Source organism: Coturnix japonica, chromosome 11 (assembly GCF_001577835.2).
Source record: "Coturnix japonica isolate 7356 chromosome 11, Coturnix japonica 2.1, whole genome shotgun sequence".
Classification (NCBI taxonomy): domain Eukaryota; kingdom Metazoa; phylum Chordata; class Aves; order Galliformes; family Phasianidae; genus Coturnix; species Coturnix japonica.
In genome coordinates this window covers 5,424,498-5,549,699 of record NC_029526.1, presented here as the reverse complement: position 1 = coordinate 5,549,699, position 125,202 = coordinate 5,424,498, and the positions used below count along the sequence as shown (strand labels likewise).

The 125,202-nt window shown below is 40.5% G+C and overlaps 3 protein-coding genes across 11 annotated transcripts; 2 read left to right on the top strand and 1 right to left on the bottom strand.

Annotated features, from left to right (window-relative positions):
• The first annotated feature begins 5,422 nt into the window (after positions 1–5,422).
• On the top strand, positions 5,423–42,417 carry TENT4B (terminal nucleotidyltransferase 4B). The gene is made up of 12 exons (XM_015873509.2): positions 5,423–6,137; positions 22,582–22,705; positions 27,588–27,634; positions 30,274–30,394; positions 31,391–31,498; positions 32,509–32,637; positions 33,911–34,124; positions 35,059–35,185; positions 35,285–35,388; positions 37,117–37,304; positions 37,866–38,030; positions 39,369–42,417. Exons 1-12 carry the CDS (start codon positions 5,578–5,580, stop codon positions 39,546–39,548), a joined length of 2,067 nt encoding a protein of 688 aa, XP_015728995.1. The 5' UTR covers positions 5,423–5,577; the 3' UTR covers positions 39,549–42,417.
• Positions 42,418–46,298: 3,881 nt separating this feature from the next.
• Positions 46,299–101,800, top strand: ADCY7 (adenylate cyclase 7). Of its 8 annotated transcripts, none has more exons than XM_015873494.2 (27): positions 46,299–46,472; positions 74,027–74,563; positions 75,247–75,447; positions 77,447–77,608; positions 78,365–78,514; positions 80,597–80,745; positions 81,051–81,162; positions 82,738–82,865; positions 83,113–83,271; positions 86,301–86,433; positions 87,500–87,685; positions 88,059–88,102; positions 88,492–88,572; positions 89,012–89,084; positions 89,909–90,006; positions 90,708–90,792; positions 91,847–91,984; positions 92,984–93,070; positions 93,511–93,549; positions 94,214–94,377; positions 95,202–95,283; positions 95,809–95,964; positions 96,638–96,784; positions 97,151–97,258; positions 97,995–98,109; positions 98,750–98,874; positions 98,995–101,800. In XM_015873494.2, exons 2-27 carry the CDS (start codon positions 74,393–74,395, stop codon positions 99,139–99,141), a joined length of 3,240 nt encoding a protein of 1,079 aa, XP_015728980.1. In that variant the 5' UTR covers positions 46,299–46,472; positions 74,027–74,392; the 3' UTR covers positions 99,142–101,800. The 8 variants fall into 8 exon arrangements, with proteins under 8 accessions (XP_015728980.1, XP_015728981.1, XP_015728985.1 ...); XM_015873495.2 differs by lacking the exon at positions 46,299–46,472 and adding an exon at positions 46,539–46,691; XM_015873499.2 differs by lacking the exon at positions 46,299–46,472 and adding an exon at positions 57,392–57,565 and having other exon boundaries at positions 91,850–91,984.
• Positions 101,801–103,112: 1,312 nt separating this feature from the next.
• Positions 103,113–116,584, bottom strand: BRD7 (bromodomain containing 7). Of its 2 annotated transcripts, XM_015873511.2 has the most exons (17): positions 116,440–116,568; positions 115,965–116,173; positions 114,791–114,920; positions 114,368–114,425; positions 113,003–113,147; positions 111,828–111,938; positions 111,333–111,517; positions 110,762–110,885; positions 110,263–110,338; positions 109,330–109,437; positions 108,670–108,802; positions 107,245–107,356; positions 106,080–106,130; positions 105,379–105,487; positions 105,073–105,216; positions 104,269–104,412; positions 103,113–103,323 (listed from the first exon to the last, which is right to left on the bottom strand). In XM_015873511.2, exons 1-17 carry the CDS (start codon positions 116,486–116,488, stop codon positions 103,259–103,261), a joined length of 1,953 nt encoding a protein of 650 aa, XP_015728997.1. In that variant the 5' UTR covers positions 116,489–116,568; the 3' UTR covers positions 103,113–103,258. The 2 variants fall into 2 exon arrangements, with proteins under 2 accessions (XP_015728997.1, XP_015728998.1); XM_015873512.2 differs by lacking the exon at positions 109,330–109,437 and having other exon boundaries at positions 116,440–116,584.
• Positions 116,585–125,202: the final 8,618 nt, after the last annotated feature.

Sequence of the window (125,202 nt, the reverse complement as noted above, 5' to 3'; positions counted from 1 at the left end):
CAAAGACAAGATTTGCTCAGCTTGTTAGATTTCAGTCTGTGAGACCGGAAAGCTCTGGAGCTGGATGGATAACTTGAAAATTGGTTTTACAGAATTCTGACACACAGTATTTGGCCAAGTGCAAGCAAGAGAGAGTGAGAAAGTGCCTGAAAGTCCCGTTGTTGCTGTTCCTTTTCAGAAGTTCAATTGAATGTGTGATGTGTTGCCTGCTAATGAAATGAGTGAGGGTATGTGGACAACTGGGGAGTATCTAGGGCAGTTGGCCTGGCCCTCAGAAGTCCAGGAGAAGTCCTGAGGAATTGGAGCTGTTGGACACCTTGTCCTGGGGGTTGGCAGGGTTAGAAGCTGGGTGGATTAGGGGATAAGGCTGCACAGTGCGGATTTTAATCCCAATGTTAGTAACATGTGCTGTGTGCTGAGGATAACTATAACTTAAACCTAAGAAAAGGCATTAATGTTAGTTTGAAGCATTTTAGAAGAACTTCCATGTTTTCATTTAGAAAATGAAATGCTGGGTGATCACGATTGAAAGGCTCTCTGGGGGTCCCCAAGTCCATCCCCCTGCTCAAGGCAAGGCTTCATTTGGGGTCTGATAGGTCATGCTGGGCTTTGAGCATCTCCAGGAGTGGGAGTCTCACAGCTCTGGGGGAAACCTTTCATTTGCTTGACTGCCTTTATTGAGAACACTCCCCCACCTCTGCCTCTTACCTAATAGGAACTCCTCATACTGCAAACTGGGCTTCCTTTGGATGCCACCAAGAAGTGTCTGGCTCCAACTTTCCTTACACTCCCCATTTTGTAGCTGAAAACAGCAATTGTATTGCCCTTTTCTCCAGGCTGAACAGACCTGGCTCCTTCAGTCTCCAGCTGCTTTGGTGGCCTTCAGCGTCACCTGCCTCAGTGCATCCTGTGCTGGGCACCAAAGCTGGGCACAGTACTCCCAATGTGATTTCATGAGTACTGAAGAGAGGGAAGTGTCATTTGCTGCACTTGCTGGCCTTGTTTCTGTCAATGCTGTGCAGTATTCATTCGCCTTCATTCACTGCGAGGCTGCACTGCTGACTTCTCAACTTGCCCGCTGTGACCCTGAGGTTCTTTGCAGAGTTGCTCTCATTCAGTGAGGAGCCTGCTTGATTTTTGGTACTGCTCTGTTCCAAGTATAGGACTTCACATCTTGCATCAAGTAGGGCAGTCGGACCTGCTTCCTGGAGACTGTTAGAACAATTGTGTGTGTGTGGAGCAGGGGTTGTTACTAACAAGAAAACAAAAGGTTTTCTCTTAAAATACAAATCTGAAAGTTGCAGATAAAAGTCTCTGCTAGAAAGCCTATTTCTTATTATAATTTGACATACTCCATTTTTTTACTGCTAATGAAAGCAAAGACTGTCATTTACATCTGAAGCTATTCCAGAAGTAGCAATTATTTTCTTTTGGTTGGTTGCTGTGCACTAACAAGTTAGATACCTTGGAAAATCTTCCTTTATTTTATTGTAAGGTAGGTTCACAGTATAGACTGTATCATTTGCAGACGTGTTTTAATGCTTGCAGTATTTGCTTCTGTCTTTTGGTATACTTTGTTATGCAGGTAATGAGGACATACAAAGACAATTTCATGCGAGTTTGTACTAAAACTCATGTATGAAAGCTGAAATAGTCCCTTGTTCAGCTTTGTTTCACCTGAGCAGATTGAAGCACTTCAGTGGGGCTGTTGGGCTGAGGGTATGAAAAAAGGGGCAGGCTGGCTTTTCTGTCTGCTGCTTCTCAGGTAGGTTCCCATTGGTTTAGGGGGAAGTTGTAGCTCTTAGGAGGATTTTGTTGTTGTTTTCTTGGCTCACTGCAGATTTTAAGGAAACTTCTGTAAGTGATTTCTTGGCAGCTGGTGTTGTATGGTTGTGAGCAGCCTATTGCCCTCATCTGTGGTCCGTAGCAAAATGGAGCCAATATCTTCCTGCATATTTTGATGTGCACACTTTCATTTCTCTGTTGAATGAGGAAAATCTCACTGTATTACCCACTTAACTCCTAACATAGTGTAACTTGCTCTTGGTGTCTAATGAATTGCTTGTGAGTGAATATGAAAGAGTAATTTTTTTTTATGTTAACATAGAGAGCGTGTTCTTGTAAGGGGTGAGATAGAAGATAATATGACAACTATGGAAGACAATGAAAAGGCAAATTGTCTGTGATTTAAAGAAGTGTCAGATCATGGCCTAAAAACAGAAGAGATTTATAGGCTCAGCTGTAAGGTTTGGGCTATAAAAGTTGTTCTAACACAATTGAGGAAAATTAAGGCAGTGGAAGAGAAGATGATGTGGCTCAAGCTAAATGTTTAATGGGCTCTTCTGGCACTGATTTATTTGAGTAGTTTTAGAGTAGGCGAGACAAAGAGATCCTTGACAGCTTATAAAGACAAAGGCAGATCTTGGAGATGCTTTGAGGGTGGGAAGTACTGCCCTGATTAGCCAGTGGGCAGCCTAATTAAGCAGGTGCTAAAGACATATGTGATCTTCATCAGTTCATGTAGTCACACAGATAAGACTGTTATCAAAGCAGGTATCTTAGAATGAATTTGTTTGCTTATCCTTGTCCCTAAAGCATCTGTCTATGCTGCAGTGTAAAAACTGCTAGTCTGAGGTGTGAAGTACAGTAAAGGAAGAGGGGCTGCTGGCCTCTTCCTGCTCAGAAGCAGTGGGACGGGTGGTGGTGGCTGCTGCTTTGGCCTCTGCAGCCTGCAAAACATTGACTCCACAGCTGCATAGATAAGGAATTATCATTGCTACCTGGCTTGTTTTTACTCTTTATGAAGAGAAACAAGTGGCAAGATTTCATTAAGTATTTGTTGTGACAGAGCATTCAGAAGATGTCTGTAACTTTGTGGTTAACTATTAACTACTCAAGGTTTGCGCTGTATGTTGAGGGTATTTTTTGTGCAGTGTTGTAAGGATGTTCTCTGTAGATGAAGAATACTCGTAACCGGTACTACTTGGCTTGGTTCTATGTGTGTATTTTGAATGTGGAAGGAAAAAAAAATCAGAGCACAGTAAAGTTACAAAATGAGACCTGTAATCTGAGAACAAATTAAAATCAGTCTGTAGTTTAAGTATTATAAATGAAATGCGTATCTTGTGGCATGGTAACATTGACCAACCAACCAAAAGTGCTTATAAACTTCAGTTCTGTTTCCTTAATCAGTAATTTTCAGTAAAAGGATTCCCAGAGGACTGGAAAGAGCTGCCTAGTCTTGGAGTCTTACATTTACTGTTGCAAATTCAAATTCAGGCGATAGTAATTGTAATTGAAAGAAATCTAATGGTTCTTTGCTGGCACAGATGAATTGAGCAGGCAGTCTAAATATAGTCTCTTTGGATGTGCTCTTACGATACGTAACACTCAGATAATTGGCAAAAACTGAGAACTCGGACAGTGGCAGCAGAGGAAAGAATCTGAAGTTTCCCACAAGGGCTGAAGTGCTCTGTGTGGTGGAGCTCTCACTGAGTGCTGCGGAGTTCCTGTCTGTTCTCCAAGTCAGTTCAGACTGTTTAACTTCTGTACCTTCCCGGAAGAACAGCACGTATTTAAATCACTCTTACTTCATTTGTTTCAGTATTTTTTTCCTAAGTTCCTTGTTTCTGTGAGAGGCACAGACATAACGTTCCGTCAGACGTAATTCAGTGACCACATAAACACAGCTTGAGACTTGTACACAAAGAACATGATAAACGTTTGTCTTTTTTCTTTCAAATCCCAGCGTCCTCGCTGTTGTATTAAGGACTTAAATCAAAACGCAGGGGGGCTGAAATAAGGTATTGCTGCAACGATCTGTGCTGTTGGAAGCGTTGTGGCTGCTGCATGGCTGTTGGCACACAGGAGGGTCCTGGTGCAGCCCCAGCGTTGGGAGAGACCCTGAGTGGTCATGTCAATGCCTGTCCCACTTCTGAAGCTGTGTTGGGACTCGATAAATGTCCTCTGGGCTTTGTGCTCCTTTTCTTGTAACAAAAATCTCATCTGGAATTGTTTCCTTCCCCTTCTGGTGTGATTGCTGTTTTTGGTTTGTATTTTTTTTTACCTTCAAGGGAAATGGTGTTGGCCTTTTCGCACCCCCTGCTGCTGATGGAGAGTAAAGGGCACTTCAAGAATCTAACTGTGGAATGGCTGACAGCTAAAAACTCTGTGGTGTTTCTAAACAGCCTTTTTCTGAGGAATTGCCTCTTTAGTAAGGAGAAGTTAAAGTTCAAAGTCGTGACTAAAAAAGTCATGTCAGCTGTATTCAAGCATGGCAACTTTTTGCCTCTCTTTCCAGGCTCGTACCCTGATCTCATGTGCTTGTGGTATCAGACTGCTTTCCATGGCCACATATTTTGTGACTGTTATCTCCTTAATGGTAACGTGAGCTTTTATTACTGTTGCTCCCCCTTTCCTGTGCTGTTTCAGTACGAAGTTTATGAACTGAAGCCTTCTGATTTATATCTTTGTTCCTGAGCTGTGCTCAAGTCCCACCACTGTCCACTTGGTGTTGGTGGTAACTGCAGGTGATTTTCAAAGCAATTAATCAAATCTGTCACCTCAACAGCTGTGTCCGGCCCCTGAGATTCTCACTGGGGTTGGAGTCTCTCGGGCTGTGCAGATCAGTCGGACAAAGGCAGAACCTCAGAAGCAGAGGGCTCAGTGTCCCCCCAGCCCTGCTCCTGGCCATGTGGGACACAGGGTGAAGCTGCACTGTCGGTCTGTGGCTGTCAGCACCAAACGCTGCTGGGACACGTTGTAAACTTTCCACCTCATGGAATACTTGGAACCGAAGCACACCTTTCTAGTTCCAAACACTGTATTAGCTCCTGCTGCCTGAAGAGGAATCCTGTCCCACCCAGCGCTGGAACCTTTGTAGCTGTTATCATACGGAATACGTTTTAAGGCTGTAGTATGAAAGCACTACAGAAATAAAACAGCCTGACTAGAAGCCGTACCACTCCATTTTGCCGTTTGCTGCACGGTGTGCACTGTGTTTTGCCATCTGTCCGTACAAGCAATGGCAGCCGGGCGCTCCGTTTCCGTCCCTCGGTGCCGCAGGCGGGTCCCCCCAGCAGCTCACCCAGCTGCAGGGCAGCGCACGGCTGAGCAGGGGACGGGGCGGCAGTTACCGACCCCGCACCTCGCGGGAGGGAACCGAAGCGGCCGCTGCCCCGGGGCGGCCCCGCGCACCTGCTGCCCGCCGGGAGCCGGCGCCCCTCAGCGCGGGGACCGAGCCCCGGAGCAGCAGCGGCCGCCTCGCTTCGGAGAGACCCGGGAGCGGCGGAGAGACGGGAGCGGAGCGGAGCTCCAGCGCTGACAGCTCCGACAGCTCCGGCCCGGCCGCCGCCGCCCCCCTTTATTGCGCGCGGCCCGTGTGCCGCCGGCCCGGCCGGGCCCCGCCTCGCCGCGCTCGCCAGGAGGGGCGGGGGCTGTGGAGCGACGGCGGCGAGCAGGCAGGCGCGGAGCTGCCCTTCCATAGGAGCCGCCATTAACGCTGGGACCCGCTGACAGGGTCTCGGCGGCGGCGGCCGGCGCGGGGAGCGGAGGCGGCCGGGGTGGGTCCCCCGTTTGATGGATCCCCGGATCGCCTGGTTCCAGCCAGAGCAGCTCGGCCCCTCGAACCGCCTGTGGATGCAGATCTGGGAGACCACGCAGGGGGTCCGCAACCTCTACTTCCAGCAGCAGCAGCAGGAGCAGCAGCAGCAGCAGGAGCAGCAGCAGCAGAGCGCCCCCGCCGGGGCCGGCCCGGCCTCCCCGCCCGGCATGTACCGCGCCCCCCGCGCCGACCCCCAGCCCGACTTCCTGCCGCTCGAGAGCGCCAACAACCAGCACAACCGCGGACACCGACAGGCCTCGCCACCCCCGGGGGCCGCCGCCTGGGCCCGGCCCGCTCGGGGGGTGCCGCCCGCAGCCGCCGCCGCCGCCGCCGCGGCCGCCAGCAACAAGAGGAAGCGCGACAACAAGGCCAGCACCTTCGGGCTCAACTACAGCCTCCTGCTGGGGCCGCCCGGGCAGGGCCGGGCCCCCGCCCTGGGCGACGGGCCGGCCGCCAGGGCCCAGTCTGGCCTGGCCGAGTCGCACTACACCGGCACCCCATGGAAGAAGAGGAACTACAGCCAGGGAGTCGTGGGGTGAGCGCCGGGGAAGCGGGGCCTGCACCCGGCCCGGGGCCTCGGGGGGAGGAGGCCGGGGGGGCGCCGGGCCGCGGCACCTGGGGCGGGCGGCGGGGCGCGGCACAGGCCCGGGGGGCGGTGCGGGGCGGTGCGGGGCGGCCGAGCAGGGCCGGGCCGGGCCGCCGTGCGGGGACGAGGCCCGTGCTGCACAGCAGGCCCGGAGGGGCGGCTCCAGTGCAGGTGCTGGTACTGGGGAGGAAGGAGGCGTTCGCTCGAGGCCGAAGCGGCGCGTTCCGCGAGTGGCCGGGAGGTGTCTGTGTGCATGTTAATGGAGCGGGCACGCCTAGGTGCGGGGACGGGATCCGCTCGTCTCGCTGTCAGTGCGTGTGTGCACGTGGTGCGTGCTACACACGGATCGCTCGTGGAGTGCTCGGATCTCCCACCGCCGCACAGCTCTCGGTGTGGCCGTGCCCGCCCGCAGCCTTTGCGTTCCGGCTGTGTGTGTCCTCCGTTTCGCTCTTCGCTCGGCTGCCGGTGCAGCTCGGCACGCTGCGAGGATGTAGCACGGAGCTGCGGGCGGGAGGGCAGCGGGCTGTGCCCCGGGCACGCTCTGTACGACGTGCGGAACGGGCACAGAGCAGGAGCTGGGACCTAAAGATCTGCTGGTGGCAAAAGAGAGCGTTTATATGGGGCAGTGTGTTTTCCAGAGAGGTGACAGATAAGACACGTTCATATGCTGGTGCCCGTCCTCAGCAACAAACCTGTGTGTGTATAGAGCATTATGGATTTTGGTGTGGGTTTATTAATGGTTTTTGTGGATCTCTGGCTGTGGAATGCAAGTGCTGATCTGAGGATTTTGTCCATATTGTTTTTTCTGTTAGCTAGGTCTCATCCCTTGGTGTTGTTGAGGCCGCAGAGATCGACAGCAGGCAAACACGGATCTTCTGTCCGAAAGCTGTCCAAAGCCCCTCCTCACCCCTTTATTTAACATGTGGATGACTTTTGGTATGGGTGAATCCCTGGTTAAAATCCATTGATGCTTTCTGTGATTCAGTTTTTATTTTTAAAGTTCACGCTCTCAGAGTCCATCCTTTGGCTGTGACCCGTTTCTCCGTCCTCCCCAGCAGCAGCACACTGACATGTGTTTGTTAAGCGTGGATTTGCAGTGCAGTGTGAGCAGCTGTAGTGCCCTTTCCAATCCTTCATGCTTAGAAAGCATCAGGCCTCGCCCCAGGGTTCAGCTGGCCAAGGTGTGTGGTGACAGGAGGAGTGGGAAGGGCTTGGTTTAGAAATCAATATTGATGTGAGTGGGTCACTGCTGGTGTGCCCAGCTTGTGCCTGAGGGTCCTTCTGCTGCCTCCCACTGGGAGGTGCTGACCTCCCGCCTCCCAAAAACCATTCTTCTGTAAGAAGCTTCAGAACAAATATTCAAAGTTGTTGGTTGCTTTGGAAAACAAACTCTTACAGCCCCAGGCTCCCTATTTTCTTGCCAGCCACTCTGTTACCTTTACTGCTGGGGTTACTGTAGTTTGTAAAGTGACGTTGCAGAATTGTGCTGTTCTGAGTTCTATGGTCACTCTTTGTGCTGGAGCCTCCACAATGTCCTTCACAAGACTTACAAGTAGCACGTTCCAAGCATACTAAATCCAACTTTTTAAAGTTAGTTTTTGGACTCTGTTTACCTTCCAGCTTGTCATTTATTTACTTGGTAGTTGAGGATCACTTTTAGAAGCTCTTCTTTCTTGTAAATCTATAAACCTTTTCTCTGCGTTGAAGAGATGGAGTAGAAAAAGGGGCTGAGCTTCATCAGGAGCCACAAGGTAATAAGTGGACCCAAGTGTTGGAGGTGGTGACAGTTGCAGTAGGAGAATCTCAGTTGAATCGCTTTCATGCTTGAAGTTGGTTGCACAGTGTAGACTTATTTTTTCTTTTAGTGTCAAAAAGTGCTGAGATACGTTGGTGTGTGCTGGGCTGTCAGGTTTGTGGCGTGCATTTATGAGATGCTGAAGTGGGGCATGGTGGAGCTCCGTGTTACTGCCCAGCTGTGTGCTGAGCTGCTGCTGTGTGTTCCTTGCCAACAGGTGCTGGTGGGCTTCTGCCCCATGTCCTAGAGCACTGCATGGCACTGGTGGGCAGAGAGCTCTGTAACCCAGAAAACGAGGCTGTTGCTAATCTATCTCAGATTACACATTTCCAGTACTGGTTCTGGAATGTGTGTTGGTTCTTCCTAGCAGTTACTGGGTAAAGGAATACATGGTAGTTGTATTGCAAGCCTTATGCTGGTGTTCAAAGTATCCTTTCTCCCCTCTGTACTTGTTTCCGTGTAAATGTTACAAGTAATTAAGGCTTAGCCACTCTCCCTTGAATACCTTCCCTTATTTATTTCTTTTTTAGGTCGATCACTTTAAATGTTGAGTCTGTTGGCTGCCCCCATGTTGTTGAGCAGTCCCGTTTTCAAAAGGACAGGGCCTGACTTGCTCACATACACCACTGGGAGCAGACAGAATTCCTGTTTCCAGTGCAAGGATGTCACTTGAGGGTCCATTGCCTCTGAGCGCACAGTTCTACTGATGAGCTGCCTGGAAAAACTGCCTGGTAGTTCCTAGCTTGTTGGGCAGTTTATGTAAACATGTGACATCATGTAAGTCTCGCTACTGAGCTGCCTAAAGCTTTAGAGCTGCCTAAAGCTTTAGATCAATGTTTGAGGTGTTTCTTTTCAGTTGTTTTCATTTTTATTGAGAAACAACATTTCCTCAGTTCACGCAGTGTGTGTGAGGTGGTAACCGAGTAACAGCCATAACCCACCACTGCATGGATTTCACATCAGGACATTTATCTTACAGACCGTGCACAGTATTTGTGAGCATTCATTGATGCAGAAATACTGGCTGCGTTCAACGCGTGGACATCTTATTCTGGCATATCTTTAATGCTGTTCCTTACAGAAGTGTTCAGACCTCCAGTTCTGTTGATAATGTAGATGCTGTGTTACTCATACTCCTCTTTGCTTTGTGCTGGCACTCTCAGCTTTGTGGCATGGGAAGCAGCACTGGAAAGCACGTGTTTGGTGCTGCCTGAGTTGCTTTGTGCTGTCAGACTTGGGTGCCTGTCTTGTGTCCTCTGCTGCCGTTGTCAGCGGGCAGTGGTGCTCCAAAGAGCCGATAGCACAGAAAATGAACCTAAAGTTGTGCAGGACCTGGATGATGTTGCTGGATGTAATATGTCCCTTTAAAACCATGATTGAATTTACCTGGATGTGGTACTCCTAGCACTAAAGGTAGAAGGTGTAGATGGGTACGTGGTTTGGGGCCTAGGGGGATTCTGAGTTGTTCCCTCCCCTCCAAGGACAGCAGTGAATGCTGACAGCACTGTGTCATAGCTGTAAGGACACAAAAAGATCCGGGGAACTAAAATGTGTCCTACAGCTCTGTCTGAGCTAAGGCTGAGCCAGGGTAAAAGAACTGCATAAGCCAGAAGCTTTATATGAAACAACAAAACCAAAAAAAGCCAGTGAAAGCCACACAGCTCATTGTGGCCTGTCCCCTCCTGTTTCTCTGATGCTTGCACTGAAGGGAAGAGCTCACGAGCAGCTCCGGGGATGTGGGTTTGGGGACTTTGTAGGGAACTGGATAAGTTTTACCAGAACATACAGTCAAATAGGAAGAACTTGGCTAATGTGTGAGTTTAGGAAGGAAAATGTTATGTGTAGTAGTGAGGGAGAGGCTGGGTTAAGTTGAAGACTGAGTGTTTTGGAGTACTGAAAGCACAGTGAGAACAGTCTCCCAGGCCCAATGGAGGTGCAGCAGGCTGGCACAGTGCAGGGTTTCCCTGTGTGTCAGGCTGGAGGAGGGGATGCTGTGAAATAGAACCATAATACTTCAGGAAGAAGTGGCTTAAAGCTGCATGTGCTTGCTGGAGAAGTTCTCATCTGTTATTTTCATGTGGCATTGTCAGCTCTTTGGGCCTCTTATTGACTTCTATGGCAGAAGTTCAGCATGCAGGTGTGTGCGCTGTGCTGAGCCTGAGCTGAGCAGTGAGTGTGTGGCTGCAGCAGGGCAGTGGGCAGCCTGAGCCCCACGTCTCACAGCTCTCACTTGTGTGTGCTGTCAGCCACAGCAGCAGCATTGCCATGTGGGCTGGAGCATGGGCACAGCAGCTGAGTGTATCATGAGCACAGCAAATTGGTGTACCTGTACTGCTGACTTGTGTGGCTCAGTGCCCAACCTGGGCAGGTGTAATGATATCCTCATTTGCTGTGCTGCTTTTCATCGTGTACTCTTCAGTGTTTGAAACGAACGCATGGGTGATACTTGGTCTGCTTGCACTAGCTTGGCGCCTACACAACTTCACATAAATAAACCAATGCTTGTTGTTCTGAAGTGCTGGTGAAACAGCAGTGAGGTGTGTGCACGCTTCTTAATGTATCCTTGGAGTAGTTGCACGTGTTATGGACCTCATGAAGATGTGTATCAAAACATGGGTTGCACTTGAATTCACCGTGTACATATGCACAGAAGTTCTATCTGCTCCCTGAAACAGTCGCTTAGAACTGTGCTGTCTCCTCACTTTGTACCCACGTGTGTAAGCCTTAAGGTAGGAGTCCAGGGATGTGAGTATAGTACTCATCATTCCCCTGTGTCTGCCAGCTGAGATTGCTGTCAGTGTCAGCATTGTGTTGAGGAGGTGCTGGCAGTGCCCCCGTGACAGCTTGTGCAGTTCTGGAAGGTGGGCAGCTGGGCTGCGTGGGAGTGGGGCTGGCTATTGCCTGCAGCCTCAGGTAGTGACAGGCTGTTATTCTCCTTGAGGGAGAGCAAAATGAGTTTACTAGGAGGTGCAAGCATTAGAATAAAGGCATTTTGAGGAAACATGTAGGAAACACACTTTAAATATTATATAACAATATTGTTTAGCTTGTAGAATCTTGTGCCAGTGCCAAAATTTCAGCATGTCTTGTTTAAACAGTTTAAAGAGAACTTTGGAGACCTATCGGTTTCTACACATGGAGGGAAAGAACATTTGAATGTATTTTTGTGAGCTGTTCTCTTTGCTCTGATTCTGTTTGTGACTTGGGTACCTTCTTACCTTGGAGCGGCTATATAAGGAACAGATGTTTGGTGGACTTCTTTGGTGGACGGGGATGTCTATATTAAGTAATAGGAAGAGAGTGTCATTCCCCCTTGGGTGTTTGCTGCCTCCCAAAAGCTGCTGTGTGCTCTCCCCAGCCGTGTGCAGTTGAGAAGAGAGTATTTGCTCTCCCTGGATCTTCACTGGAGTCACATTAAGCAGTGTTAGAGTTCTAGCTCTTCTTTTTTAATTGGCAAGCTGTTTGTATGAGGTCAGTTTTAGGAAGCCTGAGAGTGTTTTGTTGGTCTTAGAGCCGTGTCATCAAAGCATATTATTGCATTTTTCTCTGCTTCGTTGTTTTTTAACCATCTTACTGTTACACTTTGTTCCAGGGTGTTCACTTCTGTAAAGCTGGAGAATGAGGTCTGGTTTTTGCTTTGGAAATCCTTAACGCTTTCAAATGCCATTTTGACAAGTTGTATATGTAACACCACCATCAAAACTGTACTGTGAAACTTTGTACTACTTCTTACTGACTTCATGATTTGATAATTCAGAACACATCTCTCAATACAGAGCATGTACTCCAAAGTAACAAATACACCGGAGTTGCTGGGGTGGCTTTTGCTCCCAGGTCTTTTGTTTCTATTGCATGTGATGCATAACAGTGTTGCACTCTCTTTGCTGGGTGCTGGCAGTGGCAGCAGTAGCACGTTACATGTTGTGCTGAGATCCCCGCATACACGTGGCCTGAGAACCTTCCTCAGAGAGACGGCTGTCTGCAGCAGACAAAGTGGAAATCTTGCATAGTGCATATTATAAGCAAATGAATGCTGCTGCTGTTCTTGGTGAGCTGTTTGCATTCTAATTCAGTATGTGAACATGCTGTGATTTCTGAAATTATGAGAATTCATTCCTTTCAATTATCCACGCAGATGAACTGCCAAGGAGTGGTTCTGGTTATATTTGGATATTGCTTTCTGAACCTGAACCTAGAAATTGGGGTAAAGAAAATATTCCTATCAGAAGAAAAAGAGAGTAAAGCTGGATGTTGGCTTCAGACATTTTCCCTAAGCTGCAGGTAGCATTACAGAAGAAGTGATTTGAACTTTAATCATTTTGTAACTTTAACCCAGAACAGATAAGGCAGCAGGACTTTTTTTTCCAGGAATTCTATGGACTTCGATGTCAAAGTAAGATACATTGGATCTAGGTAACAGAGTCCTTGTTTGTAAGGCTGTCCTAAAACCTTTCCTATGGAGTCTTTGGAGCCTGTTTACCTTTTGAATAACTGTGTACCATAACCGTGCAATTAATGTATTAGTATTGCTGCATTCAGTCCAAGTCTTTTGCAGTCAGCTGTCCCTGGCAGTTACTGTTCTGAGCCTCAAAGCAGTGTCACAAAACCTATGTGGTACTGTGTGCTTGCTGTGTGCCTTAGGGCTGGTGGTGGCTGGGAGGCAGCAGCAGGTCAGAGCGAGGGCGAAGTGCCCCACGGCAGCACCTGGGGATGTCTTGTGCTGGTACATCAGCACCGTCTGTTAATTTCCTTCCTCCCATGGTGACAATTAAGATTATTTGGCAGACCTCGTTCCAGATCAGCCTCTCTGACAGTCTCGTAATGTCCTCCTTGGCATGGGAACTACATCTGAATTATTCAGTAGCAATGTGCAGCTAAAGAGGCACAGTCGTGCTACAATTGCTTGAAGAAGGCTTTACAGTATGGCATGCTCCATCACTACACTGCTCTGTCCAATCTTGCATTTTATTTCTTCTGCTTTGGTTTGTAGAGGATTTTTACTGAAAAATGGTGGTAGTAGGTGGCTTAGGAACACAGTGTGCCTATGCACACCCACTCTTCTGTTTTATTGGCGTGATTTGAGGTCAGGGTTGAAGGGAGGAATGAGGCAGCTGGAGTTACTTTGTGAGTGTTGAGCAGTACAGAGGAACTGGTGCAGTGATCCTGCAAGTAATGGGATGTAATAATGGGTGGATGCAAATGTTAAAGTCCTTCACAAACTTCCATATTGGGAAAACGAGGGTACTGGAGGAAGGATTACGCTTCCAGGTCAGCAGGAGCTTGGCCTGCTGCCCTTGCTCAGTGTAGGTTTTCTGCTGGTTTGATTTGAGAGCACGTGTGTAAAATGATGCTTATTTTCTTACAGGTTGTTGTGCTGACTCAGTTAATGCTGAGAGAACTTGCCTTGTCACAAGTACAGTGTAGAGATAAGCCTTCACAAAGTGTCTTGCAGTGATTAGAGTGGGAGCTTTGCTCCAGTGTTGCAATGAGGAGCAGCGTGCAGTCAAAGCGGACCTGGCCTGGTTTCTTGGTCTGTTAGTGGCCCTAGGCTGAAGATGTGGTAATGCAGCCAGCCCCTTTCTGGAAGTTTTTCTCTCACTATGTTAATTCCGAAGCTGTTCAGTTCCACTGTTACTTCAGAAACAGCTGGTATTTTCCTATGTAGTCCAAAAAGCCTGTGCTCAGGGCTCTGCCAGCTCTGTGTCAGGACTCCCGGCCTGCAGGTGCCCAGCGGCTGTTAGTACAGGAGCTGGGCTGAACAGCACAGTGTTGGAGCTGTCTGGGCCCGAATAGTGGCGGTGGCTGCAGGTCGTGCAGGCTTGGGTTAGGGCTGAGCTGTGCTAAGAGAATGAGATCCTTATGGGTTTTGTTATTATTTGCTTGGTTATGTCACGCTGTAGCTGGGTGATTCAGTCAGTGTTTGAGGATCTTCTGTTTACTTGGCCTTCTGGTTGTGTTTTGGTCTCACTGTCTCATTCCCATTCATCCACGAGGATTCCTCCTTGTTGGAGTCATACTTGGCAGGTACTCATAGGAGAACATCGTCATGTTGGTTTTTGCCTTGAAGAGCCGGTTGTCTGAGGTTAACAGCTTTATACCTATTTCTGCTTCTAGCATTGTAGAGATGAGAGGTTTGTCTCACTGAGCTGTTGGGTTTTACCTCTTAGTAGATACTTTTTGAGATCAGATTAAGAATGTTGTCTTGCTTTTGTTTCTGTCTTGTAATTGTATTATACATCAGCTGTAAACATTTTCTTAGCGAAAACCTATATAAATTTGAATTAGCTACTGATCTTCTGAAGCTGCTCTTGTTACAGTTTGGCCAAATGCCACAGTGCACCCATAGGTTGTAAAAGATGTTCTTTCAGTGACAGTAAGTAGCAGTGTCAGTTCCTGAGATAACAGTATCTTGAAGCAAATGAAAAGTAGAATGGTATAATAACAAACTTAATCTCTCATTTCTTGAGTAATGCAGTATGTGCCTGTAGGTTCTAAGTTAGTCATTGGATGCTGGAATAGTTCACTTCAGCATCTGCTCCTCTGGTATGTACCAGCTGCAGGGGCACAGCAACACATCATCCACAACCTTAATTGACTGGGCAGTGTGTGGAGATCTCAGTGACTCCCTGAGAGCTGGCAGCTGGGCTCCTCTGCTGCATCTTGTGCTCACTCCTTGGTGTGCTGGACAAATTCACTTAATGTTCGATTTATTAACGGAATTACTCTGAGATGGTGGTTTCAGTAAATTAGTTGGATGAATCTCGAGTGCATGTTGTGAGAGCTCCAAGCAGCCTCATGTCCATTTCTGCTTCTGTCAGGGCCTGCACACAAATTAATGCTGTGCTGGGGATGTCCCATCCTACAGAGGGGCCCAGAGTTCAGCTGCCTGCTGTTATGTCTGGGCCCATTGGGTGGCTTTGACCCTCCAACCACTAAGAGCCCTGTTTTATCACCATGTATGGATTCTCTTGTCCTTGTGTCTAACCAGAATTCAGCGGCTGTTGTAGTCCAGTCACATTACATCCTTAGCAAGTCATCCTTCAGCATATAATGATCTATATGAATTCTAAGATTTTATGGTTTTGGAAAGTATCCTCAGTGAAGGGTGTTTTCCAGGCTCATAGTGATAGCTTTCTATCACTTAAGAAGATTGATCAAGAGCTCAATCTTAGGGGAAGAAGGCAAAAACCATGATTTGATCTGCAGCTTTAGTCAGAGATTTACTCTTCTAGGTGCTGTGAGGAACATGTCTGGTAGCCTGTGTGGGACGAGGAAGGCCCACAGCATGTGTGGGCCTTCCACCGCCTCCTCCCTCAGGGTGCTCCCCCTGCACAGACATCTGAGCACTGTCACAACTGACTTTGCATTGCTGTTGTATCACAGAGTCACCGAAATGCAGTAACAGGTCTTAAATGGGATGATCTGGTTCTGAGCATGTGCTAGGCAGGTGAGTTGTGATCATTGTCCATTTTAATTGAAGAATATAAATTTAACATACAAATTCAAAGCCTTGTGCAAAGTAGTAAGTACTAACATCAAATCTTTATATTTAAAAAAATAAACAAAGGACTTGTAGCATGAAGATCCAACCTGTGTGACTTGTGGTTCTTTTCTGTGTTCTTTGAATGTGTCCAAATGCAGTCCCCACAGCCCTCCCTGATCCCCCAGTAGCTACCCAGCACTGAGTGTTAGACAGCTATGGGGTTCTGGACTGTCTTTCTAGGTGGTACGCTCGGATTTCAGATTTTATTTGAAAATATTCTTGTGCTGGACCTGAGAGGTCCTGTACTGTAGATGCAAGTTGTTATTGGATGCAGTGTCCTTACGTTAAATTATTGGCAGGTTCGCTCAAATGCTGTGTTACTGAAATGGAGCTGCCTAGAGTTGAGCTCCGTTCTGGGTGGTTCCTGTTGAGCAGCAGAGCAGTGTGCTTGTATGTAAGTGGCCCTGAGGGAGCTGTGTGCTTATCGTGGCTGCTGCTCTGCAGCCAGGTGTGTCAGCAGCTGGGGGGGGGAGGTCAGAGTGGGCCCAGCTTTCTGGCTGACTTGGTGTGTGCAGGGGGATGCAGGATTGCCTCTGCTCATCCTGAGGCTGCTGTGGGTGTAGTTGGGCTGGAGCTCTGATGGAAGGAGGCTGAAGTGAATAATTGTGTTACTCTCCTCTTGGTTTAATTGATCTTCCCAGTAAAATCTGTTATGGAGTGATAAGCGAGGAGAGCGTTTCCAGGCAGAACCCGCTGTGTGTGGGAGAGCAGACGGTTCTCCTCAGCTTCCTTCTGTTCCAGAGCTCCATTCTGGGTCTGCATCAGGCTTTCTTGGCCACACGATGGACTTGGCTCTCGGCTCAGAGGCAGCCTGGCATGTGTGCAGCCATCTATGTGCTGAGGGGGGCCTGTGGCGTGAGTTGTAGCTTGGATCGTAGTGTCCAGGTGGAGAGCTGTTATCTGTCAGAAGTACTCAACAGCCTTCAGGGAGTACAGCCATCCCACCTGTGTCCTGGCAGCTTGTGGTGTCACTTACAGGCACACCTCACATTGAGTGCTTACACCATAATATTTCCTGTGCTGACAAAATAGTAGCAGTGTGTTAGAGATGTGTAAAGAACCTGATATAGTGTATGTTTCTGAAGATGAACAGCAATGACTATAAGCTGACCTAGCAGATCCCTCTGTTCTATTTTAATAGTAAACACCGTGGCTGACATTTGCAGAACTGATCTGGTGTGGTTGTGGGTTTTTTTGTTGTTTTGTTTCTTTTAAGCTTGCTTATCTTACCTGTTGTGTTGATTCAGGAGGTGTCAGGCCTAATTGCAGGCCCTGGGGGGGATGTCCCAAGGGTGACTTCTGTCACAGCACTAACACTGATACAGACTCACTGTGTTGTTGCAGCATTACTTGGGAAAGTGCAGCTAATATACAGTGAACTGCTAATGAATGATTACTTTTACTGCAGCTAAAGGCTCTTTTTAATATAAATCTGTTTTATAAATTATGAGTTTGCAAAATGCAGAGCTGCTGCATATATTTCATCATATTCCAATAGTCTGATGCTTTTCTACAAGTGAGCTGAAGAGAAAAGCCTTGCAGTATTTTACATGTGCTCACTAGAGGAATGGGAGGTGATTCTCAAGACATTAACTGTTACAATGAGTTGAAGCCATTTTGACACAGGGAAAAAAAATGGTCGCTCGTATATCATCAGAAAAGGCAATCTCTTGTGTTATTTTTTGACTGGAATAATGGTGATCATTTAATTTCAGTAATAGAAAAAAGCTGCCTACGTTGCTGTCTTTTCCCTGCTGTGTTTTAGTACGTCTTGGCCATTGCCAATGTGCAGTGTTATTTTAATGCTTTTTATGATGCTGTTGAACCAATAAGTTAACGTTTAATGTGGGACATTGCTGAAAAGCTGCATTTTTTTGGAAGGACCCGGGGGAGTGGTGTTTATTGGGAGGAAGGAGGAGGGGCTTCATAGCATGATTTCAAATGCTTGCACAGGGCAGATGTTATAGGCCTTGTAATATAGGTTTTTGTGACATCTCTCTTTGTTCCACTGCATGTGAAGAAATGTGATAATCAGTCAACCATGAACTTTTAAAGTGAACAAATTCCATTCAGGGAAACATTTTCAAATTTAACATCAGAGTATTTAGATGGATCCTGAAACACGTTGGTCCTGAAAGCAGGGTCTGGGCTCCTGCCTCACTTACTAGTTTGGGAAAACCTTGCCTGCCCTCAGTGTGAAAAGGCAGTTCTGTGGCTCACTTGGTGAGCTGGGGGTGCTGGTCACAGGTGTCTGGTATTCATCTGGTAGATGAATGCTGAGCGCTGCCCTTCCCAGCAGTACAGCTCAGCAGCCCAGTCGTGCCTCCTTGCACTTTCCCATCTGTTACCTTACTAACAGAGTAGTCTTCAGGGATTTTTCATTTTGAAGTTCCCATAGGGCATGTGTGGCCACAAAATCCAGTTACTGTGTGACCTGTAGTGCATTGATGTAGTTCAGTGATTGAGGGTAGAAAGCAATGGCCAAAGTCTCTGTGGGTTTTGAAAGTTGTTTGCTTTGTTCAGTGCAATTTTAGTTTCTTGTGAGGACCGATTGTATCCGTTGTCATGAAGCTTAATTGCCTGTTAAATCACCTGCAGATGCACTTAGTTGTTATTTCAGTAGCTTAAAAACTAGCACACACTAAAAGAATTAGTCTGCTGCAGAGACACAGGTGGTAGGGGCAGGAGCTCAGCAGATGCTGTGTATTTACTGCTCCCTTTGCTGCTCTAATGCTTGGTTTTGCTCAAGATTGAAGGTAGGCAAAATGGTTTGTGGTCTTGATGCTGTCTGCTCTGTCCTGTTTTGTTACTGAAAGCACGGAGATGGTGATAATCATCTAGAAATAGATATTTTTTAATTATGAGCCTTAAAGCTGAAAAGCAAATTTGGGGTGCTGCTAGAATGTACAGTGTTAGTTCTGTACTTAAAAATACTGGAGGAGGGAGGGGTTTGGGCTTCCAGTGCTTTTCCTTTGCCTCAGTTTTATTCAAAGTCCCTTCAGGACCAAACAGCTCACAAATGGGAGATGGCCAAGCTTTGTTTGCTTCCCAGAATGTCTAAAGGGTCAGAAATCTCTGCCATAATTCTGTTCGTTTGTTTGTTTTATAGTTGCAGAAACAGCACCATTTTTTTCATAGTAAAATATTCTGGGAAGCTTCAAACCAAAGTAGTTGTTCTCCTGTGCAGTCCTGGTTTTCTAACTGGAGTGGAGGGATGGATGCTGCTGAGTTGTTTTTTTTTTCTCTCCAGAGTAGATGTAAATGAACGGTGAGGGCAACAGAATGCTGTTGTACAGGAGTGATTCAGCCAAAGAAAATTCAGATATAAAGACTTGTTCAGTGATACAGAAGTACATTGTAAATATCCCATCCAGGTGTGGATATAAAATCAATAAGCTCTGAAATCAGAAGTGATTCATCTTAAAGCACAGAGTTTGGGGAGACAGAAGTTGTCTGTGTGTGCATTGCTTGCTTCTGCCCACAGTCCACAGAGGTTCTTAATAATTTAAATTTTCATCACTTTGAAAATGGAGCTTCCTTCAGAACATCCTGTAGAATAAATCGTAGCACATGAGCACCATGGGATTCTGGATCAGAAGCTGTGGGTAGCACCCTTACCAGGGAAATAAAAATGTGTGTGCCTGCTGAAAGGTGAAGAAGAGCCAGAGCAAGTGGGTTTATAGCACTATTCTAAGATGACAAAAGCAGAAAATTTTCAATTACAACTGATTTCTCTGGTTAGCATAGAACTTCACTTTAGCACACAATGGCAACGCAGCTGCTATTCTGTTATTACCCTCGTCTCGTTGCTCTGCTTAGCAATATGGCAGCTTGCTTCTCAGCATTTGGTCTGCACCAGGATGTCTGCAGTTCCATGGAGCAGCATGACTATAGGTAATGCACTAAAACACTTGTTGGAGTGAGTTGTGCTGCTTCATACATCAGGCAGCTGAGTTTGTGTCTGTGTGCAGGGCATTTCAAGCAGAAACCACGTTTTGATGGCCATGACTGCTTTTAATTGATTGGCAAAGGTGTGATTAGGTTCATCCTCCGCAATAACAGCATCTTGGCCATGTAGTTGGAGAACCTTGAGTAGTGATCTTAGAGCCCACAAGTTGTACTGCAAAAGGAAATAAGGTGTTATTACTTGCAGCTTTCTGCCTTATTGGTGTGAGTCTCAGGCTTTGTGTCCCTCACTGTTCGGGGCTGTTGCTGTGTGATGTCCTTTTTGTCATTACAACTTCTGTGACTGCCATTTACTTTTTTATTGATGCCTCATTTTTGCCGTCAGGTAAACATAACAAACACTACAATCCATTGGATTCAGTGGCATCTTTTTTTCTGTAGCTTCAGTTCTGTTTGGTCCGTAAAATTGTAGTGAACTCAATGTGGTTTGAAAGCAGGACACGATACTGGTGGTACTTGGTTTTAAGGCAAACTCAGAGCAACTGAAAGGTGTATTTTTCTCCACATATTAAGACTTCCTTGAATACAGGACAAAGGCATGCTTATTTACTGCTATTTACTGTAATAAGTAAAGTAAACTAATGTGCTTATGCATTGCAGAGTACTCTCTTAATGCAGCTCTAGGGTGTCAGTAGCTTCAGTGTGATTCTAAAGCCAAGTGGAATAGCCCTATGTGCTGTCATCAGGTTTATTATGGTGTAATTTCCTTTTAAAAACAAACCTCCTTTTAAGGACTTTTATCTTAAATAACTAATGAACGTAGTGGCATTCAATAACAAAATACTGTTATGATGCCAAAAATAACTTCTTGGTCTCTTTGATCTTCATTTCAACTGAAGATACAAAATTCCACTAGAGACTTTAGACAACAGGCTCCATTAATCTCAACAAATTGTTTTGAAAAAGTGCAGCTATAGATGTTGATTAAGACAGTGAATAACCTTGGGTTTTAATTTTCAATACAACTCAAGTTAACTCTGCGTTAATTGGAGTCATGCTACCGAGTCGTGTTGTCTTGCTCTGAAATCTGCATGTTGCTGCTTCTGTTTATCTTGTCTTTGATTAATCATTCTCTCACTTGTTGGCAGCAGTTGTAGTGGGCAGGGAAGTGCAGTTCCAGGTGGAGCTGAGGGCTGTGCTCTGCAGCACAGTGCTCCTGGGGCTCAGCAGGTTTCCACCTGGCACACTGAGGGCTGCAAAGTGCTCTTAAAGCCGGTCTTGTATCGCTGAGAAAGTTCCCATTTCATTCTTGCTGTGTCTATGCTGTGTAGCAGCGTTCAGTGTCTGTGTTTGCATCCTGCTTAATTTCTTCTCTTCACCATAAGAACTTGCATGGCTACCTAAGGATAAGAGTGATCCAGGCGTAGGTATGTATGATACTTATGTGTAGCACCTCAGTAGTTACATGCTTCCAAAGGATGTACTAGCTTATGTATTTATCTCTATAGGAGCATTGTGTGGCTGCATTAATAGAGGAGGCACTGAGACCTGCAGTGTCTGAATAGCACAGACTTCATTTGGCTTCAGGGATTTAAACCTCCTGGTGGCAGTATTCTGAAGTTGAGCTGAGAGTGCAGCTCGGCCCTGGAAGCCCAGTAGCAGCCGGGGCCACAAGCAGCTGGCAGAAGGGTTGTGCTGTGCAATATGTTCATGTACCCCCAGGTCCCTCAGTTTTATCTTGTGCTGGGCCTGTGCCGTCATGTACCCTCTGACAGCCTGTGCACACTCAGTTCTGCCTTGTTAAAAACATTGCTGTAGGCAAAATGGTGCTGTGGGTGTAGCCAGGCTGCCCCAAGTCTGGACTTGAGGCTTTGGTGAGGTTCCCTCTGAGGGTATCCTGGCTGCATCCCTATGAGGAGCTTTTCCAGAGGGGTTTTTCTTTTTGCATCAGCCATAGAGAGCCTGTGGTGTTTGCCATCCCAGGCTAATGGGCTATTAGTACAGTTGTCTGGCAGGTGTTGGATCTAATTCCAATAAAAGCTGGATAAAAAGTAACATAGGTATTTCATTCCTCAGTCTCTTACATAAATAAGCTTATGTTGTTTGTAACATGCGGTACTGAAGAATGCAAGACAAGTGATGGACTGAGTACTGTCCGTACTCCAGCTCTGTTAAATGCACCTTTCAGATATTTCTGTCTGTTCTTTTGACCTTTATACAATTTTCAGTTATCAACATGTGATTGATTTATACGTGTGTGCAGTGGGGAAGTGTTGGATACTGTGTCTGATCTAAGGATTTGCTTTTGTGAATGGTGGTCCCTTGGAGCTTGAAGGAGGGATGTGTGTGTGTGCTTGGAAACTAGAAACAATACATTTAAATAGAAAAACTGTTACTGTAATGATCATTACAAGGAACAATGAAATTAATTTTACTACTGTGTGCCAGATGTATTTTGATGGAACTAAGGGTTTTTTTGTGTCTGCTTTTTTGAATACAAGTCAAGCTGATGATGACACTACAGAAGACTCCACATTGGTGGCACTGTGTGAAGACTTTGTTATTGCAGCTGTAGTGAAAGCGATGTAAATGTAGCTCGCTGACTGTGAGCAGCACATGTAACAGGGTAGCTCACATCTGCCGAGTTGGTTGTGTGCTTGTCAGGCAGTTTCTGAAGCACAGCTGCTGTGTGTGTGTACTACTTACTTGCTTGTTACAGGGAGAGAATGCTTATTCAGTTTGTGTCTTGTCTAAACAGTAAAAGAAGCAGTTTTTCAAGCTCTAGTACTGGCACAATTACTATAAACTTTTCTGAAAGCTTGGGGCTGGTCGTAGACTGATGCCTGGAACTCCCCCACTGGTGCCAGGGGTGGGCTGGGAGGTGCTGGCTGAAAACCTCTTCTTGGAGCTTTTGAGCTGGGTGTGCTTTGAGCTTACAGCTGCATACTTAGTTGAAGACTGAAATGTTCTGTATAATGCTGTCTTTACGCAGTGCAACTTCAATGCAAAGGTACTTTGGCATAGATTTGCTTCTGTACCTGTGATGCAAGTTCATGTATGGAAACTAATGAGAAACTAAATCTTGTGAAGTATTGCATTATGCTCATAGACTGGTCCTTAACTAGGAGTTTGTTTGTTTTTTCTTCCAGTCTTCATGAAGAAATCATTGACTTTTACAAGTATATGTCTCCCAGACATGAAGAAGAGAGAATGCGGATGGAAGTGGTGAACAGGATAGAAAACGTTATAAAGGAACTCTGGCCTAATGCAGATGTGAGTAGGACACTGTTCTGTTTGTTAAAATATGAAAGATAACATTTTGTGCCTGTTCAGTCTTTGAAGTATTGAATAGTGAAAAAAACTGTTTATTCTCTCATTAAAAAAAAAAAAAAAGGCTTTCTAGTCAAATAAGAGAGGTGATGTTTATTTCTATGGTAATATAGGTCAACGTTTTATATCACACCTGAGAACAAAAAAGAACAAAGACAAGCTAGACCTGTAGTCAAAGAAAAGATGTAAGGTATGGCAAGGTTATGTTTACTCTCATTAATATTAAGATGAAGGTAAACTTATCAGGCAGGCAGACATGCTTATACAGTACTGTGTTAAAAAAAGTAAAAATCTGAAACTCATAGCTTGACTGAAAGAGTCTGTAGCAGGGCTTCTAGTGCAAAGACCTGCAGTCTTGAATAAGTCTCTGAAGGTGTAATGCTGACGATGCCGTGCTATGCAGACCATAACGGGTAGTTAAACTGAATTGAAATATCTTACAAATGTAAAGGATCCAGGTTTCTTACAGGAGAAACAAACAAAAAAAACCCACCAAACAAACCCAAGTCTGCAGATTTTTTCACTATGTATTGAGCTTTAAATCTCTAATGCCACTTTCCATTGAAGGTAAGTTTTTGCCAGTGCTTTGTTCAACTGAAACAAGTTTCTCCTCTGTATTTATGAGCTATGTATTTATGGTTTGTATTGTTTATGATAAATGATGGATTGAAAAGAAACTAGAAAAGCTTCTTTTACATCTCAAGAAATTTTTATGGAGACACTGTTGGGTTTTTAGCGTAATTGTCTCTACTAACATGGTGTTTGTTTCCAGAATGCAGATTTGTAGCCTCAGTCATTTATCTACAGATAAATATAGATAACAGTAGCTCAAAATAAAGACTTGCTAAGCAGAACAACAAACCAAATTCAGACAACAGGCTCTTTAGTTTAAGGAATGCACTTTGATCCTGCCACAGTAGATGGTAATGTTATGACATGAGTGACTTTAACCTGCTATTCATTTCAGATCTTCCTACATTTTTGGTTTTTTTGGGGTAGTGTTTTTAGACATTGGCAGAATGACTACTGGAATTCAATATGAGCTCTGTGTATGTGTTTGTTTTAATGTGCAAAATGTACTGCTGTCTTCAAGGTAGTTCATGTGTTACAGTGTGTTAGTGATTATAACATGCATAGAGCACACTCCCATCAGTCAAAGGCTTCGTCGCAGAATTTTGGGGGATCGGTGCAGTCAGTACTATACATTGAGTGATTTTCTCTTTGAGGATAAAGCAGTAGTTTTTCTAATGGAACTCAGTATATCTCAGTGGTGTTGTGTAGCTCTCATGTAACGGTGAGGAAACAAGGTTGTAGGCCCTGTTCAGGAGCAGGAGTGGTGGGGTGCCACTGTGACAGGAAGCAGTGCTGGCCTTGAGCAGCTCTTACTATGGTGCATCTTGCCAAAGTCTTGTAGTCAGGGTTTTCACTGAGGAAACACATCATTTTCAGCCTAGAAAAGATGCCACTGTTACCCAGAGACAAGTTTACGTGCTGTAGGCTTACTAGCGTCATGGGGTGAGTGGATTTATTACTTGGGGATCTTTCTTTGCTACTGCTAGAATTTTGAGTGGTACACCAGAATTTACTGCTTTCCAAGGTGTTCCAACCATTTGTAGGACAGATTTGGCCTATGGGAGCCAGATGTTTTATATGTAAAATATATATATATATATATATTCATTTTTTATTATTATTATTTTTTAAGTATATGACTTTGGGCCATTGAGAAAACATTTTTTATCTAACATAATGATACTGTTTTTTTTGAAGCCATAGTCTTTTTAAGAACTGGAATTTTGCCAGCTTATAACCTGCCTATTATGGTCATGTCATTTTTCTAATACTTTACAGACCTGCTTGGGAACTAACTGCTGAACTCAACCATTTTAACTTTGGTGGCCATCTGTAATTTTCCAGTCTTTTCAGTTAATCACTAACCTTTTGAAAATCTTACTAGTTTAGTACTTTCAAAGTTTGAGAACTGAGTACATGCTCTGAGAAGGTGAGCGGTATCTGGTCCAATGTCCTCTGCAGTAGCTGTAGTGTAAAGTGATAAGTTAATGTTTAAGCTGTTCACTTTGACTAATAGGTGCAGCAAATCCAAATCCAGCTAGAATCAACTCTCAAACATACACATTCACCTTTGTGTATGTTGTAAAAATCTGATACCACGGGAAGTAAAATCAGGCTGCATGAATCCAGTCGTATAGGGATAGTGTGGAATGTGTGTACACTGTTTTCTTGTTCCACTTCAGAAAAGGCTGAAAAAACAGATGGAGAGGGGTAAAACTAGGTATCCTAAACTGTTACTTTATTTATAGAAGTTAGCAATTGTGTCATTTGCTCTCTTACTCAAGGGAATGTGCTTAGAAGGAAACATTCCTAGTAAGTGAGAACTGTTCTTGGCATCAGCAACGCTCTGACCATAAGAAAGGCTTTAATTACACTGGAACTGAACAGCCCAAAACATTAAATGAAGGCATTTAACAAAGGCACAACGGTTTTTGAGTAGTTGAATCTGAAAAATGGAGAGTTCAACAAGTACTTCAATGGAGTTTGGGATGCATTTGTCATAATGCCCACAACTTTATGTCTGAGTGTCTGGCCTCATTGAGGTAGTGCTGCATACCTCGTGCACTTCGGTTATAAAAGTACTGCGATTGGAAATAGTAGGACTGTATTTATTTTTATAGACTTAAGAAAATTCAGTATTTTAACTTAATGATGTAACAGGAAGAGGAATTTAAATTGGCTGTGGATAGACCTGTTCTTTGTCCTGATGTGGGGATTTGGATAGCACAGACTTCCCAATGTTTTGCGGGTTTCCGAGTTCTGTTCTGCGTAGTGAGGATGTATTTGGACACATACCATTATTAGAGCTCCTTCAGGAACCTGGGAATTTAACTTGAACAAGTTTATGGAGATAAATACTGACGGCATTAGGAGTCCATTACAGTACTGTGAAATGCTGTCTTATGAATGTGTATTCTTACCTCTGTCTACACAGAATAAAAAGAAAGTGAACAATATTGGCAGAGTGTAAAAACCAACACATCTCATAACAGTATCCCGCATTTGGGGTGCTTTTAATGTGAAAATGGCTATACAACTACAATGGATTAAATTCTACTTTGATAGTAAACCAAAATTTTTTACAATATCTGTTCTGCTGTCCCCATTCTTCCTTTTCCATCTCTGTAGTTCTGATGGATAAGAGAGGGATTGGAGTGTGGGTGTGGGTTTCTTTTATAATAATTCAGTTTCTCATACTCCAAATAATTGTACAATAGCAGATGTTCTCTCATTCCTTTCAGCAAAGGTCATATATGTTGTATCAGTAAGTTTATGAATATTTTCAGGGTTGTTTATTCAATAAGAGCTTTCTTTGCTGTTGAGTGGAACACGCTCCTTTGTTTAGTAATGTGAAAGCATGTTTGGACTTTCTTAACCCATCCACAGTGTTTGCTTTATTATGCAAAAGTACTTCTCAGACATTTTTAGTGGTGGAATAAATCCTGATCTGGCTGGATTCAAACAGTTTGAGAGAGAGTGCTTTTTCTATTATCATAAGTTTAAAATCATTGTTATTTTTGTTACCTTTCTATCTTTATCATGTCTTCTCTTCCTGCTTTTCTCAAGGTCTAGTAAAACACTGATACTGGTGCAGTAACATCTCTTGCAATCCTTTGTGGTGTGAGCAGCTGTGGACTTTGAACATTAAGTTTACTGTAGTCGTGTGCTTGTTGTTGGCTTTAGGAGTGAGAAAGGTTAAAGAATGAGTGATGCAAAATAATCAAGAGGAAGCATTTGTGTACTGCTTCTTAGTCTTTTAAAGTGTAAAAGCACTTATTTACAGAACATCATCTTTTTCCTATCTCCCTCTTTTCTTATCCCAAAGGGAAAAAAATATGAAAAGTGGGTCATTTGACATGCACATAGGTGGAAATCAAGCTAGTTCGTGAGACTCATTAAAGCAGAATATGCAACTGTAAGGTGGCTCCAGGAAACACATCAGAAGACAGTCTAATTGAAAATTAGTCCAAGCATGTAGATAACTTACCTTTGAAGTCTCTACAGTCCCCTCTGAGACTTGGATTATGAGTCTGACTTCCCAGTGAGGCTTGGGTACATTAAGAAGATTGAGGTTTTGGACAGCTTGCAATACATGTTTTAAGCAAATACAATGTTTTAAACTTCCAGTGCTAGTAAAAATCCAGCACAATGAATGTGCATGATGTGAGAATTCCTGAAGTGATTTTGTTGATATTTTAGGAGAGAGTTGTGCTATCTATAATTCAGGAAAAAAAAAAAACCAAACACAATGACAACAAAAACTATTGAGTTTAATTTTTATTATTTTTAGGAATACAAAGCAACAAAAGTATATAGAGCTAAATTCTGACAATGTGTTTTAAGAACAGAAGGGTTTAATTTGAGCAAAAACTGAATTGATGTAATAATATTTTTTCTGTGTTGTCTTTTGTGTGTGCTCTGTCAGTCATTAGTGTTTAAAAATCATCTGGTTTATGGCTTTTGCCAAACTTGGCTATGGTAACATCAGAAGTTTTACAGAGAACGTTTAGTAGGAGAAAAGTCGAAGTACTGTTATTATCTGTGCTTATGTAATAATTAACTATGTATGCTACATTAGATATGTAAATGCTTTGACAGAAAAGTGTGTTTTCTTTTACAACATACCAGCTAGCAGTACCAAATTCTACCAATGGAGGGTAGCAGTAATCAACCCTTACAGACAACTGCATAAATTTCTTTGTCTTCTGAAACCTGCAAATCTGATTTCTTACGCTTTGCTCTTGTGTTTCAGGTGCAGATATTTGGAAGTTTTAAAACTGGTTTATATTTACCTACAAGGTTAGTAGTTTTGTCGTATAAATTTCATACAGTAAGAAGGATATCCTGTGGAATCTGTACTGCTGTAGTGATTTATCCAGTATCCCAGTATCTGTTACTGGTGCACATATGTCCATACACTTCTTTTATTTAGAAAGCATTGTGCTATTAATACTCTGCAGAATGTGCAGAAATACAGTAATTAATGCTATTAACTCTAATGCATCTATGTAGACTTCACATTATCAGTAAAAGATCTGAATTACTACATTGTTAAAAGAAAAGATAAATGTGATTTGACTTTATTAAGAGACTGAACCAAAATAAGAAGTCAGCTTTAACAGAAAAGCTGAATTTCATCATCTAGAGATGAAAACATGCAGGGCTACCGTGTTAATGTTAGTATTGAAGATTTAAAAAAATCAGAATGAAGGGCTTAAATGGCTGCAGTAAATAAAGACATTTCTGTAGCAAAGGTTTGAGATTTTAATTCGGTTCTGTAGGTATTCCAAAATACTCTTTGGGAACGTGGGTAAATATTATCCAGTACTGGCTGTGATTGATACCTGAGTCATCTCACCTCCTGATGTCAGACTGAGACTTATACTTGGACTGTTTTAGTCTAAGATGTTGCAGAAAACCTGAATTTGCCCTTTTTTGTTTAAAAAGTTAGAAGGTCCACCAATATATTTTGTTTTCATGCTTGGCCTCATTCTCAGCCTTTTCACATAGATTTTAAATGGGCTTAATTAAACTTGATTGTACACTGATAGTGCAGGAGATTCCTATCCACATGACTGGTAGCTATAGTTCTGTACTGCGTTTGCTTGATTGTTTTGAAGTTGATGCAATAACAAAAAAAGGTTTGTTGTTTTCTACTTGATTCCATATACTTTGTTTTCTCCTTATTGGTTTCAAATGAATTTTTGGCAGAGATAAATGCAGGTACTTTGAAAACAGTGTAGACTTATGGAACATCTTCCTGTGGCAGTTCTTTCCTAAATTTCAAAATAGCCAACATTCACATGTTGGTAATTAATTCACTGTTGCATTCTAACAAAGCTTCTCTTTGCGCTGTTTTTTCCCTCTCACTGGTAACTCAATAGTCAGCCTAGATTTCAGGTCCTTGAACTCAAAGAGGCCTGTGGTGTGTTTTTAATTGTGTTACTCTGTGCTAGAATTTCTCTAATCTCCTTCTACTTACACGAAATCTTCAGTATCAGCGTATGTGATTGTTCAGCTTCTGGATCTTTGTACTATCTCGCAGGTAATTTGTATATTCAAGGTGATGAGAGCTGCCTTTTCTTTCTTAGTGTACATCAGAAAGATGTCTCCTACTGCCACCATCAGCATCACCAGTGTGTTAAACACTAGTTTAGTTAAAGTAAATTAGAAGTGTTCAGCACCTTTTCCTGCTCTCCAGTCAGGTTTTAATGTGGTTTTTAGAAACTTGCTGAATGCTGCCTGTCCTTGTCAGCTAAATGGTATGCAGTTGAACTGGTGCTGAACTTGCCTGTTGCTACCAGTAGTTGTTGTCAAGAGATGTTTCGGATGTCGTTTCTTTGAATGCTTTGAGAATGTTAAAGCATTGTTATTTGTGAATGAGCAAACCTATAAAACCTATGTGAGGGGGGGAAGAATGGGGGGAGTAGCGTTCTTATGTTCTTTTTTTGTTAAACTATATTCTGTTATGCAGTTCTCCATATTTCTAAAGTGACCTTGGCTACGCTTAACTATAGGGTTATATGCTTGCCTTCTTTGCATAGGAAATAAAGAAAAAAGTTGAGAAGCAAAGAGGAAAAAGGAGTAATTAGGGTTTCAGCTCCCTGCGTAGCCAAATGAATGTCAGCGTGCGTTGGCGGGAAGTGTAGAGGGATGGAGGTACTTCTTCAAGGAACTGAGTTAATGAGTGAAGTTAATTAGAAGGTTTGATCTTATTTAACAGCTTGTTGCTTCCTGAAAAGTTGCCACGTTTCTCTCTCTTCTTTCCTGCTCCCTGTTGTTAGCGCTACATGCCAGCTGCTTACCACGCACCCACTCTGGTGTGCGGATCACCCAGAAAGCACCCTTTGAGTTGTGAGGAGGCAGGAAATTACCCCCAGAGTGTGGTGTTTTGTTTTGGGTTTGACTTTTTTTGTGTGTGGAGGGAGAAGGGCTGAGCAAGTATCAGTTTCTGCCAGGTTCATTAGTATATGAATTGATTTGCTGTAGATTAGAGAAATACCAGACTTGGAGTAAAGAAGACAGGACTATGCATCTGGGAGAGGAAGATGGGGAGCAGGGCTTTCCCTTTCAGTGACTAGCTGTTAAGTTGACCTTAATGATGAATACAGCCCAAAGATGATTCACAATTATTTACTTTCTTGCTTTGAATTATTCTGGAGAAACTGATCCCTCTCTGCTGACTGTGTGATGTGAGGAGACTCATGTCTGACTTTGGCAAGTTGGTTGATTTGTACATGTATCAGTCCTCTGCTCTTGATAATCTGAAATGATCTTTATCTTCCCAAGCATAAGAGTTCGCCCCGACCCTTTTCCAAAGAACATAAAGAATAAAGTATTTGGCTAAGCTGCATTCCATCAGCTTACTTCTAGTTACATGTGGATATCAATTGTTTCTTTGGTGTATTAATTTGAATGTATTTATGTTTTCATTTCAGCGATATTGACTTAGTTGTGTTTGGAAAATGGGAGACGTTACCTCTTTGGACCTTGGAAGAAGCTCTTAGAAAGCACAATGTAGCAGATGAAAACTCAGTAAAAGTTTTAGATAAAGCAACTGTAAGTTTGGGAAAGGAGGGTGTTTCCTTGTTCTAAGCTAAATATCTAGCCAAAGGAATATCACTGTTAAAAGGATAAATACTCATAAGCAGCAGTTACTTCACATACACATTCAAAATAGAACCTTTTTGTTTAATGATGGTTTTATTTCTGACAAAATAATTGGTGTTCCAAAAGAAACATTTCTTCTATTGGGAAAAAGTCTTTGAAGTTTCCACACAGTGCAGCATATGCTTGCTTTCAAGTGTGGTTATGCTAGTTATTGAGGTGAGTTATAATGATCAAACTTGTGAATTTCTGGGCAGTTTCTACATGTGTAAGTGAAATATATGTACTTTTTATTGCAAGTAAGCAAACATAATATGCTTTCATATAGAAGTAATAAGTACGGTGTAAGTATGGCATAAATATTTAATGGTATTTCTTGTGCAGGATGGGATTAATTCTATTCTGACTTCTCCATTTTGCTTGTTTCAAGACTGTGTTAAGGGTGTTGAAGTTTAAACAGGTGTCTGATTGCTATCATTAGTAAAGGACATAATTTGGAAATCACGCAGGCGGAGATGCAATAGAGTGCTCTCAATACCTTCTGCTTCTTGTTTAAAGATAATTTTGCTGAGGAATCTGTGTCTTTTCTTAGGAATGTATCTGTTACCATTTATTTCTTAGGCATTTGTCTCCCTCTGGTGTTTGTTTCTCCGACTAGAACTGAACCAGAAACTAACTTAAACCGGTGTAAAATAAAGAACTTTGAAGCTAATGTGTTACGTTCTGTTAAAACAGTATAGTAAACTGAAAGCAACATATATGAGTTAACCAAAGCAAAATTTGAACAAGTAGGCAGAGTGTGTTCATAACTAGTTAGGAGTCCTCTTTTCTCTATTTACCTTCTCTCTCTGAATTCATAGATATATCAGTTTTATTGATGCATATCATTAAGGATGAAAACAAATGTGTGTTGGAAGTGTGTTGACTTAATCTGTCTTTCTTTTGCAGGTACCTATTATTAAACTGACAGATTCCTTCACGGAAGTAAAAGTTGATATCAGTTTTAATGTACAGAATGGGGTTAAAGCAGCACAGCTCATCAAAGATTTTATCAAGGTTAGGCAATACTATGTTAGAGCTATAGAGCTGGATATGTAATGACTTAATTTGATTCTGTTTTACTTTGACCTGCATCTTCACTGCAGATAAGCTTTCACAGTTACTTTTTGTTGTCTGGTAGTACTTTACATAATTCTTAGGTTTATTGCCATCAAAGACATGGAGAGAGTAAAATGTACAAAGAGAGTACATATGGAAATGTCGCAATAATACAATGACTGATGAAAATGCACTAATACTGACTTTGAACGTTCTGCTCTTTAACTATGGTTCCGTGAACATAAAATCAGTAATACCCTGCAGTCTTGTAGCAGGTAGGAATAATCTTAATCTAGATTGAATATTGTTCCAGCATACGAATGCTGATTAAGTAGGATGGTAAATGTTTTATGAAAATGGTAGAAAATGTTACTTGGATTTTCATGTTCTATGTAAGGGTATGAAGTGCAGTCTCATTTTGGCGATACAGGGTTGGTTTTCTACTGCTAAGTGCTTTGTTTTGTTTTTCACCAAACTAACAAGAAAAAGAAAGTCTTTCAATAGTTAGATAAGCAGAACTCCTTCAGGAAACTCTGTGAGTCTGAGTAGAGCAAGCACTGAATCAAAATGATGAGAAATCATGTACATCTGTCTTGATAATGTCATTGAGTTGCAAGGTAACTTCCAAGTGTTGGGGGATTTTCTCAGTTGCTGATGAGCTAGATGTATGGATTTCAACTTGTCAATCTTCGGTTCTTTTATGTATATATATTAGTTTAGTAAGCATGAAAGTAACTCAGTTTGCTTTTACACTGTCTTGTACTTCAACTTATAGAAGTTTAATAGGACGAAAAATAAGTCTTCATTCTTTGCTCAGTTTTGGCATAATAGTCTTGAGTACTTGTCTGTCTAGTCCTGTCTGTGTGTGCTCATACAAATTTTAGGCAGAAGGTTTATATGTCAGGCTTTTTAGCATCAATTTTTCATATGCATCAGGCTACCCTAACACTTTTGTTCTTCTTTTTCAGAAATATCCTGTATTACCATATCTAGTTTTAGTATTGAAACAGTTCCTGTTGCAGAGGGACCTTAATGAAGTATTCACAGGTGGAATCGGTTCTTATAGTCTTTTTTTAATGGCTGTCAGTTTCCTTCAGGTAAGCTTAATGAAATCTATTACTGTTGATGCTAATGGGCATATATTAAGGGATTTAATTGTTAAACTTAATAATTTAATCCCTTCTGATTGTGGTTTTGCACCCCCTTTTCATATACAAATAGTCACATCTCACCTGTCTTCTGTCTTCCTTACTGCTGCTTCTGGAATTAGAAGAGGCGTTTGGAACATCCATTAGTGTATCAGTACCAGGTCTTGAGCATGGTAGTTAGTGTTAGATACAGCTGTTCTTTATAACACTTGGTTTCCAGCTCATACATTCTGTATGTGGTTAAATGAATACAACAGAATTTTATTTGCTTGTTCAGGTTTTTAACCTGGTATAGAACAAAGATTTTACTTCCTGTTAAATGTTAGAGAACGGAGTTCATAAGCTAAATCGATTTTGTTGTTTTGGGCTGTGAAAATACTGCAGTAGTACAAAGTAGCAAGTTCTGTTTTCTAGCCTTATTGTTTTTTTTTTCTTCTGTTTAATCTTATACTGTGTGTACATTCTGCGTGTGTGTATATTTGTACTTTTTCACATTGTTGTTACTTATAAACCTGAGCCTTGAACTGGAGATCAGTGTTGGCTCATTGCAGTTTTCAGTTGGCAACTGAGCAGAAAAGAAGTGAAGGTAACAGGCATATCTTTTGGAAACAAACCAGAACCTCTCCCATTCCCTTTTTTTTTTCATTTTTTTTTTCCCCCTTGTTGTAACTGGTGGCATTTCCATTTGGAAAAATAGATCCAGTCAAGTTTTGTATCAACTACAAAATCAACTTGTAATCTCTTAGGCTGTGTGCTTAACAGTAAGGGGGATAATTTGTATAGTTTTGTAAATTGAAATCCTGTATTTGTATTTCAAGCCCAGCTTTTTGAAGATCAAATTGATTTTGGAATACTCTGTGTGTGTGTGCAAACTCTGTTGTTGGCACTGAAGTTGACGTACTGAACTGAAAGTTCAAATACAAAGTATATTAACATTAGAAACATTTAAAATTCAAATATAAAGGCAGAAATACCTGCCAGCTTTGTTGTAAAGAGGTAATGAGTTTATAGAAGCTTTGATTACGTCTTGTTTCAAAGAGGCAGGACACCTTTATCAAGAATAGTTATTACATTGAGATATGTTTGCTTTCTTATTATGTATTTCTTATTATATTTCAACTTGCTTGCTTTGAATTAGAGAAGAATACAAAGGTAAACAGAAGAGGACTTACAGGCACCTGGAGAATTAAGAATGTATTTATTTTTTTTTTCTTTTCAATAGCTGCATCCCAGGGAAGATGCCTGCACACCCAATGCCAACTATGGTGTTCTTTTAATAGAGTTTTTTGAATTATATGGACGCCACTTCAATTATCTGAAGACTGGAATCCGAATAAAGGATGGTGGCTCTTACGTTGCCAAAGACGAAGTGCAAAAAAGCATGCTAGATGGCTATAGACCATCAATGCTATATATTGAAGATCCATTACAGCCAGGTATCCTCACAGACCATGCTTTTCTGTGTTGACAAAGAATATGCTAAATTTAGAGCTAAACCAAGGGATAGATTAGTGACCACCAAAAATCAAAGAAATGCCTTGTTCGTGTCTGAGAACACAAGATGCACTCTGAATGTTGTGGGTTTTGCTTTTTGTTTTTCTTTTAAAATGTTCCTAGAAAATGCTACCTTGTAATCAAAAAATGTGCCTATGCTATTGTCAGGAAATCTGGTTATAAGAAGGTACACCAAACAACTTCAGTCTTCAAGAGCTGTGACAGCAATATAGCTACAGCAGTGCAGTCATGAGAATGAGCTGGATGTGTCCCTTCAAAGCCTGTGCCTGCCTGTATTGGAGCTGCACCTTTGTGCCTTATAATATATGCTTTTGCCAATTCTTCTCATTCACAGCATCACAGAATTGTAGGGCTTGGAAGGGGATTTGTGGTGATGAACTATTCGAGCCCCTGCTCTGATCCTTTAGAATCATGTAAACACAGTGATTGTATTCTGTCTTGTTACGTTTATGTTAAATTCAATTGTTAATGTGAATGAGTGCATTTTTAAGTGGTAAACAAAGTGCTATTTTAGGAAAGAGTGAACATTCTTCCAATCTAACTGTTGCCCAGGGTAGTACAGTTACATTTGTAATACATGCAGTGCATGATTTGTATTTCTATTTGTATTTTTCTTCATGTATTGAAGTTTTATCCTTTTGGGGTTCCATACATGTAAATATCTACAGGTTTCCTAAAGTCTATCATGTGTTTAGTCTTCACTAGTAGTCTTGTATTGTAAAAGTTGAACTGTATTGAGATGGAACTTAAGGACAGTTTGAAAAAACCAAAACAGAAAAAACATAACTGTCCCCTGTCAGAAAGGAGATAATCTTGGTTTCAGTTTCATATACTTATTTATATTCTTATTTTAAGGTAATGATGTTGGCAGAAGTTCTTACGGTGCCATGCAAGTGAAACAGGCTTTTGATTATGCCTATGTTGTTTTGAGCCATGCAGTTTCCCCAATAGCTAAATATTATCCCAACAACGAAACGGAAAGGTAAATTTTATGAGTCTAAATCTCAGACATTAATTGCTTATGTTCTTGTGTACCTAAAATTAATTGTTTGGATTTTTCTTCTTTTCTCCTGGTTTGCAGTATATTAGGTAGAATAATTAGAGTAACACAAGAAGTAGCCACCTACAGAGACTGGATATCAAAGCAGTGGGGAATGCAAAGTAGGACTGAGTCTTCATGTAATGGTAAGACTTGACAAAGCACAATTGACAGACTTCCTGTGTATTTTGATTACGTGCATTTTTTTGTTGCTTCTGCTCCCCATAAGGGGACATACATCGTAACATAAGTTTATTTGCAAAGTGGAGGAGGATTTTCTTGTGTTTTCACCCAGAAAATTTAAACATCTACAAGAGAGGTTATATCATAGCATCACTATTCCACAGTGATAGATTTGGTCAGTATGGATGTCTGTGAAGAGTGCTGGCTTGCAAAACTAAGCTCCTGACAAACATGAGATTTAAATCACATGAGTTGTTATTGTTGCGCTTCCTTTGTGGATAGTGTTTGAAAAAGAATTATTAGAGATGCTAGTTAAAATCCAAATCTTTACCTTTTGTTCATCTTGTATTTTTAATGTTTAACATAACAATGTCTATCTACAGAAGCAGTATTTAAACAAGGGTTGTCCATATAAGTGAAATAAGCCTTTCAAACAGAGACATAAAAATTGTGATTGATCCATTGTTGTTACTAAGGAATGGAAACACAAGATCTATACAGACAACTTGTTGAAAAATGTATTTTAAATTCATCTTTGTTTGCATTGCCCAGTAACAAGTTGTTACTTTCTGTGGGTGTAGGTGTATCTGCTAGCTGGAAGTTTTCCAATTAAAATTATAGTACTCTACAATTTATTTTAGACTGTTAGCTACTTGAAGTCTTCTCCTGTTAGCCATTAAACAGAGAAGATGCACAAGTACCAGTCTTCAGGCTAGGCTGGGGTTTTATTTGTTTTTAAAGATATTTTTAGTGATTTCCCCCAATGGGTCATTTCTGTTTTACCTCTCTGTAGATCTTTGTGGCACTTCTGTACCACTGACAATGGCAGTCAACCGTAGCTTGGTCCTGCAAGCTCTGTAGTGTGACTTATCTACCTCTTGAGACATATGAAGCTGTATATAAATAAAGCTAGTGGTGCAATAAATGTGTGTTACATAAATCTATTAGAAAGCCAATTCAATACAAGTTGTCCAAAAAAGCCTGACAGCCTTTAATGTGGATACTAGTTACTGGGAAAGAAGCAGAGGTAACTCCAAGGTACAATATGACAGACAAAGCAGTTATTTAATAATGATAACCATATATTAGGGAGGTAATCGTGGCAGTTGCAATGTTCAGCTGGTGGGTTTAGTTTGAAGTTCTGATTCCTTTTATTTATTAAGGTAGAAGTTAAGAAATAAAATGAATTCTGTGTCTTGTATTTTCAGTTGAGGGAGTCACACAAAGCCAGTGAGAATTATTTGAAGTTCTTGTGACCCTGGCAGCTCCAGTAGAAAACATCTGGGAGTTGCTGAACGCTGAGTGCGTAGAAACAGTATTTAAACCAAAAATAAAGCTAAATAATAGTGTGCTGTTTAAACATGCTGTAAAGCAGTTCTATTAATCCATACCTCTGGGCTCTGTTAACTGCCCTCTTCCATGCCTTATCTCTCTTTCATCCTGAACTATGGGTAATGCTTAGTTGTTCTCATGGTGTACAAGAATGGATCTCGTCAGTAATCCTCCACAGCCTCTGCAGAGAACTTGTTTGCTGCATGCAGTACATGCACCCAAATATACAGATGTGTACAGACAAATGTCTGTCTGTGTCCTGCTGAATATAATAGATACATACGTGAGTGCATATATTGAAAAAAGTAATCATTACTGTCACTTAATGTATGTTGATGCTTCTGTCTCATTTTTAATAGGTAATGGAGTAACCTTGATAGTAGATAATCAGCAACTAGACAAATGCAACAATAATCTCGCTGAAGAGAATGAAGCACTGGGAAAACCTAGAAATAAAACTTCAGAAACACTTAGTAAACATTCTTCAAATTCTTCATCAGGTCCCTTATCATCATCATCATCTACACTGTCCAGCTCTAGTGATGTAGTAAGTTGGAGGTTTCCTGCATTTTGATTTTGAACTGTGTTTTCCTTACTGGCATTGCCACAGAACACATTTGGAAGGTATAGGATCAGAGTTAAGTATTTTGACCAGAATCCTAACTTGCATAAGATATCCCCTTTTATGCAATTCTTGCACATGTAAATTGCAGTGTTTTTTTGACACTGTGCATATAAGAATGTGAATGTAGTAGATACAAAGCTACATAGCTCTTTTAATTTATGTATTAACAAAAAATAAATAAAAAATGGTAGTCATAATCTGTGTGCTTAAAAAGAAAAATAGGAAATGTCTTAGAAATAAGCCTGTTTGAATGAGAATTCTATTTAAAATTAATAAATGAAAAATGCAGCCCAACTTTGGGTTCATGAACTAAGACTTTTTAAAATCAACCTGTTTACTCTGTAAGAATTCTGAGTTGAAAGTTTAAGAAACAGCATTTGAAGTTGTGTGCATTGCTAGCTTTATTTCTAAGGGAAAACTCACTTATAGGAAAACACTCTTATTCTTAAGAAAACCTGACTAATACTTCGCATTTTCCTGAAGGATTCTGATGGAACACCTTGCAAAACCTCTAAACAGTTGAGTTGTCGCCAGCCTACGACAAACAGAGTGGGGTCACAAGAAGTATCACTGGAATCCTCCCAGTCAAGTGGGAAAACACAAAACAGCCAAGCAGGCAATACATCCAGCAACACGAACAAATCTCAGGTTTGTGAAATGTTTAACCATTACAGCTGCCTACTGGGAGCATTACACACACCTCTATGGAAGGATACTTTGTTCTGGAAAGAAAACATTGTGTTTTCCTTCTTTCTTTTGTTCCACAAGGAGAAGCTACCTACCCTTAGCATTTTAAGTTCACCCAGTTCTCTGTCTAGCTTAGTTTTGTGCTTTCCCTGGTCTTAAATATATCCAGTTGGATTGGCTTTATTTTGGTAAGTGTAGACTTGTTAGAAGTACGTGTTTGTGTTGTAAACATTTTATTTTTTGCAGAGATTTTGTCAGTCCATTTTTAACTCCACAGCACCGGAAATAACAGGACTTGCATATGCTTTAGTAAATAATAGTTAGCAAAATAGTGTATGTGAAACAGTGAATGCTACGTGTTTCGCTGTTATCCTTGTTGAAATGCCTTTTAGTAAAGGAGATGGAGATGCTTGCTGGCACATGAAATTCCTTCTCATTTCCCCTTAAACTCAGATATCTCTATGATGAGCCCTAGCAGCTTATACACCACACCATGGGATTTCTCTTTTTGAAGAACCCTTTGGTGACAGCTCAGTGATCTATAAATACAATGTGCCTCTATATTCAGTATATATATGTATATGTGAATATATGCACTTCAAATTTTTTCTGCTTAGAATTTACGACTGTTTTAAGGAATGTAAAATAGTCCAGAATCTAATGTCATGTTCCTGGAAAGTAAATTTGAAGAATCCTGTTTGCTGATGTTCTCTAGCTAAGAACTAGAGAGTTTAAAAAAAAACAAAAAAAACAAAAAAAAACAATAACCAGGGCTTTGATATACTATTAATGTATGTTTTGTTATCACACAGAGCCAGTTCTGATGTTGGCAGGTGAACATATACAACCTGAGGGACTGTATGTCTGCAGAAAGATGTGATGTAAAATTAGTCTTGGTCTTAAAGGGATGTTGTCTTAATTTGCACAGATTATGAGATTTGAGCAATCTTCATCTCTCTTCTTGGATTATGGAATTCTGTTTCTGTAGATGTTGTTTTTTTGTGGTTGCAAGCTGGGTGAGATAGAACAGTTCTATGGTTTTCAAAATTCAGAGCGCTGTATTTTTCACGCTCTTGACATGCGTGGTTTGGATTGAGAGGTGAGGTTTGTTTGCAGCTGACAAAATGAAAGATTTGTGATTCCAGGCTGCTAGCCAAACAATGGTCCAGCTTCTGCCTTGTCAGGTCCTTTGTGGACTCATTTTCTTGGGTTGATGTCCTTGTTATCCCAAAATAGGTTTGTGCAATTGCCTCACTTTCTTCTTACCGTGGACTTACTGGGCTCTCTTTCTTTTCACAGCATGGATCTGCACGGTTATTTCGCTCTTCTAACAAAGGCTTCCAAGGTCCAGCAAACTCAAGCCACGGTACCTCAGTCACAAACAAACAACATCAAGGCAGCAAATCACACCATCAGTATTACCATGGCAAAAAGAGGAAACACAAGAGGGATGCAGGCCTTTCAGACCTTTGTAGATAGTTGCCTATTTTATGACTGTTCTTCTGTGTGCAATGATCTCATGCTACAGGATAGTTTGATAGTGACTCCTTGGATCTCTTCCGGAGCTTCAGACTGTTCGGACATTGATTAGCAACTGCATTTTTTTTTTCCCAGCTCGCCACGGAACGGATCATGAAGATTGATCACTGCAAAATAAAAAAGAAAAATAAAAAAAATAAAAAAAAGAAAAACAGAAAAAAAAAGGAAAAAAAAATTTAAAATCCAAAAAATATAAAAAGGAAAAAAAAAAAAAAAAAAGGAAAAAGGCTGCTCATTTGATAAGTCATACGCTACAACAGGGTCATTTAGGATATAAAAGCTTGAATGTAAGATAAATGTATTTCCCATGAGCTCATGCTGACCTGTAGGGGTAGTACTCAGTGTGTCTAGGGGGTGGTTAACAAAACACAAAAAATAGGAAAAAAATAAAAAAGGCAAAAAATTGTATTTTGAGGGAAACCCAGCCTTTAAACGTGAAAGTAATTTGTGCATGATTTTTTTTTTTATTATTATTTTTGCATATACTTACCATTTTATTGTGTATATATAGATGACCATATAGGAAAACTGACATTTGTAATAGTGGATTTGTTAATACTTTTTACATAACATTACTGTTTAAATTGTAAACATAAATTTTTCTCAGGATTAGTTTGGAAAATGATCTGAATTGTCATCTTAACACCCATATAAAGAGACATTACTAGTTACATTGCTCAGAATTTCTTTTCTTGGCATTAAGATTTAATAGAACATTTGATCTGCAAAAGCTGTTCCTCTGGAAGAAAGTTCTATGGTGACAAATGAAACGTTTCATTTGTATAAAGTGTAGCTGTACTTTGTGTAGACACTGAGCTTGTCATCTTGGAGAAGTAACCTCTTCACCTTGTTTTCTAGAGTGCCATCATTTCAGGGCAGTGGGGTTTTATAGTTGCACCCTTCTCCTCCTCCCCTTAGTGGTCCTCCCTCCCTCTTTTATTTTTTCTTTTTCCTTTTTTTTTGATGTAGGCCACTTTGGGGAGGGCTGGTTGGTTGCTGTTGGTGATTCTTTTTGTTTGTTTTTTTTTTCTTTTTCTTTTTTTTTTTAATCTTTTTTTTTTTCTTTTTTTTTTTCCCCACCCCTTTATTTTAAAAAAACAAAACCAAACAAACCCAAAACAAGTCAGTTTGCTACAGGCCATGTGCATTCCTGGGCTGCTTTGATCCCACGCCTCTTTGTTTGTGCCTTCCCTCCCCATTCTAGGTCTGGTTTTTTGTCTTTTATATTTTTGCTAACTCCTGTAGGAGATGATAACTGTTGAAGCTTTAAGTAAATTTTACAATTAAAGTATTTTTTCTCACTCCCCTCTAAGGCATTTTTGTATTTACACTTAATTATTATTAAAAAGAAAAAAAAAGAAAAAAGAAAAAAAAATCGAATGATGAAATATATTTTGTATTGCCTTAAAAACCCAAACCTTTCATATCTCATAGTATTTCTTCATTGATCTAATTACCACTAAATTTAAACTCCGCATTTGTCTGGTTGGGTCACGCTGTAAACCTGGCAGCTCGACGCCGTGAGTGCAACTCAGATGTGTAACTGCAGGTATCGTTTGGAAAGGGGGCTGGGACACTTCAGTGGTAAAAGGTTGAGTGGCATTTACTTTCACGTGTTTCTTTTAAGGGGAAGGTCTGTACCCAGCATACCTGGCTGTATTTAATGCAGCTGTTCTGGAGATGTTGCTTTTATAAAAAGTACAGTTAGCTTTTCTTTTTTATTAATTCATATACATTTGTGGAATTCTACAGACCAACCTGACCTTCGATGGGCACTAATGAGTGCAATGATTCTTAAAGTAAAGAAAAAAAAAATGCACAAATAAGACCAGAACTGATGTCATCACTTAATAAACATTTTTGATGCGTTAAAGTGTTTTACTTCAAAAAGGAAAGAATATATATATATGTATTCTGAACGTATGGAAAGCCGTAACAGTTACTCAAACACTAAGCTTAAGTGATGTTAATTTGACAATATTTAACAAGGAGATTAGATTCATATTTTAATTTGATCAGATAATTTTATCCACAGGATGTTGAGCTTTTATTCATAGAAACTAGTAAAAGTTATACCACATTATGCATAATCACAGTATTTATTTTGTTTCAGATTATTGTGAATGTGTAGACTTATGTTCACCGCTTAGGGAACAATTATTTATAAATTATATTAATCCAGTATTGTTAGCTGCTATTAGCAAAACTGTTCCAAAACTTAAGTAACTGCAAAGATCTGTATCGCATTTACCACACTGAAGTGTTTTTCAAATGAATCACCCTCATTGTTGAAAGCAAATGTACTCTTAGGGTGCAGATGTTAGTGTTCCAATAAGCATGTGATAATTTTAAGGTGGTGGTAGCGGGAAGATAATCTTGATTCCATTGGGAATCTTAGGTTTGCCTCAATTTATGGTTTTCATAAATTTAATGGAAAATAGCTTTTCCTGGACTGCTCAAGTTTCTTTTTGGTAAACAGTATCTTTCTAAAAGAAAAAAAAGAAAAAAGAAAAAAAAAGAAAAAAAAAAAAAAAAAGCATGAAGGAAGAATTGAGGTATTTTACATTGCCTCAAATGACCAGCATTGTATTCATAAAATACTGTATATCTTGCAAATCTTTATTTAAACAGAACAGTTGAACTGTTCATTTTTCAATCTGAAGTAAAATACTTTCAAGACCTTTTAGTTTGCCTGCTCATTTGTCTTGTACATTTCATCTCTGTATTTGACTCAAGTCTAATTCCTTTTTGAGTTTCAATACTTTTGTGAAGATTTTGTGAATATATGAAAAATAAATGTTTAATCTAACCACTGCAGTTTATCACCATTCTTGGCACTCACCCTGTTTTTCCCTTCACAGTACTGAAGAGAACAGAATAGTCGAAGCCCTTTAATGTTTTGTAGTATCTGGGTGCTTTACCTGCTGGTTGCTGGGCACCTCTACCTTTTGCATTGGTAGGCCTGCCCTGCAGCTTTTCACTTTAAGAGAGCTGAAGCAGAATGTTCTGACAACAAGTTGTAAGGATACATGTGTATAAAGGCCTTTGTAACTATGACTGTAATTTCCCTCCATAGTATATGTAGGAAACTTATCCAATCTTGTGTTCCATTTGGAGTTGCTCAAACCTTGCTTTCGGAGCAGGGCACTGTGGATATATGCAGAAGTTAATGTGAGTGGCCTTCAGTGGAAGCTTTATTTAGCATAAATCCTGGTTCATGGTTGATTTTAGAAGTGTACGTTCTTATTTCTATTAAGTAATTATAACTCACTTGTGCAAATCCTTGCATAAACCAGTAAGAAGACACATACATAATGAATTCTTCCTTGCTGCTACTAGTTTAATAACACAGACCATCTAAAATACCTAGAGATGGTGAAATGTTTACATATATTCGTGTTGGAACATCAGATTGGTGGGTCTTTTGTTGTTGTTTTTAAAAGGTAGCTCAGATTGTTTTTATAGCTAAAATGTTGTTTATTATACACGTTTTTTACACAGTCGTTCTTCTACTGTATGGCAAAAAAGAAGCTGAAACGTAAGTAAAGCTGCGTTTGTGACTCGTGACATGATTCTCTCTACTCACCTCCACGTTCCTTGCAGCATCCTCAGAATTTACAATTCAGATTTCCAGTCTTTTAAGTTCTAGGAAAACAGACAGCGGTCTTATCCTGAAAACATATATTTAGTTAAAGAGGTTGGCTACTTGATGTCTCGATGGATGCTAGAACTCATGTTAGATGTTAATGTGTGACTCCAAAGTAAAAAAACAAACAAACCAACCAAAACCCCAGAAAAGCACAGGGGATTGCAAACTACGTAATTCCTTTAGAAAGGGGCATGCCCCATTCAGGGCTGTTGTAAAAAATGTGTTTAGTTATTCCAGCCAGTATTAAAGTGAAAAAAGCCCGGTGATAACTTACGCTGCTGGTTCCTACAACTTGATTCTTTTGCTTAGAAATGCAATTTTCTAGAATCCAATCTGCCGTGTCTTGTGTTTCTCTCTCCTGACAGTGCAAACAGATGACAGCTTTATTTTCTAATTTGTTGTGCTTCCATAAGCTCGTTAAATAGCTTCTCAGAAATGTTTTCCAGTTTCAGTGACCTAAATGTTAGTGTGTCTTGGCTCTGTATCCACAAACCGTTCACACATCTGACAGATGTGTTTGTGGCTTCACCTGTAAGTTGAAAGCAGCTTCGTTAATTCTCATGGTTCCAAGTCAGTAGTAGTTTGTTCTGAGCCTAATAACTAATCTTCAAAGGCTGGTGGTGAGGATGTTTGAGATAATCCCAGGGATTCTTCTATTCGACCACAGACCTGGGGGGGTACAACGCAATCCGATCCTTTCATTACAGAGGCTACCTTCAAAAAATCACTTCTTCCCCTTTGTTCATTCTCTTATGTGAGCCACCAGTGCTGAGCATGAGTGTGAAGCTGAGAGAAAACCCATACATTTTGTTTTCTGCAAATGAGCTGATAAAAATGGATGGAATCCTGGAAGTCTTTTATGTATGCAGATAAGCAAGGGAACACCAAGGGAAGATGAACAGAAGAAATCTTGGGGATACTCAATATGAAAGCCTTGCCGAGGAATGCCATCTCTTTGCCTTCCAGGATGAATGATTGCTGAGACACCACAAGTCTGATGGGTCAGTTTGCTCAAACTTCTCATCAGGTACGGAATGACATGAACGGTACATCTGCTCACCACTGAACTTTGTTAAGGGTTCCTATGTGCCCCAGCAGCTATAAAGAGCTGCAAAGGCGTTTATTAGCAATTAACCTGATATTAATATGTCTTGCTTTTGCTTTCTTCTGCTGGGAGACTTAAAAGATGTCATTTTAATCCTTGGTTGCTTTTGTTTTTAAAATCTTTCTAACTTGAGTCTCATAAGCCTTTTCTATTTCACTGGTCTGTGCACAACAGATTGTTGCACCCAGGAGTATTAATATGTATATATATAATTTCTGTTTATTTTACAATGATATTGTGGTTTATGTGAATTTAGTGGTTACAATTCACATTTCCCTTGTTTTATGGCCTTTCCAAACTGGACTGTTATTCTCACACAAAGTAGGGCACTGCTTCATTTTGGGGTGCTTGTCTTATTTTTCTTTACTGCAGTAGATGATGAATCAGACTCATTTGTGGTTGTCTGGTAATCAGTAACTATGGAAAGACCATCCCCAGTTAGAAAAATCAATGGCCAATCCAATAGCAGGTAGAAATGTTTCATGTTTTCCTCCTTCATTGCTAGCTTGTTTGCCTTTTCAACATTTTTAACAGTGCAAAGGAACAATTAATTAAGTCATATTTTCTATACGATTTTTACCTACACCGAAATGTGTCTTACCAAATGTATGTTATGATGTTAACTTGTATCCCTCAAGGTGACAAAATAAAGCAGTCTAATTCCTGAAAACCCCAAGTACGTCAGAGCTGCAGCGTGTGCCGCCTGCTGAATGACTTCTGTGCAGTGTCTAAGCAACGTACTCCATCAAGAAAGGTAGTTCAAAGGTTTCTGTTTTATAATGTTTGTATATATAGATGCTGGGAACTTAAGGTAGAAGGAATGAGGTGAGCTGAGCTACACCTCTGTTCCTCATACATCCCAAAGCCCAGAGCTAAGAGCACGGCTGAAAAAATCCATTTCTGATGCTTGAGGAAAAGAAAAAAAAGCTTAATATCAACAGGGTTCAGAAGCCAATGGGTAAGAGCAGCCTGCCTATGGAGAGAGGAGCTGCCACAGAGATGGTGCTGCTTGGCCTGGAGCCTCCCTGTGTATGCAGGGACTGCCATGGGCGGCTCCCACTGACCGGACCTGCCTTCCTAGACAAAGCGCTTTGTTGAAGTGAGTGTAGCAATTAAGGATTTCTCAATTCTTCAGAGCAAAGTCACGTGATGCTTTATCAAAAACAGAACAAGCTTCTCACAGTAGGTTGGCAAACACCAAAGTTGGGAACCTGGAAGCTGGAGAATTAATACAAAAGGGAAGGAATTCAGACTTCCACAGGTACAGAGTGTGCTGGTCTGGAAATGTTACTAAACAATAGAAAGCAACAACAATTCATTAAATAAAGCCAGTTCTCTTTCTCCAGGTTATCAACAAGCAAAAATCTGCCCATGAGAAGCAAAGTAGTGTGATGAGCTCCTGTGTTTGTACCTTTGGGAGAGTCAGAATATCCTGATGTGGCTTAGTAAAGGGAAAACTGCAGTTAACAATTTTGATGAGCTGTTGCAACAGTAAAAGGACATAAACTAGAATTGATGTTTACTTTCCTGATGTCATTACAGAAGTTATTTCCATTTCTTCTTTCATGTCCTCTTGGATATTTCAGTTTTTACACGCTTTTTCTACCTCGGTGACACATCTGGCCTGTAGAGGAAACCACAGCCATTCATTCCAGATGCCAGTTGGCATCAGTCTTTTTCAACACACTCATAGTTTTTGATAGAGCAGAACTCTGTGATTTCAAAACACTAAGAAACAAAACAGTAGGAAACTAAAGCCCCTACCATCTTAGTCCCTCTCAGCTTTGAGATACTCATGAAGTGTTTGAAGATGCCACATCCTTGCAGGTGGAATGTTTAAGCCCTTGGCCGAGCTCTGTCACACGGCGATGCACTGACCCCTTCCCGTCCCTCAGCTGAGCTCTGAGCGCTGCTCGGATCCCTCGTACCGCCGCCAGGAGGCGGGCAGGGCACGGAGCGCGCCGCCCCGCGCGCACGGAGCCTCCATCGCCCCGCGGATACCTCAGAGACGGCGGGGGAGGAGGAGGAGGAAGGACCAGAAGCCGAGCCGCCGCTCCACCGCTGTCCTACCGCTGTCCCACTGCTGCCGCTTCTCTTCCGTCCGCCGCAGGTGAGCGCTGGGCCGGGCGGAGGGTGCGCCCCTTCTCGGCTGCGTGGGGCCGGGAGGCGGCGACACCGAGAGGCGGCTGTAGCGGCCGCGCCCCGGAGGTGAGGGGCCCCGAGGTGAAGGCCAAGGCGGGGGGCTCGGAGGGGAGCGGTGCGGGCACATTGCGGCACATTGCCACCGCCATCGCCGTCCGACCGGCCGTGGGGAGCGTCCGCCTGCAGGGTACGGGGAGCCGGGGGGGCCGGAACGATGCTGAAGCGTCGCGTCGTGCCCGGGATCGCACTTAGTGACTCGCGGAGGTTTCGATCGGGGCTGAGCGGTTCGAGTAACAAAGGGAAAGAGAGGCTGAAAGTGCAGAACTTGTGTAAAGTCACAGCGTGCCGCGCTGCGCCGAGTGCCGCGTGGGAGTAGCGGGCGCGGTGTCAGGCCCGTCCTGCTTTGGCTGGGTCGGCGGGGCGTGCTGAGCTCCGCATATACTGAGCTCCGCATCTACTGAGCTCCGCGCCCCGTGTGTCCCGGAGCGAGACTGAGAGCAGCCGCGTCCTGCCCGAGGAGCTCCGGACCCCGGCTGAGAACTTCTAAAGTCTTTTCGAGTTTTATTGCAGGGAAAGAAGTACGTAGGATGCTCCAAAAGTATCCCTCGCTGTGCTCACATCCACTGTTTGGCCTCCATCAGCATTCAGCAAACGTTGATGTTAATGGGTGTTATTTTTTCTGCATGTAGGAACCCAGTGACACACCTTTGCTTCATCCTCACTTCTATATCAGACATCCTTTTATCAGACTGGCCCTCTGCTGCCATCTGTTGCATGGCAACAAACTAATTGTAATTGGTGGGAAGGTTCAACCTCTGCTGCCATACCACCACCACCATTTGCTTCTGCCATTGTGGGCCAACGTAATAAAATAGGAGGTATTTCTTTTGGAGCAGCCTTTGTACTTAAATCTCCAAAGACTGAACTGCACGAGGCAGGTCAGTTCATGTCTTTCTGTGCTGCTAAACCAGTGCGTATCATTCAGCTCTGCTCTTGGTAGGAAGCATTACAGCATTACTGCAGTAAGTGAGCGTGGTTAACTGAGGGATTCAGACATTTCCATATGTGTGATGTGATCACATTGGTCACATTGTGTTTGCTGGAGGCAGGTAAAGCTTGTCAGTGAGTTGGGACATCTCTCTCATCCTGCGGCTGTTACTGAGGACCTGGGGCCCTTTTAGAGGCTGCTGAGGTGAGGCTGCCTTTGTGGTGTGCAAGAGTGTTGAAGTCTGATGAAGCCACTTGAAGCCGTTTTTGGGCAGTAAAAGTAAACACAGTGCAGTGTTTGCATTTGGCTCAGCAGAGAAGCCCGCTTCTCTCCTGTCAGTGTGCAGCTCTTTGTTTGTATTGCTCTCTGCCTTACATGCTTGGTCATGGACCAAGACCACGTTGTGCTAAGTGCTGTGCAAATACTGGGGAGTCCATGCATCTAAAACCGGTTTGGATTCTGAGGCTGTTGTGATTTGCCATAGGAAATCAAATGTCCTCTACTGGACACGGGAGTATGAATGTTCCTACGGGGTGGGACATGCACTGGTGATTTTACTGCTTTGTGCTATAACTGCGGATGCTGCAAGCTTTCCTATTTATTTAAATGAAGAAACAGGCTGTGAAATGGTTTATTAGCATTAAGCAAGCAGAATTCCAGGGGAGAAAGTTTCAGGGAAGTTTTAATGGTATTGATAGGTCCGAACTAAACAAATAAGCGTTGCATTGCTTGTGGGTTTTTGTTTGTTACAGAGATATCCCAGTCTTTCAGATGCTGAAATCCTGATCCGGAAGCTTTTCAAAGGTCCCCTCTGGGCAGGAGGACGATGTTCCGCAGGTCTGTGGGAAGACCTGTGCTGCTGTGTGCTCAGGGTGTGCTTGTGTGAAATCAGTGCTTTGGGAATAAGTATTGTGCATCATAGTGCTTGACAGAGTCATCGTGCATTGACAGTTTTCCCTTTATCCAGAGATGCAGAATAGAAAATAAGAACAATAAGAGCCAGCCTGGAAGCAAGAGGGCAATACTGGTTTCTAATGGCCATTAAAGGATGTTATTTGTGCTTGCAGAAGCCATTACTGACAGCAGTTGGGGACACTGGGGGTTCTTGTAGAGCAGCCATTAAGCTTCTTAATTTTTTTCTTAATGAAGCTAATGTCAACACCATTAAGAGTAAGTGGGGAAGGCACTTCATTCCCTAATGTATGTGGGTACTTACCTCATGGTTTGTGCTAAGTGAAAGAGCAGGTGCTGGTGGAGAGCTAATTAGCTTAGGTGTTAGCCTAGAGACAGATGAACTCTGTTAACGTGGGCGTTTGTGTAATTGCCAGCAGCTCTTGGATCAAAAAGAGAAAAAGGGACCACTTTTAATCTGCTGTAAAGGCTTTAATGTGTAGGGTGAAGCACTGCACCCAGAGATTCCTCCCTGGGTCTGATCGTTTGCGTTAGAGACATGTTTTATCTGCTGCACCCAGCCTGCCTGATGGCTTGGGAGGGTTTGGTCGTTACGTTAGATGATAAAGCAGCGCTGAGCAGGGCTTTTGTTCAGCTCATCTTTTGGGACTTCTATTGGAAATATACGTATGTTTATAAATCCAAGACCATTTGTTTACAGTAAGTGACCTGGAGCTGAGGGCTGTGTGGGAAGTGGGACTGGAGATGTCTGGGCTGCAGAGCTGTCTGCTGGTAGGCACCATCTGCAGAGCCTGCTTGTTCTTTTATAGGCTGAATGCTGCTCAGCACATCATCTATTAAGCGAATATCTGCGAAGTTTCAAGATGACGATTTGCTAATCTGACAGGATGTTACAGTGTGAAGTAGTTTGTAACCGCTCTGCAGGCAGATCATCCTGCATCAACATGAGGAAGTGCAGCTTCTGCCTTAGGCCATGAGGTCCGTACCTCGTGTGCAGCGCTGCCGGCTGCTGACAAACCTTCTGCTTATAAATGTAAAGTAGGAATTTGGGATTTCCTCCTACTCTTTTCAAGAGCCATCCTCACCTGGAAAAAAAAAATAAGACCTTTAATAAAACGCGTTGTTCTGTAAAACTCAAGACAGTGTTCTGTGCCAGCCAGGCTGCCGTTCTGCTCTTTATGGCGCAGTGTGAGTTCAGCAGCTCCCGTCTGCCTGTGGTTTAGAGACGAAGCCACGTCAAAGTTGGCTCAGGGCTGCACATGCTGCTGCTTCTGTGAAGAGCTTCCTTGCAGCTCAGAGCTGAGGGTTCATCTCCTAGTGCTGCACGTTAGCACAGTTCTGCAATCCTCGTTTCAGCATTAGCAGCAGATTCTGGTCTGTAATTAGAAGGAACAAGCAGGGTGTGTTCAGCTTCTGTTTTTTGACTTACAGCTAAGTGATTAAGTAACGCACTGTAGTTAATACAGAAATAACAAAGACTACCGAGGCTATAACTAAGGTGTACATAAGAGGAAGGTGACAGGTGTCTCTGGATGTGGCTGTTTGTGGCTGTGTTGCTCTGTAGTGCCTGCATGCTGCCTGTATGTCTGCCCGGGTGTGAGCTCAGTGCATGCAGCATGCAGGGCTTCTGCTAAGGACGGCTGTATGGGGTGTTCCCAGCTGCCTTCCTCGCATCCTGCCTTCAGTCTGCTCCCATCATGGGGCTCTGTGTTGTCCTCTGTATGATGCATGAGCCAGTGCTGCTCAGCCTGGGAGCTGTGGTTCATCCCACAGCGAAGGGAACATGTCTTTCTGAGGTTCCCAACGAGTATACTGATAAATTCTCTTTTGATAACGTTGCTTTGTAGTTGACCACGAGCGTCCTCTTGTACTGTAATCAATATTAAATGTGTTAAAAGGACTTTGATTAAGTCCTAAGGTCTTAACAGTGCATACTTTATACTGGGGAAGGAGGGAGCGTAAGTCTTTTATAGGCAGATAAATGTCGAAACAGCCCACACGTGACTCCTTGCAACTTGTTACTTTTCTCTCTGGGAGAAGTTTTGTTATGACCAATAATGTCAGCGCTCCGGTGAGTTGAAGAAAATATTAAGAAAGTCTTAATTTGTAATTTATCCTGGACTTTAGTCGTTAGTCGCATAATGTCTGGTTTGTGATATCCTCTTTATTTCTATGGAATAGAATTTTTTGGTGTTAGGAGCTTCTTTTTAAAATGTCTTTCTCAGAACCGGTTGCTGACCAAAGCAGTGACTGACTTCCATGCAGGCGCTGACTTCTGCCCGTGTAACCCAAATGGAGCGGCTGTGCAGGTGCTGCTGGGCTGGATAGCGAGCGTGGTGGAAGCAGCCATCAGAGCTGGGTTTGAAGCAGTCTGAGGTCACTGAGGTTTACTCTTGGGCAGCTGAAGTTAACGGCAGTGGGCAGGAAAAGGGATCATTTTAAATGTCAGTTGTTCTTAGCACCTGGCTCGTGTCAGCCCTGGTCCATCTGTTACGTTGCTTTCAGTCGGGACCTGCTGCTGGAGCCGAGCTGAGGGGGAAACGGTGGGGCACTGAGAGAGAACAAACTTCCTCCTTGGGCTTCTTGTCTGTAGCTGATTCTCTGTTGTTGCCACTGAACTTCTGGGGCTGAGTCAAAAAGCCCTGAGTTCCAGTAGCAGAATAGGTTTTCAGTTTCAATTTCCTCATTCGAAAGGAAGCTGGGGCACAGCTCTCCACACTTTCTCACTTCCCTGTGCTGACTGATCTGCTGGGCTGCACCGAGTGGGATGGGGGAAGTGGTGTCTGAGGAATGAAGCTGTGTTTGTGAGATACACTTCTACTGCAGAAAGCTAAAATAAAGCACAGAGATGTTGTGTGTTGTTGTTTATGAGCATGCTTTAATCAGAATTAATCCAGATTTTGAGGTGAAAACTCTCTGAAAGTCAGTATTACGGATAAAAGCAATGAATCAGTTGTGGTCTTTAATTATCTACCCTGTATGTGATACATACACTCGTGTGCATGCCCTGTGCACTTCATTAGAAGAGATACAGCAGAAGAAGAGAAATGCAGGTAATGAATTCTCCTGTCAGTTTACAACTCATAGATGGCTGGGCTGATTTATTTCAGTAAGAAGCCTGAAGGGAGTGAGAGCAATGCAGTGTTTCCTCACGTGTGGGGTAGGAAGAACACCTGGTGCCCTGCCCACAGGAGGAGATGTGTGGCACCTCTCTGCAGCTCTCAGCCCCTCAAGCTGCTGTTCTAAGCTTAGGAGCTGATTGAGGTTTGGCTTTTGGGGGCCTAGTTTTGCTCTTCTATGGACTTCATTTGCAGCTCATGAATTTAAGAATTCTTTTTCAGCGAAGGCTTTGCATATGTCCAGCAACACGCAGCTTCTTTTGGGATTGCCCTGGAAACGTCAGGTTGCTTTCTGCACGCTGGTTATGTGCAAATGACTGTTGATGGCTTTGTAAAGTGTATTTTTTGGAAGATATTCCTGTGTGACTGAAGAGGAACGAAGGTGTAAATTGAACTCTGGGAGGGATTTGCATGGTGAGGCCACATGTCTGACTGTGGGTTGGAGCAACTCTGCCCACTTCCTGAGCTGGTTCTGGAACTCGTGGGCAAAGCATCAGCATCTGTAGGATAAGCATGTTTTTTATTTTTAAGTAAGAGCTTTATCCTCAGTTACAGTTTGGTTTGGTTTGGTTTTTTGCAGGTTCCTGAGGAGTATCCTGCTTTTGATTTTGTATTTTCTGCTTCTGTGTTACAATTAGCAAACTAATGCCACGCAGCAGTTATAAACCACCACCACCCCTTTTCTCTCAGGATGCTGCACTGTAGAAGAAGGCAGGAGATTCATCCCAGCACTGTAGAAGCAACAATATTGGCACATGCTGTGATTTGGTTTGGGTAAGGGCAGTGCTGTTGAGTGTAACAGAACAATATGAAATAAACAGATCTTGGAAGTCAGGCCAAACTAGGAGCTGATCTGAGAACGTGAGAATTTAGTTTTGTAACTATGAACAACATGCACAGCTTTCAAAGAACGTAGGAAAAAAAGCAGCTTAGTTACTTCGTAAATCTAATTGGATGTGGTTCTTACTGTGCCACAAATATGCGAGGTCTCTCACAGGCAGGGCTGTTCTACCTGGGGAGCTGAGGTGTAGATTCCCTGCGTGCTGGGTGCTCTCTGAGCCATAGAGCACACTTTGGTGATGTCACTTGTCAGTGGGAGCAGAACTGGGGTCTGCTAACTTGCTTCTGGTCAGGTGCAGGCCAGTTGGCTACCAGCCTTACTGGACAGTGGTGATTAAATTGGGATTCGTGAATAATGTACTGGAAGAATAAAAGGAGGATTGTTTTGTTGTGTTTTCTTTTTTCCCCCAGATTTTGGACAGATTTAGAATGGAGCTGTTCATTTTGTTACATTGACTGCGTGTGTTCCGTAACTGTTTATAAAACATGTCTAGACGGGGAATTTGGGTGTAGTTGTAGCTCAACTGGTTTACCAGAGTGGCTTAAACACTTGGTTTAAATGTTGAATCAATTTTTGCCCTACATTCATCCAGGCTGTCAGTTAGAAACGCGCTCTGCTGTACTTCACTGAGATGTGGTTCCCTTGCTAGTGATGGTGAAGCTTTTCATAGTTATCTCTGCTGCTGAAAAAAAGCACGTATCCATATATGAAGAATGATGACTAAAATGTCATTCCTGGAGATTACAGAATCAAAAAGCTGCTGTTTGTCTTTCTGGATGGCTTCTCATCTCTGTGTACAGGTATCCCAGGCATCCTTCTTTGATCTTATGCGTTTACAGATGGATAACCAACGTTTTAAGAAGCACTTGCCAAAAAAAATATCACACCACTTGGTGGTAAGTCTATGAGGAGTGCTGGCTGCAGAAAGTGTGGATGCATAAGCTGGTTAATTTATTTTCTCATTGAAACCAAGCCAGGGAGTGAGGCAGCACTTCTCCAGCACATAGTGTATTCTGCGCGCTGAAAGCTGTGCTAGGTAACACAGTGTGCAGTTGGAATAGTTAGAAAGAGGATTTCTGTTTCTGTTCTTACATGCTGTGAAAACATTCTCACTAGAAACAGGGGTTTCAAGAGTGGGAAAAGGTGGCTGAGGGGGTAGAAGAGGAATGACTGCTTTGACTGTGGCTCTTGCTCATGGAAACAGACTGACTGCAGGTTGTAGGCAGAGGGGCCTTCTCTGCGAGGCAGCAGTCAGTAGTGCTGTGCCCCCTGTACACAAGTGCTCTGAGCACTTTGGGGCTCGAGGGATGCTCAGTGTGGTGCCTCTACAGACTTTCTCAATGGGCCTGGACCTTGGAACAGCTGTCCTAGGCCTTAAAACCAGCACTGACTCTGCATCCATTTCAAGTAAATAGCTTGGAAGGCCCTTGAACCAGTTCCACTGGGCTCCTGGTGCCTGGGGTAGCTGCCAGTCACAGAGACACTGGCTCATTCTGGGGCATGTTCTAAAGAAGGCTTTTAGGTGACACTGAATATTGCCAGTCATAGAATCATAGAATCATAGACAGTGCAAAATGAACAATTCCGCATGCTGTTCCCTGAGCCTACATTCTTTGACATGTTCCAACCCCTACAGTTCTGTGATTCTGTGATTGCCTGGGGTCTGACTGATGCTTTCCTGGGCTCCCATCTCTGTGCTTCGCAGCTGGTACAGGCCTGTCTCCACCTGGCAGAAGGATCCTCTCACCATTCCCTCAGCTGCTGCCTGGCCCTCTGTTGGGCACAAACCCCTGGGTGGTCTGTTGCGTGGTTACCATGCAATTTGAGTTCAGACCTGAAAAACTGGTTTTTATGGGCACTAACCATCTGTTCTGTTAGGGAACGGCCCAGGTAATTGTGGATGGTCTTTAATGATGTTCAACTGTGAAGGCTGAGCTCCACTCCTTCCTCAGTGCTGCAGTACAGTCCATCCTCCTAGCTGGGCTCTGGGTCTTGAACAGAAATGCTATCTATAAAGATCTAGAAATGTCCAACTGACATTCAGAACATAGATGTCAAATCATGTGTAATCCAAGGAATTTGTGGAGTGGAGCTGTATTTTGCATCTGTGTTTTTTCTGCCTCTCCAGAATGGTGCACAGTCAGGCAATCTATACACCTGCTGATGTGTCAGGGAATAGCAAAGTAGTTCTGGCCCTGGTAGCTCACAGTCCCTACGTGGGCAGGGAACTGGTCTGCATGCAAACCTGAGAAGATGACTGCAGAGAAAGCTGTGAGGAATGAGCCATAACACCTCCTGTGTACATTGCCATCCTATGTAAGGGACATGTGAGCCAGTTCTGGCTTCACTTGCAGGAGGAAATAGTTTGTATATTTGCAGTTGTTATGGGAGATTTTACATGTTATGCATCCCCTTAACTTCTGTTATTGAGTGGGTTTGTTTTCCCTTTCATTTATGTCAAAAGTGTGTTAATGCCATACAGCTTCTCTTTCTTGTGCTTTCTGAATTTTCACCTGTTTTTGACATAAGTTTAATTTCCCTCTGCGGACAAGTGCTGAAAGCTCTGATTAAAACACACAGTTTTGTGATTTAGTGTTATACTAAAAATGTCAGCCAGCATAAATATTCTGATAAAGCAGTGAGCTTGTCAGCCGGGAGGCTAAATCATTCTTATAACTTCCTTCCTGCCTTAATGGAGAAGGCTGCAAACTTCTGTGCACTTTAATTGGGCCTGTGACTTACACTTTTGTGTATGCTTCTCTACCATGCAATACTCATTGTAGATTTCAGGCACACTAAATGAAGGAATGTATGAGCAAGGTTATATGCTGGGTTTCAGTAATGTGTGAGACACTGTTGTGTTGAGGTGTTATCTTGTTTTTACTCTTCTGTGCAAGTGAATCATATCTGTACAAGAATCAGTGGTAAGGACCTTAAAAGTAGGAGTACTGAAGCAAACCTCTGCTTTTTACTGATGAGATCCTGGTGTTTCATTTGTTTCCCTTTAGTCAGAGTGAGCGTGCACGTTTCTTTTTGGGGATTCATTCACATAGATTTACCATGCAGTCGGTGAGTTCCTTGATGCTCCTGAGGATTCCCCAAATGTTTGCTTTTCCTTAGGCTGATCCGTTAATAGCTTCTATAGGAGCATAAAAGGGTGAACTGGGAGAGACACTGGTTTGCTTGGAGCAGGAGTGGCTGATCACTGGGAGGAGTGAGGAGCCCAGACCTCTGGCCCCATCTGCCTGTGCTCTGGGACAGAGCTCTGAGGCCTCCCCACTGCAGACTGCAGGAAGGAAGGTGGGGACTGCGTGCAGACTGATACTTAATTCAGTGTCGTTACCTTTTATATAAATGACACATTTCTCCATGCGTTTTTGTACTAGCTTCCAATCATCACCTCAGCCAAGAGGAAACCTTTGGGGAAGCTTGAAGTCAAACAAAACTTGAAATAACTGTTGTATTAGTTAATGCATTGCCTGTTGTGAATACCATTTTCTGCAGCTCTTAATATTTGTTTATTTTGGGTTATGTACGTTCTGGCTTCATGCTCAGGGTACAGGTTTATTTTCACCCACGATGCTGATAATGCAGACACCCAGTGTTCACAGCGCATGCAAAACATCTCCTTGTCTTGGCATGGTTGATTGCAGCTGTTATATTGTTATTTTATTTTTTTTACTTTTGTGCGTCATCCTGTCTAAGAATTCAGGATTTCATAAATCAATGCTTTGGGTGGGGAGTTTAGTGAATGTTCATTTCTTTGTTCATTGTCCATAGCATTATCTCAATATAAGAACTTATTCTTCTACTGTTCTTAATTTGTGCTCAGCGCCTCTTACTGACCCCGCACAATTCATTTCCCAAGGGGACATCGCTTGTACTGTTAATACTTTTGTTACAGACCTGCTGTGGTTTAACTAAATGTTTCAGCATTTCTATGGCTGTGTGTAACACAGAGTAGCTAAAAATGTAGATGCGCCTGTTCTGTGTGTAGTTTAGGTCACTGAAGGGTTGCATATGGTTTGTGTTTTTTCTTACCCTGAGATGTTTGGCTGCTGGCTCCTGAATGAAGCAGGCTGTGTTAGGTATGAATGCAGGGTTTGTCACGTCTCACAGGCTATTGCATTTCTGCTTCATTTGTTAAATTTTTGCCTTTGAGACACTCTCCTTTTTTCCCAAACATCGTTGTATTCCCTATTGAAACTGTCAGAGACCATTAAATGGCTTAATTAATTGTCAACAGAAATACCTGAAGGAAGCTGTTAAAGTAAAAGTAACTTCTGGACATGAAAACATTTGGGAGTGTCACTTTAGAGGTACAAAAGGTGTACATGTCTTTGCCTCTTTCTTTTCTTTCTCTTTGGAAATAGTACATCTGTAAATGAAACTGGAAATGAAATGCGAGATGACTTGGTTCTGTGATTTGCATAGGTGTATAAAAATGTGTAAAGCATATGAAATACATATACTTCAAAACAGTCACAACAGGATTGATGTTTCTCTGTGTTTGTTGTGTTATTAAAAGCATGTGCTAAAGCTTTTAAAGGTTTCTTTTCATTGTGAAACTTCTTCATTTAATCCTCCCCCCTGACCTGCACATGTATTCAGATATTTGCGGTGTATGTTTTACTATGTGACAGTCTAAGATGGAAGAATGGATTTTTTCCCATGTGAAGTTCCTGCTTTTTAGGTGGCACTCAGTGTGATTTAATGGTGGAAGCATAAACCTGGCAGTCAGCAGATGCAGTTGGTGTTGGTAGGGTGATCCTAGCAAGTCTGCTTTTTTTTCTGGCTTTTTCTGCCTGGTACTAACAAGAGTACAGGAGGTGTTATGTGCTCCTCTGGGAGGCCCCTGGCAAAAGCAGAATGTGCTCTGGGCATTAACAGTAATTTGGCTGCTGGAAGTTGCCCAAAGTATTAGCAATATATTCTTGCTCTTTGTGAGAAATAAAAGCACGGGTCTTTTTCTAATAAGTGAAAGCTTGGATCCTGCTCTGCAGCCCGTGCACGAGTCCTGGCTTCTGCCGGCACAGAGCTGCAGGGATGGCTGCAGGGCAGCGTCTGGCTCAGCACTGACTCACAGGAAGGAGAGCTGCTGCCCGGACCGGTGCCGCTGATCAGCTCCATCCAAGTGCTGCAACCGCAGCCCTCCGCCCTGCTCGGGGAACACGTCTCTCATCGCCTTGATTTTCAGTGGGGTAAGCCAGCCTGGCTGGGGGGAGGCTACTCTTGTGCGTACTTATTGGTCCCCCTTTCTTAAATTCTTGAGTATTTCCTCGGGGGTGTGGACTGGCTGTAACTGAACTGGCAGTCACTGCTGGCAAGCATTAAAATAGAGAATTACTGACTGCTCTGACTGCTTGCTTAGCTGAGCAGCTTGTTTTCCCCAAGCAGCTGATCTTTCCTGTCACTGACCCTTCTCTAGCATCTCTCTGGGCTCAGGGCACGCAGGGGGCACAGCTCCTTCCTGCCCTCACCCTGCTCCTGCTGCTGGTCGCAGCACCTGCCCTGGCTGTGCTGCCTTGCTGTGCTGCTGTGCTACTTAGGGGAAAAGGAACAAGAACCGAGAAGCTCCAGTAGGTTATTTTTGAGCTGAATTTGCTGAGTGTGGGCCTAGAAATAGTTGCATGCTCATATCGAAACAGCGGTATCGCGTGTTGGTAAGGTAGGAGCAAGCAGTGTGGAGGGAGAGAAGGGGAAGCTCCCTTGAACCACTGTTACCAGCAAAGCCCCTGTCCCAGAGCTGGAGCCAGGACAAGGGATGCAGTGGTTAAAACTGAGCAGAAGTTCTTCTCTAGATTTCTGTTCACTGAACTAATTTAAACGAGAGAGGAAAGGAGGTGTGTTGGGCAGGGGTTGATTCATTAATATGTGCACGTGCCAACTTGTCATAGCAGCTGTTTGGATTTGAGGACATCCCTGGCAGCAATACCTGTCATTTCACCAGTAGGCCATTGGCCTGTTATATTGGGGTTCATTTTCTTGAGCAGAAACTTATACTTTACAAGTAATGAAATAATGGCAATGGTTCACCTGTCAGGTTGTGCCCTGCAGTGGCTGGTTTACAAATACGAGAAAGAGATACAAGAAACCCCATGATTTTATCTGCTTTCTGCTTGCTGTTGTTTAGGTGTGCTGAAAAAGCCACCATTAATTCTCAGATGGTCAAACCGTAAGTGAAGGATTTTTTCCCACTTTCCTAACTGAGTCTGCAGCACTGATTGACTCTGTTTGTGTAACTGCCCTGACTATTGCTGGGAGTGGAATGACTGGCATTCTGTTATCCTTAGCATGCATTCTTATTTAATTTTATATTCAAAAAATAAATATAATAATATTATGCAATAACTTAATTATTTTTATGTGATATTTAAAGCCTGGCTTTGTGCTTCCTGCCACAGGCAAACAGACTTTCTCCTTCAGGACTGTTGGTTTCTGGAAGCATAAGATTAAAGTTAAGCAAAAAAAAAATAAAGTGCAAAAGCTGATGTCTACTATATTGTGTTGTTACAGTCCAAAATGATTTGTGTCTTACAAGCTTTGGACTGTCGTACTCTTAAAATGTTTTAAGTGTTCATTTATTTTGTCAGCACCTTTGGGTGCTGGTATTAGTTCAGCCCCTTTGGGAGTGAAGAGGGAGTACCCTTCCCTCAGAGGCAGCCAGCAGGAGATCTTGGGAGAGCTGAAAGTTAGAAAATGAGTTTTGAGCTCTTGGCTTCAGCTGCAGTGGCCACCCTTCTCATTCATAGGCTGAGAGCTTCAAATGGTTTTGAGAATTTGTGTGTGCACAGGATGGAAAGAAGGGATTGCAGGCAAGAGAAATGCCTCTGGAATTTATTATGCTTTAACCACAGGATGTGGTTGTTAAAATAATGTTCTGGGTTTTCTGGCAATGTTTGGATTTCAGGCCTGCTCTTAAACTGTAGTGGGCACTTTAAGTGAAAGTTAGAAGCAATCAGGATTTTGAGAAGTAGGGAAATGTCTGTGGCACTAATTAAATGGGTGTTTTATGCTTCCATGGGACCTCCCTGATTTACCAGATAAGATCTTGCCAGCAAGCTATCAAGCCTAGGTTTTCTTCACAAGTTTGCTTCTGAGGAACTTCATGCTGTTTAATTAAATGCTTTTCCTGTGTATGGCTGCTTGCTTTCCCTTCATGTTTCTATTTGGGATGTGAGATCTTTGAATCGTGGATTATCTTTTAAGATGCTACCATTCAGTCAGGTCATAGGGCTACTGCTGAAGTCCATTTTTAGTCAGTTTTCTTGATGTATAAAACTTTGTGGAGAAAAAGAGAAAGGCCAAAACCACATATTCCTTCCACCAACAATAAGAGATAAACTAGGGACTTTATGGAATTCAGTTACATAGTTTAGTTACATTTTCATTAAAAGGTTTTGCCTTTTCTTAGTTTTGAATTGGTTACTTCCTAAATTGTCTTTTCTGTCCCTTTTTTGTGTCATTATGTTCTCTGATCTGGTTACAGATGAGTAGTTGAAGTGCATCGCTGTATTATCAATGTGGTGTATTTTCTGTCTCCTCTAGTAGATCCCAAAGCTCTCAGCTTTGTTAGTGCCTTTCTCCGAGGTTAGTTTTGGTGTACATCCACATCTCGTCTGCGCTGGTGTATCGCTGTTGCTATGAGCTCTGCCAAGGTACAACCAGCGCCAGTACAAACGTGCTGACAGAAGGACTGTGTGTGTTGGAGCTGTGCTGGGTTCTGGCAAAGAGCTGCCATTGATGCTGGAGAGCTGCAGGAGCCTGCAGGTGTTGTGTGTACTTTGCAGCTTCCTGTAGTAATGGTGTTTTTGTCCTTGCCTTTGCTTATAAAAAACTGCAATTCTAGATGAGAAATAGTTTAAATGTGAACTATTGGTTGCTGAATTCTTAATTACTGAAATTCTTGTGCCAGATAGAGGAACTCTAGTCACTGAAACTTAAAAGCACTCCAGCAGCGCTATGTAACCTTTAAAACTGTTGGAGTAATAAGGATCGTAGCAGAAAATCTTGGAGACCTTCCTAGCAGTACTTCTGGGACGGGCTCTGCGTGTGTCTTATTACTTCAGACTTCCTGCTTTCAGGAAATAGTTCCCATTTAATGAAATATTACTCCCCAGAGAGCAGGAACCAGTCCTTGCATAGAAGTCCTGTTTTCTAGGCATATCCAGAGGGACATCTGTAAGATGTTGGTAGCCACAGAGCTGCAGGGTAACAACAGGTGAAATGAAGGAGGGAGCCGCAGGCTGACCAGGAGCTACAACCAGTGCAGTTGGGCTGCTCTGCTCTGCTGTTGCTTAGAAAGTTTAAAATTCATTTTATGGGAGAAATCGATATGCTCTTGGCTTTTCTTGTGGTTTTCAACGTCATTTTGAAGATAGTACTGGAGAGGAAGTAGTCCCAGTTTTAACTAGTGCTATTTTGTTCTGACTTTTGTTCCTAAGCATTTATTTCATTTCTCCAGTAAGCCATCTGATACATTGCTGATTAAAGTTAACTGAAAGCTAAGCATCAGCTCAATTTATCTTTCATTAGACTGTTATATAAGATAGCATGGAAGAGATTTTCTTCCTGCTCAGCCCTACAGTCCAGTCTATGTATTAATTTTAGTTTGCTTCATTTGTGCTTGCTAGAGAATATGAAAAATATTTTAAGTATTTCTGAAAGGCACTGAAGAGTTCTTAATGATGGCCTCTAGTTTTTTGTGGTAGAAAACATCAGCAGTGTTATGAAATGCTGTTTGAAGATTTGCCTGTTAAGATACTACAGTATAGCGTGACATCTTATAACTCAAGTTACATATTTGCTGAAAAAATCTTGTGTGTCCATATTCCAATATCGTACGTTTTGTTGTAGATTTGATAAAAAAAGAATCCAAACCTGGACCTGCTAAATGCTATTCTGCTATATTTTGCCTAAAAAGACTACAAGTGAATGGATGTCAGTATTTCAGTTCAAAGGTGGTATGAGAGGTTTGCCGTAAAATGTTCTCATTCTCAGTATAAATGTAATTAATTTGATATGAATTGAGGTATTTCCACAATTGTACAGATGCAGATGAGCATTCAAAGTAGGGCTGGAGCACCACTTCTGTTACACACACTGCCAGGGTGAATTCTTGAGACTCATTTAAGTTAATAAACAAACCAAATAGATAACCAAAAACCTTGCAGTGATTCTTTACAGAAGTGGAGGCGTCAAATGAACCAGTAAGAATGTCTGAGTAAGGATACTGTGAACACTTTAAAAAACAGTATCCAAACCCAGTAATGGGTTGTATTATATTAAAATAAAGAAGCCAAAAGTGTATCCTATAACTGGACAGAGAGGAAAATATGAAGGAGAGTGCCTTGTAGAAGAAGAATTAATCTGAACTGCTACTTTCAGAACTTCTGTATGATTTCTGTAACCACAATGAAATGTGAATTTCCTCAGGTTGGTTGTGCTGGTGAGTGATGAGTGAGCTGATGTCTCGAGTAAAACCGGGAGAAAGAAAGTAATGTGGGAGGTCTGTACTCTGAGGAGGTGTTAGATTTGGATAAACTATGATAAGTCTGGGATCCTGTAATACAAAACTAATCTGTCCCTCTCCTTGGAGCTTCTGTTAAGTCACATTTGTTATTTCTTGAAGTTAATGAACTCTCTCTAAAACTGACTGAGAACTGTTTGCATCTCTGTCTTCTTCATAGAACAAACTTATTTGTACTGCAAACCTAAAGCAAGGGAAAAATCATGAAAAAATGAAATAGTAGACAAAATGTTTTGCTAAAGAGTAAAGAGAAGAGGTGCTATTATTGGTATTACAGCTTGGCTGCAGGTTTTTCACCCTGTAACAGTTTTAGCTTGAAAAAGTTGCTTTTCAAAAATGACAACAAAAGCAATAGGAAAAAAACGAAAAACAAAAAACAGCCAAACCAAAATCAAAACCTATTTGTCCTGCAGGTGCACCATTGATCCATCAGCTCAACAGGACACAAGCAACAATTGTTAGGTGTGAAGAGCTGCTGCAGTCAGGGCAGTAAGGTGTGGTGTTCAGGTGGTGGAGCTGCTTAAATGTGCCTGGGTCAGAAGGAAGATGGCCTGCACCCATTCTTAGGGCAGTAGGCGCCTGTGGTTAGTGCTGAGCGCGGGGAAGTTTGTCTGTCTTTCTGATCAAGAAAAGGCTCAAAGTACTCAGCCTGCATATCACTTCCTGAAACTTGCTGCTTATCAGCAGAGTGCTGCGTGCTGACAAGCTTCAGCTAAAAAACAGAATAACCTTTTTTCTCTCTGTAGAAGTATAAGTCTTCTCTTGCTTGCTGTCTGTGTTTTCAGTGCTTGTGTTTGCCATGGAACTTGCTGTCCTTGGGCACTGCTCCTGACAGCGCTTCCAGATGAGCAACTTGATGACAATGAAGTCAACCTTACATATAAACCTTTGTCAGAGGCACAGGGGAAAGTCATATTTTCAGGAACATCTTTAAAAAAATAAAATAAAATTGAATTTGGTGAAATTTTAGGAATTTGGCATAGTCCTTAATGTAACCCTCTACTAGCTAACCAGATACATTGCAAATACAAATTACAGCAATGAAGCCCCTTCAAAATACTGAAAACATCAGTGCTCAGTTCTTTCTCTCCTCTTCCAGAGTCTTTGACCTGTGTTCTTTCTGGATGGTTTCAAAGCAGCATCATGGTGTGCATTTCTAAAAGGCATTATGCAATTCTGAAACACTTCAGCTGTTGGATGTTTCCCTCCCTGTCCCACCTGAGTACCAGTAAGCAGCTGCCTGGCTCTGTCCCTGGACAGCACCGACCCATTTCTAAGAAGCACGAGGCATCTGTCTGCTGATGACATAGGAGTCATCCTTAATGCTAGAGAAATATCAGGGTGTGAGTGGAAACTTGCTTGGGCGTTCCAGATTGAACATGTACCTCTAACAAGACATCTGAAGGTTAAAGTCTTTTTTTTATCTGCACGTACATGCACGTGCATACATATGCTTGGTGGATTTCTATCTGGTTTGATAGATCAACTCTGTGAGATGTTTTGCTTTTTAATTTTTTTATTTTTTTTTAATTTTTTTTTGGGGGGGGCGGGGGGGTGTTATTCGCTTCCCTTTTAGATCCAAGGCTGCCAGCAGCCTTTGTCAGGTTCTTGACCTTCTTAAGAATCATCTCCAGTTTCTACCTGAGTTTTATAAATTCTGGTGTCCGTTGATGTGGTTTGCTGGAGCTCACTGCTGTGCAAAAAGTTATCAGATTTGCTTACAACTTGTCATCTTTCTTATGACTATAGTGGACATTTAGTCCATTGTGACAGATGTGCTCCCAGGGGCTTTGATGCTGAGTGGAGTTGTGTCCAGATACATAGAGTGTGCACTTGTGTGTTCACGTGGACAGAGGTGTCTTTACATAAGAACACAAACATTCTAACACATGTATATTGTTATTCTCTCTTATTTTAGGCTAGTGAAGATAAATGCTTTTTTGATAACGCTGTGCTTCAGCCTTTGAGACACAAAACTGTTTTATTTGAATAGAACAGTGTATTGTCATCCTTGACAAAAATCTAACTTTTTCCTGTATTGATTTTTCTAGGCCAAAGTTTCATTATCTGTGGAGAAACTGATTAGTATTTTTCTTCCTTGAGCTAAGAGGGTTAGAAGTAGAAAAATTCTTAGTGCTGACACTGATCCTCAGAATGTTCTTGTCTGCCTTGGTGCAGGCTGGTGTGTGGGGTGTCTTAAAGATGTGGTGTCAGGGATCATACCCGGCAGGGCTGCATTCATTCTGCTGCAGAAATTTCAGAGTGATCAAAGGGACCACAGCAGAGTGAAGAAGTACTGCTTCTGCTGATTGATTCTTTGGCCTGTAATGGTAAGCAAACAATAATTTTATTTGTTTTTAAGCAGGAGTCTTAGTAAAATTCAGGACAGTAACACCTGCAAGTAACCTGTTGTGCACAGCTCAGCCTTAGGGTTGCAGTCTAAGAAGTACTTTCTCAGTGGCTACACCCAGCTCTGGGGATCGATGGGATGTTGATCCTCAGCACGATAACCTCTGTGGTAGCGGCTTTGTCCTTTGCTGTTTTGGAAAGTTCTTCTGTGAACTTTGTGTCTTACTCCAAGGCAGTAACTGCATAGTTGTGTTTCTTCATGTTTGGTTGGTTGGTTGTGTTTGTTTTTGCTTTTTTTTTTTTTTAAAGGAAAGTGACTTTTGTCATGTTCTCAAGTTTTACTATTGCTATCAAATTAGTTTAAGTTTCTGGTAGTAACTATTTCTGTTCTAATACCAGATAACTGAACATAGTGTGAGTGCATCTCAAGGGTTAAGCTGCTCCAGGATGGTTTAATTTAAGCATCTGCTTCATTTCAGCTGCTGCCTGTTGAGACACCAGTGTTTCCCATTGTGAGTCAGTGCTTCACATGATGTAGGTTTCCAGTAGCCTGTTGGTGTGGAAAACAGTGGGGTTGGCTGCCAAGTAAAGCTTTGAAAATAAAAGATGGAGGATAAGATGAAACAAGAAGAATGATACTGATCACAGATTTGTGTTCGGCAATTGCAGTATCTCAATAGACAATCAAAGCTGACAGTGCAAACAGTTCTCATGAGGTGTGCAAGTTGTGTGTGGAGCAGTACAACATGGGGAGCTTTGTTCTGCTTCTGTTCTTCCAAAGATCCAAAAGTACCTACACAGGCATCTGTGGCATGTAGCCTGGGTGAGTGATAAATGTGTACAACTCCTGTACGATTTTGAAGTTTGCATTACTTGAAGTGTGACTAAAAGACAAGATTTTGTAGGTTTGCATCCCGTTGGTGGTGGTTTATTTTAGAGCGAGTCTGTAAATGGCCTTTTTAAAAATGTAATATTGTATTTTTTCACAGCTTTCTTAAAAGAACACTTCTGATTTGGCTGCTGCTCTGCCCTGAGGTAGGGTACAACTGCAGAAGCGGTGCTTCCTGTTTGAAGTATAGGCACATCTCCTTAGTGGTGCTTTCACACTTACCCTCCAAGGGAGGAAACTTCCTCATTGCAAGTGTTAGTTTTAGTTTTGGTTTTGGCTGTTAAGCACAGATGTGTTGGTGTAACCAATATGGCTATTTGATATTTGAAGATGCTCTTAAAATCCCCATGTAATAAGTAGTTCATAAAAGATGTTTAAAAACACATATTCCATGGAACTTACTGCTTAAGTAGTAGTCATTAAACAAAGAGGATAATATTTGGTGTCTCCTTCCCCCCATTATTATAAATGGCAGGAAGGCTTTGCTTTCTAAAACTTCAAGGGCATTTTATAACTTAATAAAAATATTTGTGCTCTAACAGCACTCTGCAGAGCATCATTCCGGGTGCTAAGGCAGTTATGTCCTTTCCATTATCCATCCCTCAGCCTCAGGCTGCGCTTTATTCCCAAAGTGAAGCTGCCTGCAGTTCTCTTTGCTTCTGGAGGAATACTAACCCAAAGAATGCTGCACACAAATAAGCAGAAGATCAGATGGGAAGAACAATCTTTGCCTTTGGCAGCAAAAATAAGCAATATGATTCTTGTATTATTATTTACTCTTGAATTTTGATACAATTCCTTGAAAAGTGCTTAGTTCTGTAGTAACTTTTGATGACAGAGTGTGTTACAAAAATAGTGCTGATCTGTGCTTTGAGCAGCCCTACAGGTGAGTTACCTACTATTCAGTGGCATAGTTTAGATATGAATGTCTGTGTTGTTCATTCTTCCAAAAATCTAGGGTCTAGAATAAAAAAAAGCCTGAGAAAGAAAGCTTGTTGGGTTCAGGGCATCTGTGCAGCCTCAGCTATGCCTGTTTGCATTTCTGCTCAGTATGTGGAAGTACTGCAGAGAAAAGAGAGGTTTTCGTCTTTGAGTCTGCTTCTCTTTTTCACTGTCTTTGGTTGAACTGAACCTAAATCTAAACAGCAAGTGGTTTCTTATCATGCTCAGGACAGGTTTTATCTTCCTCCCGCCCACAGTATGCCCCTTATCCCTTGCCATATTATGATTGCACCTGTTCTGTGCAAATATACTATTTACCCTAGAGGTGGGAAACACACATTTATCAGGAACTGTAACACTCCCCCTAAACAACTAAATGAAATGGGGAGGGGGAGGAGATAAGGGTAACGTGGGATGCCTGTTGCAGCCACTGTGATTTATTTATTTTTTTGAACATCTCCTGGCATACCGAGCTGTAATTAGAAGAGTCAGGTTACATCCATGTACTCTGGCTCTGTCACATCAGCAGTCTGTGCTTCTTGATTGCTTTAGTGAGACGGAAAAACAGAGGCATATTTAAAACATTGCTATACAAATGAGAGAGATTCGGTTCTAGATGTCATTCAACTGAGCTTGGGTAGCTTGTCAGCTTTAGCATTTTGCTGTATGCTTAGAATTCTGTATCCTAAGTAATAACATCTGAAAGAGTCTCTTGTCAGTTTGAATACGTCTCTCAAAGCGATTACTTTTTCTCAGTGCTAATTTCAGTACTGACTGAAATTTACTCTTTGTAATGTATTTCCTCCCTACACTCATAATGAAAAAAATAAATAAATCAGAAAATACCAGGGAGTTCAATTTCTCTAAAAAATATGGGTATTCAGTAGAAAATATTGAGCCTTTCTCACTATGGTACACACTATTTTTGCCTGTAGTCTTCAAGCTAAATATGCTGGGTTTTTTGGTGTTTTTTTTCCTCTCAAATGTTGTAGAAGTTGCTTAATATTGTTGTTTTTATTACTACAAATAACTGCAAGCTGCTTTTGATAAAGTTGAAATTATACAATGAAAACTCATCCGGACTTCTGAGGACACGGTGTTCAAAGATGCAACTTCTAAATAGATCACTGAGAACCTAGTGTAAGTGGGATATTGACTTTTGTAGTTGTAAGTTCAATTTTAAACCGGGTGAAGTCTGAAAATCTATCAGAGAGATAGGACAGAGTGTCTGGGACTCATGAGGCAATCACGCACCTTGGACTTTGGAAGATACAAAGCACAGCTGAGTTCCTTCTGGTGTGATATGTTGTTTTACACCCTAGTGTTGGCTGCTTATGAAAATCAGCCATTATAAAAGGACTTTTTCTTTCCTGCTGAGATGGAAATAGAAGTTAATTATAAGGCCTAATAGATTTGTTGGCTGAACTGTCATAGCGCAGTAAACCATCTTGGAACAGTAGTAAACCCTGCCATCTAATTCAGTTGTGCTGCTCTGGCTGTATGGATTCTTTTTCCTTCTTTACTGGCTTATCTTATCCTCAAAGCAGATCCTGTAACCATCATGGTATTTAGACACGAACACCACCACCCCACCCCAGATCCAGAGGTGATGTTATCGATGTCCTTTCCTTGGGCTGCAGACCCACGGGAAGGGGTGAGTCAGTTCCCAAGCCCTCCTACATGTGGTTTGCCTGGTGCCTTTCCAAATGCTAGGCCAGCTCTGAGCTCCACAGCCACCTTTGCTCCAGTACCATGGCAGAGGTGTGATCACCAAGGCTGTTTGGTGGCCAGCCCAGCAGCTGGGGAGGTTTTGTGTCTCAGGAGAGGGGCTTGTGTGGCAGACCTTCTCCTGGGGCTCTGAGCCACCTGTGTGACTCAGGTTAGGGAAAATATATCCTCTGACGTTATACACCTTCTGCTAGTTACTGGAAAATCATTTTAAAATCACTACTCTTGATCTGATTTTAAAGACTATTGTAGAATGAACAGCACAAGAAGCAGCAATCTATTCAGAAAAGAATGTGAAAAGAGAAAATTTAAGTTTTAACCTTTCTCTGCAGGGTGTTTGCCCCAATTGTTGTTACAGCTCTCGAAGTTAAAGTGCATAGTCTAGGTGATTTAATGTCTCATTTTCACCTTTGTTCTGTTTCATTAATAATGACCATTCTGATGTGTGGTGGGACTACATTTACCTCCTGATTTTTTTTTCCAATTGCCAGTCTGGTTTGAATTTAAATTGAGTTTTGAATGATGAGTGGAAAATAGAAGGTTAATCTCAATATGATGTTTTTTTCTGTATACCAGAAAGAATCTCTTCAGAAATTAAACATAAATAAGAAAGGTGGAATGTTGTATGAAAAAACTTCAAAATGTAAAAATGATTTGCCTTTGTAGAGAGAACAACCTGCACAGGTGATGAATTACTGCTGATAGCAGGCAAGTCATTGAAAACATCAGTTCTCTTTTTAATGTTCTTCTAGCAGTAGAAGAGGCCAAGAGGGCTGCAGACTAGCACTTGGAATATCTTCTGAAAGGAAGTCGTCTGTAACGTGAACGGTATTTCCTGTGGTGGCTGCTATGAAGTACTCAAAGTCCAAAAGGATTACAAACCTTTGTTTCCCAATCTAAATGAGTAGTGCAGCCCACCAGACTGTAGATTGTTTTTGTCTGAGGTTCGTAACTCATCTAGCAATACTTTTCCAATAATTCCATTTGGTGTTTAGAGATTCCCAGTTCCCTTGTAATATCTGCTAATGGGTAATTGTGGTCAGCAATCACTCTTGTCAGGGAAGTTGCTGAAGTCATTTCAGAAACACTGTTGACATTTGTGTGAAACAAAAGATGAAATGAAAATCAAAAGTGTATCATCCTTCTTTGATACCATAGTAGTTAAAAATAGAAAAACTGGTTCTGCTTGCTTTTGTGCTGTGGTTATGGACAGGAATCAGGCAGTAGATATCATTTTACTTGGTCGTTGCTATTAGGGATTGTCTTTAATGTTTCATTGATGGGATTGCTTTTTAGTGAACAGCGAGATCTGTGTTTTTGGCAAATGAACAGCTAAGTGGAAAAATAAGTACTTTTAAAACTATTGAGGCAGTTACTGAGAATGTGTTTGTGACTACGTTGGTAATTTCCAAATGGAAAGCAGAACTGCTGCATGCTCAGATCCTGCTTGGAAAGACATCAACTTGGTCAGCAGCTGTAGGAGTAATACTTGTGAGGAAAAGGGAGAAAGGATGCAATTCCTGACCATTTGCATCATAGTCGTGAATGGGAGACTGAGCAGGAGGATACAGCTTTGCCAGATCCACTCTGCAGTTTGAGATGAAGCTAGCACCTGAAAATGGGTTGTGCTCATCATGAGAATAGAGGAGCGCCATACCGAGAGCTGTTCTGTTATCAGTCTGATTTTTGTATCAGATAGTGTGTCATTCTGTCTGTTGCTCTGCCTTGCATTGTCAACAAGGAAGAATGCTATTTGTGCCACAGTTCAAGAGGAAAGCCTCAGTGATGAGAGGCTCTCTGCTGTGCTCCCTCAGTGCCTGAGATCCCCTCCTGTGTCTCCCTGCTTGCCCTGCTCTGGCACTGATCCTTGCAGGCAGCTGCTGGAAAGGAAGCTGCCAAAGTGACCCCATCTGTCTGGGCTGATGTGTGACCCTGCACCATGTTACAAATAAAGAAGGAAATAGAAAAGGTCTGGAGCAATGTTGCTGAAGCAAACACTTCTGTGTATCATGGGGAAAAACTGGTGAGCCTCTTCCACTTCCTCAAGGAGTAGATGGGAAGTACAGAGTGAATGGCCAGGAGATGGATGCAAGTAGAAAATCAGCCCTAAGCAGGCAGGGGGAACTAGGGGCTTTCTGAAAGTAAGATGTTTGTCCAGGCAGCAGGAGAGACTGTGAGAGGTGAAACAAAGAGCTGTTAAACAGACATTGCTAACTCATGCTTGTGGAGAGATGTGAGACCCAGGGGCAAGACCCCTCAGTTATTGCCAGGACAAAGGCTCAAGCTGAACTTTTGATCTCAGTATATTTTGAGAAGCATCTAGAGAGCCTTGTGACATTTACCCATTTAGTATTGTTTCAGAGAAATTAAAGTGTGGGTGCCAGAAGCTTTCAATGGCCTGTGACTTTGATGTGATCCTGTTTCAAGTCAACAGGGAAAAAGAAGACGACTTGATTTCTACTCACTGTTCAGTGCATGTTTGTCTGCACTGGATGCAGAATGCACATACAGCGTGGAATACACCACTGGGAGGCAGAAATCATCTCTGTCTCCCAGTTACATTAATTACAGATGCTCACCTGGAATGAAATTCAAGGCACTAACAAAATAATTTAGGTGGTTGTCAGCTATTAGAATGGCAAGTAGAGCACTGATGCACTTTGGAAAGCGGCAGTAGCCTATTTGGAAAATAAGGTGGGAAAAATGGTTTGTTTAGTACGTAGCTCTATTGTGAACATTTATCTGCAAGCAAATGGCTGGAGGAGTCTGTTCCCTGGTGAAATGGTGCATGCTGTGCAGGACAAGGCTGGAGATGGCAAGTGGGGTAAGTTCTTGCAGCCATAGGAGCAATGGAGTTTGGTCACCTTCTCTGTGCTGTGCGAGGTTCCTGATTAGTTTTCCTTGTGATCGGACTTGCTTTTTTGTAATCACTTATCTTAGGCAAGCTGCAAAAGCAGTTTTCTTTGGCTTTTTGTAATATTACTTGCGAATGTAGCCCTTGTGTTTCTGTTGGTTTTGTTTTGTTTCAAGCTCTTGGTCTCTGTAGGTTCTGTAGCACAGTTTTGCCTATTCTGAGACTGCTGAATCCTGGCCCATTCCTAAGAAAATGTTTTGTATTGACACAAAGCGCTGCAGGCAGCCTGACTAGTGCTGGAGAACAAAAGAGCTCCAGTCCAAGCCTGGTAGCTTCCACAATCTTATAACAGAATCCCATGGCTTTGTCAGCAGGAGACTGGGGAGTTTAGCGATACCTGATGGTTGTTTTAAGTGGAAATCAAAGCACAGAGCCTTCAGAAATCATCAGATCTGCAGTAGGCATGGTCTGCTTTTCCCTGGTGAGCCAGAGGTGGCTGTGCACCAGTGAGAGAGAAATCCTGCCCACTACTTATCTGAGTTTCTGTTGCTGAATATGAATGTAGCTTTGTTTCTATTGTCTTGAACCAGAATGGATTTACGGGGTGGTTCTGATTCAGGTTCTGGAAGGTACCTTACTGCGGTGGGACTTGTGTTGTTATTTTTCTTTGTTTGTTTTTCTTGTCTTGTTTTGCCTATCGCATCTAGTGTTCTTGCATGTTGGTTGGGAACATGTATTCATCTGAGCAGGTGTTTGTCACATTAACAGGCATGCAGGTGTCTGGAGCTCATCTGGATCTGGCTGAATGTTGTGTATTTCTTCTGTAGACATTCTTGTCAGTTCTCGGTGCAGTTTCCAATCCATGCACTGGGTTATTTTTTATGCACATGTAACAAAATAATCGTGTTGGCAGTGTTCATGTTGAAAAGAAGGGAAGACTCCCAAAGAAAGGATGCTTTTTCTTGTTAATGTGATGAGCTCTGGGTCTGGTCCCTGCTTGGCTTCCTGTGTTTGCTGCTGGTACTTCGGGGAGTGCTGTTGGGTTCTGTGGTCTGTCACCATTTCTGGGTTGCTCCTCTCTTGTGGTGTGAGAACACCAAATCTCCAAGAAACTGACCTAAAAAAGTAAAACTGAGGAACAGTGCTCATGTGATCCTTAAATACTTAAACAGGTGTGCCTTCCATTGGTGATTCTGTGTTGTCATTTGCAAGACAGAGAATTCTTAGGATTTGTTTTTCCTCCAAGTCTGTCTTCCTTGTTTTAAGATGGCTTTTGGAAAGAATTCAGAGGAAAGGCACCTAAAGTGGGGACTTCCAGCTAGGACTGTTAGTTTCTTGAACAGAAGATTTGTTTTTTAATTAATTCTTTCCAGTAATTTAACTTAATATCAGCAATGTTTGTGTTTTAAATCAAGTCATACAGTGCTGACAGTTTTGGAGCTGCAAGTAGCTTATGTCTTGTAATGGGGGAAATTTGAAGTTTCAAGGTACTTAACTTGAGTTGGAGGAGTAAAAGTTGCTGCATGGTTCTTTGTCAGCAGTGTTCTGGTAGTGGCAGAGGACATGGCAAATGGAATCAAGTCTACAATTGAATCATCTTCAGGTTTTTGTAGTGCATTACAGATTTCTGTTAAACCAGTGAAATATTGCTCTGGGATTTATTTTTTTTTACTTAATGGAGATTTTGAGAAAAAAATGCTCTGACACAGGCCTTGTTCATAATTACATGCATAGCAATGAGTATTTGAGAAGGAATAAATGAATTGATAAGCTAGCACTTTGTATTATTAAAAGCAATTAAGCCATTGACAAGACATGTCTCTGACTTTGTGTCTTGTAAAACTCCTTAATAATATTCAGAGAGAGCTCCAAGTTAATATTTAACATCTTTCTCATCTTTTAAACTAATGCTAGAACTAATTAGACAACTGAACTGTAGAATGGATTGTCCCTGGTGCTGTGTTTTCAAGGACATGGTCAGAAGAATAAATTGCAGAATGAAAACTGTGAATTCATTTATCCTGGATTTCAGAGTCAGCAGCCCGAGACAGGATTGTATGTGCCTCATAATTGTGAATGTATGACTATGAAGCAATTAATAGTTATTATAGTTTTAAGAGCTGATAACGTATGCACCAGAATTATTTTTTCAGTTGAGCTATGGGAGATTATTTTCTTACAAAGGAAAGATCAGTAGTAACAAGTACAGGTGAGATGTCAGATGTACCATTAAAATCTATTGAAGAGTGTCTTCCATTTTATTTCAGTTTTGAATATGTCCATTAAGTTACTCTGGTACAGACTTGTTAGCAGGGTCTGTTGTGATAGGACAAGGGGGAAAGGTGGTGAGGCACTGGCACAGGTTGCCCAGAAAGGCAGTGGCTGCCCTGTCCCTGCAGACACTCAGGGTGAGGCTGGGAGGGGGCTGTGAGCACTGCTGGAGCTACGGATGTCCCTGTGCATTGCAGGGGTGTTGGAATGGATGGTCTTTAAGGGTCCCTTCCAGCCCAAACGATTCCATGGTTCTGTGATCAATGAAAGTAGTGCAATACACTCTTTCACTTTTTATAATTAAGTTTATGATGTACTGTGAGCAAGAGGTTAATTTTTCATTTTTATGTAGAAATTTGCTTTTTTTGTGTGTCCAGTCTCAGTATGATATGTCTGTTTGTTCCTTCTTGGTTGTTAGTAGAAGAGTGGCACATTAATGTTTGGCTGTGTTTACATAGACTAAGTCATTCAGTGTGCTTTCTGAAACTATTTTTCCTTAATACCGCTCCTGGTTGCAGTGTGAATGCAGTGTGAACACGTGTGGCTAAACGTTTTGTCTTTTGACAGTAACTGGCTGGAATTTGGCTTTCCTTTTAGCTGGTTCTTTCTCCCCAGATAAATAGGCACCATGGTGACGGCCGTCAAGTGACAAAGAAGCTGCGGTCCTGTTATCAAGTTCTAATAAAACTTCTCCTGAAAGCCTGTTTTTCATGCTTCCTCCCATCCCATCCCCCCATTCTTTTGTTTTGCTTCAAGTCTTTTGGCACTGAGCGAGTTATATTCGTGGATCTATTTGGAAAGCAGTGGTCATTAGTAATTAACAATACGGTTTGTTCCTTAATGTTCATTGCTAGTAGAGCACACCGATTGCTGCAGAAACACTGTTAACTGGAGATGAATGCAATGTGTGCTGCTTGATGTTAAGTGCCTTTTTTTTAATATAGTTGAGTGAATTTTGGCTTGGACAGAATTGTATCATTCTCTCATTTTCCTTCTTTTTAATCAGAACAATGTGAAAAGAGGTGCTTTTCTCTTTTCTTGGGGAACGCCGTGTCCATTCAACCGAAGTCAATTAATTTAATTGTATCTTCTCTCTGCAGAGTACATCCCAGGAAGTAAAATTCAAGTGTGCTGAAAGAAGTCCTGCAAAATAATCACTGGGGAAAAAAGCAGAAAGAAAAAAAAAAAAAAAAGCCATAAAAAGATCCTAGCAGCACAAATATGCATTGATTTAGAGATTCATGCATGAAACTCCTGGTTTTGGAGAGACTAACTGTCCTGCTTTTGGAAGCATTGGAAATCTGAAGTTCATGCTCATGAGAAGTCAAACCGGAGGGCCCGGGTTACTCAGTGCAGCTACAGATTGCGAAGGTGACAGTGACAAGTTACCTGTGAAGTGGGAGATCCAGCTGTGTCCTTCTGTGTGCACTGGCAGCTGAGAGAAATAGCAGCCAGCCTGGGATAAAATGCCAGCTAGGGGTAAATATTTCTTCAGTGAAAGCGATGACTGCAGGATCACAGACCCTCTCTATGAGAAGTACCGTTATACGAGCCAGCAGCTTCCACTCCTGCTACTGCTGCTCTTCATTGCAATCATCTTCTGGACTACACTAATCATAATCTTTTTTGTCAAAGACGTGAGTATTGAGCGGTATTCATTCAGCAAAGTGCAGGGATACTGTAGGCATAGGAAAGATGCTGCTTAAAGAAATTTGTGGCTGGGTAGCATATTATGACTCTGTTTTTTTTGAAAGAAAACACAGAAACTTCAAAAAGGAGTAAAAGAGTGATGAGGAAGCTGTTACAGTCCTTTATTGCCTTCTAACACTGCTTTCCAATTTCAGTGCTGCATGGGAGTGTGTCTAGGTTAACTGCTGAAGAGATTTAATCGTACCAATTGTACTTGTAAACAGTTTAGCTTTTATTCTTTTAAAAAAGGAGAGTAGCATCGTTATTCATGTGTTGTAAGTAAAACTTGGAAAAGCGCTGTTGCACCACTTTTAGCAAAGCTTGAATTCTTTAAATGCATTCATCAGGATTATAACTTATCTTAAAAGACAACAACAAAGAGAGTAGTTTGGGAAATGAAAGTGGTGAAGCTGGGTAGACTGGATATCTTCAGAATTATTTATTATCTCTGAATGTATCAATACCAGAAAGTGTTAGAGCTGCTGCAGCCAGACTGCTTAGCATTTAAAGTATGCTAACCTGAGTTCTGCTCTCAGCTGTTTCCAGGAGGGTACAGATGAGTTTTCCATTTATTTTTTTTTTCTAAAGGAGAATGTTGGAGCAAACATAATGCTTTCTTTTGCTTTTTCAGGAAGCACGTATTCATCTTGCCTTCATTATTGCAGTATGTGCTGTTCTTGTCATATTTTCAGTCATGTACTTACTTTTATGTATCGAATCCTTATTTCGGAGATGGCTAACGTTATTTGGAGTTACAATTTGGATTTGCTTCTTAACGATAGGTTACATTCCTCTTCTTGAACGAGAAGATTATTTTTCAGCATGGGAACAGGTATGTATTTCCCAGTGATTCAAGTATTTACCATAAAACCTGTGGTCACTATGTGTGAATCTGGTTGCACACTTCATTTTTTCTGAACACTATGACAGCATAAAACTAGTTTTCTGAGATTCAGCTTACTTTCCTGGCTTACTTCATACTGTGGTCAGCTTTTGTTTGTTTTCTGACTGAGAAAATACAGTTCAGCTAAGAAGACTGGATAATTGCACACTTCTGTTTAGGAATTGCATCTTTTAAGTTGAAATTTTATTTCTGTGTAAGTGGGTTAAAAATTAATGTTTGCGAGTTCATTTTTAAGAGAATTTTGCATTAATAATGCTGGCTTTTATTAATTTCTGTGTGTCAGAGTGGTGTTCAAGAAATGTGTGAAGGACTCTGGAACTGGGTGTGCCCTAGAGAGCATGTTTTCACATCAGTGGGAGAGGTGAACAATAAGAATTAATGACACGTCCTGGCATAGCTGGGTGCGGTTCAAGTTCATTACTTGGTATCTCTGATCAGAAGACGGGAGATTTTGTGATGCCAAAAATACCATAAACTGTAGGAAACTCCTCCTAAATTCTCATAATATAAACAGAAGAATTTTCAGTAAAATAAAAATGACTTTTTATCTTGTTTTACTGACTCTTCCCCTTCCCCTCTTTATTTCAGATAAAGAAAGATATAAATTATGAGTTAAACAACACATATCTGATTGTATTATGGCCTGGATCCAGCCACCAGTATTTACAGTTGCTATTCAGTATTTTTTGATTTAACAAAGAAGATATAACCATTAGAAAAACAAAACAAAACAAAATCTAGTTCTTAATTATAGGTACAAATGTGTAATAAAGCAAGATTTGGTTCTTTTGCTTTCAGTGCTGCAACACAGTGGCTTGTAACATTGTCACTTGGTAATAATGGTGATATAAAGACAAAAATAGAAGGTTAGATTAGAAAGAAGAAGCAAATAGGTAAATTCCAAATTTTTACTGTAAGTTCTTCATTTATCACAGACTGAAGCTACTGTTTAAATGAAGCTTAACCTCTGCTTGTCTGTGCTTAAAAAAATATTGCACAACATTCAGAACGGTCTGATGAGGGTTGTATGTATGGCAGAGGAGGTTTTGGTACAAATGAAATAGTAAAGATGAACATTTAAAAGGTTATGCCTGTTGGATGAAACCTTATATTTGTTTGTCTGCTTGTTACGTTCTGTCTCAGCAAAGAAACGTGTGCTGATAAGCATTTCACTGTAGTCTGAGCCTTGAAACTTCCTTGAAGGAAGCTGCTGTCTGGAACAACGTGAGCTGAGCTGCAATGGGGAGACAGCTGAGCCAGAAACACTGCCCTATATTTTTCTGATTGACGTTGTTACTTTGCATATATATATATGGACGTGGTTATAACAGATCTATAAATATGGGTATAACTTCTGTAGATGTTCCTTCTTAACCCTAGCAGTGCAGCAGAACATTGTGCATTTTGTAAGATCTCTGCTGTTAAATACACAGTTAGCAGCAATAGTGGTTATTTTCTTATGTCAGCATTGAGAACTATTATTTGGGCTTCTGGTTTTGTCAAATATGAAGTAAATAAACAAGTAATGAAGTGCTTTTAAGATTAAAATACTAACTTGGAGAAGGTGAGAAATTCCATTCTGTTCAGCTTTGCTATCCTTGCAGCGCACTGTTCTTGATATATCAGGTGTATCTTCAGCTGTAGTGGATGAGCTAAGAGTGAAGGGCAAGGACAACTAAAAAAATTAAGTGATATGTTGTGTTAATTGTTCAGTCTTTAAATCTGTATCTACTAATTCCCTCAAAGCTTTTAGGTCTACTTCTTTCCTGATGTTTTTAACTCTGCTTTAGAAATGTCAGTATTTCATTGTTCAGATTGAAAATAATAAGAATGCTGCTGCTCTCCTTCTTCTTTAGTGAGTTTTGTTAAACACATAGTACTGTGTGTGTGTGATTAACTGTTCTGTTTTTTTTCTCTTTTTCCATAGGTGCCATTTTTTCTGTTCATAATCTTCACAGTTTATACCATGCTACCCTTTGGGATGAGAGACGCAATCATAATTAGTGTTCTTTCTGCTCTCTCCCATATTATTGTGCTAAGTGTGTTATCCAAGAATCCTCATGCAAATAAAAGATCCATTGTGTTTCAGGTAAGGAAGAGCTACTTTAAGTCATTAAATATCCTAGTCATGTTACCATTTGATATTGGCATAACTATCCTGTTCAGATTACGTTCCAAACTTCCACAAAGTTCAAGGATTTGGATCATGAGCCCATATCTGTATTTAGTTTCATTTATAAGACATTTTGATTTTCTGATGTAAGTGGAAGAAGCAGAATTTCTTAACTGTTACTCATCATAAGACAAACTTCGCCACAATCTTTCTTCCCAATCTGTGCTGTTCAGATGGGTCCTATCTTCATCTGACACTGCCTGCTGGGTGGATCAAAAGGGCCACTGCTGCCCCAGGGAGTCAGCAGGGCCTGGGGGTGCTACAGGAACCTCTCAGGGTTCCTGGCCCTTATTTATAGGGCGTGTTCAAAGCAGCACCCTGCTCCTTCAGTGCAGATATTTGTCAGACTGCACACAGCATGCTGATGCATGGTTTTGTGGACTGTATTCTCCCAGAGTCAATCACTGGTGTCTGCAAATAAAAGTGTTAAGTGATACAGCAGAGTTGTTTCATCGTACTAGCATACATTCCCACAGGAGTGCCCATTACTGCATAGGTTGGCTTCTGTTGTCCAGGTACATCCTGGCCAATGGAAATACTGTCATTTGGTGTGTAACAGGTTAAAGGGAAAGTTGAACAGTGCCTGGGATCGATTACTTTTAAGGAACTAGTGAGCATACTGGTGAAATATCGATGACTGTTCTGTAGTAGGTAAATATTTTTCTTGTGCAGGTACTTGCCAATGCTGTCATTTTCCTTTGTGGTAACCTGATGGGTGCATTTCACAAACGCCAAATGCAGGTTGCTTCGTGGGATTTGTATAGATACACATTAAAGTGCATTCAGGTCCGAATGAAACTGAAGATTGAGAAGAGGCAACAAGTGAGTGAAGTGGTTCTTGCTATGAATTGCTTGTTTTCATTTCTAAAATTGTTGGAGTTTTATAAGGTTTGTGATTAATGTTCATAGAAAGGCTTGGGCTGATCTTCCTAATACCCACCTCATATCAAAAATAAAAGTCGTGCCATTAGTAACAAAAGAAGGAAGTTGAAAGGAGGAAGCTGTTCCATGCGGCTTGTCTGTATGGAAATCACAGTATTTGTAGCAAGGATGTCTCTGCCAGTTATTTCAGCTAACTTGTATTTCCTAGCACAAAAGGTTGATGGGACTGGCCTAAGGTAACCCAACAGAACATATCCTCAGTGTCCTTACAAATACTTGTGGGGCAATTTTAGCAGTTTTATGCTTCCCTTTGTTATGAATTTTCTTTGAAATTCTGCAGTATTGTTTGTTCTTTTATTTTCTTGTCTCAGAAACTGTTTTTCTTTTGCTAGGAGAAAACTGAAACTTAAGTGAGAAAAAATCCAGGCTGGATTTGGCTCTGGGCAACCTGGTCTAGTGGCTGGTGACCCTGCATGTAGCAGGGGGTTGGAATTAGGTGATCATTTTGGTCCTTTTCAACCCAGGCCATTCTATGATTTTATGAAAAAAAGTCATTTAATATGTTACAGTTTGGAGTATAACATCTGTTTGTAGATAACATCTACATCTCTAAACTCCAGTGGTATTTAAAGAGTAAGCAAGGAACTTTAATCTCCCACTGAGGAAAGACTGTATGGAAGTATCAAAGCTGAAAGTAGCGTGTCTTCCTTTAATCCTGGTGTGAGCGGGGTGTGGAGCAGCAGCTCTTGAAGGCTGATGTGAGCTGAGTTCTCTGCCCACAAGTTCCTAGATAAAAGGAAGGGGCTGAGAAGTGACTGACTTGACAGAATTGAAGAGAATGCCACACAGCTAATGCAGCCTGTCTTCTGATGCTAATCTTGTGAGGTGACAAACCTGCGTGAAAACCCTGGCAGAAAGCTGTTCCCTGTGCAACAGGCAGGGAAGTATTTAAGCAGCTTACAGAAGCACTGTGATTCAAAAACATCCTTGGGTGATGTGGTAACTTGCACATGTTTTATGATTGCCTGTTTGAAGTGTAGATGAGCTGAAATCTATGGACAGTTTACTTTTCAGCTATGTTGCAATTTGCCAGACAATGCTGAGTTGCCTTTTTGCCACCCATTTTTTCCCTATGAAGGTAATACATGAACTTCAGGTCAGGGTTCATCATCACTTCCTTGAAAGCTGAGTAACATGACATCATCACTACATGCATAGGGGCTCTGTTTTCATTTAAGATATTCCCCAAAGTTGGCTCTTCTATTACTAAAACACTGGAGGAGAGAAAGGAGACATTTCTGTTTCTGGTAGGCAGTCTCAAGTCAGTCTGCTGTCTAAGGCTAGTTTAGTCAAATGCTTGATGGGCTCCTTCTTCCCACTGTGATCCCAAGGCATTTATTTTTGGTGGAAAGTGCTGTTTAAGCAATCCTGGCAGCTTGTTCCCTTCTGTGGACTGCTGCATAGTTGCTTGGGAAGGGGAGACAAAGTTTTAGGCAGAAGAAACAGGGTTTTTACTCAGTTACACAATCTTCTGTCTTTGCTGGCAGTGTCATCACAAGTTGTTCCTGCTCATAGCTGCTCCATGTGGCATTTCCTCTTCTGTGGTGACTGCTGTGGAGCAGCAGAGCCCTTCCTGGATTAGAAGTACTCATTTGTATTCCTCCTCTGCCCTGCAGCTTCATGCTGTTGGGGGGTGGGAGGGGTGGGCAAGGAGGGTTAATTTATCAAGAAATTGTAGTAATATTGATGATCTTTCTTCTGTTTCATAGTTAAAGTGATGTGGCATCTTTGTCATAAGGAAGAAAATAGAATGCAACACCCTTACTTAGTTCTAAAATCAGAGTTTTTGAGAACTGAAATGGAACAGTCTTTTCTGGAAAATGTGACATTCATTATTGAAAGGCTGGTTGAATAAAGAGGTTTTATCTTTTGAGTTCCTCTGTGTTGTCACTATGTCCTGCAGTTTCCAAATTATTATATGAAGAGTTTTACATCATTAATTTTTTTTCCCCCACCTTTTAGGAAAATTTGCTTTTATCCATACTGCCAGCTCATATTTCTATGGAAATGAAGCTGGCAATCATAGAGCGACTAAAGGAAACTAATGATAACAGGCAAATGCATGACAACAACTTCCACATTCTATACGTTAAAAGGCACGAAAATGTTAGGTAAGTTGAAACTCTAGAGGTATTTGAGTTTATATGAGCTACTGATTTCTTAGTGCATATTGTCCAGTGATACCAAAAGTCAGTGAGAGAAATTCAGGGTGAAGTGAGCTCCTTTCATGTTGTTGAAAGATAATGTCTCCTAAACTTGTAATGAGTTGAGATACTTAGCCCTGTTTTCTGGGGTTGTTTTCCTAAGGCTGAGGTGTTTTCTATTAAGTGCATTTTAATGTTCAGCTGACTGTGGAATAGACAGATCTTCATGTTTCAACTATCTGTTTTTTTGTTTTCCTTTTGTTCTTGCCTAGCATTCTCTATGCAGACATTGTAGGATTTACTCGCCTTGCCAGTGACTGCTCTCCTAAGGAACTCGTAGTGATGCTGAATGAACTTTTTGGAAAGTTTGATCAGATTGCAAAGGTACATGTTGAAGTTTGTTGTGTTATAGGGATTTGATTTAGTTAAAGTTCAGTTGTTGTTCGAACTTCCAAGTACTGGAAAATAAGAGGGCCATACTTACTGTATTGTATCAAAGCAGGGATCTAGAATGTACAAAAATAAGTTACGCCATCCTAGCTGCCACCAGCTTTTTGTGCTACAGTAAGAGCTGAGGTCAAAGATATTTGGTCACTGTTTGCAACTGTTCCTTGGTTACAAGAATATAAAAGATTTGTGATTTTAAGCGATACATCTGAATTTCTTGCTACTTTCCATAAATTGCCCTGTCTAAAAACCACTTGTATTTAGTGAGTCAAGGTCTTCCAGCTCTCCTATTGGGCTATAAGAAGTGATTCTTGTTTGGGCTTGTTTGTTTGTTTGGGTTATTTTTGCTATTTTTGTTCTGCAATATGTTCTGTCATCTTTTCCATTATGTAAGGATGTTGTAGGCTCCAAACTATGTAATAAAAGCCCATGGCTAACCTGGAATCTGGGCGTGATACTGAAGTCTACCAGCTCTAACATAAGGTTACCCCTGATCTTTGAAATGAAGAAGCTCAGGGCTGTGTAAGCTGGTTTACTCAGAATCTACTGGATGGCTTCAGATGTTGGGAATAGTGGATGTCCTTTTCGGGCCTGGAATAACGAGTGAGAACAGCTTAGTTTGATCACTTGTCACTGATTGGTTGTGAATAATAGTATTTTTTAGTTGGCGGAAGAATTGCTTGGCTGCTCCCCAGCAGGGATGGTTTTGCAGATGGAATGGCAGCTGTTCTTGATTAAGACATCTCCCCTTATCAATCAAACCTTATACAGCCTTCTCAGGCAGAATTAGCCTTGGCCTACTTGTAAACTTTGTAGCTAAATTTTGTCAGTAGTATCTTAACAACAGACAATATGAGGAAGTCTTCTTTCCTCTTTTCAGCCAATAACAGGCAGTAGTATCTTCTGTTGCAGAGTTCAGAAGTTGTTTTCTGCTGCCAAACTGTACTGCTGCTTTGATGATGAGTGACAGCAAACTCTACTGTGTGCCAACTTCCTCTTCCTTTAAATTTAAAAATAAAATAAATTTTTTGTATGTAAATATACCACGTTAGGCCCCTTAATTCCTAACTTCTCTCAAGATTCTGTGAAGGTTTTGTGACACTGCCCTAAAAAGCTGAGGAAAAGGTGGACAAAGTGATTAATTTATTAACATCTGAATAATAAAGATGAATCTTAAAATATAGTTGAGTAAATTTCATCCTCCAAATGATAAATTCTTTGAACATTTTTCAGTTGCTAACAGTTCCAAGAATAAAGTCAGAAATTATTAAGACTGTATTTCAGAAACACTTGAAGTAATTTCTATTACGCTCCAGCCATTTGAATGCAGAAAATGAGAATGGGTTTTGCTTCTGACAGGACTGAATATAGCCGTACTTCCTCAAAAAGATGTTGACAAGTCCTAGTTTTGGTGTAATTCATCTCTTTGCAGGTTTTTTGGTTGTTTTTCTTGTTAGTTATTGTTGTTTTTTTTCCTATTTCCCATTAAATACATTAATTATTATTTTTCAGGAGAATGAATGCATGAGAATAAAAATCCTGGGAGACTGTTACTACTGTGTCTCAGGCCTACCCGTGTCCTTGCCAGTTCATGCCAAGAATTGTGTGAAAATGGGACTGGACATGTGTGAAGCAATAAAGTAAGCAAAGCATAGAAGACTTTTTACTTGTGCAGAGGCTATAAAGATATTGAATGAAGTCATTGTTAGTACTGCCATTGTAAAAAATTATTTACTCCCTTTAGTTTGATAGTTATGCTTTAGGTCATAAGTTTCTCGCTTGTCTTTGCACTGAGCATTTAATGAAGCTAAACCTCAATAGGTCTCCAGAAGGAAGTGAGAAAGTCAGAAGTCTAAATTATACTCTAACTCCTCTCTTCTCCTACAGGCAGGTGAGAGAAGCCACAGGTGTGGATATCAACATGAGAGTTGGCATTCATTCTGGGAATGTGCTGTGTGGTGTGATCGGCCTCCGCAAGTGGCAGTACGATGTCTGGTCTCATGATGTTTCCTTAGCAAACCGTATGGAGTCTGCAGGCGTACCTGGGTGAGGCCCTCCACTCTCACTGCTGGCTCACTGTCATCACCTTTCTCATAGTCATGGCTTGTGAGACTGGAATTTGTAACTGTTCCATGACACAAATCACCATAATGATGTGAATAAAATGGAGCGAATGTGTACTTACCTGAGCTGTAAAAAGCTAATATTTTCTGGCTGTTATTTTTTAATGAGCTATAAAATTGTGTTATCAGGAAAGTGACTACTTCTTGACCTCTCCTTTATTTGAGAACGCTGTGTGGCTTTAGCACTGTATTATTATGTTGAATCGACCTGTGCTGTGTATGAGGGTAATACTATATTTTTAAGCTTCAGTGAAGAATAGATACAGAACTTAGGTTGACAAAGAAAAGCTGCATATTTGCAGCAGTTAGTGTTTCTGTTGATATATCAGTTGGTTCCTTGGTCACCCGATTTATATTAGCTCTATATTCAAACACTTCACAGCCCTGAACTCTGAGAAATGAAAATAAACCCTGGTGAGGAGCATCCAAGGAAGAAGAATTTAGAGCTGTTGGCTGTTGTGTGTTCTCTCTGAGCTGTATTTGGCATTGGCAGAATTGGAAGGAGAATGAGTAGTCAAATTTGTGTTACTCAGCAGTGCAGGGCGTTGGACTTACTCTTTTTTTTCTGCTTAGTGTCACTGACATTGTAGAGTGTCTTATTTGTGTTTTAGATAAGTTCTGCAGAGTAGTAGGGTATGAATATCACGTTCTTTTCTTTCTTTGGTAACAGAAAGCAAACTAATTGAAACTTAGTTAACGGTTGCAATATCATCCAGGTTGAGTGTTTTAGAGCAATTTTGCATGGTTAAACAAGAATATGGAGTTGTGAAGTTCCTCTTCTTGACAAAGAAAACAACACGAATCTGAATATGACATGAACATCATACAAATATCACATTTAGGACTATTGTTGAATCTTAAAAACTGATTATTCCAATACATTTGTTATGCAAATGCTTGATTCTCTGATAGAATTAAAAATTATTTTAAGTTTGCTTGTTGATTCCAAAACATAGCACATAATACTTGCTGTAGCACTCACCTTCCATGTGTTAAAACTGGCCACAAGAAACCTGTTCTTGGAAGACTGAGTCTCCAAGGAAGGACGGGTTTCTGCTTGTTATGTAGCTTCTACTGTGGAAAAATCATCTGTCTGGGGTTCTCCATAGTTTCCACTCTTACCTAGATCTTCTTTAGAAGTCAGCAGGAGTTTTGTCATAGGGAGCAGTTTGAGGTTTTTATTTAAAATAGGAAGTATAAATGTACTGGGCCTTGTGAATGGAGAAATCCTAATGATTTATGAAAAAATGCAGAGAAACTGCTCCTTTTATGAATAATTTATTCCCATTGACTGAGTATCCTTGTTCTTCTTTCACAGTCTAAAATTTAATTACATTTGTAATAACATAATAATTTATTGGTAAAACAGAGCAAGCACAGCATCAATATTAAAACCACATTTATGATCATTTCTCTAACATAGATGTGCCAGAAACACTGAAATACATGCTCAGACATATTAGCATAGGGAAGTGAGAGTGCAGTGTTTCAGGTGTTCTGCATTGATATAGGTGCCTTAGTGCATGTCAAAGCTTGCCTGGAGAGGCAGCTTTAGCAGCTTTTGTTATATGCTGATCCTGGAATCCACTGAAGCATTAGGAACTGTTGGAAGTTGTCAGCACAATAAGTAGAAGGAAGTTTACAGTAAGATCTGATATGTACTATGATAGTGTGTGATTAGGGAAGAGGGTAGAGGATCCATAAGAAAAATGGATACTGAACAGATGAGGTAAGTAGAAGAAGACAGAAAAGTAACTGCAGTGAGTGTGTGTTTTAATGCGGAGTTAATACAGACATCACTCAATGTGCTTCAGTTCCTGTGTGGGGGGAGAAATGGCAATCAGAAGCTGGCTGTAAGATTTCAGATTCAAATACTTGCCTGTATTTCAGAGCTGCTTAATCCATTGGAAAAAACAAATAACAAAACACCATAGTCTTTTTAGAAAATTGCCAGTAAACAAAAACCTCTTACCTTCTAGTTCCAAAAGAATTGTGAATGTTTTGCTTCTCTCTGGGAAACCACAGCCCATGGTCTCCAGGTCTTGGCTGCTTTATCTTCTCGTATCCTATTCAGGTTAAGAGAGTTGAGAACGGGCCATCACTCCCTTTTTTCTTCATTTAGACAAATGCAATCAGCTTCCATTCTGGACATGTGCTGTTACCAGCTCTGTGCTGATGGGTTGTAGGAATGATGGTGCAGTGGTTCTAACCCCTCTTTGCCAAGGAAAAATGAGAAAAGTTGTGGGACAGTGGACAACTAGAAGAAATAGAGCAAAATTATGCATACATACTTACATGAACGTATTGAGGCCTCTCATGAGTAAATTCTGTGTGGAAAAGTGTAACTCATCATTTCTGTGCAAGTACATGATTCAGGATGTTGAACTAAGTCACATCCGGGGGGAAAGCATGAGTGGATACAAAAAGTGCCAGCTGTTGCTGTTATATTGTACTTGTTTCTGTCAGGAGAGACAGACTTCAGGACGTATCCTCCTTGTTGACAAAAACCTTTTCCATTCTCTTTTCCCCTTTTCTTTGTCACTCATGCATTGCCAGCCTAAGACAGTCCTCCCTTGTGTGCTTTATGTCAGCTTTCCTTGCAGCTCTTATAGTCTGCAACAACATGCCTGTATGTCTGTCTTCTCGGTCATCAGATCTTCTGTCATGATATTTCTTCTTTTATCTCCTTTCTGGTTTTGTGCTTACTTCATTTTAATCTTGCACTGATACTGTCTCATTCTGGGAAGTGTTTTTTGGGATACTTTGTATGAAAGATGTTCAACAAAGGACTGTGGTGATGGATCGCAAATGCAGTTTAAAGTTCTGCCAGGATTTTGGAGTTGGCTGCCAAAGCTGAAAAGCAGAAATGTAGCAGTAGCCATTGAAATGTAAATGAAATGCTTACTATGACCTTTCTGTAAATGCTTGTTTGTCTTTTTCTTCCATTCTCAGTCGTGTACACATCACTGAAGCAACGCTAAATCACTTGGGCAAGGCTTATGAAGTAGAAGAAGGAAATGGACACCTTAGAGATCCTTACCTTGAATCCATGAATATCAAAACCTATTTGGTGGTTGATCCAAGGGTATGTGTGTGTTTTTAAACACATATTTAAATACATTCATTTTAATTACAGAGTGTCTGTGTGAGTCATCTGAGTAACTTAGATTTAGGACTTTAGATCTGAAAGCATATCCTACTGTTCTGTGTCTGAAACCTCATGTGATTTGTATAGTCACAGCATTTGTATTCGACCGTGTATTTGCTTGAAGCATGTGACTTACAAATTCAGTTCAAAAGGTGGGATGAAGTCAGGAAAGAGCACCCATGAGTATAGCCACTTCCAGATAGAATGTTCTCTGTGAAATAGCTTCCAGCAACTTTCTCCTCGCTGTTGTATATGTAAGATTCACCTTCCTTTCAAGGTATGAAGTTAGTAACTGTCACCCATTTAGGGATGAGTAATGCCTCAAGCATTACTAGTTTGGATTGGCTTGTGGCTGATAAGTAAGACATTTCAAAAGGAGAGCCACTTTTAATTATCAAGAACTCAATCTTATCTTCCTTGTATGTTTTATTTACACAACACTGAAACAAACTATTGAAGTGGTCCCTGCTCACCTGAAGATACCTATGAAATGTTAGCAAATATCCAGTCAATGATGCATCACTTTATTCTGTAGTTTAAGCTTCCTTTTAGACCCACAGAAGACTGTTTATCTGTTGTGTAGGGATATAATCTAAGAGTGAGTTTGTCATCGATGGGATCTTTCTCCTGACTATTCTTTTGATATGCTTTGGCTCAGAAATTGGGAACCTTATGTTCCTGCTGTTGCGCTGATTGCATGGAAATTGTATCTATGGTCCCAGGATCTCTGGTATCATCACTTTCAAATGAGGGAGCTTGAAAGTTGCTTTACGTGTGAAGTCTAGCAAAGGCAGCTCAAGCAAATTCATTATGTCATGATTTGCTACAACTGAAATTAATGAAATGAGACAAAGGAATTGAGGTTGGCTGACTTTGCTGATGAGTGTCAAGTCCTACTAAGTGGCTCAGTTATTTAGTTTACAATTACTCAACTATATTGAGCTTTGTTTGTTTGTAAGTTGTATAATTTCCTGTTTTCTAAGTTACCGTGTTTTTCTGTTAGTCCAAACAGTGCTTATCAAATAATCATCTTCCTAAAACAAGAGTGAATGATGGGCTGAAGATGCGGGCATCTGTTCGGATGACACGTTATTTAGAGTCCTGGGGAGCAGCCAGGCCCTTTGCCCACCTAAACCATAGAGAAAGTGTGAGCAGTGACTCTTCGACTTCACAAGGAAGGCAAAGAAAGGTAAAGTTTTAAGTGATTATGTCATCTTAAAATTATGAGCTACTTCTGTCTCTGGTTTGAAACTTGAAATCTGGCATATTTTTGTGGTTGAATTTCTGCTGTTACTATTAAATACGCGTATGGAAAAAAAACAGAGAAAAGATTTGTTAAATCATTTTCTAATGATTTTTATAGAAAGGACAGAAAACACCCGCTTCTTAAAGCAGAAAATGTTGCTGGAAAGTGTTGGTTTTGATAAGCCTTTCTGTTTGAGAGTGTTTCTTGAATGTTGTTTGTAAATAAAACTGGTTTTGGCTTCTTCTTGAAGTTCATTCTCAGTTGTTGTTCCCAGTGTTGAGTGTGTAACTTATTCTTTATTCCTTCCATGACTTAGGAAATACCTCTGTGTTCCACTGGGCGCCAGAGGACTTCTGACAGGTTTGTTGGGTACTTTTTTTTTTCCTTGATATATCATTCTGTGTTCTGTCTACTGTAAGCATGCAATCTTTTGACTGATTAATCACTGTGTATGCTGTTTCCACAATGAAAATGTGCAGCTAGGTTGCTGGACTTTTAAAAGGCATATAAATTCGTGTTTGTTATGGTTGGCAGTCTCTAAAGGCTTTCTCCCCAACCTTCTCTTCCTTCAGTTCTGAAAGTAGCCAGATGTTATTTCAGTGTGACTTAGGATACCTCTATTTGTCAAAAAGCTTTTTAGTTAAGATAAACAATGTGTGATAATTCTACTGTGTAGTTGGGATAGAGAGGATTAAGCAGTTACTTGTTTTTGAATAGCATTTGTGACATAGGCTTCATGTTGTTCACAGAAATTCATCTCAGAAGGGAAGAATAGAGGAAGATATTTATGATGAAATGATGTCAACCATTGAAGGACTCAGTTCAACTAAGTATGCAAAGCTCTTATTTTCTATAATCTTTTATTTTTTTCCTCAATTTTTAACTGACAATTAAAACTGTACTTCCTACTATTCCTAGTAGGTGATGCTGTTGGTAATAATTAGGGGCAAAGTTTGGAGGCTGTAAGCCATCTCTAACACTTGCTGTTCTACATGTCTATTTTTAAACCACAAAGAAGGTCTGGGGTTACATTTTGCACATAAATGGCAAACTGCTGTTAGTGGAAGTTCTGGATCTGCCTGTCAACAATGTAAAAACTTAACAGCTTCTGGGTCACCCTATGAATTATAAAGATTTTTGGAGCTGTCAATCGCGTATAAATCCGTAGCACTATCACCCTGTGTACTGTGGGGCTGTAACTATATTGCTTTTGCATCCTTCCTGGGCTGTTCTGTACATTCTGTAACACGTGTGTCTCTGTGCATGCAGCCCATGGTGTGGCAAATCCGATGACTTCTGTGGATTTTCACTGATATTTGCAGAACCTGGTCTTGAAAAAGAGGTTGGTAAGAGCAAAATAATAGTTTTTGTTCTTTGATTTCTACTACAGAGCAGCACAGTAGTGTACTTAAAACTGTTTTCATTCTTGAACTGGATTCTGGTGATGACTGCAAACCCAGAATGGTTTTTGATACCTAGTGGAAAGTGAGTCTCATTATTTGTTTAAGTTGATTAAGCTTCCTTGATAACCCGTGTTTTGGAGAGTGTTTCTAATCCCTGGTTAAATTCTTGCCATAGGGAGTCAGTAGGACTTGGGCTGGTTTTACTGTATGAAGAACTTTCAAAAGTAATGAGAATTTTAAAAAGTAGATACTGCATCCATAATAAAATTAATTTCTGTGGTTGTTTCATTACAACTATAAAACCATTATTGGTTAGGTTCCTAACTTTGCTGTGCTGAGATGCACTGTGCATAGTTGCTGGTGCACATATATATAATGAACCATTATGTGGTGTGTGTGTATGTATATTAGTATATACATACATAGGTGTATATGTATGTATATAGATATATATACACACATGAATTTACTAGATTTACTTCTGCGTATGTCATTTTTTGGTAAGGATTTTGGTCTTATGCATCTGAGAAGTTCTGATTTACATAGTCAGTGCTAGATTTTCCTCTAGGTTAAAAATTATCCTTTGGTCTGGGCTGGTATATATTGACAGATGTTCAGATGACTTTCTTTTGTTGTTTTTTAGTTCTGTGTATGTTTTGAATAATGCAGTGTAAACTTCTATATATATGTAATCACAAAAGTTATAGCATTTTAAAAAGGTAATATTCTTTATAACAATCTGATTTACTAACATCTGTTTCAGTACCGCACCATTACAATTCTAAAACTGAAGAGTTACTTCGCGTGCGCAAGTTTTGTGTTCTTCTGTATTTTTCTGATACAAGTGTTTGTAATGCCCAAGTAAGTACCAGTATTTTAGTAACTGACGATTCAAATTAGGCAGTAGCTAAAGTGAAACTCACATGCATGGGACTTTTTGGGGTCCTTTGTAGTTCCTAAGGGATGTGACTTTTAAGTGTAATTTAACCCTTAGTAAAAGGTGCCTTTGTGTTGTTGGGAAATGAGCCCAGATATCACTATGAAAATAAAATATAGATATTTCATAAATAATCTGCGTGCCTCATTAGTATACCCAAAGAGATGATCAAGGGATTGAGGAATACTATTTTTTAACAGCTGGCTGTAAAAATTTTGACTAAATGGGGAATAGAAAAATGGGATTAGCTGGTAAAAAGGTGCTCAGTGTTCCTTTTTTTCTATAGAGTTGCAAGGGAGGAACTTCCAGTTCCTTCTCATACTTCCAAGAAAGCAGATGTTTGATGTTTCTGAAGTTTTTTCATGGCCACTGGAGTTCAATTTCCATGTTTTTTATGCATAAGGGAAATAGCTCAGGCCCTCAGCGAGGGGATAAGATAATTCAGTTGTATTTGTGCAACACAGCAACAGTAACTTGAGCAGTTTGGTGGTTATCCAGTGCCAGAAGGGAAAAAAAGTCTATTCAAAGTTTGAGAAACAGTGTTAGGAAACGTTAGTCTGAAGTGCAGTTTGAATGACGTTTTCATTTAACACTGGTTTGTTTAAATCCTTTCTCTTCTGTTTAGAACTGCAAAACTAGGAATTTCCTTTGGCGTCGTTGCAATCATCATTGCACTTATTTTGTTTGTGTGCTTTGCTGAGAAATGTATGGTAAGTATAAAAACGTTGGATGGATGTGATTTGGCAGTTCAGTCTGTCTTTGAGGTTGATGGGTTAAGCTGCAAGTTTCCATAGGAGCTGAAATGGATTGTCGTGTTTGAAAGTTGTTAATGTAATTCAGACTAATTTGAGTACCAAAATAGGTAGCTAGGAGGGAGGAGGAAGTTACTAACACTTGTGTGGTGGGGCTGTTCTCTTATTTACATTCATTTCTATGTCATCAACAGTAATTTTGGCTGTAAATCCTGAGGTTTCTATAGTGGAAACCGTATTAAAAGCAAAACAAAGTTTGAATTAGTTTTCATAATAATTTGTAAAGCCCCATGAAAATTATAAACATATGAATAACTTGTTAGATACTGTTAGATAGCATGCATGGCTTTTACATAAGTACAATTGGTAGATGGATTTTATATGTATGTGTGTATAGGTCTATGTAGAGAGGTGTATATGTGCATGTATAGGTGTGCAGGTAGTTTCTACATACATAAAAGCTGGTGAAGAAAAGAAAGTTCTAATATTACAATCAGGCTTGAATTTTACACTGGGGATGTTTGGTTGTAGCACCCTTAAACAGTGTTTGCAGTGTCTTAAAATAATATGCTTCATTACATGGTTTTTTGCTGTACCATCAATAGGAGGGTATTAGGATGGCAAAGGAACCACCTGGTTTTGGTTTAGACACCTGCAAATGTAGTTCCAAGAAAGATATTACAACTGAATAAAAAATACAGTGCAGGATGTTATTATGTTTTTACTAAAATTTCTCAGGGCCTTTCACTCAGATCCTGACTTTGGATCTTTATAGCAGAAATTCAAAAAATGCAGTGGCCCAGTGTCTTGGAAATGAGAAGGCATTTTCTCACTGCACAAACGTGGAATCCAAGGTAGCAGGCATGGAATCTGAATGTCTGGATTCAGAGTTATAAATTACGATTTCAACAAAGAGTCTTTTCTCTCTCTCGCACACACAAAGCATTTCTAAACTCACAAATATTTCTTCCCTCATGTTGTCTGTGTTATTGAAACTTCTATTTTTTAACAGAAGTGCTGCTCAGAAAGGTGGCCTTTCGTACGCCGACTTTGCACTGTCTCAGAAAAAGTGGAAACAATGCCTTTACTTCGGCTTCCTTTAGCAGCCATCACTATAGGTGCCTTGTTGGTTATAGCCATTTTTAACTTGGTAAGTAATCACTTTGTCTTCATTCTGTGCCCATACTAAGAGCAGCGTTCTGTATTCCTTTCATGAAGGATTTGGCTCTCTCTTTTCTCCTCCCAATGTCCAGTTCCCACCTGAGCTGACTTGCACATGGATAAATGCCCCATGTGAAATAAAAGAACTCAAAGGAAAAAAAATCCCACCAAAACTAAAAGTTCTGAGATCTATTTTACATCACCTTTTCTTGTTTTCAAGATGGCATTTATAATTACCATAGATTATGGCTATTGTCAGTAAGATTGTCTTCTGATTTATGTAGGTTTAAGTGTCTGTATTGTGTAGAACACGCTGTAGGTAGTAGCTGCTAGACTAGACTAGAGGCAAACAGAATTCATCTTTTAACCTCAGTTGTGTATTGTATTCCACCTGAGGTACACACATGTGAAAAAACTACTCTTTGGTGTTACATTATGCTCAAGACCACACCATTTGTTTTTTTGTAGTTTTAATAAGTATTGTGTGACATCAAGGTAACAGTTAAACCTCTCTAGTAGCTAACTACTATAAGTGATATATTTCCTATCCCACACTCTCAGTTTATCATTCTCCTGATTTCATGGGGAGTTCATTCTGAAAGCTGTTCTGCAGCTTTTGTAGGGCTGTGTTTCTGCTGGCTCAGGTCCTTGAACTGACTCACAGTGGTGTCATGTGAACACCACCAGACAGCCCAAAAGAGAACAGCAGCTGTGAGACTGGTGAGTGGGACACTGTGCCAGTTAGCTGCTGGATTAGCTTAGCTGTAATGTGAAGCTTCACCCCCAGATAAATAAACAAAAGGTAGACACTTGGCAATTTTAACCTCTCTGCATATAAGGGGTATCATGAATTTTAACACTTACATTGCAATAGCACTGAAAGGGCAACCAGGCAAGGATTCAATGTATAACATGTGGAGAGAAGACACTTAAAATAAATGACTACCTGCTAACTGATTTCTGTCTCTTTTTCTTCCTAATAAATGAGACTACTGAAAAGAACAATGCTGCAAACTTTACTGGATCAAGTGACTTGAATGGCACTGCCAATGTGAGTTATACCTTCATTTCTAAGGTAAAAAGAAATAAGGCTTGGTGTGCATAGTATAAGCGGATGGAGTATTTTTATACATTTTCACATATTTATAAAAATAGAATTAATTCATTGAACTCAAAGATTATTACTTCCACAAGGCAGTTCTTGAAGTGTTTTCTGTAATTAACTGTGACTTGGCTCTGCATCTCCCAGGGATTTTCAGAAGTCTCCAGTACCAGAGCATTAACCCAAAGACAGCTTGCTTTGGTTCCTCTGCACTTTTAGAAGCTGTTCCCTACTGTTTGTGTCAGGGACAGTTAGACATAGCACTTGTTAACTGGACAAGAGGATAATTTCTAAGGATTTAATGTTTTTAGTTCTTTAACTTCTAAATAGCACTCAATTTAGAGATCATTCCAATCTGTAGATGATACTCATCTAATTTTGTAATTTTCTATTCTTGCATGTTTGTAAATCAGTCATTTGAAAACACAACTGAATACTTCGTTGAGGAAACTGTAAGTAGTAAATCCATTTCGTTTTAAAGCCCAGATCTTTGAATACTGTATTTGTTTTTGACAACTGTCAGGTTTTGTTGCTCTAAGAATCAGCATTTCTAGGTGCCCAGCAGCAGCAGCAAAGTTTTGCATGAAATCAAGGCATTTCAGTTGTTGTTGCTGTGATAAAGAAAGTATGGCTTTGCAATTTTTTATTTATTTTTGTAATTTTAAAAGGAGAGATCTGAGAATGTAGAATCAGGTTAAGTTTACAAAGGGAGAACTATGAAAAATAGGACCAGGGTTCTGGACTTCCTGCTTTGGAACCGATTTGTCGGACTGTAAAGCTGCTTTAAGTTATTCCTGAATTCATAATAAGTAATTCATAGTCATCAGCAGATACATTTTCAACACTCTTTAGTTTTAATCTGATGCTGCGCATGTTGGCATTTAATATTTTTGTTTGAACGTTTGTCTCTGACAAAGTAAAAAAGTAGTAGCCAGGAAAAGTGTGAAATTCTGCACTACAGTTCGGTTAAGAATAAAGGTTTAATTGTATTTGGTGATCATAGTTTCTTTTGTTTAAATTTAGATGGTCATGAACTTAAAGTGTTTGCTATGTTTGAAAGCCTTATGCAGCATCAAGCCTGAATAATGCAACCGTATTTAAATTCTTCTTTTCCAGTATTACGCCTATTGCTGCATTTTGGGGTTCATTGCTTGCTCAGTATTTCTTCAAATGAGCTTCGAACTCAAAGTTCTCCTCCTCTCCATTGCTGTAGCTGTATACCTCATCATCTTTAATACCCTTCCACAAAGAAACACAAGCGTCCCTGTCAACGTTACCAGGTGTGGTTGAAAATCTATTAACAATAATATTCTGTTAAAGGAGATGTTAGATTTTGGTATACTATATTAAGATATCAGATTTGCGTGTTAGACATTATAAAGCTTTTTGTTAAGCTTAACTCCAGTGCCACAGAAATACCCTGATCTAATTGAAGGAACTGTAAAAAATATGTGAAAAACTTGTACTGTTAATTTACAAGTCTGGTTCTCAGGTTTTTAGCATATTCTCATAGTTCATGATTAGGATAAATTCATTTTGCAGAGACTGCCTGTGAGCTCTCTGTACAGTTAAAAAAAAAAAAAAAGGCTAAATGAACTCTTAATTTAGCCTTGTAATCCCAGACTAATCATATTGTGAGAATTTACTTTGAGACACTGCTGAAATTTCATCATGTAACGAGGAACTGATTTCACTAAAAAATATGAATGCCACTCAGATTTCCACGAGTATCTTAATGGCTGACTTTTTAGTAATTCTGGTTGTTATTTGTTATCAGCTGCCCTTCTACAAACAAGAAAGTTTTGCTTTTGAATCTGAAGGCTCTGTTGGCTGTTTTCTGTAGGACAGTGTGGACACATATCTCCTTGCAACAATTAGCAAAGCTTCAGTGTTGTCTTGTTGTTATGTGGAACAGTTCATGTACTGAACTATGGTAATCTTTCTTCATTATCGGATAGTGCTGTAACCAGACAGCCACTGGCAAAAAATGACACTGGTGATAGATATGTGTGTGCATGCTTTCTGTTGCCCTCCCTACCCCCAATGCAACTCTTAATCGTATGGGATTAACACAGAGGATTTTGTATTGCTTTCTTGTTTACAGGCTTTTCATTGAAGAGCCAAGAATAATGATTAATATATACCTGGTTCTGTTTTACATAACCCTAATATTACTTGCAAAGCAGGTATGTATTGAAAAAGCAATAGGTTAGTTCTCTTTTACTTGCAGCCAGTTAATTTAAATAAAATGTAAATGTATGTGTGGGTATGTGTAGATATGTATAAATTCTTTTCCTGTACTTAACTGTAGATAATATAAATAAATACTATTAAAAGTAGGAAGGCAGGAACATTTTTACTCTTTTCAATAGTATTTATATTAGTCATAACTTTTTGAACTTCCACCAGTTTGAATCCATCTATATTTATATGTAATTATCCTAAATCAAGGTAGCAATTATAGATAAAAACAATCACTTCATTAATAAAATATCCTTTTTAATACACCTGATGCTACCTGAACGGCATTCACAGTGACTGCTGCTTATGTTTTTGACCTTCATTTTTGAAGCATCCTCTTTGTAACTGCTCAGGTTCAAAAGGTCTTAGAGAAATGTTGCCTCCATGCTGTTGGATTAATTTGACTCATGTATGTTTCAGCAAGATATTATATGTATTTATTTAATGTATCGTATTGTGTTCTTCTGCAGATTGACTATTACTGTCGACTGGATTGTCTGTGGAAAAATAAGTTTAAAAAAGAACACGAGCAGTTTGAAACGATGGAGAATGTCAACAGGCTTTTACTGGAAAATGTACTCCCAGCACACGTTGCTGCCTATTTCATTGGTGAAAAGCGAAACGAGGTAGGTTTAGTCTCTACTAATGACAGTAAATTGGATTTCTGTGGCACAGAACATCAGGCTAACAAGCACAGGAAAAGCTACAAGGTTCCGCACTGTTTTCCATCTTGCTTGTGAACCTTTGTAAATCTAATCTGCTATCCAGGAGGGCTCGAAAAATGCAAATTTTAGTGCCAGCCCCTGAAATCTGTTTTCAGAATTGGTTACTTCGCTTTGGGACACAGTTTGAGTTTGGCAAATAGTTAATGCTGATTTACTGCTTTCTAAAGACCATATTTTACTGGAGAAAGCAGGATTTCTTTCTAACCAAATCAGTCCAGGAACAGCTGGTATCTCTGTGCTAACAACCCCTGTGAGAAAAGCTGATCGTTAATGATTTTTCAAAGACATCCTTCTGATTTTGCCAACATGTTACCAGAATAAGTATTGCTGATTTTGTAGCCATGCTGAGTGGGAGAAAACAAGCACGGTCTAGAACAGATTAGAATCTTTGAGATAAGTAGATTGTATGCAAACCAACTTTGTTAACATTTCTCTTGAAATTGGACACACCCATTGTAAAGTACTGTAGCTTCATAGGAAAACTGTAATTTGATTGCAAACAATAATCGTGGTTTTGAATACCTGTGGTGAAAGTCAACTGCTGACAGTGTGTGATTATACTCTTTTCCTGTAGGACTGGTACCATCAGTCTTATGACTGTGTCTGTGTCATGTTTGCATCAGTGCCAGATTTTAAGGTGTTTTATACTGAATGCGATGTCAATAAAGAAGGTCTGGAATGCTTGCGACTGTTGAATGAAATCATTGCTGATTTTGATGAGGTAATTAAGGTTTTGGCTAAAGTGAACTGGATTACATACTTGCTGTAAAATGCTTCACTAGATTTGTGAGCAATGGAGGGTGAAAAACACCTTTAGACTGATCTAATACTTTGAGTTCAGCCTTGCAATCTTGGAAAGAAAATATATTCCATCTGATGGGATCATCTAATTCATTAGTAATATGGCTTGAAAGTCATGGATTTCACTGCTCTTATTATATGAACTCTTAGAGCAAGACAGTAAAATGAATACCCAGTGCTTTCTTACATCTAATGCTCATGTGGTGATTGTGTTCCTAGAGATGTTCATTGCAGACACTGGAATAGGCTATTAAAGTCTCTGTCTCTATTTTCTTTACATTAACAGCTCTTGTTAAAACCTAAATTCAGTGGTGTTGAAAAAATAAAAACAATTGGAAGCACTTATATGGCAGCAGCTGGTCTCAGTGTTACGCCAGGCCAAGAAAACAACCAGGTGAGTTTTCTTTGGAATCCCCCTTCAATGTTCTGTGTTTTATGAGGCTACCATGTCTGTATGTGCATTTCAGACTAACAGCAGAAAATGTCATGGAAAAAGGAAATTATTAAGAATGACTTTCTGAAATGTTGGAAAAGGTCACAGAAGCATATTGTCTCACATTTACTATTTTGAAGTGAGCAGTAAGACTGTAACCCCTGTATATTTCTTACATATTTTCTCTTATTACTGTAGTTTTAACATTTCTAGAGACATAACAGTAGCTCTAATGATAAGGAAGTAAAAGAATGGCTGCCAGAGAAATTGCTATCTCAGAATTTGACAGGAAGCTTTTTATGATACCTGAGAACCTGCACAAAAAGAGACTCTTTCAGTGCTGTGTTAGACCTGAATCTGAAACATTCTGCAACCAACAAGAATTAGAAGCAGTGTTGTCTGTATTCAGGCTCACTTTCACTGTAGCAGGATTACACAGGACAGGAGGATGCAGGTAGCTGTTACGTACATATAAGGCATGTACATTAAATGTGGAATTCAAAAAGAGATATGTAATTGATTATAACTAGCCATGCCAATTGAATTTAGTCTGTTGAATATCTGTTGAACTGTGCTGTTTTATTCCGTGGCCTCATCCTTATATACTTTACACACTAACGGAACTGTTTTGGAATGGTAGTCTAAGTGCAACCATATGTGTTGTTATGTGATCATTAATACATGTTATAAACTGTAGGATAAGGAGAGACAACACGCACACATTGGGATTATGGTGGAATATGGGATTGCCTTGATGAGTAAACTGGATGGCATCAACCGACATTCCTTTAACAATTTCCGACTGCGGATTGGTAAGTTGCCAAGTGCTCCAATTGCTCATCTTTGTACAAATTAAAAATGAAGCTCTTAGGCACACAGAGTGTTCATAACACTCAATACTTAACACTGAATGCAGTATTTGGGTGCTTACAAAATGCTGAAGAGATGAAGGTAGTGTTGTATAGTCTAGCTTTTTTAATATGCCAAGCTAATTGAGGTTCTTCTAATCACTGGAAGGACCAGTAGGAAGACTTCAGCTTGGATCAGTTGGGAGAAAACTACAGGCACAGGTGAAAAGGGAGATAGCCCATAATTAAATAAAGACAGCGTTATATTATACAAGTGGGTTTTTTTTGGTTTTTTTTGTTTGTTTGTTTGTTTTGTTTTTTTTTTCTATATATTAAGACTAGAAGTTTTGCTTTGGCATGAGCTCTACCCTATGTTTCTCTTGGACTTTCCATTATACAGTGAGTAGTAATTTCACATCTCCCAAGCCTAAGTACCACTCAGTGCTGGATCAGTGGTAAGACCACTAGAAAGGCACAGCAGGGTTAGTATGGAACAGTTTTCCATTTTTGTCTTTCCTTGAGACTAACAATTTATAGCTAATAATGAAGGTAGATAGCAAGTAATTTTCTACTTCAGTAACAACATCTGCTTTTACTTATACAGGGATAAATCATGGTCCTGTGATCGCTGGTGTAATAGGTGCCCGCAAGCCTCAGTACGATATCTGGGGTAACACTGTTAATGTTGCCAGCAGGATGGAGAGTACAGGGGAGCTTGGAAAAATCCAGGTAAAGAAATGTATAAGCCTTGGAAAGTCTAAAAAATTATTTCTAATTGGTTATGGATTTTTTTTCCTTTGAATAATCTGCAGTATTTCAACACAGCTTTCTAATTCTTTTCACACAAAGGTCACAGAAGAAACGAGTAGAATACTACAGGACCTGGGATATTCATGTGAATGCAGGGGCCTCATTAACGTCAAAGGAAAGGGAGAACTGAGGACTTACTTTGTTTGCACCGAGACAGCCAAATTCCAAGGTATTGGACTGAACTGAGGCTAAGACAAAGTTAATGCAAGTAGACTTTGAACTGCCTCCCTTCTGTGAAGACTTAAGAACTTCCCTCCTTATGTGAAGGAGATTATTCTAAAAATACATACATAGTATTCATATTTCTTCTACATCAAAAGATGGGAGAATGTGTGCAGTTTTGGTGTTTTAATTTTTTTATCTTCAAAAGAAGCTCTGACAAGTTCCTGTCAAACCACCACTCTGAACAAGGCTACCTTTTCCTTGACGTGATTTCAGGATTTACCTGGAATGGTTGTGAAGCATTCTCTGTTAGGTCCTTTCTTTACTTGCACTGTGAGAGTCTTAACAGCTCCTGTAACAAACTACGTGGATGCACTGTTGAACTCCTTACCACGTTAAAATGTTCCACTGCTTCATTTTTTGTCACACTTGCACACAGTATTGCATTTGTCACAGACATATTGAGATGACACTCCAGGCACTGCATGCCCTGCTATTAATGCTAAACAAACTTCATGGCAGAAGATGGCGGAATAATGGAAGAGAAACACAAGTAAACTCCGAGCTGAGAGCCTTTGAGGCGGATACAAAAGTAATTGCACAGATTTGGATGGCTTCTTCATTATCTTCTCCTCCTCCACTGCAGTATCGTGTATTATGCAAGTGTTTTCCTAACCAGCAGCTGTCCAAAAATCTTTCATCTAGTTCAGGGTGTTTACATTAGATATGTTGCCCTTTGTTTTTATGTGCCTCTGTATTTAGCGCATGCATGTGCTATATGTACAGCCATATAGGACAATGGTCTTTAAAAATCTGGCTTGAAATTACAAAAAATTCTACCTAGTGCAGTTTGTGCTGAATGCTGGTCAGACAGATTCTGGTACCAGCTTCTAGCACTGACATCCAGCCGGAACTCTGCATTCTGACTGCATTCTTGAATGTTTTTGTAGAAGAAAATAATCTGGTTTGAATTATTTGGAAACTGAAGAACAGATCTAATAAAATAGTATTAGAAACAGCAGCAGATACTGTATAAACAGAGCTGCAGCTGAGATGAGTTTTCAGGTTTTTTTTTCTATTTTGTTTCTTTGATACGGTTGGCTTCTTGCTGGTTTATATTCCTTTTAAAGGCACTGCAGTTTATGAAACAATTTGGTTTTGAAGATTACAAAAGGACATGTGGAAAAACATATTCATAAGGGAAATGTTTGAGCAGAGCCTCAGTGCCAAAAAGTAGGCTTAGCGCATTGGTTGCACAGAAGTTGGCTTGCTGTAAGTTGGTCTGTAAAGTTTTTAAGGTGTTAATAGTTTAAGCAAAAATCTAAATTAGCCTTTATCTACTTACAATCAATCTATTTTCTCTTGGTGGAGATGACCATTTTTTCTAATGATAAGATCTTGTGGCTAAACACATGAACGCATACACTAAGGATGTGTTCTTTCCTCATCCCTTTGTACCCCATGGAGTATGACTAACAGCACAGTGATTAATAAATGCAACATCTGCTTTGTTAAGCCTTACTCATTTACAAACAAAGCAGCATCTACTAATTTTGGGGGTTAGTACTAAATTATACTGGAAAAGATTGTAACAAGCAGTCATATACATTACTGCCACTTTCTAATTACTGTGTAATTTCCTTAGGAAATGAAGTGACTGTTTCAAGACAGAAACAAATCTAAATATTGTCCTACTGTGGATTTAAAAAATCATACTTACAGCCTTTGTCAATTTGGTAGGTCAAAGCTGTGCTTGTAGTAATTCTCCAATAGAAATTAGCAGGATAGAAAACCGTAGTTTGAGGTTGTCTGGCTCATGTATGGGCTCTGCTGAGGATGGAAGCTTCATACTTGGTGTCTTCTCAGTATCAGGTCAGTGTTGTAATAGAATAAACTCTCAAAGAGCTTTTGCTACTCTTGTATGATGTGTGTTTGTAATATCAGATGCTCAACAAGCATTTGTTTTGAGGTATTTATTTATTGTTTTATAAGGACCATGCATGTATGAAAGACTCAGCAGTCTTTCATGTCATGTAGTAGTTAGGTGAAGTGGCTATTTGCCTTGCCAATATGTTTTGAAAAGTGCATCATGCCTATAGCTAGAGCTGGCTCTAACGTTCACAGAACTAGTAGAATTTAGATTTAAGTTATCTATGGAAAAAAACAGGCTGTCACTAACAGCATTTGGAAATGCTTCTGTTTACATTGTATTGCCTGTCAGGCTAATGACTTGCTTAGGCATACCTTAACCTCTTTTACAGAAGTGGTATAGAAAGCTGTTGCTTTTGAACTGGAATGAGTAACTTTTTTGTTGTTGTTTTTAAAGGACATTGTGTACTACTCACTGAATTTTAGTTGGGGTCACAGAATTATGTAAAGAAAAAGGGGTTCATTGCTGAAGATGACTAAGTTCTTGTTAGAAATACTATAGAAATTGTGTGCTATGCTGGGAAAACTATTTGACTACAGAAAAAGTTCAGTTTAAGAGACAACTGTTCATTAATCTCAAGAGAACTGTGAACTGACCACTGAGAAAGTAATCTTGTTAGAAAATCTTTACAGCATTATTGAACTATGAAAATGACACTGTATCTAATCTGAAGAGCTAATAATGTTTAGAATTAACAATCTATTTTAAAGAACAAACTTTTGTTTTTATTATTAAATAAACAACTTCCTGAAACTTGTTTGTTTTTGCAGTTATTTTGAAGGGAGGAAATGGATGAGCCCAGGCTCTTCTCAGTGGAGTGTAGTGATAGGACAAGGAGCAGTGACCTAAAACTTGAAGATAGGAAGTTCCATAAAGAGATGTGGAAGGACTTCTTTACGGTAAGGGTGATGGAGCACTGGAACAGGCTGCCCAGACAGGTGATAGTCTCCTTCTCTGCAGATATTCAGGACCTGGCTGGTTGCCTCCCTGTGCGACCTGTGTAGGGAACCTGCTTTAACAGGGGGTTGGATTTGATGATCTTCTGAGATTGCTTCCAAACCCTGCGATTCTGTGATAGCCATGAACAGGAGCTGTTATTTCTTATACCTCCTGTAGAGTTAGTAATTTATTTTTTTTTTAGCAGCAAAGTGAATTTGATACATATATTTATGAGAATTTATACAAGTGAAAATTACATACTGAGATTCTTGCATTCAACAGCTGAAATATAACTTCAGTACTGTTTTCTGCCATCTGTGGCCTCATACTGCACTATATGAAAGGTAAGTGAGGTAAGTGATGGGAAATTAGATGCTAAAAACTGAGCCAACGATGATTTGGCTGGAACTGTTGCTTTACATCTTGTCTTCTCTTGTAGCAAAATAAGTTTAAATATAAATATTAATGGAGAAACTCACTCCCTTGAGAATGTCATGGTAATCAGCTACAATTAGCCACTGCTGGGGAAGAAAACCCCAGTGACTGTTTGTTAATAAACTAAAAACATTCTGTGACAATTGAAATTACAGGGGAAGTGTTCAGGGTGACAATTCAGCCTTTTTAGGAAAGAATTTTAAGAATTATGGAAGCGCACAAAAAAACCCCAACAAGCAGACAAGCACCTCTGCTGCTCCTTGTCATAGTGGAGGAAGAAGAGGAAAGGAATTACAAAGATTACGTTGGACGTAAGGCTGCAGATTGAGGGGAATTTGTTATTCTGCTTTACCTTTAAGTTAGCTCTTCATTTTGGTTTCATGCCACTTCACACGTTATAAATTGTTAATCAGATGGAGATGAACTACTGCATATCATTACTGTAAAGTCTAAAGTAATTCTGGAATCTTAACGTGAGTAAATGCTGTAGGTAACAATGATTAAAAATACCCAACACTGCCTGTTGCAGAGTTACTTTGAAAAGGGAAACTTTCATATTCAGACAAGAGTTATTTTTGCCTTGGTCAGATTCAGCTAAACCACATACGTGTCACATTTGGAAACTGAGTTCAGTCTTTGCACCATATGTAGGCTTTATGAAGCAGAAAAAATTCTAATACAAACAACTCGATTTCAAAAATCATCAGTTCCAAAATTTAATAAACAAAAGTAGTTTCTTTAACACACAATATACACATGCCCAGTGAATGCACCTGAAGGACGTTTATCTGGTTCTTAAATAGAATCAAACAAACACCTGTAAACTTAACTGACGCTTCAGACTGTAACTGGACCACATTCGTTTTCAGTGATGGTGACAGTCTTTTTAGGTTCTTGAAACTCTGAAAGTTCACAACAGACACCAGGTCAGTCAGCATGTTTGTCACTTTTCAATGACAGAAGTGCACAGACAACACAGTACTTCTCAGACGCTCACTATTTGTGTACAGCCCCAAGTTAGCAGTGTGTTCCTTTAGTCCATGAGACTTTTCTTAGTTGCATCTGCTACATGGCCTCTCTTGCAGTAGTACAATGCTATGAAAACTAAATTGCTCAGTAATTGTTTAATTGAGATTTCTTAGTTTCATTGAATCAATCTGGATGTTACTAAATAACTTATTAACTAAAACCTTTTACAAGCAACAACTTGAGTAAATTTTGTTGCGTGAATTATCTTGAAACTGAATTCTTACTTGCCTTATAAACTGAGTAGAAGTTCTAGGTGTGCTTTCATAGTTTACAAGACCTATTAAAGCCACTGCCACAAGAGGGAGACCTGATTCTGGCACTCGTGTTTTCCACTGGCCAAATTCCTAATCCAGCAAAATCAGTAATTAGTTCTTGCTAGATAAATGAGTTGATGCTGTCAACTAGAAAAGCATACAGCTGACCAAAGTAAGCAAAAGGAGAGCACAGCTAAGAGCCTTGCAAAAAAGGGAGCAAGATGTCCTCATTTCAGCAAGTGAGTAACTTTTAACTCTTCTCTTGCAACTTCACTCTAAATGGAAAAACTGGAATTTAATGGAGCCAAGCTTTAAAATTTGGCAGTGCTTTAAGATGAATGATAAAACAACTATTTTGAGTAGTTGAACCGAAGTTCCATATATCCTAAAGATTAATTCTGGACTGAGACCAAGCACAGGAATTTTCCATTAAACACAATTTTTAGAAGTGGAGAATAACTGGAAGCTGACAGTCCCGTAAGTTGTACCAGAAGCCATTCTAATGATTTGCAGACATGGTTTTGTTTTAGTTGTACAGATGCTACACAGGTTTTAGATACTCACCATCTGTCAAGTCTACCCCATTGTCTTCTGTATCAGGTAAAGGAATTGAAATTCCCATTGCTTTCCGGATTCCATATGTACTAACAATATCACCTGGAGTCACTTGTTGTGCCAGTTCCTTCAGATTGTTGGTTACTCTCTCCGCTAAAAAAAGATAAGTGGATGTACTTACAAGCTGCATATGTAAACACACACACACAATTGCTGACATGAGTCTTTCATCTTGTAAGCAGAGTTTAATTACTCAAATGCAACTGGACCAACACTGGTAGCATTTTAGCTTTCCTCAGTGAGCTGGCTACTTCAGATCACGTACACTGCAGTTGATAGTGCACAATTTAGTTCTACTTGCAAAACAGACATGCTCTGTGCATAGTCCTAATATGGAGGGCTTCCATTACCATAACTGACCAGTGGGACAAGGAACCTTGCTCAGATAATTAAATAAATGATTGCTGTTAATTGCCATAATAAAATAGACCAAACCTGGAATAAAACTGACCTTACAATAACAACCTGGTGAAATGTAAGCAACATCTGTTCAGAGACATGGGAAAAATGGTAGAGTTAGAGATGCTTGGCTATCATCTGCCCTGCGGCATTGAGAAAATTACAATTTTAGGATAGCTCAATTACTTGCAGTTATTGTTTAAAAGCTCCATCTGGATCTCCATACAAAAAAATGAAAAATAAATTCACATATGACATTGAACAGCACACAGATTCCACTCCGTTACACCTCTGCTTTACTCTAAGTTGGTACTTCATCAGTTATGCAAGAATGAGCAGAAGAAATATATTTACCCAAGTGCATCTCTCTGTAAGACGGACCCAGAAGACAGATCATATTAGGGGGTGGCTTTGTACTTAGTCGTTCATTTTGAGCATCCTGAAGTTCTCTGAGAAGCTTTGTTGTTTCATCAAGTTTCCTCTGGAAGATTTCAGCCTCTGTTTATCAAAGAGAAGTCCTGGCTAAGTAAGGAGGGTACCTTTACTTATGTTCTGATATCAAATACACTAAGGCTGACTGTGCAGAGTTTGAGAACATTAACTACCTTTAATTCGAAGTTAAAGATGCATATCAAAATTGCAAGTACCGTACTAACTTACCCTCAGAATCAAACTCTTCCATAGGCATGCCAAAGTTTGTAACAGCTTTTAGGGCTGTAAGTCTGTCATTAGCAGAATCCAACCTTGCAGTGATATCAATTTCCATAATCTAAAAAGAGTAAGTTATAATTCAGATAGATAATATTTAGATCAACCTTGAAACAACAAAGTTGTTTTGGGAAAACCAGAATGCTAAGTTAATTAAAATTAGTCAGCTCCAAAGAGGGGGAAAAAAAAGTAGTACTGATACCCTATGAAACATCTACTGCTCTCTAGCTACTCAGCCTATTACTATGTTTCATACATAGATAGGAAGGAATTGGCATCTGCCAAAAGCAGTGGGGCCGTGCACAAATGATGTGGTAAACAAACCAACATCCCACTGGAAAAAAAAATATAACGAGACTATAAATGTGAGCTCACCTAAAACTGAACTGATAAACAAGCAATCACAAATACATACACTTTTTTTTCTGGTTTTCTCGACACAGTCAAATTTGTATAAGACTGACTTTTGTGATATTCTTGTGCTCTAAATGGCTGCACAATAGCAGGCAGTTGTCAGAAGTGAGGTAGTGCATATTTACATTTAAAGTTTCACTGTTGCTTTGTAAGCTGCAGGGGTTTGGGCTGTTGGATAACTGAGGTGTTAGATGGATGTTTCTTAAAGCGGCTTACAGCTATAAAAATTTTACCCTTACCTCTTTTAATGCGTCACTTCTTTCATGGTGCCCTTCATCTTCCTCCAGGGGCTGAATACAGAAAGGATTTTTAAAGCAGGAATTAAAACTAATCTTTTCCTTAAAGTCAAAGTGAACCTTAAAATGCGGCGGTTTGAATCTGAGGTAAATGATTCAAGCTCTCTCTGTAAAACCAAGTTACAAAGCAGCTGTTTTTAAACAGCTTTCTTCAGATATCAATATTTATCAAGAAATGCTATTAGAGCACACGTTTCACTACTCTTTGCAAACATCCACATGTTTTTCCCCAGTGATATCATCTCAGGGGGAAAAAGGAAAAAAACAAGCATGATGATCAGAGGCTGAAATATATTGTTTCAATACATAACTCTATTTCTCTTAATATCTGCAACAACAGTGAGTGAACCCTATAAGTCAATGGCACTGCTGGGTACAACAGAAGAGAGAAACTTGTAATGCAAAGCAAAGGTCTGAACTGGAGGCTGGGGGTCTGATCTCTGTGAGCTATTTCCAGAATTAGTTTAGCTTATATACAAATCGTTAGTAAACACCTATTACTTGTTTATTACAGTAGCTTCCATTCAAGTCAGAGTAAGCTAAAGCAGCAAGTAGGGGTAACTACTTTTTGGAGATACACAACTAACTTGCTCACCAAATCAGTCCCTCTGATTCCAGTCCTGTTTGGCACATGTGGATACTGAAGTCTCACAAGTCGTTTACTATTTTTTCATAGCACATATTTGAGTTTAAAAGCGCTGCACTAACTAATGGGAAAAAATTAGTTAATATTCTCTTAAAATAAGCAGTGTGGCTAGCAGTGTGCTGAACTTCTCGTGGAAATAAACAAACAACAGTGATCACCTTGTCTCTAAGCTGAGCTCTAAGCTGTTTTCTTACTAACTGTAATAGGCACAAGTAGGAGAACAGATGGATAAGTGGCTATGAGGCTCTGGCTCTATCTACAATATTTCATTTTCACATTTCTCCAATTAACAAACTAGCATAATATATTTCCAGAAAAACCTATTCTCTGGAGACAGGTATCTTCACTTTCAAATTTCACTGTTAAAAAGGGAGCCCCTTTACTAGGATCAGTGTCATCTTTTCCTAGCTGTACAGCTTGTGCACCAGGAATAATGACTAGAAAACTCAAGTTCATCCTTACCATTTCTAGTTCTCGGAGAGATCTTGAATGTCCTCCTTTAGTTAGAACATCAAGCAAGCTATCAGCCATTAAGAAAGGATAATCTTGCGATTTCATCAAAAATTCATGAGTACTAGAAGATCAAAAGATAGTTAAGACAACTATTTCTGTATCAAACATTCAAGAGAAAAAAAATTGTTAGGCAAAGGCTAACCAATGCCTACAGCATGGAAAACACAAAAAGGAGCAAAGAATTTAATTTAACTGGCTTGCTTTTTTTTGTATTGCCTAGAGCCATTGTAGCCCAGGAACACATTCAGATTCAAGAACTGAAAAACAAAAATCTGCATCCTCAGGCAGCTGTGTGAAATTGAAAGCAAACATATAAAGCATAGTAGGAGTGCTAAGTCATGGCCTGAAACAGTGATGGAGCACCTGGTGGGAAGGCAGGGCCAACCCAGGTGAGCTCAGGTGCATGCAATGTACCTGAGTGACTGGAAGAGGTGGAGCCAGGATGCACCCCTTCTCAGACCTCATTTAAGGGTTGGCAGTGGAGGCAGGGGGCCCTCACTGAAGATCCCTGCCTACCTGAGGCCTTCTAAGGGTGAGCAGATTATTTTTTTCATTTCTTTGCCGGTGACTGTTGTATTTGAGCAAGTCCTCACTTGCTGCAGTCTAGACTTTGCTACTTTGCTGTCATTGCTGTGCATCACATTACAGCATTATGCACAGAAACAGTGTTGAGAGATGTGGTTTAGTGAGAACCATTAGTGATGGGTGGATGGACTGTGGGTGATTGCATGGGTCTTTTCCAACCTTGGTATTCTAGGATTTTATGACACTTAACATTTGTACTGTACTTAAGTACTCCCATATTTCATGCAAATGCATATCTCTGTATTCTATTTCTGAGTCCTCGTAATGGAGGGACTTTGATATCTTTACAATCAATGGTGAAGAAAACAATGGGAATTTTTTTTTGTTGTAGCAAATAACACAAAAATCAAGCAGTGTGTGCTATTTAACAGTGAAACTAGTGCATACTGTCTCTGCACTCAGATCTACTACTGCAAGAACAGAAGTGTGGTTGTTAAGAAAAACTGCTTTTACTAAGGCAGGAGTGAAGTTTTTTAACATCAAAAAAAAAATAATCCAATCCATACGCTTCTGTTTCTGAACAGGAGTCCCAAGTTATATATATAATTGTTACACTGTATGTTCTTATGTATCAGCAGCATCCAAGTCCCCTATTCCTGCCTCATTTCACACTACATGCAAATTCCTTTACTAAATAAGGGAAGTAGACATTAAAACAAAAAAGCAGTAGCTGTAAGACACGTGACACACTGACATCATTCAGCAGCACAGACACAGCCCATGCTGCAGCAATTTGCATGCTGTTTCCATACATGACTGCTGTAATGCATGCTCCAGCTGCAGAATTACCTGAACGATCCCTGATTAGAGTCCTCCCCATAGGTTGAATAGATTAAGTCAGAATCTTCTTTGCTGATGTTGGCAAATGTAGAATCATATGTTGGAGCATATGAACTGTAGGGTCCATAGTTCAAGTATGTCACTAATGAATAACAATAATACTAATTAGTACCTTTGGTATGAACATATTAAATAAAAATGAGAAGAAGTTGTCAAGTAATCCCCCAGAAGAAGCTATAAGTACGCGTTTCTTAAAGAGAAAACAAGTTTTCATAAAATACCATCTTTTTACCCTGCCATTTTTTTAATAATGCCTATTTCAAATACATATTTATTTATAGCTGTTCTATTAATGATATTGTGCGCCTAAAATCAATACGAAAATTCAGTCTGGTGCTGGTTCTCAGGCTCCCCACTGCACTCCTTCAAAGCCAGCAGAAACCCCTGCATCTCCCTGGTGCTGTTTCTATTAGTGTAGATCAATCTTCTATTGAATACGCTTCCTCCTTTGTATGTATAAATTAAGCTCGATTTTGTGATGTGCTGCTTAGTTGTGCCATAAATACATGCAAGGATGTACTTTATAATGAAAATAGTTCTAAACTGAGTACTAGTAATGAGATCAACATATTTTGTTTATATAACAAAAAGAAATCAATCAGCACTTGCCTGGAGTAACCTTGTTTCTTTTATCTTCTTTGAACCCTTGTAATGTATTAACTCCTGACTGAAGTCTTCCTGCTGTCATACCAAGCTTTACAGGGCAGTAACCTGGTTCTACAATAGCATACAATCAAAATACAAGACTAATAAGGCACCATTAAGTGACATAAAAAGATGTCCAAACTTATTAAATTACTTGCATCCTGTTTAGTCTGAAATTTCTGGCTACGACTCACTGCATTGTTCTTCAATTGCTTCATATTAAAGACCGCATGTAGTTCTAAATATGAATTCAAACCCAGGATAACACACTGGTTTAAGTGGTAACACTGGTTAAGGATTAGTTTTTTTCCTTCCTGCCTCCTGTAACAAAAGCTGTACTGTCTTGCTGAGGTCTCCTACTGCATAAGTAAGAGGAATTGAGAAGTTTTCAGCATGGTTTCTGTGTACTGTAGACATTCAGCTCAATTCTGCAGTAAGGTGGCAGTTAGATAATCAAGCACCTGTGTTCCAGCTGGTGGCACTACACAGATGGCAATATGAAACAAAGTCATGTGGAACTTGGATAGTTCCCAGTTCTGGGGAGTCTGACCCTCTGGGTCAACAGACTGCACTGAGAACTTGATTCTGACTTACGGAGAGACCAGGAATTAAATGTACCCTAACATATGGCTGGTAGTTCCTTCTCTCATGGCAAAAGCTCTCTTGCATCTCCCACAAACAACTCATGCAAAATGGAAAAGGATTGGCCACTGATGGTTCCCTCCAGCTGCTCCTCAGTGCAGCCCCAATTGCCTCAAACCAGCTGCAGCTTTTTAGATTCAGATTATCAGGGTATTAAGAACCACAGGTATTTGCCCATCTAAACCAGTGGGGGGAAAAAAAAGTAGCAGAGTGCTTTGGTGGGAATGGTTTGTTACCTGAACTGTGCTAACTTACCTCCTGCAGTAAGATCAACTGGATTAAGAAGGCCCAGAGTTGTTGTACCATCTGGCTTTCTTCTTTCAAATTCACACTGAAATAAAATTATAATTTATGCCACTAGATGAAATTCAAGTTCTTAAGACAACTTCATTAGCTGTTTCTATACGTTTACCGGTAGGAATTGAAATGGATAAGTCATATTTAGTAGAAACAGGCTGTTTCACCAAACTGGATTCCTTCTCCTATGCTTAGATATGTGGTTGCTTCAGATTTAGGAGGTTTTTTTTTCCTTGAAATTCCTAGCATTCACTCTCCTCTATTACTTTATCAAAGAATTCTGACAATGTCAGCTGAACTTGCTCTGCTGATGATGTTCAGCACGCATTCAACTGATTCTCTTCCTGCCTTTACATTGACGTTATCAGTCACGTGTAAGATGATACAAACTGTACTAAGAGCATTCCTTGAGTTTCAGTGATGCTACCTAAGCCCAGTTCAGGAAAAAGGGATTTACCTGGCTGTTTGCAAGTCGTCTTGTTAACTTTCCTCCGGATTCTCTAACAATGCGATCAATCTGTTCTTGTTCCCTTTCCAGGCTATTGATTCTTAATTTGTCTTCAAGTACATCTTTGTCCTTCCTATGAATAAAACCAATATACCTTAGTTGATAGCTTTAACAGACACAAATGGCTGAGTATTATGAACAGGGCACTGGATAACTGCTTTTTGCAAAGTTTGGCATGTCCAGATTTACATCATTACTCTGACAAAATGAACTAAGAATGGTAAAAATTACAGTACAATTTACATGAAACAGACACTAGAACACAAAATAACTGGAGTTGTTGAGAAGTAAAAGGCTATCCCCATGAAAAATGACAATATCATATAAAATATATATATATTCCAAATATACTTATATTGGTATTTTGACTTTACATAAATGTTATTCCCTTGAGATATGAAGGACTGTTATAGTATACCCAACACCAAAGAAAGCCACACCTCCAAGTCCCCAGTAGTCATCTTATTTCAGTGGCATTAAAGGGGTCCATCCTCTAAACATTAATGAGACAATACTTCACTTTTTGTGTTCCTTGTTAGGTGTTTTGAAAGCTTTGACATCACCATCCACAGGTTCTCCTTTGTCTTTCCCAGAACCACCTTCATCCTCTCCACTTAGCTGCAGTTCCACCTTGTCCTTCTGTTTCCTCGTCTTCTGCAGATCAGCCATGAATTCTATACTTTGTTTCAGGCTCTGAATCCTCTCCTAAAAAACATTAGAATCCTTCTGTTTCCTGCTTACATTATTTTTTTCTTAACCATAAAGAAGAGTTTAACTTTAGTTCTTTCTTATGCTTGCAAGTATAAAGACAATTCAGAAAACTCAAATGCAAATAAGTCATCTGGTAATATCTCCTCTGGAAATATTCAAGACCCATTTGGATGCCCAGCTGTGCAGCCTGCTTTAGCAGGGGGTTAAACTCAATGATCCTTAGAGGTCCCTTCCAACCCCTAAACTCTGTGAAAGCAAGAAGCTTTTCTTCTTTTTAATATTTTGTTTTGTAATCCCTTATTACCTGGCTCAGTATCTTCATCCCTGAGTGCAGCAGTTTTTTTGCAGCTTTGTAGTAAATGGTGTCTGGTTTGTTGTATGTCATTGCGTTAGTACACATCAATTTGAAGTTGTCCTGTGCAAACAATTTTGGAATGAAAGTTAAAGTTTTATAATATGCCGTATTAAAATCTTCGTTGCAAATGGTGCACCCAAAGCTTTAGCAAAAAAGAATTTCAAAGAAAAGTTTCAATTAAAAGGATTTTAAAATGTAAATGGAAGTAAGCATGTGAATCAGACCCAAGTCTCAAAACCAGCATGCAGTAAACACCCTGAAAATACTCCTAAATGTTCAGCTTTCTTCTTAATTTTTTAAGTTTTTATGCATGCCCTGTTAGATAAAATTACCACCTCCCTCATCAGGCACTGAAAGAGCAACAGTGAAGCAATGTAAGTTTTTCCCTGCTTTCTTTTTTGCTTACAGTGTTAAAACAGCTTCACTTCTCTTATGTTTTGACAAAATAGTAATGAACCCATGCTATCTAATAATAGGCCAGTTATCCTTGCCTATGTCCCTTTACTGCATTGAAAAAAAATGTGTAAGAGAACATTTCAGCATCTTCTTCCATTGTTCTACAAAATAGTGCTTGAAACTATGACCCAGACCCACCCGCCACACACACCATCGCATGCACAATACTTTAGGGGCCTTCAATCCACCAGACACAACTGCCTGCCATGAACAGGACTGAGCTAATCTGGCCTTTCCTACTTGTGGTTCTACATCCCTAGATAAGCTGAGCAGCTAGAACTGAGGTGACGGGATGCCAATGGTGAAGTAACTGACAGGCAAAGACAATAAATTGACCCAACTCCTTGTTTTTCTGGGAGGCAGTTCTGCTACAGTACTAACATTTTCATTCTGAAGACCTAAACTGACACACTGATGGACAAGCTTATATAATCCTGCATAAGAAACAAAGACATCTATGCTGTCTTGAAGTGCATATTCACAAACCAGAAGTAAGCTTTCTCTTCCCTTCCACAACTTAGCTGCTCGCAATAAAGTCAGTAAGAAACGTTTCCTCAGGCACAAGCACTGGTTCTTTTTTGGCAACTTCATATTATTCTAAAATCATAGAGCTGAAGTAAATTGCACATAATCCATCTCTGTAGTCAAAATGAAATTCATAGAATTACCTTTAATTCTTCTATGGACTGGTACCCATTGTTTTTGATCTTCTCTTTCATAGTACTAAAATCCATTGGATTTTTAATGATCATGGAGTAGCCAGGGGCAATAAAATCAGTCACAGGAAATGAAAAGAAAGAACTTGGATCCTTTCTGTTAAGATATGAAAGGACATTTTTATGTTTCAACTTTATAACAAAGAACATATTGAGCTTAGAGTTAAGTAGAAAGGAACAGGCCAAGTTGAAAAAGAATCAAAAATACGAAGCCAGAAATGGCTTTTGTCAGCACAGTCTTTCACTTTTGAAGACTGGAAAGCAAACCCAGATACCAGAAAAGTGCTACAAACACATTTTAGAAGTTAGTTCTACATTCTGATAACTATCTTTATTCCCAAGATTAAAAAGTAAAATACAAATAACATGCTTTTGAGGTTTTTCTCTTCACAATTTATTTAAATTAAAACTAGGTCAATGTAAAACAAAGAGAACTGATGTGATGAGAACATATACTTGTCATGTATTAACTAGCTTGCTCACTCTGAAATTACAGGAAGAGAATAAAGGCTACAATAGAGCGTGTATTCAGAGTTACGTTCATTTTCAGGTTACACAATTTTGAACAGCTTTAAAATTAAACGCTCCCTGGTGTTCCCTCCTTGGGATAAAGCTGGACAGATTAATTGGTAGGAATTTATCTTCCAGAACTGCTGTTTTTATTTTTATTTTTATTTTTTTTTTTCTTCCCTTTTCCCTGAACTCTGTAATTTCAGACTGGCCCCCCATGCCAATTTTGCTGAATTCCTTGCTGTTACTACATACTGGTGAAAGCACTGATGTTTCAGGCCTTAGTTATGCAGCACTCCTAGCTGCAAAGTTGCCTGTACACACATTTAGATAGTATGCTGTCAGTATCCCAAACCTGATAACAGATACCTCCCAAACAACATTTTGAGCTTAATCTGGTAAGACAGTGTAAAGGTCTTTCAACCACTTTAAGACATACATTAATTCCTTATGGAGGAATACCCTGAACCAGAGCTTACCTGAAGGAACTGCAGCTTTTGCAGATCTGATTATTTTACTCAAAATGCATTTAGTTAATAGGACATAACTTACATTTATGAAGCATATACTTCCTTTTTATATAAAAAATTGGAGAACTCAAGGTAAATAAATGAAATTGTAGTTTTTTAACTTTATTCCAACCTCCCGGGGATAAAAGAAGTTCTTATATAGGAACTATACCTAATTTTCCAGTAATATGATATGTTTTATCCAATAATATTTGAACTAAACTTTTTATAGGCCTTGTCCCTAAATGTATGTTATATTCATTTTGCACCTCTGAAAGCCTGTAGCATGCATACTTACCTCTGTAGCTGTCTCATGAGTTGATTCAGAGCTTCCTGAAGCGGTGTCTGCTCCACCTCTAGACCAAAAAGAATTGTGGATAGGAAGGATGTGAAACGGAACTGACTGCAAGTGATACTGAATTTCCAAGATGTTAGTAATCAACCAAACAAAACTGATCTTACTTGAGAACTCTGCATAAACAAATACAGTGGTAAAAAACAGGATAGGTGGACATACTTCTCTCATGGTTCTCAATGTTCTACACAGGGGCAGTAGATACAGCTTTTACAAAAGAAGGATACAGTAACAGTTTCAATACTTGTAGGAGCTGGAGAGGAACACGGGGATGACAAAATATGTCAGCACACTTGTTTCACCAGCAAAAATAAAAAGCAAATCAGTAGAAGAGAATTAGAATTCACTGAATATTTTTTTTTCTACCTTCCTGTTTTGATAAAGTACTCGTCAATGGTTTCTCTGGCGACAATTCCAATCTGATGGGGGTCTGACATTTCAGTTCCTGCTCTCCCTCGCTGTCTGGGTGTTCTCGGTCGCGTTTCCTCTTATCCTCCTAGGAGAAAAAATTGTTACAAAGCCTCAGAGGAGCTGCAAAACCAGCGTTATGACTGCATGGAACTCTCCACATTTTTCAAAACAACCTTGCATAATGAAAACAAAACAAACCACAAAAAAGCACACCGTGTTTATAAGGCTTAAAAAAAATGCAGGGTTTCTAATGTACTGTCTCCATCTACTGGTCAATACGATAATTCAGCCATACAATGCAATCTATCATTGAACGTTTATTTTTTAAACACCACATGACAGCCTTTACAGCATGACAGGGATCCTCTGCACAGAGAACTGTCTCTAGTGATACCTAAGAGAGAAATAGGAAGTTTAAAATGAGAGTGTAACCATGTGCTATAAATAAATGCGTTATAAATGCTGATTGGGTAAAAAAAATCCCCCAAAGGAATTGTATTTTCTTCTGAATTAAGAACCAGTGATGTCTTAATTCTATTTTATATAAATCGACTTATTTGGACATCATTTATTTCCGTTTTTAACTTTCTGTATGTTTATACTAGCCACTATTTGAGATGACTTTACACACCTTTATCTGGAATACCTGAAACAAAGGAATTGGCAAAGCCAGTACACGGAGTCTGAATGCATTCCAGCATAGGAAGGTAATCAAGGGGTTGGAGCACATCTCCTATGAAGAAAGGCCGAGGGAGCTGGGCTTGTTTAGCTTAAAGAAGGTTCCAGGGAGACTTTATTGTGGCCTTCCAATACTTGAAGGGAACCAACAAGCAGGAAGGGAACTGTTTTTTTTACACAGTCCGATAGTGACAGGACAAGGGGGAATGGCTTTAAACCAAAAGAGGGGAGATTGAGGTGAGATGTTAGGAAAAGAGTGATGACTCAGAGGTTGGTGAGGGGTTGGAACTAATTGATCTTTAAGGTCCCTTCCAACCAAAGCCATTCTATGGTTAAGGATACAAGTTCCAGGTGTATCTGCTCGCTGTCTGGTAACAGGGGCAAAGTTGAAGGTATTTTTCTATGGGGTTGTTGCTCCTTTTCACTAATACACAATCGCACAAACACATACCTTAACTTTTCTCTTTCTTTTCTCCTTCTCTTCTCCCGGAACTTGTTTCTCTCCCTTCTTCCTCTTTTTCCTCTTTCTATCTTTATGCTTTTCATGCTCGGATTTATCCTCATACAGGCTGCTATCGAGCCCCGCGCTTCCAGTGGACAGTTCGGCAACTTCGTTCCCTCCAACTTTCAGCACCAGCTTCAGCGGCTTCTCCACGTACTCTGTAACAACAGACAGCACATCAATGAGGTGTACAAGCAGCACAGACAGATCTTACCTCCCCCCATACATCATTCCCCTCCGCCCTCACCCCTACAGCCCGTATCCCCGGCTCCCCCCGGCTGTGACCCCCCTCCCCACCCGCCCGTAGGTGTCCAGGCCCGGCCGCGTCTCTCTGCCCATCCCCTGCTTCCCTCTTCGCTTGGCTGGGCCTTGCCGGCAGGCCCGAGGCTCGGTGCCCGCTGTAACCCCCCGTTTCCCCACCCACCCTCATAGGGGTGTTTGTCCGACTTGTGCTTCTTGTGTTTCTTCCCCATGGCGGCCCTACAATCCGCGCTGTTGGGGCGGATACCGGCCCCGCCGAGCAGCGGCGCCGCGCGCACCCGGCACAGAGCGGCCTCGCGGGGAGCCGTGCCCTGCAGCGCCCCCTGGCGGCTCGGCGGAGCTCCCGCACACCACGGAGCAGGCGCAGTAGCGGGCGGCTGCCGTCGGGTGGGAGGCGGCGAGCGGTCGTCGGGGCCGAGCACTGCGATGGAGAGCGGGAGGTCGGACGGGGTTTGTTCCGAGCTGCTCAACCCGCTCAGCCTTATGCACAGCAGTGCTGCTCCTGCAGAGCTGTCTCAGCCTGCAGTGAACTCCTTCCTGGTGTTCTGCCCCTCACTGTCCCGTTGGTGCCCCGTTCCTCACAGCCCGCTTTGCACGCCCCGCCGTGCTCACACACGGGATATCGCCTTGTTGCAGGCGGTGGATCCAGCCCCGCAGCTCCTGCAAACCGCCCCGTTACGCCTCGCGCCGTGAGCAGAGCCGGCAGCGCCTCAGAACTCAGCTGCACGTTCACGGCGAACGCATTGGCGTTGTCCATCGTAAGTTAGAGATAACTTCATTTAGATACTAATGAGCGCCTCCTAGGAGCTCTATAAAGCCAAGAGGTCGATACTGTTCCGACGGCGCTGCCCTGGCTGCTGCTTTTGCCCGGCCCAGCTCTGTGAGGCCTCGTGAAATGTCGCCCCGTGGAGCTGAGTGCAGGAGAAGCCGTAGCTTTAATCCCACCCAATAACGCTGTAAGTACTGCCCGGATTTGCTGAAACACTTGTGATATTCTATAGCTAAAGAACATAAGAATCAGATGATAATTAGGAACGTAGGGTACATCTATGTATAGATCTGCGTAAGGGGAGCGCCATGAGGTGTGAGCGCTGTGTGCTTTCCTGCTCAGCTCCGAGTGCTGTGTGGGTGGGTTGTGCCATGGAGCAAACCGCAGCTCTGCCGCTTGATCCCAGCCCAGCAGTTGGAAATTCAGCTGTAAACGACACAGTTGTTTTTCTAATCCACATCTGGATCCTCTGATGCTCTTATTACACGTGCGGCGAGGGCTCTCAAGCATCATTTAGTGAGAGGCAGAGGGCTTTTGCTCGGGACGTGGCCACATGTAGGAACCACAAGGCTAGTAAATGTTTAAAGGACGTGTTTTATATAATGGGAAAAAAAGAAAAGCAGTTGCTACATCCCCTGTTCCCACAAGAAGACTGGCTGGCTTTCTGAGTTATTTTTTTCTTTTAAGTGTTGTATGGCAAAACCATTTGTTCAGTTTCTATTCTGAAATGTACTGAAATGTACCTCATTATAATCAGGTTGGCCTTCATTTGTAATTAGGGAAGATTACCTTATTTTCTGGGCTTATTTTAGAGCCCTGTGTTGATCATGTGTACACATGTGTATATTCGCAAAAGTCTGTGTCTTGTAAAGTGATTTTATGCACCTGGAGGAATAACTTGTTGCATAACTTGGAACTTAGATAGCAAAATTTTTGCTAGATGTGCATGAAATTGCATGAAATTTCAACATTTATGACCTCGGTTGTTGGCTGGCATTGCTGCATTGGTTGGGAAAATTAAACAGGATTCAGCTAGATCCATCTAGCTTCCTTCATGAGTGGAGGTGAGTGGAAAATGTAGCCCTCATCCACACCTCTCCCTGCTCACATGGATTTCAAAGGATTTGGAGCAAAAAGAGGGAGAAGTCTGAATAACAAACTAGTTGGAACTGGAGGCTGCCTGGGCAGCTGGAGCAGGTCATTTACTTAGCGAGCAGGGTGTCACTGGCAGAGTATTACCCAGACAAGGTGCAGATGATCCTCTTTCTAGTAAGTTTTAAGTTGATGCTAGGAGGGAAAAAATGATAATCAAATTCACATTTATATTAAATTTGTGCTTGTATAATAGGAGAAAATTTGCTCCCAGCATCTAGCTGGATCTCTCAGGTTATGCTCTGGTTAGTTCATTTATCTTACGTAGTGATTCAGCTTTTTGATTTTATTTTGTTTTCTGTACTGGTATCTCTAAAGGAAATGTGATAAATAGAAGAAAATGTGAAGAGCATTAGGCCACTTGGTGGTGTAATACGCAAAGGAAAATGAACCAGTCATGTCAAAGTTAAAGAAGTGCACACAATAGACCACGCTTATTCGCTTGTTAAAGCAGTAGTGATTATCTGATTAAACCCAGTATGTGATATTACTACGAGCAGTCTTTTTTGGAGACCTTTAATTTCAATCAGGAAGCCACGAAAGTACATTTGCTAGAATCGGTTGTGGTTTCAGCTCAGCTTTCTCTGAAGGTGCCTGTGTGCAAGTTACTGCTGTTCTGTTTGCTAGTCCAGGGATCATGGAAAGGTTCACAGTGGAAAAGCTAAACTTAAAAATGGAAATGACCACATCTGCAGCCCCCACAGTGTATGGCTGCCAGTAAAAAAAAGCCTGGCTTTTCATCTGCTGCAGGCTGGGCATCTCTCACATTCACAGGTGCAGCAGCTACAGCTGAGCTTCTGTGGTGACACTGTACCACAGGCACGTTGGTGCAGTGAGGATGTGGAGGGATGGTGATGGGGGAAGGTCAGTTTGATGGGGCCCGTTTGTTTTTCTCTGCCCAACAAAGAGAATGAATTGTTCAGCCTGCCTTTGCCTGCACCCCTAGTGCAAAATGTTTGAGGTCAGCAGGATGCCACACAGCTCTGCAGAACACTGTGTGCACAGACAGAAATGTCTGCTGTGTGTGCTGGTGTTCGTGTCAAGGGACAAAAGTGAGGACAGGAGCACCAGGATAACGCTGCTCTGCAAACTTGAGCTGGAGTGAACCACTTCTTTTCTTTCAGGACATCCTTCTGTTCTCTGAATATGGCTCTTGGAACAGCTGATGGCCCTTTTTGCATTTTCACTGGGCTGTTGTGATGTTCTGTCACAAGACATGGATGTTTCTTTTATTAAACGCTTTGGTTTCCCTTAGTTTTACAATTTCATATATATTTAAAGGCTTCATTATTTCCCTAAGTTTTTTACTGATTTTATTACTACTATTATTATTATTATTATTATTATTATTATTATTATTATTATTATTATTATTATTATTATTATTATTTGTATAGACAGTGAAGTGGAATGTGGAGTAGTCATTGCTCTGAATACTCCCAAACTTTTGCTGTGTTTAAATTCTTTAGTAATAATAATAAATATATGCATACGTATCTCAACCTGTTCCATGCAGTGGAATACAGACTCTTTTAAGAAGTTGGGCTGGGATTAGAAGTTGACAGTAGGAAAAATGAAATGAAATGAAATGAAATGAAAGCCATGAGAGATGCTTTCAGTCTGGGCTGATTCTCTAGAATGCCGTACAGATTAGAGTTCTTCCAAATTCTTTAGTAATACGTGGCATGAGAGGGAATATGGGTGCAGTTGCTGAGAAAAACGTGACTCCACTATACCCTTTTTATGCCTCTTCTTATGCTGCACTGCTATGGAAAGAACTGTGGTAAATGACCAGTAAGTGATCCATTTTTTATTTATTTTAATCACCTGTAAAAAAATAAGTAAAGAAATTGGTCCAGAGAGCAGGGGAAGGAATTTAAGGCTTTTCTCATGTAACTGCTCAGATGCAGTCTGTTTGGATAGACACAGATTCCTTCTGTCATTGCTTATTAACATTGTTATGCCAAGTGTTTGTGCGTGATTGTCTGAAAAGAACTGGATGTGATCAATTCAAAATGGCCTTGTCAGACTGCATGAAGGATTCGCTCTGAGATCCAGGTGGATGTACATGTTAATGATGTATTCCGACAGGGTGTTCACATTGCTGCTTGGAGTCCTTCTGATTTTTACATCTGACCACAATCAATGTTTTATTTATTCTTTCTGTTAATTTAAAACAGGCAAACAGCAATAAGGGTGCTTCTCATAGGGTTGTAGTATCTCCTATTAAATGCAATCGATCACCCCAGTGATTGAGCTGACTGCTGCAATGCGCCTCAGAGATCAGCCCCTCGCTGCAGCCATTTCCTTCTTTCCCACTCTGATAGAAGGTTACCTGAATTACAGCATGCTGCAGGCCTGGGGGAAATACCAGATTGTGAGCTTGGAACTGGGATGGATTTGTTGTGTACCTTTCTGTAAGCCCTTCATCTGTTCTCTTCGTGCCTCCAGAGGAGACTGCTAATTCCAAACACTGCCTACCAGGGTTACAGAACTTGACATAGACGTGCATTAGGCAACTGAGCTGAATGCTGGCATGGTTATTCCCTGATGTTATACCCTGATTTCTCTGAAGGACATTGTCTTGCATACTGAGAATGGAATGATTGAATGTAATTGAAGTTTTAAACTCCTGACTTTTTTGTGTGTTGTTTTCATTCTGTTATCTTATGACAGGTGGTTCCATGGGCTCATTGGGCAAGAAGGTGTATAATTTTCCATCGGTTTTAAATTTTATGTCCTCATTTGGCTAATGTGACCCTTTTTCTTTACCACACATAGAATAGATGATATTCAGTTAGAGCTACTCTCATGCCAAGCTACTATGTCCTGGAAAACCAACATCATCTGTGCTTAACCTTACAGCAGGATAGCCAGCATTTTTCCCCTGAGCCCATAGTACATTGAGTCACATAACTTCTAGCCTTCAGGGTTTTGTTTTTCTTTGTTTTTGTTTTCTACTTTTCTTTCTTTCTTTCCAAAGGAGCACTCTCTCATCTTTGTAGATGCAGAGTAAAGCATGGAAATATGTATTCCAGAGGTAAAATTAACAGAAAATGAAAGTATACAACATACATTTGTTTTAAGATAATAACAGTTTTTCCTGTGGAAATCATGGCATTTTGAATGACTGAGATTTCTATTTATTTTTCTCTTCAATCCTGTATTGAAATATCTTCATCCATTCATGTGAAAGCTAGAGGTATTTCTAAATGTAGCTCCCAAACTGGAACCATTCCTGAGTGCTCTTCAGCCAAACATGTGCACAGGAAGCAGCGCAGGAAGAAGTTTGAAGCACACAGTAGATGGCGCTTCCAGAGTCCTTGTTGGACCACCAGTATTGCTGGGAAGGTTTGTTGCAAAGTATGTTGCAAATATTTTTCTGCTTTCTAAGGAAACTATTTCTGGTTTTGCCAGTGGACACTACATATAAAAAGACAATACAACTTCAGAAAAATAATATTCTACTTGATTTCATTGTAGGGATAAATATAAGTCATACTTATTCAACTGAAACCTTATATTTATTGCTACCTGCCAGAATTCTTGCTTTATTGTATAGAGTAACACTTCATAGTTGCCAAGTTTCTCTGGAGATGAAGTGATAATCTCAGGCTATGAGTGGTAAATTGCTTTGGAATAATAGGTGCTGCATAAATGTAAATCGTTACCTTATTAAATGCAAGTGTAGCATAACATGGTTTTCAAACTACTTAGGAGTATTTTCTCTACAAGTCTGGTGGCCTTTTTAAGATACAATAGCACTGGGTTTATTTGATCAGCCTACAGATTTCTTACTTAACACCCCGGGATTGTTATTCTTATTGACGTAAACAAAAAAGTGTGGGATAAAGTAAGTCTTACAGAGCTTTTATAAGGCTTAATGTTTTGATTACCAATCAGGTTGCTTATTTTTCTGATTAAATTAAAATAAATATTTTATTGTAATTCTTAGTAAAATACTTTTCTTGTTTTGGCCCTGTGCCTGCGTTTAACAACACATAGAATCTATTCTGGGTGTGAAAAATGATTAGAAGTATTTAATATCAAAAACGCTGTGATAGTGATAATTATTTGGAGGATTTTTAGCTGAAGTACAGTCCAATTTTTATTACTTCAGTCTCTTCTGCCCATTCATAGGTCTTTTTTTTAATAGGAGGAAGGGGAAAAAAAATGAGACAATAACCTAAATGAGAGGTTTTATCAGTAGTCTGCAAGATGATCAAATTCTTACCAGTCTCACTGTGGCTGTTAAGAAGTTCTGGGATCTCAGTTCTACTTGGCTCAATTTAACACTCATCTTAGCAACCATAATGATGCAAATAAGTTTTTATATAACAAGCACTGAAATTTGACAGAGAAGATGCTTATAAATGATTTAGTTTTGCAAACTTACTTTGTGCAGGGAGGAAAGAGAGGAAAAATAGGAAGAATTTAAGTAAAATTGCTTAGGAAGAATGAGCATTGCTAAGCACATTAGTGAACATACAGCAAGTGGGGAGAAGAACTGCAGGTAATTGGGAATTGTCAAGTTCTGTTATGGTTGTGCAAAGATCAGAAAGCCAAGTGTGATGAGAAATGGTAAGACTTAAGTGGAAAAAATCCATTAAGGCTTAAATAATGATGTAAAATGTATTCCTACAGCACGAGAAAAAACTTTTTGGAACTTTTAACATGTCCAACGTTGTATCACTTTGTGCTGAACTGAAATTCATTCATAATGCATGCATACATTTTCTTAAGACTACTAAATGGGAGGCCATTATGTGTCTAAATGAAGAGAGTTTTATGCATGTGCATTTTAGCAAGTCTCATTTCAGTCTCATACCATGTTTGCATAAGGTAAACACTGTCACTCTGTGTTTTGATTTGATTCATTATTACTCTGACATAATTCAAGTTGTAAGACCTGGGAAGGGATTAATGCTAATACAGCAATAAGCAATGTGGTAAAGACCAAAACAGAATTCTCTGGAGATGTATTGCTAAGCTGAACTCAGGAGCAAAAAGGAACAGAAAAGTTGTTTTCTGTCATCTCACGCTGAGTATGTTAATTTATTTGTGATTGTTGCTCAACACGTGATCTTGTAAGACTTATACACATTTCTAACAATAACCATAAAGAAAACATAGTCACCACTTCGGTGTAATGAAAATACTTGCTAAAAACTGAAGGATGTAAAGGAGAATATCTTTTTTCTAAAAGTATTTTTTAAAAGTGCTTTCTGCTTTTATTAACATTTCCCACTTAGGGAAATACTGTGCTCAGGAGAACTAGAGGAAAAAATGCTAGACACGTGATTCACCATATCACTCCTCATCTTAGGGTATCTAAAGATCATGCACGGTTCTTATCTTATAGCAACACCATATTCTAAGCTGCTTGCTGATGTCCGACTCAACAGTGCCTGAACAGCTTCCTACCTGCCTGCAAGTGGCACGGCCTATTCTGCTGTAGTGATTAAAATAAGCATTATTTTGGGAGAAAACTTCTAATGTATAAAGTGAGTCTGAATGATTATTAAGGATGAAGATAACACAAAGCGAAAAGCTTTCTCTAGAGGGAAGCTGTTTGCCTTAGACTCCCCTGCTCCTGTCAGTATCACTGTAGTGTTAAAGCATTCCACAGCAATACAGCATTGCTTCCTACAGTGGCTCACTAAGCAGTCCCCCCAGCTATTTCAAACTTTCATTAGAACTCTGTAACTCTATCAAGAAGGCTTATTTCATAGTCTGATTTAAAAAGAAGCAGAACATTTGTTTGTCTAAGGTAAACCAGATGACAGTGCTGGTATTTTTGGAGATTACCGGTTTACACAGGTGGTAAATTGACTTGAGTATCTTTCAGGTTAAATTCACTTTATTGCAGAAAAGTTCCATAGCCTTTTCTCGTCCACAGACAACTCTTTTTGCTTTAATACCTTGGCAGTAATAATGCTGCCAGAGTTCTCCTCATTTTTCAGCTAGATATCTGATGCCTTTGGATTTATAATCAGAGAAACATGTGGCTTAACTGGGCTGGTGTGTGCTCATGTCAGCTGGATTAGGGAGTAAGGGTGTAAGTCTGATGACTTCACTTAGCCAGCAGGCAGTTAATTAAGTAATAACCTTTTCAGTTAAATGTGTGAGTCTTTAAATTAAAGTCAAACTTCTGATAGTCTCTGTTGATAGACTTCAAGCCTTTTTTTTATTAGAAGGAGATTATAATATGCACTGACCATAGGGATTGCATCATTTTCCTTGCACTGAAAAAGCTTATTTTGTGAATGTAACGTTCGAGGCACTTTGCAGCCAGGATGTTTTCCTGCTTTTGTAACATGACTGATTGCCTTGGCTGGCACTGAACTAAGATCTGGATTAACAGAGGTTAAAAGTACTTGTATTCTTATGTCAGGCTTGGCAGGTGGGGATTTCACTGCCGACATCGATTTGTTCTATAGGTCAAGTATTGATAGTCATATTTGCTGAACAGAAAGAGGAGTAAAATAGGCAGGACCACTGTTTCTTAGCAAGAATACTATACTTAGTTAAGAGTTAAATGCTGCCTCCTTCTAAGAGTGTAGCTTAGCCCACGAAGCAAAGAAGACTTTTTACAGTTTGTTAGTGCAACTCCTGGAATATTTTAGCTCAGATTTATTCAAAACTCAGTTTTACTCTTGAAATTGAGTTACTGTAGGATTACTTCAGTACAAACAAGAGAAGAATTTGGCTTTCATTATAAATAATTCTGAGTTTGACTAGCACAGAACTTCAGCTACCGAAAATACACAAGAAATAAGAGGAATGTGTATCTTGTGTCAGCTGTGAACATATGCTGTTGAGTGACACCTCTGCGATCAGTACGTCACGGAGCAGAATCGAGCATATTGTTTACTTCACAAAAAGGCCAAAACTGAAGAGCTGCAGCCTCACTTCTGAGTGATTTGTAGTGTTCGTTACCACTTCTATCTGCATAAATCTACTTCCTCACTGAGTTTAGATGAATAGAAATGCCTCCTCTTTGGC

Excerpts from the sequence above, each read along its gene's own strand:
- TENT4B (XM_015873509.2), top strand. The coding sequence starts at position 5,578 with ATGGATCCCCGGATCGCCTGGTTCCAGCCAGAGCAGCTCGGCCCCTCG. Across the intron at positions 6,138-22,581 it reads TACAGCCAGGGAGTCGTGGG|TCTTCATGAAGAAATCATTG; the intron begins GTGAGCGCCGGG and ends TTTTTCTTCCAG. Across the intron at positions 32,638-33,910 it reads TGGCTGTCAGTTTCCTTCAG|CTGCATCCCAGGGAAGATGC; the intron begins GTAAGCTTAATG and ends TCTTTTCAATAG.
- ADCY7 (XM_015873494.2), top strand. The coding sequence starts at position 74,393 with ATGCCAGCTAGGGGTAAATATTTCTTCAGTGAAAGCGATGACTGCAGG. Across the intron at positions 78,515-80,596 it reads AGATTGAGAAGAGGCAACAA|GAAAATTTGCTTTTATCCAT; the intron begins GTGAGTGAAGTG and ends CCCACCTTTTAG. Across the intron at positions 94,378-95,201 it reads GTCCCTGTCAACGTTACCAG|GCTTTTCATTGAAGAGCCAA; the intron begins GTGTGGTTGAAA and ends TCTTGTTTACAG.
- BRD7 (XM_015873511.2), bottom strand. The coding sequence starts at position 116,488 with ATGGGGAAGAAACACAAGAAGCACAAGTCGGACAAACACCCCTATGAG. Across the intron at positions 114,426-114,790 it reads TACTTTATCAAAACAGGAAG|AGGTGGAGCAGACACCGCTT; the intron begins GTAGAAAAAAAA and ends TTTTTGGTCTAG. Across the intron at positions 105,488-106,079 it reads GAAGTGACGCATTAAAAGAG|ATTATGGAAATTGATATCAC; the intron begins GTAAGGGTAAAA and ends TACTCTTTTTAG.